At 62.8% G+C, this 136,018-nt stretch overlaps 2 protein-coding genes, 1 non-coding gene and 4 pseudogenes across 13 annotated transcripts; 4 read left to right on the forward strand and 3 right to left on the reverse strand.

Moving 5' to 3' along the window:
- The first annotated feature begins 21,158 nt into the window (after positions 1-21,158).
- Positions 21,159-53,382, forward strand: DENND3 (DENN domain containing 3). Of its 6 annotated transcripts, none has more exons than XM_036233096.1 (23): positions 21,159-21,311; positions 25,447-25,717; positions 26,143-26,258; positions 28,537-28,670; positions 29,636-29,747; positions 30,992-31,111; positions 31,640-31,858; positions 33,893-34,008; positions 34,261-34,416; positions 35,483-35,579; positions 37,237-37,340; positions 37,725-37,924; positions 38,927-39,448; positions 41,320-41,579; positions 42,058-42,228; positions 43,050-43,179; positions 45,192-45,299; positions 45,384-45,523; positions 47,631-47,791; positions 48,606-48,739; positions 51,227-51,345; positions 51,471-51,608; positions 51,756-53,382. In XM_036233096.1, exons 1-23 carry the CDS (start codon positions 21,210-21,212, stop codon positions 51,957-51,959), a joined length of 3,834 nt encoding a protein of 1,277 aa, XP_036088989.1. In that variant the 5' UTR covers positions 21,159-21,209; the 3' UTR covers positions 51,960-53,382. The 6 variants fall into 6 exon arrangements, with proteins under 6 accessions (XP_036088989.1, XP_015991475.2, XP_015991473.2 ...); XM_016135989.2 differs by having other exon boundaries at positions 21,160-21,311; positions 51,759-53,382; XM_016135987.2 differs by lacking the exon at positions 21,159-21,311 and having other exon boundaries at positions 24,743-25,717; positions 51,474-51,608.
- Positions 53,383-53,608: 226 nt separating this feature from the next.
- Positions 53,609-53,724, reverse strand: LOC118612144 (annotated as a pseudogene).
- A 1,712-nt stretch (positions 53,725-55,436) lies between these two features.
- On the forward strand, positions 55,437-55,509 carry TRNAV-CAC. The gene has a single exon. It is a non-coding gene; the product is annotated as a tRNA-Val (tRNA).
- A 4,371-nt stretch (positions 55,510-59,880) lies between these two features.
- Positions 59,881-112,004, reverse strand: SLC45A4 (solute carrier family 45 member 4). 6 transcript variants are annotated; one of them, XM_036233098.1, is made up of 8 exons: positions 111,932-112,004; positions 74,205-74,882; positions 67,056-67,244; positions 65,741-65,920; positions 64,426-65,402; positions 63,854-63,953; positions 62,572-62,783; positions 61,230-61,583 (listed from the first exon to the last, which is right to left on the reverse strand). In XM_036233098.1, exons 2-8 carry the CDS (start codon positions 74,458-74,460, stop codon positions 61,230-61,232), a joined length of 2,268 nt encoding a protein of 755 aa, XP_036088991.1. In that variant the 5' UTR covers positions 74,461-74,882; positions 111,932-112,004. The 6 variants fall into 6 exon arrangements, with proteins under 6 accessions (XP_015991477.2, XP_036088991.1, XP_036088990.1 ...); XM_036233097.1 differs by lacking the exon at positions 111,932-112,004 and adding an exon at positions 104,143-105,405; XM_036233101.1 differs by lacking the exon at positions 111,932-112,004 and adding an exon at positions 102,250-103,987.
- Positions 68,766-68,880, reverse strand: LOC118612326 (annotated as a pseudogene).
- LOC118612293 lies at positions 77,063-77,184 on the forward strand (annotated as a pseudogene).
- On the forward strand, positions 86,418-86,535 carry LOC118612271 (annotated as a pseudogene).
- Positions 112,005-136,018: the final 24,014 nt, after the last annotated feature.

The raw sequence follows: 136,018 nt of genomic DNA on the forward strand, positions 1-136,018 counted from the left end.
CCCGACCCGGGCGGCCCAGCGGGGCCCTCAGCTCTGCGCAGCCGGGTCTGCTGTCTGGAGACACTGCTCGCTCCCAGCGGCTGCCCTTCCTTCCGTCGCGCTGACCGGCCTTTTCATTGATTCACGGATAAATGAAAAGTCGTGCGCGCATCAACTCTGTGCCATTTTCCCCGTGTGTGTGGACGTGCTCAGAATAAACTCCTAGACGTAGGATAGCGTAGCCGTGGAAGATGTGGCCGTCCCGCTCTCCGCGGAGACGCGGTGGTTCCCGCCGCACAGACAGGCAGGCGGACAGGCTTCGACCGCGCGCCCGGGCCCGCCCCTCCCGCGGCCGCCTCCAGGGGGCGCGCGCACCCTCCTCGCGACCGCGGCGCGTCTCCAGGGCTCCAGCGGGCGAGGCGAGGCCCGGGCCTGGATCCTCAGCGCCGGAGGGATACGCCTCGTTTTCAGACGGGGAAACTGAGGCACGGGGAGACGGGGCTTTCTGGGTATGCTGTTTACCTTGCGCTGTCCACGCTGGTGACGCGAAGCCCTTGTAATGCCACACACGGTCCAAGGTGTCTCTCCTCCGGTGCCCTCCACGGCCTTCACCTCGCCCTTGACCTCCTGCGTCCTGTCCCGGGGCCGCGGCAGGTGGACGGCTCATGCTGCCGAATGAATGAATGAGCGAACGACCGAACGCACAGAGGACGAACCGCAGACGCCTCCAGTGGTCTGAGTGAGCGACGTCACGTGACAGCCGGGAACAAGGTGTAGCTGCGGCTCCTTGCCGCCCTGGGAGACCCGGAACCCGGGGTCTGCGGGGCGCAGCAGGGCCTCGCCCATCCCTCTCATTCCTCCTGACTCCTCGTGGTGTTTTCAATTTGTTGTTTAATGTCATTTTAAGTAAAGAAAAAATTTTAAATTTACATCGTGGCTATTTTGGATGAATACTAACAAAATTAATAACACTAATAAAATAATAATCAAAACTTTGAGTTCTGTTGTTCGTGTTCGTATTGCGTGACGCCGGTTTTAAGTGCGAGGTGTTCGGCCGGCGCGTGCACTCACCCACATCACGCCGCTCGTGTTTCGTGGTTTGCACGCGCGCACGCATTGTGTTCCCTCCGAGGAGTGAGGAGACCGCGCGCAGCTGCCGCCTCGTCCTTCTGCGCACGCGCATGTTCCACCTGCCCCCGCAGGAGCTGGCAGCGCCCGCAGCGCGCCAAGCCTCGTATTCACCCCGATCCTCGCCGAACCCCCAGGTCCCTCACGTCCAGCAGAATTCCGTGATCATGCGACGTCGCACACGCCACATGCACGTGGAGCCACGGGGAGCCAGGAACACGTGCATGGCGTGGCTCTCCTCGGTTCCCGGGCCCCTCCCCGAGTCCCGGCCGACTTCGCCTGCAGAACACAAGTCTTCAGATGCGTTTTTGATGATTTCGTGATCACCGCAGCAGAGCATGAAACTAAGGTCACTTCTGAGTGCAGGCCCGTGTGACCGCACGTATTGTATTCCGCGAGGCTGGCCCTGCCCTGACATGTCCAGAAGGAGAAATTAAATGCAGCCTCAGACAGAAGGTGCCGGGGCTCGGGAGAAGGACCAGGACAGGGACAGAAAGGTGGGACTTGCTGGCACGTAGATTCAGTGAATGCCGCACCCCAGAGGAGAAGTAGGAAGCGTCTGGACTGGCAGCGGGACCCTCGCCTGCTCTGACGCGGACCAGCTCTGAGCAGGCGACTTAAACTCTCACTCATCCATCCACCCCTCCATCCACCAAGTCACCTCTCCTCGCCCGTCCACCTACCCACCATCGTCATCCATCCCGTCCACCTTTCCATCCACCATCCATCCATCCAACGGATGTTTGAAGCCTACCAGGAGCCACACACTGTGGTGCCTACGTGGGACTCTCGGCCTCCTCTGTGGGACGAGGACGAGTCGCTCGCACCAGTGCTGTGACACGACCGTGCTTGTAAGACGTGTGGCATGCAGCGGGCGCACGGCTGCGCCCGGACCCCGCAGCTCCGCCTTCCGTCTCCCCTTTTCCCCCGGACTGCCGGGACAGAAAGCCGGCACCAGAGGCTGGGCTTCGGCCAGGGCGGCTCTGGGCCTGCAGAGCAAGGGCCTGGGCGGAGAAGGGCAGGGCCGCAGGGGGCTGCTGGGGCACAGGCACGCGTCCAAAGCTCTGAGAGCCGGGCCCTGCCGTGCCCACTTTACAGAGGGGTGCGGCGCCCCCACTAAGTGGCGGAGCTGAGACCCCGGCCAGGCCGAGGGCCCGCGCTTGCTCCTCTGCTCCTCTCCCTGCCGCTTGGGCCCGCTCCAGTGCTGTCCGAACCGGCCCTTCTCGGGCGCCAGCAGCTGCAGGTTCTGACCTTGCAGGCAGTAAACAGGCACCGGCTGAGTCTTGCTCAACCCCGTGAGCAGCAGGGCATGGAAAAGGGAAGGAAATGAGGCCGTTCTGAGCACAGCGGGTTTCGGGCCCAGGGGGGAAGTCACTTTTTGCAACATCAGAGGTCTGGGATGTCACCCCGATCTACAGATGAGAAAACCGAGAGTCCAGCAGGCGAGCCGCTCTGGGCCCCCGCGCCCCTCGCACCCCACGGCCCACCCCTCCCTGTCTCCCTGCCTGGGTTCGCTGGGTCACCTCAGCCGCCGACGCCCCAGCGGAACCCAGGAAGAAGACAGGCCCGCCCTGGCTCCCCGCCCCGCGGTCCTCTCGGGGCTCGTCCGCATCCCGGCCACGTGTGGATGTCTCGATGCTCGGGCGCGCCCCCAAGGCTGTCACGGGGCCCCCGCTTGGGCTGGAAGCCCCTTAATTTCCCTGTGGCCACAGGCTGCGCAGTGACACTGTTTTGAAATAACTTTTTCTTTTCCCCACATTAAAAAATGCTATATGATTTTTGCAAAAAAAATTTAAAAATAAGCAAAACGAAAAAAACACCACCTTTAATCCCATTGTCACCCGGCGGTACAAATCCTTTCTTCCTTTTTCTGTCCATGTAGCACATATTGATTGAGCACCTACTATGTGCCAGGCATTACCCTGGGGTATGAAAGTAAATAAAACCGACTTGCATTTGCAGTGATGTAATGACTCAGTACCTGTCGCCCGCTCACCCCACCCAACGAGGTGCCATGGTGTGGTTGTCTGCGCGGGGCGGGGGGAGGTGTCTCGGGGTGGCCTGCCTGGGTTGGGGTGCGCCGCATCTCAGGCTTCTCTGCTAAGCCCATCCAGGCGCACCGCCACGTTTGGCCTGGAGCCGAGGCCCAGGTGCCAGGGCGGGTCTGTGGTGTGTAGGTTACAAGCCAGACTGTCCCCTCTCTGGGCCCCAGCTCCCCACCCTGGGGCCTTCCCAACGTCGCCTGTCCCAGAGGCACTGCCCTCATGCCCGTCCTTGCTTCTGCAGCCCAGCGGCCCGGTTTCGCATGCAGCTGGTGGCCCAGCCCGGCGGGGCGGCAGGGCAGGCGTGTGGGTGTGGGGAGGGATGGGGGAGAAGGCCAGAAGGCTTTCACCCGGGCCGGAAGGGTGTGCATAGTTATCCCAGGGAGGAGGCAGGCTCGAAGCTGCCCCTGATCCCATGGCAGCTCTCTGAGGGGGGCAATGTGGTCTGTCACTTCACAGCTACAGAGGTGCAGCTGGGACCCAGACGTGTCCCTGGAAACTCAGGCTCCTCCCTCGGGGCCAGGAGCTCCTCTGGGTTCAAGGCACACTGCATGTCACCTTGTCCGCGAGAATGAATGCATGCGTGCATGACCGAATGGGCTGTCTGCCTGAGCTGCAGCCACCGGCCGCCGGACCCCTGCGCCCTGGGCGAGCCACCTCTGGGGCTGGGGGCGGGTGGACGCCGGCGCCGGGAGCCTGTCCCCTGTGAACTCGTCCTCATCCATCAAGTGGGCATGACATTTCCTGTGTTCTCAGGAGGACTAAGTGGGAGGCCCCCAGGCCCGGGCACAGTGTCAGGCGTAGGAGCAGAGCGCGCGCGTGCGGCTGCTGCCCCGGCTCTGTGGGTGCCTCTGTGGGTCCCTCTGTCGGTCCCTCACCGCCGGTGCGGTTTCCACGGCCCCTGCAGGCCAGGCCCGCGAGAGCGGTGCGGTGCCTTGAGCAGGCGGCGTGGAGCCCGAGCACTAGGTACCAGAAGGGTAAAGACACGGGAGACACAGAGCCCGACTCAGGTGCCCCAGAGGGGTCTGGGCGCGCGCGGGGTCAGGTGGGAGCTTCCGGTGGACGGCGGAATCCACGGAATTTCCCGAAACTGGCAACCGACCCCTCCAATGTGCCCAGACACACAAGCACACTCTCGGACACGCATGCAAACATGCATGCACACACTCACAGGTACATGTGCATACACTGCATGTGTGTACGCGCAGACACGCATGCACACGCTCATGTGCACACACTCACAGGCACGCATGCACAGACACACATGTTCACGAACACAGGCGCACGAGCAGACACATGCATGCTCACGCACACACGCCGACATTATGTGTACACAGAGACACGTGCGCACATAGATACGGCTGCTCACACACACGTGCGCGCGCACGGACACGCTCCTCTCCTGCTGCTGCACCCTCCGCTCTGCACTGGCCCTGCCTGCCACGCGGCCCGCCTTATGTGTCCATCACGGACCCTGGGTTCAGCCTTTCCGGGTGGATAGCCTGGCTCGGCCACGTCCCGGCCAGCGTGGGCTGCAGGAGGGAAGGCCAGGGGCAGTGGCTCAGGGCACGCGCGGATCTCACAGCCGGAGGCCGGAAACCCAAGACGGGACCTGCTTCCCTGCTCCCAGCACCAGGTCCTCGCCTGGCAGGCAGAGGCCAGCCCTGTCCCCTGCCACCATGTCGGTGGCCTCCGCAAAGCCCTGCCTCCTCACACCATCCCACGTGAGCTTTGTGGGGACACACACAGTCCGTGACAGCTGTGTGACCCTGGGCAGTGGCCCCACTGTATTGTGCCTCAGTCTCCCCACTTGCCAAGAGGGGGCAGTAACGTACCTGCATCATGAGTGCCGTGACAGTACAGGACTTCCTCCAGAGAGAACACCTGGGCCACACCTCTTAGCTGTCATCACCATGTCTGGCCTGTCGTCTGTCCCCCCTGGAACCCCAGCCCCGGGCGGGCAGGGATGCCCGCGGCCAGCCCTCTGCTTCCCGCCCCACCCAGAGCGGTGCCCCCCACACGGCTGGTGCTCGGCCACGATCTGCTGAACGAATGACGACCCCCGCAGCCCGCCTGAGCCTGAGTTGAGAGTGTGGGGACCCCGCAGCCTCAGACCCCCTCCCGTCCAGCAGAAACGAACTTGGCTGAAGCCAGCAGGGTGAACTGGGGCCAGGCCGAAGCCTGCGAAACCGGTTTGAGAGGTTCTTTCTCTAGGGTAGTGGAGCGGGCGGGTGAGGGCAGGGGACTGCGTCTGCGGGAAGCTGAGCCGCAGTTCTGCGGCTGCTCCAGCTCCAGCTCCAGCGACAGCCCAGGCCTGCCGTGGTGGACGCCCTCCTTGAAGAAGCGGACACCTCCTGCTGGCCTCGGGGCCCCGGGATCCCGTCCAGACTGTACGGCCACTTTGGCCCAGCCAGGAGCTGGGGGTGGGGCACGTGAGGAGGGGGTGGCAGGCTCCTGCCCCAGAGAGCCCCAGGTCACATCCCCGCACCCTACACCCTACGTTCCTTCCTTCGGGGAGACCCAGGCAAGCTGCTCGGCTGCTGGAGCTGTCAGTCACGCAGTCAGCCCGCCTCTCTGCGCACAGCTCTCCAGGGTGTCCAGGTCTCCGATGTGGACCAGCTCCCCCAGCGCCAAGTGCCAAGCCTGCCGCCTGCCGGCTCCTCACTGCACTTGTCCTCAGCCCCCCAGGGCCACTCCCCGCCCCCACCCGAGGACATTGCCAAGATGACCCCATTCCTGTCACCTCTGGGCGTGGGTCCAGGCAGGGAATGACCGTGTGCTGGAAAGCAAGGTCCCTGTGGGTCTGCCGGCTGCCGTGCCACTCTGGGGCCTGTGGGGACCATGCTCGGTCACACTCTGAGTGGCCGAGATGCCCGTGAGGCTCCCGCAGGCCTGGAGTCAAGGCGCGGGCCCCTCGCCTGCCCTTAGCTTCCCCCCCGTTCTCTGGGGTTCTGCCGCCCCCACCCCACTGCCACTGGGGACTCGGCTGGGGGGAGGGTGGGGATGACCCTCCCCTCGAGTGTTCCCCTCGAGTGTCCCCGCGAAGCAGGCCGGGCTCAGCCCTGTCTTCCCTGTGATTTCCCCCTCATGGCTTCCCCAGGCTCAGGCGCTCACCCCGGCTGCGGCCAGATCCGGGAAGGCGTGTGGCGGGGTGACAGGAAGTCAGGGGGAAATCCACAGTGGTTGACATCAAGGCCATCAACCCCCACTCAGCACTGACTCTGCTGCGGCCAGAGAGACAAGGGTGATGAGAGGCAGCCAGGGCACTGCTCCCAGGGGCGGGCCCCCCGCGAAGGGCCGGACGGCTCCCATCGGTGGCGGCTGCCCGGGGACATCGGCCGGGGTGGTGAAGGTAGAGGCCTGGTGGCCCGGGGCGGAGTGCAGACCTGAAGTGAGGCAGAGGCCAGGACGACAAGGTGTCTGGGCACAGAACCAGCAGAACCAGCAGGCCAGGGGAGGGGGAGGGGCGCGGGGCTGCGGTGCCTCCCCTCCCCCACCTCAGCAGCATTGCGGGCTCCGTCTCAGACTCCGCAACAACGCCAGGCTCAGGGCGAAGCCCGGCGTCATCTTCCTGCCGTGGAGGGCCTCGCCTTCCGTTTATAAAAACACCGCACCTGGAAGCGAGGTCGGCTGCTGGTGCTTAGCGAGTGGGGGGCGCCCCAGGGCTCCCTGGGTGTCGGGTGCAGGGCCCGGCGCTGCCACTCATGACGTCGTCTCAGGAGACCAACCCCACCTGGCCACGGGCCAGCCGAGGCCTTCGGGCGAGTTGCTCTGCGGCTCCGAGCCTGGCGCAGGGCACGAGGCGCCCTGCCTCGAGGGGTCACGGGAGCAACACATGAAGTAGGCGGGTAAATACGTTGGTTTATAACGTATCATAAACCGGGCCGTTCGAGGGGCTGCAGGGTTTTAAATGTCCCTTAAGTCCCACATCAAAAAGGAACAGCTGGAGGGCACTTAGGATGGCCTTTGGCTACAGACGTCTCCGGGAGCCCGAACGCGGAGCCACAGGAGGATCCAGGGCGCTCGGGTTCCAAGGGGGCTGTGGTCCCCCTGGCCTCAGTTTACCTGGATCCACTCGGAGTTCCACCACCCACCTGCCTTCACGGTGGGGGTCGGCCTGGGGGAGAGGAGACGGGCCTTGTCCACGGACATCAGACCCGAGTATTGGGTACCCAGGTCTGGAAGGGAGGTGGTGCACATGAGTCCGGGAGAGCCCCGAGGGGCCGCAGGAAGTCAGCAGGCAGCAGGCGCGGCCACCCGAGGCCAGCAGCCGGGACCGCGAGGGGGTCCCGCCCATCCAAAAGCAGGCGAGTGAGGGGCCTGCAGGCAGGCGGGACGGCCGGGGCCCTGCGAACCCTCAAACGTGCCCAGCGCCATGCAGGATGAAGTGCCCGGGGTGGCGGGAGGCTGCAGCAGGCAGGGTCAGCAGACACCCCAGTCCCGCTCGTCGGGAGTGTGATTGTGGGGCGCCCACCCCGCCCCTCCCTGACGCTCCTTCCGCTCCGAGCTTCGTGTTCATCCTCATCGCTGTACTTTGATGTCGTTGCTGAGCGATAGTCTCAGTCGACCAACTATTCTAATCTTTCTTCGCTTGTGTGCCAGAGAAATACTTTTAAGTAACTTATAGCGAAAAGATGAGAACGGTAAGAGCCTGACGCGAGTTCCTTCCTCCAGTGGCCTGCTCTTTTCATTCCTTGCAACGGAGTTGCGGGGCAGACACAGGGCGGGGCGGGGCGCCGGGGAGCAGGCTTGGGGTGGGGGCTGGGCCGCCTGAGCCCGAGACGCCCAGGTGCCTGGCCTGGCCTGTCCTCTGGGACGACGACGCTCGGGAACTGTCAGGGTTCCTTTCCTCCTGCAAATTTTGGACCAAAGTTTTCTTCCTGTTTTCTGTCCGCCTTTGATGCTGGGACCCCGGGAGGTGGGACAGTGGCCCTCGCGTTGTCCTGCACTCACTGGCTCGAGGGGCTTCTCCACGTGTTGGCTGGTCACCCCCTCGGAGCTGGAGCCCCGAGTTCCCATGGTGGGTTTGGACAAGGATGTAGATATTTTTCATTTTTTTAAAGGCTGTTTAAGACATGAGGGGCAGCGAACGTGGTTTTTTAGTGGTGACGCAGGTGGATACTTTGATACCAGCAACGACGGCCTCAGTTTACAACACGGAGCACGGGGCACCCGCCGCCCGCCTGACGGCTTGACACGCGGCGAGAACTGAATTAAAGCAATTTCACAACAACAACAGCAACAAACCAAACGCCGACCTGCCAGGGCTACCTCCGGCACAGAGTCCACGCGGATAAGAAGCTGTCGGCACGAAGTCAAAATTGAGCAGGACGCGGACAGCAGAGACGGGGAGGAGGGGGTCCAGGCAAGGGCGGGGGCGGGGGCCAGAGCCCGGAAACCTCGGGCCTTTCCAGGCGCCACATGACATGTCTCGGTGCACAGCTGGCAAGTGGCAGAGGCCACGTCCAGACCCACGTCGCTCCTGTGGTCAGAAACCAACTCTTCTCGCCAACGCGTGTAGGGTAAACTCAGCCTCCCCACCCTGACTGGCGAGGCCTTGCGTCATCTGGCCCTGCCTCGTCCCCTTGTCCCGGTCTTCCTGCTAACCACACTCTCCGGCCACACTGGATGGGACAAACCAGCGCCCAGCAGGCCCCTCCTCCCATAATCCTCTTCCCAGATCCTCGCTGGTCTGCTTCCTTCTCGTCCATAATTTAGGTTTCGGCTCAAGTGTCCCCTCCCCGGTCACTCGCCACTACGTCCCAGCCCCCGATGCAGCTGAACTCATTTCATTGACGCATTCGCTTTATCGTTGGCCTCCACCTGCTGGAACGCAAGACCCCAGGGAGAGGAGACTGTGTCCTCCCCGAGGCCCTGGGCAGCACCCTCCGGCCTCGCCCCCTTCCATCGTACTGAGGGTCACCCCATGGGATGTGCTGGTTGATGGGACCTGACTTCGGGGAGCCCCCCTCCAGGGCAGCCAGGGCAGCTTTAAAGAAGACTGGAAAACCGTCCGAGACGACCACGGGCCCCGCTCAGCATTTCCTGTTTCTGGAGAAGCCCGCCAAGGGCCGCGGCTGTGCTGACCTGGAGCGGCAGCAGGGCGGGGTGCTCCCAGCAGAGCGGGGTGCTCCCAGCAGAGCGGGGCGCTCCCAGCAGAGCAAGGCGTGCCCAGGGAAGGGTGGGCCGCCACTCTGCAGGTTCTGCACAAAGCGAGGAAGCGTGACGTCACCGGAGGGCGGTAGACAGAAGGACACTTCCTCTTTCGCTTCCGCGGGGCTCCTGCGTGTTCCAGAAGGTCCCGCGACTAGTCAAAAGTTCCTCGTCCGGCCAGGGTCTCAGGCAGGGTTGCTCCTTCGTGAGGAGGAGAGGGTTAAAAGCAGCAGAGCAGGCGAGAAGGCCTGCCATGGACGTGGACGGGGCTGGAATCCCGGGGATGAGAGGCGGGAGGGGTCTCCATGGCTGACCCCACCCCACTCGACTCCACCCCGCTTCGCCGGCGGGGAAACCGAGTCCCAGCGGCCGTGCGTGACTCCCTCACGGAGGATTTGTTACCTCTGTTCGGACGAGCCTTCAAGACCGCGACTGCAGAGGGAGTGAGAAAACACGCGTTCCCGAGCCGCTTCCTCACTGCCCTGCGAGCGTCCGCTCCCGAGGGCGCCGGGCCGGGGCGGGAGGACCCCGGCCTCAGCTCTGCCTCGGCCGTCCACGCGGCGCGTCATTTCCCTGCTCTGATCTCGCGCCTCCCCACAACATGGGTACTGGTCCCCGCCTCATCGAGCTGCTGCGAGGAAGGCTGAGCCGATCTATGTAAAGCCCTCGGCCTGGAGACCGGCCTGTGACAGGGGCTTCAGGCTGTTTTCTGTAACATGGGGAGGAGGAGCACACCTCCTGCATCCGTCAGGAGTAGATTCGGCAACACGCAGCAGAAAACCTTAAATAATAGCGGCTTGAGGAAGATAGACGTTCGTCTCTCTCTCAAATTTAGAAAGTCTGGAGCTACGCAATCCCGGGTTGGGGTGGGACAGTCGTCAGAGACCCAGGTGCCTTCACCCTTCTGCTCTGCCATTCTCGCCCGCCTCATGGTCCAGACGGCTGCCGCAGACCCAGCCATCGCGTCCTGGCTTCGGGGAGCAAGAGTCGGAAAAGCCGGGGACCAGTGCACGGGAGCTCCGCCGGAAGCCTCAGCCAGTGCTCCACCCACTCCGATTTTCAAGGAAGGCTGGGAAACGCCTGTTTTTGTTTTTGTTTTTTTAAAGCTGGCACGTTGCCATTCCAGTAATATAAATATGCTGTTAATAATAAGGAAAAGGGGCAAAGGGATATTAGCCAAGAGACCAACAGTGTTTTAGGTACCCGCCGCACAGAGCGGTTTTGAAAAATAGATAATGTGGCTGATAAAGTGTCTTATAACCTTTCATCATTAATCAAATATAAAAAACTGTCATATGAACGTTGGAAAAAATAAAATTAAAACAGAGTTTTTAAAAGGACCCCGTTTGCACAAAGATGGCGTAGAAAATAAAGAAGGAAGCCCCCCGCCCTGCCGAGCCAAAGCAAGGGCTTCGAAGTCTAAGGCAGGGCCGAGAGGCTCCACGGCCCCAGAGAAGAAAAAGGTCCGCGTGCCACCCGCCTTCCGCCACCCCAATCTCCTGGGAAGAGCGCCCCCGCGCGCAATGAGCTTGAGCGCTATGCCCCCCGCAAGGTCCCCCACCGCAGAGTCGGCTGTGACAGACACACGTCATGTCTGTCGCAGGCACCAAGGCTGCCGGCACCAGGTCGCGGGCCGGGGAGGCGCTCCAGGACAGCGCGTGGCCGAGGCCGTCACACGGACGGGGACGAAAGGCAGCCATCCGGTTAGCTTCCGACTGCGACGCTTCGGACGTTGCCGACGCCATGGGGGCCGTCTACACCGCAGGGGCCGTCTACACCGCGTCCAGCGGGCTAATTCTAAATACACGTTTTTTTTTTTTTTCATCTTAAAAAGAAAAAGACCAGTCGAATAGCTCGCGGGCGACCCGGAGCGGTGTCACATGAGGGTGTCGGAGTCCCCGAGGCAGGCGGGGCGGCAGGCCACATAGGCCACAGACGCTCGAGGGACGCAGGCCTCCAGCCAGCCCTCCCTCGCTGTCGCGGTCAGACGCAGCCGCCCCGCGCCCCAGCTTCCTCTGCTGTGAAACGGGGTGCCGGTTCCTACCTCACGAAGTGCTGAGGATTAGATAATAAAGTCCGCAGACCCTTGTCACTCTGCAGCTGAGCCTGCAAATATCAGTATTTAAAACAAACAAACAAACAACAGACAAACAGACAAATAGACAAACACCGCTGCTACGTTTTGCCAGGTGTGAAGGAGCCAAGTGCTTCCTGGTGTGTTTCGTTTACGCGTTTCTGGGTTTCGTTTTCCCAGTTAGAACCGTCCACGGGGTGTTTGTCAAACGCGGCAAGCGCGGCTGAGCCAGGGGTTCAAACCAGGACTTCGGCTCGGGCGACAGCGGCCACACAGCGTCCAGGAAAAGGTGGCAAAAATCAGGGCGAGAATGAGAGGCTTTCGGGAAACCTGAACCCCAGAACTCGGCACCTGTCACCGAATTACTGTCATCGCGGTGAAATGACGCGACAGCCTTTCTGACCGGTTCAGGGGAGAGCGCGGCGTGAACTTGGCCCGTTCAGGGAGAGCGGCCCTCGGTCTAAAGAAAGTGCTCGCGGCCGGGGCGGCAGCGTCGCGGGCTGACCGGCAGCGGCGCCCGCGCTTCTCGAGAAAGGGGCTGAAAAAAGCAGGTTCGGAATGACTGTGAGAAAACTCCACCGCCCACTCTAAACCGCACGAGTCCCCTTTACACGCCCTCCCTCCTCGATCCGCGCTCGGCGGGAGGGGGTGGAGGTCCCTGGCACTGTGTGGGTGTGTCGCCAACTGCGGCTCAGCGCCCCCCTCGGCCGCGGCTGCCTGACGCAGAGAAACAGCCTGCGCCCCGGTCCACTGGTCACCGCTGAACCGCACCTGCCCCCGCAGAAGGCAAGGCCGACGCCCACATGCAGAGAGCCACCGGCGGGGACAAGCTCTGGGACAAGCGCTGGGACGGCTCCCCGTGCACCCCACACCTTGGAGCGTGGCCTGGAGCAGGACGCCCGCCCCCTGGGAGGCCCCGAGGCCGGGGACCTGGCTGCCTCGTCCCCGCAGCCCTGGTGCACAGCAGAGGCTCTGTCGGCCTCAGGTGTGGTGCCTCGCGAACGTGCCTTCCAGACCGCGTTCTCGGGAGGCCCGTCACAGACGGACTCGCTCCGTGCACCAGAAGTCGGGGGCCGGCCTCGGAGCGACCGCAGCAGCCGCGTTGAAGATGTTACCGCTCCCACGTGCGACCGGTGCACACTTAGCAACGAGGCACTCGCATTCTCTTGCGCTGACCCTTGACATCGGGCTGTGGTTCCGTTCCGAAGAGCAGGCAGCCCGCTGAGGCCGGGCGCCCGTGTTCGGTAGCGCGGCCCAGAGCCGGGGACTCGGGACACTGGGCAGGGTGGGGCTGAGCCTCTGGGTGGGGCGTGCGGCTGGGAGCCCTGTGCGAGCAGGACCTGGCGGAGGACAGAGGAGGCTCCGTCCGACCCCTGCGGGAAAACAGGGAGTCAGAGGGCACCCCCGCCCGCTTGCGGACGGAGCCCAGAGGGCCGCGTGGGGGCATCGGGCCGGGGCCTCCGTCTCTCAGGACCGACAGACTGATGAGTGAGGGTCGTGAGGTCGCAGAGCTGCTCCTCAGCCACGGGACACCAGGAGGCAGCTCACACCTGCGGCCGAGCCTGGCGCCCGGACCCGCCCAGTGCTCTGGGCCCAGTTACAGCCCTGTCGCTGGGGCCTCACTGCTTTACTCTGTGTCCAGGGCCTGGCCTGACGCCTGGCCCGAGGGGTCCCAGCTGCTGCTGAATGAATCAATTGCTCCCACTGAGATTCGTGCAGCGGTAACAGGGCTGGCTCCCGCCCTCCCTCCCTCCCCCTCCCTCCTTCCTTCATGGGTCCCCAGTCTGGTGCCAGGATGGGAACAGCACAAGACGGGGGGGGGGTGCCTGAGGACCTGCAGTGCCTCGCCCCAGCTCGCAGGAGCTGCCGGGGAGGGCAGGAGCTGGTCCTGCTGTCCGTAGACCCAGGTCAAGGGCGCTGACCCAGGGCTGGGTGCCGAGGTTCCTGTCAGAACCAGGCACGGCCAGTCCAGCAGGGGACGTCGGCGGGAAAGGAGCGGAGAAGGGTGAGGGCCAGTGCGGGTGGCCAGAGGCGAAGGCTGTAGGCGGGTTTTGGGGGGTGAGCTGCAAGGCTGTCCGTAGGTTCCTGTGACCCTTATCCTGGGGCAAGCTGGGGCTGGTGACCCACGGTGCCAAGCGGCAAGCAGACAGGCACGGTCCTGCCCACAGCTCCCGCCCTGCAGGGGAGGACGGCGCCGGCCGGCTCGGGGTGGCCACGGACCTCTGTCCTTCAGGGTGTGCCGGGCGGCGGGCGTGTGAGATGCTCCAAGCCGCAGGGCGAGGGCCGTTTCAGGTAGTGAAAGCGTCCGGGGCCGAGGCCTGCGCCGTTTTGAAATCCGCCCTCAGCCGAATCTTCCCACCAGGCCCGTCCGGATCATTCGACCTAACTACTCGGAGGCTGAGTCACGGTTCCCAGTTCTCCCTTGTGGGCCAGGACTCTGTCCCCAGGCCCCTGCTGGGCCCACGCCTCCGCCCTGGCCGGGAGAGTTCCTAGATGCTGGGGGAAGTGGGAGCGGAGTTCTTGGAAGGGCTCCAGGTGCTCGAGAAGGACGCTCCAAGGGTCAAGGGCGAGTGAGGGTCACGCGGGTGACCAGCGTCCCAGAGACCACCTCGTGCAGGCCCGCCCTCCACCAGGGGGCTCTTGGTCACCCCCCCCCCCCCGCTCCCACTGACTCACAGGCACAGGAACACACACAGACGTGTGCGCACACTCACACACACGCACGTCACGCGCCTGGAAATGCCTGTCGGAGGCTTCGTCGCGACTGGCTGGAAGGGAAGCGATGTGCCCGGCAGCGGCCTCTGCCCCTCCTTGACCCCGGGGTCAGCCAGGGGTTGGGTTTGGAGGTGAAGAGGGACAGAGATGGGGCAGGAGAGACCAGCTGCAGCCCTGGCCTGAGCTGGCGTGAGGGTCCTGGAGGCATTCGTGGGAACTGCCCGGCTGGCCTCCCAGCCCCACTCCCCAGCGGGGGCGGGGCAAGCGGGCCCCCTGTGTGCGTGTGGGGGGGGGGTGCAGGACCACCCTCCTGGGCTGGCGGGAGAGAGGGCGCCCTGCTCCGGACTGGCCTCCCCCGGCCCCTTTGAGAGCTCTCGGGGGAGGAGGCCCCTGCCTCAGGACGTGCTTCCAGGCTGGCGTTGGGGGCAGCTCTCGGAGCCCCTCTGTTCCCCCGAGCCTCCTCTCCCCACGCTCCGTTCAGGACCCAGCTGGGTGCCAGGGAGGACCCCGCCCATCCCGGCGTCTACACCACCCTCCGCGGTGCGTGAGAACGCGGGCCCGCTGGGGCTGTGTACCAGGTGCTGGAGGAGGAACTCGAGGCAGCGGCTTCACTTCCCCTGGGCCCCGGCAAGTCCGCGTCGACGGGAGTTTGGCCAAATGGTCCGTAAGCCCTTCTCAGGGCGACCTCCCAGCGTGGGGCACATTGTCGGCCACCGAGCCAATTTTAGAATCGCCTGAAATTTCAGGCAGCGAAAGCCTGCACTGTCTCAGCGCGTCCACCCTTGGCCGGCACCCCGGCCCGAGCGATGGAGTGGTGCAGAGTGGCCGGTGGGCGGGGGCCGCGTGGACGGCAGTCCAGACCGGGAGGGCCCGGGCCACACGTGGAGAAGCACGTCCGCCTCGGGTGGGGCCTGGGCTTGGGCATCAGGCCGGCCCAGGTGACCGTCTGCATCTCACGCTGCCCCGTGTGCCCTGGCGTAAGCGCTGTTGACAGGGCCGACTCGGGCCTGAGCCCCCACGAGGGGAGTGGTCATCGCCCTTGCCTGCCTGCCCCGGCCTGGCCTGGCGGCGTGCGGTGCGGAGGGTCCCAGGGAAGGGAGCGTCCAGGGCAGGGTGGGGCCGGGGCGTCTGGCGTTTACCGAGGCTCCGACTTCACCCTCATGTGGGCTTCTCAGTGTCTGCATGGCTGCCCCTCCCCACCGCCCCCTGAAGCTGGCAAAAGCCGGAGCCTGGGCTGGTGGTGGCTCTTCCTGCCTCCGGCGCTGGTGCCCTTCCCACTGGGTGGGGTGCAGGCCAGGACCCTCTCTCCTGGAAAGTGACTGCGTGAGATGTGACCAGACACAGTGATGGGCAGGCTGCCTCTCAGGCCGAAGGCCCATGGGATGTCACAGAGGACATGGGCCTGCTCAAGCGGCACTCATGATCAAAGGGACCTGACGAGGGCCTAAGAGGTGCGATGGGGTGGGGAGCGCTGGCCGCCCTAGCTGGGTGGGGAAAACAGGGAGGGCTTCCTGGAGGAAGTGGCATCTGAGCCAACGAAAGGTCAGTCCGTTATCCAGGGCAGGAGAGGGGAAAGGGCGTGGCAGGGCAGCAAGAGCAGCCGATGCAGAGGAAAGCAACCGTGAAGGACCCTGGGCTTCCCTCTCGGGCCCTCTCCATGGGGCTGGTACCCGACTTCCCCTTTCCCACCCATTTACTGTCAGCCGTCTATTTTTGTCTCGATTCCCAGGCCGGATGGGTTAAGATATTCTCACACCTGTCCCCTTCCTCCCCCACCGAGCACGCAGCAGCGGCTGGACCGCAGCTTCCTGTCTTTCTGCACCCAGCACAGGACGAACGTGGCCACGGCACTGTGCGGGCCCTGACCCCGCGGCTCCCCGCCCCGCGAGCCGCAGGCTCCTGCCGCTCAGGCTGCGAGGGGCAGAAGGTTCCAAGGGCCTCCCTCGGTCCTCTCCCTTCCTGGGCTTTCCTTACATGCGCCCCTTCTCAGGTGGCCCAGCGTCACCAGGCGTGGGAGACAGCGCCGGGCCCGAGGCTCCATCTCGGCGGCCAGCCGGCGGGGCCTCCAGACGGCCCATGCGGCCACATTGTTTTGAACACAATGGTGTTCCAGAAATAGCCGAGGCAGTGGATTTTCTTTTTTCTGATAGTTTCTCATCTTTACAAGGAGCGTGCCTAACCATCATCACGTGGACACCCCGGCCCCCGCTGAAGCATCAGAGGGCCACCGAGCCCACTCCCGCCCTGACCTTGGCTGCCACCCCTTGCTCTCCTTAATGGCTTTTTTACAGAGTGCCTTGTCCACGCTTGGACTTGGTTAAACGGCGTCACGGTGTGGGTGTTCCTGCGACTCCTCTATCCTCTTGCCCAGGATCGGGCTGGTGAACTACTGTCGAGGGGCTCAGCCCTGCGCAGACGGCCCTTATCAATGGATGAGGTCATTTGTTCCTTTATTCATCCGATGCACTGGATGGGCACGATGCAACGTCCGATAGCATCGTGTGCCCCTGGCTTCGTGCCAGATGTCGGGCTGGGCTCTGGGAGCTGACGGGCACAGAGCGGGGGCGCCCCACTATGGGCCACAACTGTCAGGCACGGCAGGGGCCAGCGCACAGTAGGTGCTCGGTGTTTGTCAAGCAGAACTAAACGTTTTATTTGGGGGAGGGAAGTACCATTACTTCCGTTTTACAGCTGACTAAACCCAGTGCGAGTCGCATGGTTTTGAAGTCTGGCTGCACCTTGTAATGGCCTGGGGCCGGTCTGCAGGGCCGCAGCTGTGGGCCAGCTCAGCACCTGTCCTCCACCTAGCAGGGCGGGCCTGGGGGAGGGGACTCTTCAACCGTCCCCGGGATTCTTACTGGCTGGGGTTAAGAGTTTGCGCCGTTCACAACCCTGTGAGGTACTGTGATCGGGGACTGTGACCTCCTTGTCAGCCTGGGCGGGCGGCATTTGCCAACACATGACTTCCTCTTATTAATTTCTAAAAGCGAAAACAACTTTGAACAATGGGCCCGCAGGCGGGCAGGGCGGGAGCAGGCTGTCTGCGCAGGCCGGGGCGTTCGGCGGGGGGCCCCGTCCGTGGCGTGGTCGCCGCGTGTAGCGGCCCCTGCACCGTTCGCTGTGACACCGTCGTTCCCGCCCCGCGCCCCGGGCTTGCGGGTTGTCACGATCCTCACCACCCTCTCCTCTAGCTCCCTGGTGAGTCCCCCACCCTCCCCACCACGGGAGAGGGAGGAACGAGGCCCGGACCTAAACGTGAGGGCGCCGACGTGTGAACACACGCACGCGGCCTGCGGATGTCTCACTCAGGGGTCCGGAGGCTGTCAAGGTCGTCTGCCTCTCTGCGACTCCACTTCCCACACCTGCCTGGTCCTCGTAGCCGCTTCCTACACGAGTGAGGGCGGCTCCGTGCCGGGCTGCGTGCCGGCCCCGGGACCGCGCAGGGGACGTCTCAGTCCTAGTCCCTGCCCTTAGGGAGCAGGAATACCGGCCAACGAGCCTCGGTGTCACCCGGGCTGGGCAGGTAGTATGGGGCCTGGTCTCGACTGTGGGCCGAGGAGGAGAAAGCCGAGGTCGCTCTCCACCCCCTCCGCGCCCGGCCTCCTCCCCGTCTGGGTGATCCTGCCCTTGAGTGATTCCTGCTCTGCCCTCCCCGCCCTACACCCACTGCCCATTCTGCCCCCTCCGTCCGCTGCCTGGTGACTGCAGAATTCCCATTTGCTCCCCGGCCTCTGTCCTGCAGCCTGAGTCAGCTTCCTCAGACTCCAAACTGACCCCGTTTCTTTCCAGGCAAAAGTTCTCAGCTGCTTGCCATGATTCCCAGGACGGACACCAGGATCCTGAGCATGGTGCCCCCCCACCCCGGTCTGGCCCCTGCCCCTCCCCCAGCTGTCTGCATCCGTCCCTGACCTCGCACTGGGCACCGCTGCAGGCGCCAGGGCCGAGCAGCGGGCATGAGACGGACCTCTCACCGGCTCCCACGGCTCGGGGTCAAGTGCTCACTCGTGGGGCTCTGTGCTCACCACGCTGGCCCCTCTGCCTGGTCCGTGGTGCCCTCTGGGCCGCTTCGCCCTTCATGGTTGGTTTCAGGGGTCCTCCTGCCTGAGTCTCCGGCTGGTTCCTGCTCTGATTCACCCTCTTCTTTCTTCTCTCCACCAAATACACATTCCCCGGGCTGCGAGCTCCAGGGGCAAGGGCGGGGCCCGTATTTACATTTTATTCTTTGTGTTCCTGGCTCCTATGCAGACCTGGAATACAGCAGGTGCTCAATAAACATCCCAACAGCAGTGAGGTAACCGAGGCTCAGGATGAGGCACGGCCAGTCCGTCCAGACAGTCCTGGTACCCGCACGGCCCATCCCTACCCTCTGCACTTGGCTTCTCCACATCTTCTGGTATATTCGATTTTTCCAGCAGCCTGTGAGGCGGCCATCGTTGTCTCAGAGATAAGGAAACCGAGGCTCAAGGAGGTGGGTGGGTTTCCCAGGATTATGCCCCCGGCGGGGGCAGAGCCAGCCCTCTGGTTCCAAACCTGGCACCCCCACTCCAGTGGAGGGGGCCCGGGGGAGGGGACAGGCAGGCTGGCGTGGGCTCTGGGCTGCTATGCGCCCACGCGCTGCAATGTAACTCATCGCCAGACCCCTTCCCCCCTGTTCGGGGGACAAAGGGACGTTGCTCTAGAGAACACTTAACGTCCTACCGCGGCCCCCATTTTTGTGTTGCTGCCGCGGGCTTTAACTGGAGGAATAAGACCTTTTCACGTTCACGTCGCCCATCAGTCTCTCAAAAAACTGTTTACATCTGAATGTTTGCCGACATGTAAAGATAAATACTACCGCACATCGCATAGCCCCTGTGGCTCTGAGGAAGCAAAGGGCAAAGGTGAGGAGGCTGTGCACCTGCGTCCTGCTCCGGCTGGGCACACGTGTGAAACTGGGTGGTGGGTGGTTTCTATCGAAAGTAAAACACCTGTTTGTCTGTTGAGAGATGCCACCGGGTTGTTCCCACCTTTTGCATGCCACAATATCCAAATAAGGCAAGGAGGAGAACATGTGACCCCGAAATATGCCGCTTGGGCATGTGGATCATTGTGAGCTAAAGGCAATCCCAGGGGCCTCGCATTTTTATGGGGCTCCTGGACATGTGGAATTAAACTTGTTTTTCCTGTTAATCTGGTGTCAGTTTAGGTCTTAGAGCAGCGAGCAGGGAAGTCCCCCCCCGCCCCCCGCCGGCTCTCTCTTCACCCCTATCTCCGGTCCCTCTAGCGCTTTCTCAAGGACGGGCAAGGCTTTCTGTGGACACTTTGGGAGTCCCTGCAGCGTGAGGGCTGGGGACTTACGAAAAAGCACAGAGTGAGGAGCTGGGAGCCATGTGGCAGTCACCCGGCTTCCCTAGTGGTAAGCGTGAGAGAGAGAGAGGCCTAGAAGGAGAGTTATGTGCCCTCCCCCGCTGCGGCCCGAGCCGGCCTGGACTCTCCACTCCAGCCTGCAGCTCTCTTCCTTAAACCCTTCTCCCTCTCAGAGAAAAAGACACTTGCCCCTGCTCGAGACCGACCGGGTGGGTCCCCAGCTGCTCCCGCTGGAGCCGGACCAGGTCACCACCTCAACAGCTGCCAAGTGTTTACCCCCCCGACTCCTGACCATGTCGGCAGCGTTTGGACAAACAGGAAGCCGAGCCCGAGGGCCACTGAGGAGCCCGGCGCCACACAGCGCACACAGGAGCCAGAGTCCAGGCCAGGTCCCCGCGAGACCCAGGCTTTGCCACCTTCCCGGGAGCGGTTCATGCTTCTGCCTGGTACCTGCCAGGCTCTCTCCCGGGCACTGGAGAGTCCCAGCAGACAGACTCTGCCCCACCCTCTGCTGAGGCCACAAGGACAACGAAGGCTCAGTGAAGAGAGCACAATCCGCCCTTTGAAGTGACTGTAACTGCTCAGTTCACTGAAGAAAGCCACAGACGCCACCTGCGCCCAGACTAGAGTGAGAAGCAGCAGTGATTCATGGTCACTGGGTGACTTCAGTGAGACACCAGCCCCGTGAGTCAGGCTGCGGCCTCCCTGGCCGAAGGGACCCTCCCGTCCGGCCCCTCCCGCTGGCGGGCCCCACCTGGCTTTGTAGTCAGTGTTATTCTGTACAGGTGTCTGGCGTTATCATTAAGCACCGCTGTTAAAGAAGCCGTAGGTTACTCCAGCTAGGAAAGGTGCTTCGGAATCACTTCCCTTTTGGTTTTACAGATGCTTATGCCGGCATCCAGACCAAGGCAGGGACCTGCCCCCGATCGCGGGGACCCGGGTCCCCTCCCTGTTCTGTGTCCAGTGACCAGGCACCAAAGCCGGCCTCCCAGGCACGAAGATATCCCCCTCCCACTGGGCTCGGCCTGGGGCTGGGGGAGACCGACTGTCCACAGGGATCGGGCCTGGCCCGGAGCTGCCCGGCCTGGGACCCTCCTTGTCCTCTGCTCCCTGGGCTTCATTTTAGTGGTGCCACTCTCTCCGTTTTCTGCTGAATTTTACTCAACCTCTTACTGGACATGGCCAGTCTTAGGTTAACTAGACAGTTATTAACCAGGAATGGATCATTCCACCCCCTTCCGCACCGGCCCTTCCTGCGGTCCACGCCCGGCCAACTTCCAGGCCTGGGGCGCTGGAAGGCTTCTTGGAGGCGGCGGCGGGGGGCGCGCCCGCCTCGGTGCCTCCATGTCCTCCAGGGTGGGCCAGGGGACTTGCTGGTTACCCGACGCTTTCGCCCTCGACGTCGGTACCGGGAGCCAGCCACCTGAGGACCCCCCCAGGTGCAGTCACCGGCCACCTGAGGCTCCCGCACGTTTCTCGCTCGGTTTCCCGGAAGGGGGGTGGGGGGCGCACAGACTCGGCGCACTCGCGGGACCTGCCGGGCCGATTCGGAAACGACAAGCTCGCGGGGACCTGCGCCCCACCTCCTCCAGGCTCCGCCCCCAAGGGAGGCACTCCCCCACCCCCCAGCGAGCGCCAATCCGGCCGCCAGACCCCGGCCCTGCCCAGGCCCCGCCCCGCGCCCTGGGAGCCCGGCGGGCCGCGGGCCGTGCGCGCGGGCCGGGCGGCCGGAGCAGCCGCGGGCGGGTGTGGCGCGTGGGCCGCGCGCGGCCATGGCGGAGGCGGCGCCGCCGCGCCTGGAGCTGCCCTCGGGGCTGCTGGAGCTGTGCGCGCTGCTGGGGGCCTCGCGGGACAGCCTCCGCGGCCCCGAGCAGGTAAGGGCCCCGAGGGGACGCTGAGGCGGCGCGGCCGCGGGGCGCCCGGCCAGGACCCCGCGCACCCCGATCGACGCCCGGCGAACCGCTCCCCCCCTTGACCACGGCGCCCCCCGTGTGGGGACCCCGCTCGCTGCGCGGTGCGGATGGTGCGCCCGAGGTTCGGCCAGGCCCGGGCGCCCGCTGCCCAGACCGGCAGGTGTCGTCCCTGGAGGTGGAGTCGGTAGTGGCTGCCGCTGGGCGCCCCCCTCCCCCAGCGCTCCCCGGGCTGGGGACCCGCCGGAGTCATCACCGCGGCGAACCCGGGCGGAGAGCGCGGGCGCGCGTCTGCGTTTCCGTGAGCGCGCCGCCGCCCTCGGTCTTCAGCGCTCGCTCCTGGCGGAGGTGGCGGAGGTGGCGGAGGTGGCGGAGGTGGCGCAGGGCCGGCGACACTAACGCGGCCTCCCACCACGGCCTCCCACCGGCACCTCTTCTTCTCTGTGTCAATACCCCAAGTGACAACTCATGTCCCTTTTTTTCCTGGGGGACCTTTTTTTTCCTCTTGGCTGGGGGAGTCCGTGAGGGTCATTTTTCTCTGGTTAGGGGTGATGCCCAGTGAGTTCAGAGACACCCCTCAAACTCTACCGCCCAGTTTTCTGAACAAGTCAGTGACGGGCACTGGCATCTTTCAGAGTTCAGGGTTGAACGGACGTCACCCAGAGGAGCCAAGTGTAGCCACAGTTACCCAGACAAACGGCCGCTTTTGCTTTTCGGGTCTGGGCTCCGTGGCCAGTTGTGGTGATTTCTGCATTTCCCTTCCCCTTTCTTACTTCCCAAACCCCCATAATGTCCGAGTCCCCCTTTCGGTCTGTCTCTCCCGCCTGCAGTGGTTTGGTTGAGCGTCCCTGCCCCGGACACACAGTCCCCCTTTCCTAACGGGAAGGACCCAGTCTCAGCCGAGGTCTCCTGCACAGTGAGGCGGCTTTGCTTCTCGGCCGTCACAGCAGTCAGGAGCAGAATAACTCACCCGGAATGTCCACAGTGGTCCTTCCTGGAACCAGACAGGCTGTGACATCTTGCCAGGTCGCGTGGGCAGTTCGCTGCCCTACATTTTACTGGATGGCCTCTTTATTCTGTGCTCTGATTCTGTTCGGGGTCTGGCAGAGGGCGGAGGCAAAAGCAGCCGCAGCAGGAAAGAGGGAGTTAACACGGGAACCGGGCTTCCCGGAGCGGCTTCCCGGAGCGGCTTCCCGGAGCGGCCCTACTTATGAGACCTGCATTAACGCCACAATTAACCAAACATGATTTTATTTCGCTTTGTTTTTATAGTATTTTGAATGTCCAAAACTTCAATAACTTTTAATTTTGCTTTAATCACCATTGCTCTGTGATTCAGGCATTCCTGTTTCTGAGACGGAAAAACAAAGCCCAGAGGAATGCAAACTATCCAACTTCATCTTAGAGTACGGTCCTTTTTGTTTTTTTTATTATTTCTTAGATGAGGTGATGTTTGTTTTGTTCAAAAGAGTGACAAAGAATTCGAGAATACCTTTCAATCCTCTTGTGAGTTGTGTGGTTAGTTGCATTTCCCGCCCCTCTTTGGTTGCTATGGAGATGAGGCAGAGGATGTGAGGGCATCCAGCACAAATCCGTCACACGCTGGAGGAAAAGTGCTCCGAGCACCTCCCATGGTGTAGGTCGCTGGCGTAATCCTCGTGTGTGGAGGCGCATGTTTGTGGATTTTAGTGGAGAGCGTCCTGGCTTTCAGTTTCGAGACTGTCCAACAGAACTTTCTGGATCCAGCGCTAGCCCCCGGCCACATCTGGCTTCCTGGGTGCTTGAACTGTGGCTGCTGCCTCAGAAGAGCTGGAATTTAAATTTCCCTTAAGTTCAGTTACTTTAAATAGCGCCGCGCAGCTACTGACAGCCGCCTTAGCTCAGCTCTCGAGCGTTTTAACACATCGGTTGGTTCCTGCTCAGTATCACCGAGGCGGCCAATCCCGCCGAGCAGGTTGGTGCCGCCCTGTCCTCTCACGAACTGGGGTGCTGTGGTTTTTACTTTTCAATTCTCTTTGTCTTTTTAATGGTGTTTACTGGGAAGGGGCTTAGTGTGTTCCCGTCCAGAGAAGAGCGGGGATGCGCCTGGGCGCGGCCGGTGGACCTGGGGCTGAGCCTCCCGGGTGAGGGGCGGCTGCCGCGAGGGTCGCGGGGTCGCGGGAGGCTGCCGCGGGGTCACGGGGGGCCTCTCCTTTCTGCTGCTGTTGCCTTTATCATGTCTATGTTGTTATTTTACTGACGACTCTGTATTGCTTATCCACTCAGAAAAGGCAGCAATGGGAAATAGTTCTCTTTTGGACAAAAACAGGCGTGCGGCGGCCCTAGCGCCTGCCGGGCAGCACCGGGCGACTTCGCTTTAGGCGACTAAAGATGCAAAGAGGGAGTGACGGCATTCATCGGCTTCGGTGTGAGGACAGGCGTTCAAACCAGAGGCGCCTCCGGGCGTCACCGAGTGCGAGTGTGGGTGGGCATCTGTGCCGGATGTGGGGATGTGGGGGAAAGGGCATGGCCCCTGCCTGTCCCCACGCACGGCTCCGAGTGACCTGGAAGGGACAGGGTGCGGCGGGGAGTGGCTGGCGTGCGTCAGGCTGCGGGGCAAGCGGGAAGGCACGGTGCCGTGACAGGTGCGTGGGTTCAAAGCCTGACGTTGGGTTCCCTTGTGCGTGGCTCTGGCGGGGGGCGGTGCTGGCTTCAGAAGCAGGCTGGCTGGCTGCTCAGGTGTCTGGCCAGCCCGGGGGGTCGGCTCATCCTGCGGCACCACACACGTGGGGTGGACGGTAGTGCTGGCAATGCAGAGAAACAGACGCAGGTCTTGATCCGATGGAGGGACGGAGACGGGTCTGCGAGCCCGTCAGGCCCGCGGAGGGCCGGGTCTGCCGGGGTGACCAGCAGGAAGAGGCCCGCCCGGGTGGTGGGAGCCTTTCGGGCAGCTGAGTGAGCCCCGCGTGCCCTTCAGACGGAGGTGCCCCTTTGGGCAGAGCGGGCCCAGAGGCGGGCGAGGCCTCGGGCCAGGTGCAGGAGGCGGTGGCCTTCTCCCGGCAGAAACCGCGAAGGGTCGGTCCTGGCGCGTCGTGCTGAGCCGCGGGGTCCTGCAGGCGCTCGGGTGCAAGCGTGGTGCGGATGGGACCGTTCGAGGCCTTTCTGAGTCCGGGGGCCTGAGTGTGGGTTTGGAGCATGGACCCCCCGCTCTGAGCACCCTGCGGGCGCCGTCTCCATCACGGGTGAGGAGCGAGTAGGTGGAGAGTTGGGCTGGTGCCAACACGCAGGAGCTTAATCTTTCGAAGCGCAAGTTTAAGGGGCCCGCCCGGGTGTGGCGCCGGGGGCCAGTCTGGGGCTGGAGAGAGGGCTGAGCCGGAGCAGGAGGGAGAGGGCGGGAGGCGGGGCTCCCCGGGGTGCCGGTCTGCAGGGGGCTGCCGCGGAGCAGCAGGGGGGGAGTGTGCGGCGTGTTCCTGTGTGATCCCTCTCTCGGCATTGCTCACGGGGCGGCGTGTCACCCCGTCTTTGTGGCCGTAGCTTCTTACATGAGGAGGAAACAGCCCAGGTTCATCATCCACGGGGTCCAAACTGCCGGATTTTGAAGGTTTTAGAAACGATTTTATACAACCGAAGAAGTGGGTCCCTCTGTGCGTGATGCACGAGGGCTCTGCAGTGACCCGAGCTTGGTCGCGGTCCCTATGCGTGTTACGTTCTCCCCCCTAAATATAAGGATTACTGACTGAGTTGAAATCACATAGCATAAAAGTAAGTACTGACCTCAGAGTGTATTTCGTGACTGAAAATGCTGTCGTTGCGTAAATCCCGTTAAACGTCGTGGTGACGTGTACAGGGTTGGAGCATGTACACAGCCCTTCACTGCCCCAGCGCCCCCGCCAGCCCGAGTGGGGATGGGGGGACTTCCTGGGGACCCAAAGAGCCGAGGCACTCGACCTGCGGCGTGCCCTCCATTTCCTGCGCTCGCCCCTGGACGGGGCGGCTCGAGGCCTCGGAGGAAGTCGTTCGTAGTCGGGGACGGAGCCCGGGTTTAAAGTCAGGTGTGTCCCTCACGGCACCTGGCCTCGTTCAGCAGGTGCAAGGCGCCGCCAACGTCTGCCCGTTTCAGGTCGCCCAGAAAAGGGGGCCCGGGGCCCCGCCCGCCCTCAGCCCTGAGGTCCTGTCGGTCTTCGTGCCGCCCTTCGCCAGCAAGGAGGACGGCCCGGCGGCCGGCGCGCACGGCTCGACGCTGGGCAGAGGCAAGAGGCGCTCCTTCAGGAAGAAGAGGGAGAAGCCCCCCGGGAGGAGCCTCTCGGACGGCGCCCAGGGGCCGGGCTCGGAGGACGTCAGCGTCCCCAACGGCGTGGACCTGTTCGTCCTGCCTCAGCTCTGCTTCCCAGGTACCGGGGCCGGGCGCGGCCGAGCCTCAGGCCAGAGTCACGGTCTGTGTCCAGGAGTCAGCAAGTGCCACTGGGGTGGGCCCGCACCCCCGGGTCCCCCACGTCCCCCCACCCCCGGGTCCCCTCACCCCGTGTCCCCCCACCCCCGGGTCCCCCGCATCTCCCGGATGACTTCAAGCCCTGACTCAGTCGCGTCCGCTTAGACGACGTCCAGTGAGCCAGCCCTGCCCCCAGGACCAGGACTACGGGTCGCGCTTTTTTCCCCAAACTGGCCGGTTCATGGAAATACCGGCTTGTGTTCCCGGCTTCATGTTTTGGTCTCAGGGATTATAAAACTGGGACTGGCCAGGACCCCCCACCCCCGCCGTCCAGGACGGGCCTTCGGCCCAGGCTCCCGAACCCGCCTCTCTCCCCTCCACCTGCAGGAGGCATGTGCGTGGCCTCGGAGCCGAAGGAGGACCGCGTCCACTTCCTGGTGCTGACCGATGTCTGTGGGGACAGGACGTACGGCGTGGTCGCCCAGTACTACCGGCCACTGCACGTGGGTGTTCCCGCGACGGCCCCCCGGAGCTGGGTGGGGGCGCCGTTCCACTGCGAACCCCCACCCCGTCCCCCCGGAGGGGCACGCCGCGCCCCCACCCGTCCACGCTCTGCCTCTGGGCCGGCCCGTGCCGGACGCTCCGCACAGGTGGACCCACGCGGCAGGCGTCCTTTACGGCCTGGCCTCTCTGGTCACTGTGCCGTCGGCTCGTGCACGTGGGGCTCGGGCCGGCCTCCCCCCCCTCAGGGCTGCGTGAGCTTGCAGTGCAGACCATTCCGGGTGTCCGTCCCTCAGGCTGGACACGTGGGCCGCCCCGCCTTCCGTGTGCGAAGGGCCCTCGTTAGGTTTGGCGAGCACGAGGCAGCCGCACGTGGGGCAGCGTGTTCTGGGGGAGCCGCTGCGAGTGGCCCAGAAGAGCTCGTGGGGGAAGCGAGGGGCCTAGAGGCACGGGGTGGTCGGCCGCCCACTTCCAGGGGGGTTCCAGGAGCAGAAGGGGGGCTGCGACTTCCTTCTCGGGCCTGCGCTTTTGCCGAGGGAAGTCGGCGGGTCCCACAGAGCGGAGACAAACAGCGGCCTGGCTTCCTCTCCCCGCTCGGCCTGCAGAGACGGGGCAGTTACTCTTGGTACCATTACCCTGATGCATTATCCGAGTGTCGGGTGGCGTAGCATACCATCGGGTGGGCTGTCCCTTCTGCGGGTGGTGCCCAGGCGTCCTTCAGGGGGTGCGGGAGCACGGCTCGCGGCCGTTTCTGGGTGAGGTCACCTTCCGTGACGGGCCCAGCAGAACGGAGAGGTCAGCCCCGCAGCCCCACGTGCCGGCTGTGGCCTCTGGGGCCGTGGGAGACGGGCGGGGCCGGGGTGCCTGCCCCCACCTAGCCAGTTCCGCCCCTCGAGACGCTCGCAAGTGACTCACTCAGGGCGGTGCCTCGGGAGTTTGTGAAACAGCATTGGAGTGGCGATACCGTGAACGTTTGTTCTGCTAACAGGAGAAATCACCATCGTTATCATCGCTGAATGTGTTAAAAAAGTCACAGCCCCTGTGTCGCATTAAACACGCCAGACGTGACTGTTCCCGCGCCCCCTGCCTGTCTGGTGGACACGGCCGCCCGGCCCGCCCCCTGGCGGCTGCGTGGGGACCCACCTGGGCCCCACACTTCTCGCTCCCCTGTCCCCCGCCTCGTGTCCTGAGGACCGATGGCGACCTGTTCCAACCTGGGCCGTCCCCTGCGCTCTGCTCCGCCTCTCCTGGCTGTAGCACCTGCCGCCCACATGGACGGCTCGACTGGTAGCGCCGTCCCCCCCGTTACGGGTGTGAGGGAGGCGGCACAGAGAGGCTCAGTGACATCCCGTGCTCACACGGCAACCAGGTGTGAGCGTGCGGCCGGCTGCAGGGCAGCGGCCGGCTGCAGGGCAGCGGCGCTCACTATGCGGTCGGAGGCGGGCAGGCGGGAGTCGGAGGCGGGCAGGCGGGTGTCGGCGGCGGGCAGGCGGGTGTCGGAGGCGGGCAGGCGGGTGTCGGAGGCGGCAGGCGGGTGTCGGAGGCGGGCAGGCGGGTGTCGGAGGCGGGCAGTCGGGTGTCGGAGGCGGGCAGGCGGGTGTCGGAGGCGGGCAGGCGGGTGTCGGAGGCAGCTGCCTCCGGGGCGTCTGCCGTTTCCTGTCTCACCAGCTCCGCACGTAGGCGCTAGCCCGTGCTCGTCCCCAAAAGTCCCAGACTGAAGCTGTCATCTTGCTTCTTTGTCCCTGCCCAAACAGCACCCCGCAGGGCCCAGACTGTGGGTCCCACATACCGCGCCACCGGCGAGCTCCCCAGCGAGCTGCGCCTTGCGGAGCCCAGCGCTGGGTCCTTTCTCTGACCGAGGTCCCGCGTCACGGGCGAGGCCCCCCCAGCCCCCTCCTGCTGTCCATGGCGCCCGCCCGGCAGCTGGGCGCCCATGGGTGCTGCATTTCCTCTTTGCGGAGCCGAGCCCCGTGCCCCTCGTGTGTCTCACTGCGCCGTAACTGCACCTTGTCACCCAAACCCACGAGCGTGTCCGGGCAGGACGCTCCCTAGGCCTCTGGAACCTCAGCACCGCTGTGGGGCCGGCGCCCCGTGGGGCCCCGTCGCCGAGGGCCGGTGCTCGCTCGGACTTGGCAGTGACCCCAGAGCGAGCATGGGCCCCGGACGCGAGGGCTCCGAACAGCCCGTGCCCCGTCCCGGTCCGGAAACGCCGAGGCTGCGGGCGACCGACGCCGAGCGGCCGGGACGGGCGGTGATGTGCCGCCGTGGCTTCTCCTCTAGGACGAGTGCTGCTTCTACAACGGCAAAGCGCACTGGGAGCCGACCCGGCCGGCCGCCGGCTGCTTCCTGCCCTTCGCCGTGTGCGTGGTGTCCAGGTTCCCCTACTACCGCGCCCTCAGGGACTGCCTCTCCTGGTGAGCTCGGGCACGCTGCCCTCGGGACGCTGCCCGGCGGGCGGGCTCGGGGTCGGCCGTCGACGCTCCCGCGGAAACCGTGTCCCGGGAGAGGACGACGGCGGGCAGCGTGGCGGGAGGGGGACGGTGGGGAGTCGGCAGGGCTGGCTTTGTTCTCGTGCGGTTTGCTGGAAGAGACGTCATGGGAAACGCTCTCCCTGGCGGAGGAAGCCAGCGGGCTGATGAGCTTTGTCGGCCTGTAAAAGGTTACCTTCTGGGGGTCGAATCCTAAGCTGTCTTAATGCTGACGTTGACTCGAAGCGCCGCGGGTCACCATGGGTCACTTCCGCACCCCGAAGTCTCGCTCAGGCCCCTGGCGGCCAGTTCCCGGCCCCTCCGCCCCAGGCACCCACATCTCCATCGCATTTTTACCTCACACGCTCGGACGGCGGGACACATGGGAAACAGGCTTTCTCGGGCGCTGTGCACGACAGCCGGTTCCTCACGGACAGAGGATGCACACGCGGAGGAGGCACGGATTCCGGTGCCGCGCGACAGACGGACACTCCCGTGACCGGCTCGGATTCCGGTGACGTGTGACAGACCACAGATTCCGGTGCCGTGCGACAGACGGACACTCCCGTGACCGGCACGGATTCTGGTGCCGTGCGACAGACGGACACTCCCGTGACCGGCACGGATTCCGGTGCCGCGTGACAGACAGACACTCCCGTGACCAGCACGGATTCCGGTGCTGCGTGACAGACGGACACTCCCGTGACCAGCACTGAGATCCAGGAACGGAGCGTGGCCAGCCCTCCAAGCCCCAAACGCCCCCCGCCCTGGGAGCCCCTGTCCTGCGGACCAGAGTCCCGGAACTGCGACGTGGCCGTTACAGAGGCGCTTCCTCTTCGGTTAGAAAAGCTAAGTAACAGTCGGATTCTCACGTCTTTTGTGATTTGACCTTTTTTTCCTTTAAATTTCAGTTTACTGACTCATCTGAAGTTCTGTAAAGATTTTGAAGTTGACAATCACATAAAAGATTTTGCGGCAAAACTGTCCTTGATACCCAGCCCGCCTCCTGGACCACTCCACTTGGTAAGTATCTAACGCTTTTCCTCTGCAAACAGCAAAAGCAACGTACTGAAGAAGGTTTAAACGTCTTAAATGATTTCTTGGGTTCTAGCTGTGTTGAAATCATGCTTCTCAAGTTCCTGACAGAAGTATATTTACACTATTTCTAAAGGTAAAAAAAAACAAACAGCTAGATATGAATTAGACATTTTTTTCTAAAAATTTAGAAATGAAATTTTGTCCTAAAGTCAAATGTGTAGGCTCGAGGATCGCCGAGGGGCTCGTCGTGAACAGGCAGCTGCGGTAGGTCGGTTCATCACTCGCGGTGCAGGAAACACAGACCCTGCTTCACCCGCAGTGCCGGGCTCAGCCGCCGCTCATCCCGCCTTTGAACGCAGCAAGGCGTAGGCCGCGCTCGCACGGCGTCCCGTGTCGCGGGGTGACGAGCGTCCGGTGCCCCCCTCCCCGCCACCCGCAGTGGGGAGGGGTACGGCAGCCTCCTCGCCCCACACTCACCCTGTGCGTCACAGCCCTGGCGGGCGTGTGCCTCCACCCCATTCGGGCCTCCGGCTTCGCCCACCCCCCCGCCCCGCCCCCAGCACCACGCCTACCTGGTCCGGGCGCTTCGGGGCTGGGCGGCCCCCTCGGGAGGCCCGGCGGCTCAGGCGCCAGCTGCTCAGCTTGCCGAGAGCCCGACGGTGCGGGGAGGGGGGTCAGCTTCCTCCTCCGTGTCCCCCACGCCCTTTCGCACACAATGGGGCGTCCGTGAACATGAAAGGTCAATGTTCTTTAAGAATATCATCCCGAGAAGTAAAGTGTCTTAAAAGTTTTTGGATTGTGTACCTTTGAGGAGCTTTGACTGCTGAAGGCCCTAAGCACACTATCCGGTGCGCGAGAATGGTGTCCGCTCGCCACGGCCGGTCCGCGCACGCTTTACAACTCGCGCCAGTGGGACCGCGTCTGGACGGCAGCTGGCCTGTGTCTTGCCAGTGAACGGTTTGCTGGCCGCTTAAAGAGCGGAGGACGTTTGGCTGAGAACGGCGCCAAGTGCCCCCTTTGCGCTGACCCCTCGCTGGCGGCCCCGTCCGCCCCTGGGCCGTTCTGTCGTTCTGGGACCTGCCGAGGGGGCGGCGTGCGTCTTCAGAAGTGTCTTCTCACTCGGATGCTTTCGGAGCCCAGACTGGGCCTTGGGGAGCACCGCGGCCCCCGCCGGCAGCGGCCCCCGGAGCTGACGCCCCCGGAGCTGACGCCGGGAATTGGCCTTGCAGGTGTTTAACATGAAGCCGCTGCAGATCGTGTTCCCCGCGAGAGCGGACCCCGAGAGCCCGCTCATCGACCTGGACCTTCACCTGCCCTTGCTGTGCTTCAGACCCGAGAAGGTGCTGCAGGTACACGCCCCCCACGCCGGCTCCCGTGCCAGGGGGCTCGCCGGGGTGTCACGCCGACCGCTGTGCCCGAGGTGACTCGGCGCCGGTGTCTGCCTGCCACGCGGACAGACCCAGAACGTGACCCCACTGCTTGGAGTGTTAACTCTTCTGCTTAAAGCCGACGTTCACCGGCAGCGGTCCCCAGCCTGGGGCGCCAGGGCCCACGGCTCCTATGAGCACCTAACGCCTGACGCCCAGAGGCGGCGATGCCGGCACGGGGAGCGGCTTCACTCCGCCGCGGCTGGTTCCCAACGGGCACAGACCAGCACCGGTCCACGGCCCGGGGTGGGGACCCCCACACTCTACTACGTGCTATTCGCAAATAGCACTTTTATGGGGGGGGGGGTCAAAGTGGCTTTTGCTTTGGCAGCTGGAGCGGGGAGACGGGGGCATCTGTCCCCCCTGGTTTTGTCGGGGGGCAGGGCACGTGTCTCTGGTTGCCCGCGCCCGGCCGGGGGCCTGCTCGAGCTCACGGCCTGCCGCCCGCAGGTCCTGACGTGCCTCCTCACGGAGCAGAGGCTCGTGTTCTTCTCCTCCAACTGGGCGCTGCTGACGCTGGTTGCCGAGTGCTTCCTGGCCTACCTGCACCCGCTGCAGTGGCAGCACACGCTCGTGCCCATCCTGTCGGAGCAGATGCTCGACTTCGTCATGGCGCCCACGTCCTTCCTCATGGGCTGCCACCTCGCCCACTTCGACGACGTCAGCAAGGTCAGGGACCCGCCGCCGGGTCGGGCGCCGGGTCCTCGGGAGCCGGTCATGCGGGCCGATGGGGGGGAAGCTGCTTTGAAAATGTCCAAAGTGCGGGCCGGGCACACGGGGCCACGAGGGAGGACACCGGGCACGCGCACGCGTGCACACAGCGACACACACACACAGCAATACGTGTGCTCACATGCACACAGCACACACATGCACACAGCACACACATGCACACAAGCAAGACATGCACACAGTAATGCACACACGTGCACATGTGCACACCCCGTACACACAGTAACACACACGTGCACACCTCGTTTGCCCTCGGGCCGTGCGTGAGGCGTGGTGCTCTGCCTGCCCCATGTCACGTCTCCGCCCACGTCCATTCGCAGCCGCTCAGTGAGGAGTTTGGAGTCGCTGGAACCCGATGTCGGGTGTGGCCTCTGCTGCTGCCCAATTTTGTGCCCTGGAGTGGGGGAGTGTTCTTTCCTCAGCCTCGGTTTTCGCATCTGTGGGGTGGGGCACAGGGCACGGCCCCGGGGGCAGGGCTCCGCGCCGAGGGCACCCACGGCTCGCTCAGAGCGCCACAGGGCTTGGCGGGCAGTGGCCGGCTTCCGGCGCTACTGCTCTGTCCCCCACGCCCCCTTTCGCTTCTGTTGTGCCGTGGACCGTCTCTCTGGAGCATGCGTGTGCCTTCGGCACGTTGCTGAGCGTCTCGCCGTGTGGCAGGCCCGTGAGCGTGGCGAGCTCTCCAGAGACCTACCGTGGAAGGATGAGGAGGGCGCTGGCTTCACCGTCACGGCAGGGACGGACGGGGCCGCTGGGGCGGTGGCCGGCGCGCGGTCAGGGCTAGACGAGGCTGAGGAGCAGCCGGCGGTGGCTCGTGTCGTGGGTTTGTGGCACGTGTGACATTGGCCGCAGGCGGAGTGGGCTTGGTTTTGTAGTTTTATTCATGTCGTACTAGAAAGAAAGGTGGCTGGCGTGTGCCAGCCAGGCACGCTGGGGAGGTGCTGGGTGTCGCCCAGCGCTTGCCAGAGTGCGTGACTCACCGGGGACAAACACACTTTGAGAAAGGGCCATTCAGACCTTTATGGAAGGAACGGAAAAACGTCACCCCGCCCTCCCCGTACATGAGAGAAAAATAGGCTGTGCCCTGAAGTTTAAAACTGTGTTTCTCGTTTTAGTCATTTGGAGAAAAAAAATGTCTTGCTTCAGACCAGAAGGGACAGGTTTTGTCACGTTTACGTGACAGCTGCAGTCAGCAGTCACGCAGGAGTCCCTCGTAATGACTTCCTGTCCCGAGGGCTTCAGGACGAGCAGCAGGTGTCAGCCAGGTGGTTTGGGTCGGAGGCTTTTGTCGCTGGGGCCGGGAACTGGGCTGTCACCCTGTGGCCCGCCTGGCCGTGACTGCACACGCTCGGCAGGCCGACTCAGAGTGGGCAGCACCGGTCGCCAGGCCGACACTGGACCTGGGCGCTGGCCCCGGAGGTGTCGTCTCTGGGGGTTTCATGCGAGGTGGGCCCCCGCCCAGAGTGGGGACCGGTCACGTTCCAGGGGCTGTCGAATGGCAGGACTCTGGTGCGTGCTTCCTCATTTGTGTACTTTGTCACAGATAAGACTTTGCAAGGAATCTGTGAAAACATTTCAGAAATTCTAAGTGTGCGTGTGATCGCCGGGCCTCGGGCCCTGCCCACACCCCGGTTCTGGGACGGGTGGCTGAAGCGAGACGTGGGTGTCGCTGGCTGGAGTTGCTCTGGCCGCAGTTCTGGAATGTTCTCCCCAGGCCCCGGCAGTGTCGGTACCGGGGCAGGTGGGACCCTGGCAGTGTGTACTGGAGTCTCGACTCGAAGACGCTGGCACTGAGCTCGTTAGCGTGACCCGCGGCATTTCCTGCGTCTTGGGGCGGAGAGTCTGAAGCTCCGTGCCGCGTCGGGACGGGCGACGGTTAGCGGCGACGCGGGCTCAGGGCGTGCCGGCGTGCCCGTTCGCGAGGGGCGGGCCCTCACGCAGGCCCTCACGCGGGCCCTCACGCTCCGCCTGCAGGAAGCTGATGGTCTGGTTCTGATAAACATCGACCACGGCACCGTCACGCACGCCGGCGACGGCGACCTGGCTGTCCCCGGCCTGCCCCTCCTGGCGGCCCGGACCTTCGTTCAGAGGTAAGGCCGGACCCCGCACCTGCTCCAGGCCTCTCTGCTCGCGTTCCCGGCCTGCCGCGTCGAATGAACTCTCTCCAGGGGCCCCTTTTTAATTCCCCCCCCCAAGTTACCGATGGGTATTCGAAACATCCTGAAAGCGCCGGCGCCCCTGCCCAGCCACGCCCGCCCCCTGCCGCCTCCTCCGCGGCCAGCGTCGCCTGGGCCTGGCGGGGCGTGCACTGCGCTTGCTCAGCACCTGTCTGCTCCCTGCAGGGTCCAGAGCCTCCAGCTGCAGCACGAGCTGGACCTGGCTCACCTCGGCGCCAGCACCGACCTGAACGACGGGCGGGCCCGCAGGCGCGCCTGGCAGCAGCGGCTGAACGGCCAGATCCAGCAGCTCACACTGCAGCTGCTGGTCAGCATCTTCAGGTATTCCCAGCATTCCCAGGGTTGCCCGAGGCCCGGCCCGCTCACGGGCCCACGATGGCAGCGCCCCCCGGAGCTTAGGCGACTGAAATCCATGGCAGTGAAATGCTTTTCTCGTGATTATTACATCTGAGCAGTCCCTCGGGGACTGTGTTCTTCCAGCTCCGATGCTGTCAGGGGGTTGGGGGGACTTCTCTACTCCCGTCTCTCCTGCCAAAGCGCCGCAGTGGGCACCGTGCTGGCTGAGGGCTCAGGTCAGCCTGGGGGGCGGGGGGTGCTCAGACGGGCTAGGGCGCCGGGCCGGAGCGTTCAGGACGCGCTCGGTGAGATCGCTGCCGTGTCACCATCAGCATCTGCTGTGGGAAGTGGGAAGTGGCCCCTGAGCTCGGACTGGCTCAGCAGACAGGTGACGTGTTTATTTCAACGTGCTGGGTGATTATTTCCAAACCGACATTTTAATGGCCGAATTTTTTCGATACGTCTATTTACATAAAGTTGTCTGTTAGGAAGAAATGGGGTGGTGTGTCGTGGACAGGTGGTTTATCTCTTTGCCCAAAGCCATATAATTTGTGTGGTCATAGACACACGGGTTTCCTTTCATTAAGACAAACTCTTTCTTGAGCAAGATTGGTTTAAAAAAAAAAAATACTGTATAAGCTTGACAAGTTCATTAAAAAGCAGAAACTATGATTACGGATCGTACAACTTTATTCCCTGTTGATGAAATAACTCTTCCCTGAGCTGGGTTAACACGCAGACCCCGCGCAGGTCACCAACCGGAGCTCAGTTTTGCGTGTAGGATTGATTATGGATTACTGCATCTTCATTTGTGTGAGGAGCCAGGAGGCTTGAGGCCGGCGACACTTCCTTCTGCAGGGTCCTTCCAGCTGGAGGGAACAGCTCGACCACGAAATAAACCCAAAATGTGTTGTCCTTGGGCTCAGAATCTTTCTGAAGAACGGGGCTTTTCGAAGCGTGTATTTCTTGTCGTTTTTCTGCTAGTCTAGTAGCAATATTTTTTTCATGTATTTAGAAGTATGTCAACACTTAGACTTTTTTCATTTGTCAGGGATGTGAAGAACCACTTGAATTACGAAAACAGAGTATTTAACAGTGAAGAGTTTCTCAAAACGCGGGCTCCGGGGGATCAGCCGTTCTACAAACAGGTGAAGGGCGCGTGCGGGCGTGTGCGGCGTGCGGGCGTGTGCGGCGGGCGGGCGTGCGCTCTTGTTCTTGCACTTTCCCGTGTTTAAAACGTTTTTCAAAGTCAGTGTATTCAGCCTCTGTTAAGCATGTTAGCGTTTTGAAAGGTGCTTTTTAGCCTCATTCTTTTTGATCCTTTGGCCATCTCTTATTTAATCAGCTTTTTAGAGTATAATTTGCAATCAAGCGTGATGAATTCTGACTAATGTGCCCGCCTGGGTGACCGCTTCTGCGGCTGCACCCAGAACCTTCCCACCTCCCAAACCGGCCTGGAGCCCTCCCCCTCCCCCTCCTCCCCTGACTCCAGCCTGGCCCCCTCGGGGGAGTCCTTCCAGTCACCCTGCCCTCACTCCCAGGAGCCCTCCTCATCAACCCCCCACCTGCACCCCCCCCCCCAGGCTATGTGTCCCCACGGATGAGTCCCCTGTTGGTACGGTGGGCGAGCATGCCGCCCCTTCTCCCCAGCAGGACCCCATTGCGCACATGTGGTGCCCCGTGATTTCCTGCTCCCCCCCCCCCCCCCCCCCGTTCGCAAGCACTAGCGTCGTTTGGTCCTTGTCCCTCCTGAAGGGGGGCGCCCGGGGCGCGCCGCGGCTCGTGGGGAGGCGACGGCAGCCTCTCCCCAGGGTCACGAGCCCTCCGCCATGTCACGTGCCCCGCTCTCCCGACATTGGTGCTGGGCGAGGCTTCGGGGCCCTGCGCAGACGCACCCCCAAACCTGCCCGCCCAACGCCACTGAGTTCCGCCCGCAGACGCCGGGGGCCCCCAGGGTCACAGCCGCGCAAGCGAGCGGTAGCCGCAAGGGCAGCGGTGCGGCCTGCTTCCTGCTCCGGGCCGGACCGAGCTGCGGCGGGGGCGGGGGGGGGGCACATCAGGGTGCGGGAGGGGCCACGCGGGAAGTGGGGGGCTGGACACGGTCCGCGAAGCGGCCGGGCTCTGCTCTCGGCCGTCCCCCCAGTGCGCGGGGCTGCACAGCCCCTGCCCCTGTGGCTGGGCGCCCCGACCACTCCTTAGCGCCCCCTCCGCCCTCCCCCCACCCCCCCCGCAAGCCGCGCTCCCCGCGGCCGCCTCGCCCCTCATCTCCCCGCCGCTGTGGGCGTGTGGCTTTTCCGCTCCTTCCTCTCTGAGCCCCAGTTCTGCGTGGCCCGGGGCGCTTTGGCCCCTCTCCCTGCCCGGGTCGTGCGGGGGCCTCATCCCCGCCAGGCCACCCGTGTCACCGTGGACGCAGAGCCCTACCTGGGGGGGGGCGGGGTGTGACCTCTTCAAACCAGAGGCCAGCGGCCGTGGGCAGCGGGCGCCTGGTGGAGGCGTCAGGAGCAGGTGGATGGGAGCCCGACAGGGCGCGCGGCTGCAGGGCGCGCGGTGCCAGGGCGTCCCGCGAGCTGGCGACCAAACTCGGACTGCAGCCGCCGCTGTCCTGAGGAGCAGGGCGCTGTGTGTGGCTCGAGCTGTTGCGTGACTTTCCAGACGCGCAGCGGGGCGGGTTCCTTCAGGTGGGCGGGTCGGAAAGCCGTGACTGGCCCTGGGTCGGGGAGGGGCGCTCGGGGCCCCTGCGGCCGCCCCGGTGGCACAGGCCGGTGAGTGCGTGTCCCAGTAAGCCACCGCTGTTGTCTCTTCCAGGTGTTGGATACCTACATGTTTCGTTCTTTTCTTAAAGCCCGGCTCAACAGAAGGATGGACGCCTTTGCCCAGGCGGACCTGAGCACGCAGTCCGAGGAGGACGGGTACTTGTCGCCGTGGTGGGGCGCGCGGCTTGGGGTGCAGACGCGCGCGCGGTGTAGTTCCGTCCGGGCGGAGCGTCGTCCCGTCGGGGAGTCTCACGCAGCGTCCCGCGCGCTTCTGCGCCCCTGGTCGGCGTGCGCGCTGTTCCCTCCCTGGTGCCCCCCCACCCCCCGTTTCTGCCGTCCCCAAGCCTGTTCCCACCTCTTCTCCTGACGCCGTGGACCGCGTGTCCCCGGCGCCGGCGCCTGCTCCGTGCTGCGGACTTTTCCGGGGGGTGCGAGGCCTCGGACACCGGCCGCCGCCTTGGGGAGCACGCTTCGCTGGGGCGTGCTGTGCGGTCAGCGCCGCGGCCGTAGGGTGAGGTGTGGCTGCTCTTCCTGCCGCAGAGCGAGCGGGATGCTGCTGAGTCCGAGGCGACTGACGGTGGAGAAGACGGCTCCCCGCAAACCCTCAGCCCAGCACGCGGCCCGCAGGCGCATGGTGGTCAGCATGCCTGACCTGCAGGACTTCGCCAGCCCCGAGCTGCTGCCCCGCAAAGCGTCGCTGCGGAAGCCCGGCACCCTGGACCGCGGCAGCGTTAGCGCAGGTGACCGCGGCCCGAAGCCCGCCCTCTGGTGTCCACACCCCCGCCCCCCTCAGCCCCAAAAGCGGCCGGGGGAAACCCGAGCTCGTTTTGGGAGGAGGGGATGAGTTTGTTTTCTTTTGCTTTTTAGTTATTTATTTGAAATATTTTTTAAATATTCATTTCTCAAACTACGTTCATTACAGAAAATTATTTCTTGTTTATGTTTTCCATCGGTCTCACTGCTAAAGGTGACAGCTATGCGCAGGGTTTCTGTCCTATTTCTGCACACGTCTATAAAACACGTTTGCACATGTCGGTGTCTGGTGGGACACGGTGACCGTTAGCCACCCCCACCAGGCGTCCTTTAAATGAAGGGGCCTGGAAGAGCTGGCATTCTAGAGGCGACTGCTGGGTGTGAGTCCCTGCGCGGCCACTCCCTGGCCGTGTGACCGCAGCAGGGTCACCGTCCCCTTCTGTAAAACCCAGGGGAGTCTTATCCTCTGAGCCCGTGCACCCCACCCTCCTCCTCACCCCTCCCTGGGGTGAGCTGCCTACCTGCCGGGCTGGCCTTGTCCCGTCCCCTGGAGCCTGCAGAGGAGGAAGCTGGCTACCTGGGAGGCCCTTGGGCGGTGTTTGTGGAAGGAGCTGCCTGTGGCTCTGGCCCCAGCTGCTGTGCCTGGGGACAGGTGGGAGCCTCACGAGTGGCTGTTAAGAAGATGAAACACTGATTTCTCACAGGCCGGGCGGCCTGGCAGGGCCGTCCTGGCTCGGGCGTTGGCTCGGCCTTCCCGTCAACACTCAAGGCCAGGTGTTTCGATGTTGCATTACTCGCTTTAGCAGATACCGTGGTCAGTATTCCCAGGGTGCCACGGGGCGCTCCGTGGAGCTTTCCAGAAGAGGCACACGGGTCTCACTTTACGTTGCGCCCTAGGTGCAGAAGCTACATGACAGGCGGGCGGGGAGCACAGGCCTGTTTTCCGGGTCTGTGCTGACCACCTGCTCGTTCCCCGCCCCCCCCTTCAGCTCCGGAGGCGACCCCGAGGTCGACATTCACGTTTAAGGTGCCGGAGATCCACTTCCCCCTGGTGAGCCAGTGCGTCCAGGCCTACCACTGCGACTGCGTGGCCCAGCTGGGCAAGGCCATGGACGCCCTGGCGCCCGGCAGCTCCATGCTGCTGGCCAGGTACTTGTACCTCCGCAGCCTCGTCCTCCTGAGGCAGGGCCGGCTGCTGGACGCCCTCCTGGACTTCCAGCGCCTGTACAAGACGGACCTCGGGATCTTCCCTGCCAAGCTGGTGAGGCAGGCGGTGCAATCCATGTCGGGGCCCGAGCGAACCCAGGCCGAGCGGATGCCCGAGCTGAGGCGGTTCATCAGTGAGGTCCTGGTGCTGCCCGGAGAGACCCCCCGGGCCGATGACGGCGTGAAGCACTTCGAGCTGCCGCGCACGCACCTGCAGCTGGGCGAGTTCGTGCAGCGCGTCCAGGAGTCAGGCATCGTGAAGGACGCAGGCATCATAAGCCTCCTGTTTGAGGCCCTGACCCCAGGTAAGGGGACAGGTGAGCCAGCGCCCAGGTGGCTCCCTGCCGCGGGAGGGCTCTGCCACCGCCCAGCCCGGCTGCTGGGAGGAGCAGGGCCCGGGCCCACTGTGCACAGTGGACTCACGTGTGCACTGTCCAGTTCTGCAGCCTGGGGGAGCAGTGTCCACACCCCAGCAGGACATGGGGTGACTGTCGCCACCCACTGCCCAGGGACCGTCTTCTCGCTGCCCTCCCCGGGGGAAGGTGGCTTTCTGAGGCCCGGTGCCACGTCTGTCCCCGAGGCGAGCTGTCTGGGTTCTGGCGACAGCGGCCTTGCTCGGCCTGCGGACAGCGGGAGCACCGTCCAGGGACGGGGGGGGGGGGGGGGGCGGCGCGTCGGCTCCAGGCTCTGCGTTCGCGCCGTCAGCGCCCAGTGGGGGCTTCGCGTCCCCCCGTCATTTCCTCCCTCGCTTTCCTGTTGCTCGGACTTTTTTTGCCGGGTTAGACTAAGCGTCTTCTCACATCCCGGTCAAACAGCAGAGGCTTCTGCTTAAAGCCGCCCAGACCACCAGGGCATGTGGACCGCGGTGCCCGCTGGAGGCAGCCGCCCCGGGCAGTGTGTCTGACGGGGCAGGGAGACTGCGAAGTGGGGGCGTCGGGGCGGCTCGGGGAGTCCAGGTCGCCTGAACACGGGCTGGTACCCTGTGCTTCGTCTTCTCTGGAGACTTATTTAAAAAACATGCAGGAAGGACACACAGACATCCCACCGCCGTGTTTCCCTTCCGTTGGGATCCAGCGACTGTGAATCTTAAATACAGAAGCCGTTTCCAGCCCCTGAACCGTTAGCGAGCAGGCGGGCGCCCCCTGGTGGACGCTCTGGAACATTGCAGGGCCTGCGTCTCATCTCGGTTCCTAATTCCAACGTCAGTAATTCTTGCCACCTGCCGCCTCCTCTCCCGACCTGCCGCGGCTTTCGCTGGCTGTCCCACAGAGGGTTGCTGGGATGTCAACTTCCACAGATAACTGTCACCCCTAATACTGATAGGGAGCACGGCTGCCCAGCCAGGCGGGGACAGGAAGGACCCGGGACCACAGGGCCGTGGGGCCGTCTGCCCGGGCTCCACACTTGCCGGCAGGGGCCTTTCTCTGCATGCCTCAGCTTACTGGTGTGGGCCGAGCCGAGAGCAGTGCCGGCCTCCTCAAGGGTTGGGTCCGGCGGGCAGCACGGCCCGTGTCGGGGGCAGGGAGGGCTGCCCGCGGCCCTCTGGTCCAGGCACGCGGGGGCGGTTCGTGCGCGGAGGCCCGTGATGCCCCGGCTAGTGCGGCTGGAACGTGGGTGTGGAGGGGCGGGGCCTGCAGGCCGGAGCGGCTTCGCCTCCATGTCCAGGGACAGTGCTCTCCCGCAGCTCGCCGTGGTCACTGCTGAACGGCAGTGAGGTGGGCTCGCCGGGCGTCCGACTCGGGAGCCTGGGGAGAGTGCACACGGGGAGCGGTCACTGCACCGACGAGGGGCAGAATGTCCCGAGGTAGGCCGGCTTCAGGCCCGGCTTGCCCCAGAGGCACAGGAGTGCCACCGAGGACCCGGCTCTTCACTGTTAGCGCCACCCAAGGACCAGCGCCCCTCGGGGCCCCAGGGCGGTCACCCTGGGCCTAGTGGTGACACGGGCCTTCACCACCATGAGGAGAGTGTCCCTTCCCAGTGTCCCCATGTCCTAAGAGGCGCTGTGACCACACAGCTTGGGCCGCACGGCAGCCCGTAGCTGTGGGGGACAGATGGGCTGGGTCCAGCACGCACCCTGAGACCTGGGGCCACCCGCCGCCTCATTCGGTGACACGCTGCTGCCCTGGTCAACGCAGACCGTGTAGGTGGCCGACTCTCTCTTCTTTCTGACACTCAGGACACCAGAAACTGATCGACCCGGAAACATTCAAAGATTTCTACACGTGCTGGAAGGAGAGGGAAGCCGAGGCCCGAGAGCTCAGCCTGTCTGCGGAGGTGACGGCACACTTGGACAAGCACGAGTGTGTGCACAAGCTGTCCAGCTCCGTCAGGACGAGCCGCGGCGTGGGCAGGATCGCCATGACCCAGAAGCGCCTGCTGCTGCTGGCGGAGGGCCGGCCGGGCTTCACGGAGATCTGCACCTTCAGGGACATCGAGGTGCGGGCATCGCCGCCGACGCTCGGGGAGGCAGTGAGCCCTGCACCCAGGGGACCCCGGGTCCCGCGCTCGTCCCCGTGCCAGCTTTGCCATACTGGCCCCTGGAATCCCACACAAAGGAACGTCGAAGGGGGGGAGGAGAGAGCGGCTGCCCTCAAACGCCGCGACGTGTCCGCGTGTGGACAGCAGCTCGCTGCCCGCAGCTCTGGTCCGCCGGGCGACGCCGAGCCCCCGGCTCGGCCGCTTCACACGCTCCCTAGAACAGGGTCCCGCGGAGGCCCCGCCCTTCGCCCCCTTTCTCCTGGCCCCGGGCCTCGTCGCGGCCTCGTCTGTCCGGCCGGGACGTCCCCTCCCGCCCCCCACCTGCCCCGGCCCTGGGCCAGGCCCCAGGACGCTGGCCGGCCGGTCCCCTCTGCGCGGGTGAGGACGTGTCCCCGGGGGGGGGGGGGCTGTGCTCACCTGCCCTCTGTCTCCGCAGGAAGTCAGGAGCACCACGACGGTCTACCTGCTGCTCAAGATCGCCACCTTAAAGATTAGAATGGTGTCCAAGAAAGAAGTCTTCGAAGCCAACCTCAAGAGGGAGTGTGACCTGTGGCACTTGATGGTGAAGGAGATGTGGGCCGGGCGGAAGCTGGCCGACAGCCACAAGGTGCGGGGCGCGCGCCCCCCCAACCCCCGCCCACCCGCCCGCCATGCATGTGGCCCTGAAACAATGCTCGGCCCCGCAGTCGGGCCGACCCAGACGAGGCCCTGACAGCAGGCGGAGAGGGTGCCCTGGGCCTCGCGGGCCGAGGTGTATGTGCCAGGGGTCTACAGTGTTCCCAAGGCCACCAAGTGGCCCACAGTAAGGGAAAGTCCAGATCAAGCCCCGTGGTCAGAGGAGGTGGGCAGAGGTGAGGGGGGAGGGCACGGGGCCAGGCGAGAGAGGAAAACCCCTAACGAAACGGGCCGGGGACGTGGACAGGGAGCGGCCGTCAGGTGTCCACTGACCGCCCGCGGCCCCCATGACGGACCCGTGGCGGGAGAGCTGCCGCCGAGATGGGGCTTCGGTCGGGGGCTCGAGCCGGACGCCGGGCGAGCGTCTGACGGAGTGGGGCGGCCGCTGGTCCTTGCCAGGATTCCACCGTCTGACCACGGCGCTGGCCGTCAGGTTGGACACCCCCCGGCGTGTCCAGCACGAGTGAGCACAGGTGTGGCCACGCCCGTGGCCGGGTGTGCACGGGTCCCGCAGGCACCCACCCAGGCCGTCCACGCCCACGCCGCCCTGGCCGCTTGTGGCCGCAGAGCCCGAAGCGTTCGCTGACCCCCGGTCAGCGTCTGTGTGTCTGAGAGGAAACGACGAGGCGCCCTCCAGCCCTAGCCTCAGCTCTTCGTGCTGCCGTGGAACAGGGGCGCCCCTCCGAGAGCGTCGTCGGCCGCGACGGTCGCCCTCATCGCGACAGGCTCTCACCGGCCCTGTCGCCCCTGCAGGACCCTCAGTACGTGCAGCAGGCGCTGACCCACGTCTTGCTGATGGACGCCGTCGTGAGCGCGCTGCAGCCTTCGGGGGCCACGTGGGGCGCCTCCCACTTGTCTTGCTGCGAGAAGATGCAGAGCGAGAGTAAGAAGCGCCTGCGTGCCGCGCCGTGGCGCCCCGAGCGGCTTCACCGCGGGGGCCCCTTCTGTCCCCTGCCTTGCTCTCACCTGCGCCCTCGAGCCTCGCGCCTGGTCCCGCCCCCTCCTCTCCTCACTGGGCGAGCGGCAGGTCGCGGGACGCGCTGTGGGCCCCGCGGCGCTCAGGCCGGGTGGTGCTCGCCGTGACCCTGCGTGCCTGCCGGCGGGTTCATGTGCCGCGGCCACGCGTGGGCGGCTCCGCGGGGCCTGTGCCCGGCGTGTGCCCACCGCACTGCCAGGCCGCGGGGCCCGGCGCGGTGGGGGCCCCGGTGTCCGCGTTCCTTCCTTCGTTCTCGGTGCGCTCGGGGCCCCAGGCTGGAGCTGGCCCCTCTGCCTGCGGACGTAGACGTGGCCCTCGCGCTTGGAGGCCCCAGAGGCTCGGTGGCGGGCCCGCTTCCTCTTGCCTGCCGAAGCGTTTTCGGGTCTAGGAAACAGCAAACGGGGGAGGACGTCTCGCACCGCGGCCGCTACCGCCGATCTGCGGAAGCAGCTGCCCGTGGTTCGCAGGCGGGGAGTAGAGCGGGCAGCGCGGGCGCCTGGCGTCGGTCACTGCGCCAGTTACACGGCCACACACCACGGTCGCGCAGCGCGGTGGGCTTAGGACATCGCCGTCACCCCCGAAAGAAGCCCTGTCCCGTCTAGCAGCTGCCCCGGCCCCCAGACACCTGCTCACATGCGCATCTCATAGCCCTGCCTGCTGCTGGGCACGTCGCCCGCGGGGTCACACGCCGTCGGTCCCTGGGCGGAGCGGAGCGTTTCCGGGGTTCGCTTGGGCAGCGTGTGTCCGCACTCGGGTCGTCGGTGGCTGGAGCCCCCCGCTGTGGGGCGGGCGGGGCGCACACCCGGCCTCCGCGGCGGGCACGTTTCTGTGTGGACGTGTGTTTTCATTTCTCCGGGGTGCGAGGCTCAGAGGCTCTGGTTTTCAGGGCGCCCCAGGACGAGGAAACACGACCCCGTTACGCGTTCGTTCCCCTGGGCGCAGCTTGCCTTGACCGGTCACGCTCTTGTCCCAGCCTCGCTCCCCTGGGCGTGGCCGGGCCGCGCTGGTCCTCAGGAGCCCTGCTGGGTGGCCCTGCCCAGCGGCCCTAGGACCAGGCGCTGACCGCGGGCTTTATCCCAGGAGGGAACTCAAACGAGCCCCGCGTTCCCGCCGTCGAGATGGCGCCAGCGCCGGCTGATCTGTCGGGTTACAGAAGAGCATTCTCCCGCCTCTGTAATCAGCGCGCGGGGGTGGGGGGCGGTGCCTCTTACCTGCTGCACCCCCGGTTCTGCGCAGCAGAGGGGGACCCGTCATGCTGTGTGCCCGGTCCCACCCGCGCTACAAGGCACACATTGCTCCCCCGTGCGTGAGTGTGGCGAGGCCTGGCCCTGGGGTCACGTATCACGGAAATGCTAAGGTGGAGATTTTCGGAAGCTTCGCAGCCCACGCCTGGTGGGAGGTGCTTGGCGGGGCCTGGAGGTATTTGTGTGTGTGTGTGTGTGTGGGGGGGGTTCCTGGGGGAGGCGGGGTGCTACGCCTCCTGCAGCACACGGGACAGCCCAGCTGCGGCCCGGAGCGCCCACGGCCTGGGTTCGGCAGCCGCACTCACGGGCCGGTCCACGCCCTCGGCTCTGTCTCGGGAACGCCAAGTCGTCGAGGCATGTTTTAGGTCCCCCGTTGGCAGCTGCCGTGTGACGCTGTGTGTGGACAGAGGTCAGGTGGCGAGGCTCACTCGGGAGAGAGCTGTGTCGAAAGAACAGCGTGCAGGTCACCTGACAAATGCTCACCTCGCCGGTGACAGCGAGAGAAAGGCCACCGGACGTGTGGCTTCGCCGTCTGCTTGCAGCGTGCTCCCCCTCACAAACTATGAGGTTTTACCCCAAACTACCGTCCTAGAGCGAGCAGAGTGCGTGAGGCCGCCGGGCGGCGGTGGCGGCGTCCTCGGGCCCCGCGAACTGACGCCGTGTCCCCGGTTTCAGTGCCCTCGGCCCTGCCCAGGACGACGCTGGAAACGCTGAAGCACAGAATCAGCCCTTCGGCGGGCGAGAGCTGCCCGGGCGCCGTGGACGTCCTGCTGTACACGCCAGGTACGGGGAGCGCCCGGTCCGCCGAGTCCAGACGGCTCGCCACCGCCAGCCTTCTGAGACCCGGCCTGCGCTGCCTCTCCCCAGGGCACCTCGACCCGGCGGAGAAAGTCAGCGACGCGCGCCCCAAGCTGTGGTGCGCCCTGAGCGAGGGCCGGGTGGTCGTGTTCGACGCCTCGTCCTGGACGGTTCACCAGCAGCGCCTCAGAGTGGGCACGGCCACGCTGGTGAGTCCGCGGAGCCCCCGAGGGCGGCCGGTCGCCCCGTGGGGGGCCACGGGCCACGGCCACTGCGGCTGACGCCTGCAGTGACCCCCCCGACACAGACATCCAGGGTGGGTTTCGGACCGGGGGCCTCAGCGCCGCTTCTGGAGGCTTCTCAAGGCCTCGCACCCACCTGCGAACATCATTTCTTAAGTTCCATTCTTCTGACAAGGTCCCCACAGGGGCCAGGGCCTTGAAAGGAGCCATTCCTGGAACTTTCCAGACTTCTGGTGTTCCCAGGTGGAGGTGCTGCCCGGTGGGGCCACCTTCTAACTTGGTGACTCCAGGGCACCTGTACAACCCCACCCTCCTCTTCAGGGGCTTCTGAGGGTGTAAGAGGCCACTGTCCCCAGGGGGCCCCTAAGGGACGCCCACCCTCGCACCCTTCTCCTGCGACATGAAACTTTCTTTTCACGTTTGACACAAAGAGAACGATCTAGCGCAGGGAACGAGCCAGAGTGCTAGGTGTCAGTTTCGATGGCCGTGGCCCGTCAGTGACGAGCAGGGGACGACCCGTGGCCGTGTGTGCGTCCACGACTGAAACGGACACCGTGAGTTCACGTCCACGTCGCCGAGGCCGAACGGCTCACTGCACACGTTAGCCACCTGACGGGAAGCTGCGAAATCACCTCCCTCTGTAGCGAGCAATGAATGAGCTTTTGATAAAGTAACAGGATCCAAGATACATTAAATCAAAATATTTATAGAAGTCTAATAATGCGTTAGACCAAATAAGGCAAAGAGAAATTAAGGAAATCATTCTTCTAAAATTTTTTTGGTTTTTAGTATTTCAGAGACTTTTTAATGGGGTAACTTCTAAAATCCTAGTTAAAATAAAATCAGAAGTCTGCATTTTGTAGCAGTTTCTACTGCCCTGCCCCCAATTCTGCCAAAGCCACGAGTTATCCCAATTACCTGAAAATATCTTCCTACTAGTTTCAGAGGTATTTTGTACTATTCAACAAGAAAAAAGTTGGATAACTATCTCAAGAAAATCCTGCCTCCCATGAAATTTAAAGTTCAAAGTAGTTGGATACTTTCGGGCTAGTAAAGGTATTTTACTAAAGTTATCCCGATTCTCAGGTAGATGCCTCCAAAAGGCTTTTTAAAGTGGTTAATTCTGAAATTAGCGAGTTCGCATCTTTTTCTAACTATTGGTGAGGTTAAAACTCAGTTTGTGTAAGATCCTTCTTCTCACTTAGATAAGGACAGTCGCCCAGCGTTGGCACTGACCTCAGCCTCCAGCACGATGTAACTTTTACTCCCTGAAAGGAGCTCTTGTATTTGAGACATGGGACGTTTTACTTACCAGTAAAATGCCGCACTCGTCACGGATGAAGACGGGAAACAAAAAGGAAGCTGCCCACCAGACGTCCGGGCGACGGCGGCTCAGGGACCGAGGGACGGACGGTGGGGGAGGGGGGCCTGCTCGGGGACGCGGGGCGACCGGCCGGGACGGGCAGGCTGCGGGGCTGCGCTCACACGGCCACGTGGCTCTGATCACCCCACGGCGCTCTACTCCGTCATTTCCACGTTCCAGTCCACACGTGATCCCGGGCTGCCGAGCTCAGGAAGCTGGAGGCCCGGCTGCTCGGCCCAGCCGCGTGTCCGCAGCCGAGGCGAACACAGTGGCGCCTGCAGCTCCTGGTGCAGGCAGGCGCCCTTTCCCGTCTCCTCGGCTCTGCGTTGGGCTGTCCCCACTTCTGAGCCGTCCGCCAGCGATCTGAGTCTGGCCCGGAGCGGGCGAGCCGTCCCACATCCCTCACGCACAGCGGGTCACCCGGGCCGGGCCCCCGAGAAGACACACGTCGGGTCGCTCTGTCTGGCCGAGAGTTCTCGTGCCGTCGGTCCCAAGTTCAGCGTTAGTGGATCGACGGGTTTTGTGAGATACTGTGTCTAAGCACACGGAAGCAAGGCCGTGTGTCGACCGGTTGGCGAAACGGGACCAGAGGCTCGCAGGAGCCTGACCGTGGTCCCCTGGGAGTGGAGGCCCCGAGTTCGCGGGCGTGGGCAGGGGGCGGGGACGCCGAGGGCGAGAACCGACGGGCTTGGGTCCTCTGGGTGCCCGCAGACCTGCATGGTGCTGGTGGAGCAAAGCCAGGTGTGGGTCGGCTCGGAGGACTCCGTCATCTACGTCATCAGCGTCCACAGCATGTCCTGCAACAAGCAGCTCACCGACCACCGCACCAGCATCACGGACTTGGTGGTGCCGGACAGGACGGAGGCGCCCAGGTGCCGGGCTCTGCAGGGGGCCGCGGGGACTCGGGCGGGGCAGGTTCCTGGAGGGGGCTGCAGGTCGCAGCAGCGGGTGGCCGGGAACGTGGAGTCGGGTGCCCTCCAGTCTGGTCCGGTCTCGGGCTCGGAGCGGCACAGCTATCCTGCAGGACCAGGTCTGGGCGTCCGTAGGGTGGTCAGTGGCGGCTGGCACTCGGCCTTCCGTGGCTTCTGGTGGTCCGGCTGCGGTCCTCGGTGTGCAAAGGCCCCCGCCAGCGCCCCGTCCTCGCGTGGCACGTTGTCTGTGCCCGTCTGTCCGAGTGTGCTTGGCGCAGGCGGCCACGACTGCTCCCCTCTGTGCCCCCCTCCCCCCGGCTCCCCCACCTGGCTTCAGAGGGGCCATCGGTCCTCAGGCCCAGTCCAGGTGGACACGCGGGGCTGACCGTGAGAGGTAAGAGGCCGAGCACGGCACAGTCCAGGGCCGCCCCACAGCTGCCCGTCACCAACGCCACAGCCATGCTGGTTATTCAGCCCGAGCTTGGGGCGTGCGCACCCCCTCCGGCCCCGCCAGGAGCAGGCTAGATTTCAGCTAATGGTCACCATGTGGTCTGCCCACAGCAGCGGGGCGGGCAGCCAACGGCGACGGGAGATGGGAGACGGCCTTTTCCTGTTAAATCGGATATGTTTCAACTCAAAACTTACTCTTGCCATATTAATAGTTTTCTTGCCACTTAACTGTCCACGTTGCGGCTGCTTTAGTGGCAACTTTGTTCGTTTTGGGGTTAAAATGTACAGTGTTTTCAAGGGCCCAACACACGGTCTCTGCCTGCAGCCAGGTGTACTCCTGCAGCGTGGACGGGGCCGTGCTGGCCTGGGACGTGAGCACGCTGCGGGTGACCAGCCGGTTCCAGCTGCCGAGCGGCGGGCTCTCGTCCATCAGACTGCATGGTGGCCGCCTGTGGTGCTGTAAGTCCCCCGTCGTCAAAGTGGGAACCAACCCCCTTTTCCAGAGAGTGAGGACAGAGCGGGCTGCCTCTGCTTTACGCCTCCCCGACGTAAAGATTCGCTGTCTTTTAAAGCTCTGGCCCCTCCTGAGCCTGCTGCACCCCCAGGCTCCCCACACCTCCCCTGGGCGTCCCACAGCTCAGGGGACACCCGCTGCTCAGCCTCGACACCCCCAGGAGGTCCTGCTCCTTCTGGGAGTTCTGGCACTGGTGGGCGGCCGGAGGGCGAGCCGGCCAGGCCCCAGGGCTGACACGGGGAGCAGGTGGCCAGGGTGTGGCGGGAGGGACAGATGTGCCCGCCGTCCTGCATGTCTGAGCCTCGAGAGCACAGAGGATCTCCAACGTCGCTGTCCTCCCCGGCGTGCGCTACTGTTTCGGATCCGTCCGTGACGCTCCGAGCCCCAGGAGCGTGTCTGAGGCCGCGGCCTGGTGGCTGCTTCGCCTGTGGGCAGAGGTGGTGGGGCCACGTTCACCACCCGAGAAGCTCGCTCTTCTCCGACCCCGCGGCCTCACCAGAGGCCGGTTCTCCTCGTCGCCGTCCTAGTGCGCCGCGGTGGCTGGCGGCTCCTTGTGACCGCAGGACCCTGACGGCAGAGGACGCTAAGCGTCTTCTCCGAGGCCACGGACCCTCGGCGCGTCACCCTGACGCCTCGGGGCCCCTGCCCGGCACTGCGCGCCCAGTGCTGCTGGCCTCACGGCGGCCGCGGCCCGGCCCCGACGTGCTCCCGCCTGCCTGTCTCTCCCTTTGGACCAAGCACCTTTTCTAGTCAGTTTTTAGTTTCTTTGTTGGTTTTTCAGCTCTTTTTATGTTTGGCTTTTCGGCGGCTGCCCTAAGGGCTGTGTTTGTGCCCTCGGCACTCACGGTGTGACGTTAATTCCGTTTACCACCTCCCGCCCCTGGCCTGCTGCTATGAAATGCAGCATTCTCTACAAGCGTGAGATGAACCTCATGACACGTGAACAAATTTTGCTTGAGTACCTGTGGTCAGAGGCCTGCGTCGGGGAGGCGGCTGGCACCCCTGGGTTCAGTCTGCAGCCTTCGGGAGCGTTTGGGGTCCAACCCAGGCGTTGTGCCGGACAGTGGGTACCTGTGGCAGGTCCGTCAGCCCTGTGTCCATCTGAGGCCGCAGGTGTGTCACCTGGGAAGTGAAACGCCACCCCCCCCCATGTCCCCCACGGGAGTGCGGAGGGCTGGGAGGCGTGAGAGGACAGGGATAGTCACCCCAGGAGGGGCCGTGATGGGCTGGCGTGGCGCCCAGCACGCTGAGCTGGCTCAGAGGGAGGGGGCGCAGTGGCAGGGCAGCGGGGAGGGCTGTCCCCACGGAGCCTCTTCCAGGCCAAGCCTCCCAGACCTGCGTCTGCCTCTTGGCTGGCAGGCAGGGGCCCCCAGAACCCTTCCCATGTGCGCCAGGTGCCCCTGGGGGGGGCAGCGGTCAGTCCTGCCCACGCTTGTCACCCCCTCACAGGCAGAGTCGGGGTGCAAGTGGCTGGCGCCCTCACCAGCAGGCCCTGTAGTGTAGCACTGGCCAGCGCCAAGGAGGGGCTGTTGGGCCAGGGGACCCCGTGGGTGTCCAGGGCAGCAGCACCCGACGAGGCTTACCAGTTAGTCTGGGTGGCTGACGGCCTGGACAGAGGCTCCTGGAGGATGCTCAGGAGCCCCCCCACATCAGGCCGGCTCCGGCCTTCCGTGACCGATGAGCTGCCACATCCCCAGGGCAGCCAAGGACAGAGGGGTCACTTCTCCGTGGAGGCCTAGTGCCGGGTGGAGGGGGAAGGCCTGAGCCGACTCACCTGGTCGGGCAGCTGGAACAGCACACGGGGTGGGAGGGGCGCCTCGCTTCCAGGGCTGGTGTTCCCTGCACACCCGACGGCGCTCCCCAAGCACAAGGCTGTCTTCCTGTGGCCGTGATGCCGGCACAGTGGATTCCTGCAGCGGCAGGGCACATGCAACAAAACGCGCAGAGGGCGGTCCCGCAGCCGCCCCGCCCCGGCCCGCCCCGCCCCCCACACGCCCGACGTACCCGTCGCGCAGCCGCTTCCCATGACCTGCAGCTCGGGCGATGCGCAGACTCGGTGTTCGGAAGACGCTGCCTGTGAGCGGGTGGCCAGCCCCGTGACCCTTCGCTCTGCACCCGCGGCCGGGGTTGGGGTGGCTGCAGCTGCAGGCGCGAGCACCCAGAACCACTGGCAGGGAGACCCCGAAGGGGCTGCGTCCTCGCCACGCTTCGCAGGGCCTCAGCCGGGGCGCTGGGTCCTAGCGCGTTTCCCATCGGCGACATGGCTGCTGCTTGCCACGTCCCTGCGGGGAGCGTCCCTGCCCGGAGCGGGCCCCCCACGGCGGTCCCGGCCCCAGTTGCTGGGGGCAGCCCGAGCGGGTGGGACCAGTGTCCCCAGTCGCACGGCCGCTTGCCCGGTCCTCACGCCCCTCACCCGGCTCTGGCTTCCGTAGGCACAGGCGGCAGCATCATGGTGGTGACCACGAGCGGCGTGCTCTGCCAGCAGCTAAAGCTGGACGAGAACTTCCAGGAGAGGCGCACCGCCTTCCTGGGCTTCCAGCTGCTGCCCGAGGTACCCAGGGCGCCTGCGGCCCGGCCACCCGCCATCCCCCCCCGCCCCCCCCCCCCCGCGCTCCCGGGCCCTCCCGAGGCGCCGCGGAGCGTCTGCCGCCCCCCGCACCGTGACTCCTGTCTCAGCAGGGGCAGCTGTGGGCGGTGTGTGCCGGATACGACGACGTCTACATCTGGGCCCTGGGGGACCTGGGCCGGCCCCCTCAGCGGCTCCGCTTGCAAGACTGCGCCGAGGTCAGATGCATGATCAGGGTGAAGAAGCAGGTGAGGCCTGCAGCCCGGGCTGCCCAGCAGACTGGGATGAACCCTGCCCCCCGGAAGCCCGCGGGGGGCGGGGGTGCACCATCACGCGCATGCGCGACCTCCTCTCCCTGGCGGACCCCTGTGTGCTGATGCCCCCGTGTCTCTCGGCAGATCTGGGTGGGCGGCACGGGGCTGTCGCAGGGCAAGACCAAAGGGAAAATCTACGTGATCGACGCCGAGCGGAGGACGGTGGAGAAGGAGCTGGTGGCCCACAGCGACACTGTGAAGACCTTGTGCTCCGCCGAGGACAGATACGTGCTGAGCGGGTCCGGCAGGGAGGAAGGAAAGATCGCCATCTGGACAGTCGAGTAACCGCGGTCGGTGCCGATCAGGGCCGTGCGCCGAGCGAGGCCGGCGGGCCCGCTGCCCGCTGCCCGGGGCTCGCCCAGCGCGGGCGGCGGTCAGGCTTTGTCTCTCTGGGACTTTCCTGATTAAACTGTACCCTGTACCGACAGCGTGTGGGGCTGGGGCACTTCGCAGGCAGGCGACTGAATGACCTTTGTGATAACCTCTGCGAAAGTTCCAGAATCCACGACCTGGAGGGCCAGCCCCGGAGACAGCTGGAAGCAGTTAGGCAAAGTCACACGTGACCTGCAGACCTCAGGTCTCTGGTCGGCCTTTCCTCTGCTTCATTCGGTCGGTCGGTCGTTCCTTCATTCATTCATCCATCCATTCAACAGACACGTGCTAGACACCAGGTTTACAGCCCCACAGCCTTACGTGGACTTCCTGCTTCCAGCAGAGCTTACGAGAACGGGTATTTTTAAAATGACCTTTTTGAACCTGCCCTTGCTGTCCCCCATCAGAGCAGGTGACCGAGGCCCGCCCAGGGAGGGGACAACACTATAACGAGGCTGCCTGCACAGGGGTCGGGGCAGCTGAGGCAAACTGTTTTTTCTTCTTAACTAATGCAAAAGTTCTGTAACGAAGAAACCCAGAGAGCCTTTTTTCTACCAAAGATCAGACCTAAAAGTCCCCTCTGCACCAGCCTGTGTGACCGCGTCCCGGCGAGGTCACTGACTAGATACCCATGTACATTCCATTCTGTTGGCCTCTTGTGTGTGCTGTGTATGTATCTGCAGATGGTGCTTTGTTAGTTAACTAAAGGTGATCTTATTAGCTATAAATAACTGTTTGCAAGGAAGACACTTGGCACATTCTTACTGTAGTATTGAGGTTTCACTCCCTAACTGACCAGCAAGGAGCCTTCGGTCATGGTCGCTGGGCACGCAGGGAGCCTCCGCCTGCCGCCTGTGTGCAGGCCCGTGGCCTGTCCCCTGTGGGCCCAGCACGAGTCCAGTTGCAGGGGCTGCTGAGCCCTTGACCCTGGGCTTCTGGGGCCGGGACAGTCTCTGCGCCAGGCCATGCTCACCCCCCAAGGCCTCGGGGTGCTGTTCGGGCCTCCAGAACAGGGCTGCGTGTTGCGGAAGCGTTTGCGGGCCTCTGGCTTGGTCTATGGGATCCATTTAGAAATGATGTTTAGGGGCACTGAGTTTCCTGGGGTGCAGGGAACAGCCAGGCAGCCCAGCCCCCACCTCAAGTCTGCTTACCGAGACAGTGTGTTCCCAACTTCTAGAAGGATGGCTTGGCCAGCAGCGAAGGGCGGAAGGTTGAGTTCTGCTTTTATAAACATGAAAAATTCCAGCAAAAGCCTGTCAGCAATAAATTATTTAATGCCACACGTAACCAGTGTTTTCACCTTGTCGATAATAAACTCTTGTTTACTAAACACTGACGTATAGTGTCCTTCCTTTTTGCAACATCAGCTGGCAGGAGAGACTTTTAGAAATTTACAGGAGCTCTTGGATTTGCTCTCACCCTAACCAGCCAGCAAGTGATTTTAATGCACTTTTCGTATTTTTTCTTTTCTTTTTTCTTTTTTTAGACAAGGTATCCCTTGGTTGACCTCAAAGATTACAAGGACCTTGTCAGCTTACAGTCCCTTATTTTTTTATTTTTTACACCTACAGCACCTGGTCTTCCTAGGTGGTCTCCCATCCAAGTACTAACCAGGGCCGACCCTGCTTAGCTTCCGGGATCAGACATCGGGTGTGTTCAGGGTGGCGTGGCTGTAGGTAGACTTTTTGTTCCTTTACCCTTGGTGATCACTTCTCCTTGACAGCGATTTCACTGGAATGTGCCCCTAGTGCAGAAAGGCCAGGGGCTTTCGGGCCACGGTCATTTCCATAAAAGAAAAAGGGGCGAATGGGGGCGCCGGGTGCAGGGTCTGCGTGTGTGAACGGGCCCTCCCCTCTGCGGGCGGGGTCTGCTGACACGGACAGGGCGCCCGTGTGCCTGCGGGGTCCCCCCCCCCCCCGCACGTCCCTGCCTCGGCCTTCGGGACCTGAATCAAACTGGCGAAAAGCGGAGTTTACCTTGACCGAGATACTTTGGTGTAATTTCGGCTCTGCAGCCTGTTTGAGACAATACAAAGAAAGCTCAATCGGGGTGGGGGAGGTGGGGCGGAGCTGGCACGGCCCCGCCCACTGCCGAGAGGCCCGCCCCCCCACGCCTGCGGGGCGGGGGCAGGGAGCTGCGAGGATCACAGGGCAACGTCTCGGAAGGTGTGAACATACCACCTGATCTCAGGTGACACCTAGGCCGAGTGTGACTGTGACGTGCGAATGAAAAGTGCACGGCTTTCCATTTCCAGGAGACTTCTCAGGAGACGGAGGGCCAGGCGGAGGAGGCGCCCTTGGTCCCTGCCGCCTGGGGGCGACGCCAGGGGGGTCCCCAGGGGCTGAGGCAGCGCTCAGGGATACTCCAGAGCTGGTTTCTCTGGGACATGCTGCGGTGGCAGTGTGACCTTGGGGGCGCACAGGACTCTGGGAAGCTCTGGGTTTCTGTGCCTTGACACGGAGGTAGCCTGGGGCCCTGGGTGAGGCTGGGGACCTGGGCACAGGACCCAACCCCTGTGAATGGAGACACTTCTTTCCTGCAGGGCTGGTTTAGAAACTGAGCCGGGCCCAGGAGAGGCTGAGGGCAGTCCCTCCCAGGCTGCTCGCTGGGCTGGGCTCCCGTGGCGACATTAAGGAACGGGCAAGTAGCCATGTGACAGCTGCCGCAGAGGGCTGGACAGTGGCCCTGCTGGACAGTGGTCCGGTCCTAACCCCGGAAACCTGAGAATGTGAATTTATTGGGAAAAAGGATCTTTACAGGTGTAATTAAGTTAAAGATCGAGATCGTCCTGGATTAGGATGGGCCCTAAGCCCAATGACAGTGTCTTAGGAGACACATTTACAGACCTGCAGAGGTGGGAGGCCCAAGTGCTTGTTACTCAGGTGTGTGCACACGCCGAGCCCCACGGAGCTGCACAGCTCTCCCTGCGCGGGTCGCTGTGTGCAGATTCACCCCGGGGCCTGCGGCTGCTGATAAAGGCGATGGGAATATCTTTAATTTGATGCCAATAAATCTGACAACTTAGAACGAATGGAAAAATCTGAAAGACATGAACAAACTGAAATCATTCCAAAAGAAACAGATCGCCTGAGCAGCCTCGTGTACAACAAAGAAATTTAACTCGTAATTTAAATCCTTCACATGGATGGAGCAAACCTGATGGAAAGAATCCACCGATGAATTTTTCCAAACATTATATGAGAGTGAACGCTTCTTATCTCGTTGAATGAGGCTGACATTGCCTTGCTACCCAAACCAGACGAGAAAAAACAAGGCACACAAAAAACAGATCAAATAAAATCCAGGAATACAAAAAAGAATAATATCTTACGACCAGGTGGTAGTCGTCCCAAGAATGTGAGGTTGGTTTAATATTCAAGACCAGGATGTGGCTCCATAGTGTAGCGGTTAGCACGTCTGCTTCACACACAGAAGGTCCTGGGTTCGCGCCCCAGTGGAGCCACGGTCCTTGGTCTACCGCCACGCCACCCTGATGGAGCCCATCGGCTGATCTCCAAAGCTAAGCAGGGTGGGGCCTGGTTAGTACTTGGATGGGAGACCATCTAGGAAGACCAGGTGCTGTAGGCATAAATGACAATAAGTAAAAAAAATATCCAAAACCAACTGATGTAATTCATCATCTTCCAAAGCCAAAAACGAGAAATCACAAGTTCATCTCGATAGAGTCAGGAGAGTATCTGACATAATTCAACATCCATCCATGATAAAAAATCTCAGAAAAGTAGAAGTAAAAAGAAACTCCCTCAACTTGATAAAGGATAGCTAAGCAAACCCCACACCACACTTAGTGGTGTAAGACGAATTCCTTCACTAAAATAAAAAATGAGGCAGACATCGCTCATAGACTGGGAGAAAATATTCACAAAATATACATCAGATAAAGGAATTATATCCTTGACACTCAGAAAAACCAACCAACTAAGAATTTAGGTTAGAAGATAAACGGATGACAAATACCGGGAAATCCAGTTAACAGCTAAAGGAACTGCATGTCAACCCAGCAGGAGACACGGCCACAGCCCGGGGACGGGCTGCCGGGTCACAGGGACGCCAGCAGGGGGCGGAGCACCTACATCCTCCATCCCCTGTGGGGAGGCAGAACGCGGAGAGCCCCACGGGAGAGCCCCACGGGAAGGGTTTTTTACAAAGTTAAGGACGACACGCTGGTACGGTTCAAACGAAACTCCAGGCAGCGACTACAGTGACAAAGGGCGAAGCGGCGGCTGCCACGCGGGGGCGCGGAGGGCAGGCGAGGGGCGCGGGGACCGCCGCGGGCGGCCGCGGACATGCGCACAGACACTGCGGACACGCGCACGGACGCCCGCGGGCCACGTGCCGCCCCCGGCCCGAGCCCGCAGGGAGGCCGCGTAGTCACCGCCCGCGGCCCCCGCTCCCATCGTCGTCGGGGTCACACTGCGAACCAACTGTCCAACCTCGACCCCCTCGTGCCGTGTGGACGCGGCCGAGTCCGGCGTCCCCTGCGTCTGTCGCAGCGGCCCCCTGGCTCCCGCCCTGCCGGGGCCCTGCCGAGTCCTGGGGGGACCCAAGGGGATCCCCACGCTCACCTTGGAACTTCTGTGTTCCTACCATTTCTAAGGACCCGGGAAAGGACCCGGTGCTCCCCCTTCTGGGCGCAGTTTCTCGATCTAAAAATTCCGGTCCCCTCTCCACGCTGTTGGAAGGACCCGGTTAGTAAGACGTAGACGGACGGCGAACAAAAGGCTTAAAATGAAAGCCCAGGAGCCCTGGCTGACGGCCAAACGCGAGATTTCTCATTAAAAATTCGATTCTCTTCACTAACATGTTTCTGTCTACACACGTCCTGCTTGAGGCCTCCCACTCTTCCTGGGAAAACCCTAACGTGTCCTACTAGGAAGACAAGTGAGCGTTGCAATTTTATAACGATACAGACGAAATAGATGTTTATTTTCAAATAAAAACAAAACCGAAAACTTAATACTTTTTCAGGAATGTAATATCTACATCAGCAAATAGGGATGATCAAATGTTTTGCTGAACAAAAAATGTAGATTATAAACTATGCAGTGTGGTCCAAGTTTCAAGAAACTTTCTGCCTTAGCTGATGTGGGAACGGTTGTCCAGGCGTTTGGCCTGGGACACTCATTTTTGGTTATCAAAGGCGTGCAGTGCATCCTGGGACCAGCACCCTGCGGGGCGGGGGGCGGGGGCACCCCGAGGGGAGGAAGGACCACCTGGGCCGGAGCAGGCACCGTGCTGGTGGGGGCTCCATCCGGGTGGACAGCAGGGGGCGCTGCACACCGGTGTGAGCCGGGCGAGGACACAGGCAGCCTGCAGGACGTGACGCCCCGCCCCGCCCCTGCGCAGTCCAGAGCAGCCCTGCACGGGGCACCGCAGCAGCAGGGGGACGCGGAACCCCGGTCTCACACAGGGAGGTGCGGGGAGTCCCGCCTGTGGGGCGCTAGGTCACAAGCACGGCCCAGGCTGGAGAGGGGGAGTGGTGGGTGCTCTGGCCTCCATCCCCTGGCTCGGGCTGGACCCTGGGCTCCCAGGGTGACCTCGATACTAGCCCCCCTCTCCTTCCCACCTCCGCCGCCCCTCAGCACCCTGATTCAGCACCCCCAGTCTCACTGGGGGTCAGCGGCCTTTGAACGAATCCACGTGTCCTGAGTCCAGATCTCACCAGCTGTGTGACCCTGGGCAAATCCCCACCCCCTTCATTTCCTTATCTGCCAACTGGGGGTGGGGGGGCTGTCATGGCCGCTTCCAGCCTGCCTGGTTCCAGGGTGCCCACACCCCCATACTGGGTGGCAGCTCGGCCAGTGTGCTGGCCGAAGGTAACCAGAGCCCAGGTTCTGAGCGCCCCCCACATGCTCTACAGGTGGAGGACCCTACTGCCCACTCACCAGGAAGGGCTGTCGGGCCTGTGGCCACACCTGACCCAGGACCTGACATGGCGACGGTGCCCACACAGCCAGCGAGCCGGGTGGGCGGGCGTCACCCCAGCTGGCTCAGCCTGAGCCCCCACCTGAGCCGGGTGAGGCGGGCAGAGACAAGGCCCCCCAGCCCCCGTCTGTGAGCTGACACTCAGCCTGGCCATAGTCCAGGTGTGGCCTGCCCGCCCCTCCTCGGACCCACCTGGGACCCGGGGGGGGGGCAGAGGGAGGGGCTGGGGGAAAGCACACAGACCCACCCGTGTGGTCACCTTGTAGGAAGATTTATTAGGATCAGCTACAAGGCAACCAGAGGGGAGCCCGCAGGGCCCCGGCCCACATCCAGGTCGGCCGTGCACGAGGTGGGGGGGTCACACAGCCCTGTGCACAGCGGGGCGGTGACGGCACACGCACGGCCAGCGTCCACCTGGAAGGGACGACGAGGCCCAAGGGCTCCGCGCTGGCACCGACAGGCGCCAAGCCGCTGCGCCCGCCTGGTCGGAAAACGACCGTGCGGGGTTCCTCCCCTTCACAACCTCTTCCTCATGAAACAGCGTGCGTTTGACGCACGGATATCGTTGCTAAAATCAGTGTTTATTTAACACACTGACATCGTTGCTAAAATCAACGATATCCCATGGCCAGTTCAATGGAACCAAACAGCTTGTTCCGAGATGCCCAGCAGATGCTCGCAGGGCTCGTCCTGCCTGTTGCCCTCGGCCAGGGCCTTCAGGGGACCAGGCCACAGAGGCACTGCCCCCGTCCGAGGCGGTGTTAGAACACACTCACCCAAACCAGTCTGCAATCGCACGGCACACAGCAGCCCTGCCTCCCGGCTTAGACACGAGGCGACGGCTCTGGGAGTTTCGAGTCGGCGCAGTCCTGAAATGATCTGGCGAGGACGGGGCTGAGGGGCGAGGCGTCGGCCCTGTGGTCCGCTCGTGCTCACGCCGGCGCGAGGAGCCCAGGCGGCAGCTCCGGGCTGACCGGCAGCGACCCCTCCACCCCGGGCCAGGCGCCTCCCTCCCCTGCGTCTGACCCCGTCAGACAGACTTTGGTAGCAAACATCCGAAAGGCTTCCAAAGGCTTAAACCCTGCCGAGCACGAGCGCTCGCCTGTGCGCTGAGCGGGGAGCAGCCGGCCCGCCCCACCGACCGGTCACCTGGATCCTCAGCGCTGTCGCTCCTCCAGCAGTGGCCTCCACCGAACCTCCTTTGATGTCCTTATTTCAGATCATAGCCACGTTCAAGGTCGGATCTCAAGGGTCAACGCCCTTGTCGGGAGGTGGCCCCGCCACAAGCTCCTCTTGCCTCCCAGGATCCGGGCCCTGAGCCCGTGTCAGCCTGAGCCGGCCGTGGAGGGCGGGAAGGGGGCCGGGGCAGGCGCGTTTGGCTCACTTCGGACCTTGATCTGGGCCCCCTTTCACCCGGCCCGTGTCCCCCCTTCCTGCCGTCTCCCTGTTTTCTGTCAGGAGGCCCCTGGAGGAACAGGATAAATTGGCTGATAGTCTGCCACCTGGATGCCCCACGTGGTCTTGAGAACCTGCGATCTTCAAGCCCCGAGCTTCACAGTGCATCCAAGTGACCTGCCCCGGGCCCCCTGTGACAAGGGGTCGGGGCCCCCCGGGCCGGCTGAGTCTCGGGAATGCGTGGGTGCTCTCAGTAATAGGAGGGCCACTTCCTGTCCACACACAATAGTCACGGGCCGTTCCCAGTGTTTACTTAACACACAGAAAACGCTCGTGTCTTGCAGCTGGCCTTTGGAGGGAGGGTGCCCGGCCTCAGAAGGCGTCTGACATGGACAGGCACCCGAAACACAAGCCACAAAGGACCACCAGCGGCGGAGACACGGCAAGGCCAGAGACCAGTCGAGTACATTAAACACAGTCATTCCTTTAAATATCCAGAAAATTCAAGTAATTTATTTCAAAATTGCTTAGTTTCATCTTGAAATATATATATATATATATTTACTTTAGAATGATCATATTGCAGCATGATTCTCATGCATTTTAAAGTACTTTTTTAAAAAAAATTAGCTTGAGGCAGCGAAGTGTGTGAATGTCCACTTTGTCCGGTTCACGGGGAGGCCGCCCCCTCCTGAGACTGACCGCTCTGCAAGAGCGACGGGAGCTGCTTGCTGCAGTGTGGCCACGGACCACGTCCGGCAGCTGCGGCGTTTGGCGACGGCTCTTCCCAAGGTCCAGGGCTGCCCGCCGAGCCAGGGGCAGCGCGCTGAGCCGCCCGGCTGAGGACCTTCCGCTGCAGACACTCCCGTCACCGTGCCACTGTCCCGATTCCAGCGTCAAGTGGGCTGAGCGGGTGACGACGTCACAAGAGTTCAGCAGTGTCCAGCCTGGCCGCAGGCCTTGGGAGGGCCCCGCCCGCCCGGAGCTCTGCCCTCAGGGATGGCCCAGCAGGTGGTCAAAAGACATCAAAGTGCAGCTGAGAGCCTCCAGGACCTTGCCCAGGAGGCTGCGCTTGACACGCCCCAGGGGAGGGGCGCCCCCCGCGGCCCCTGCAAACCCCCCTTCTCTGCCCGCCAGGAGCCCCGAGCCCTGGCCCCTCCCATCTTTGGTGTGCGGCCCCCTCAGCTGCCGGGAACAGGGTGCCCTGGGCACAACGCGCCAACCTCTCTGAGGAGAGATGCTAAAAAACAGTAACAAAATAAAAAAATAACAGTTCAGGGGGAAAAATTTTTTTTTCCCCATAAAATAATGATAAAGAAAAATGCTCTCCAACAGCTGCAGCACCGACGTGTGGCGAGGTCTGACGGGTCCAGAGGAAACATTTGGTGAACACGTCCCAGTCACTGACTACACGACCGTGATCTGACGGACTCAGACAAGATGCAGCAAAGAACACCAGACGGCCTGTTTCAATTATGACTTCAGAAATACAAAATATTATTTTTTTTCTAAATTGCTTATGGTCTATATTGTAAATCTGCTTTACAATTTAAAAACATGCAGAATAATATACCTGCAGAATAAAACATAAAGTTGAAATCAAAAGATCTTTTTCAATTAAAAATAAAAAAGATTTCAAATGATTCTTTTAATTGTGGAAAAGTAATTAGTGTGGTATTTCTGCCTCGTGGCTCAACCTACCCTACCGCTAGTGAGTCTCCGCTCCGCTCAGTGAAGAGGCTCGGGGCCGCGGGGCCAGCTGGGCAGCGTGAGCCCCGCCTGCCGCCCCGCGGGGACGCGTGTGGGCACACGTGCGGGGGTGTGTGCACGCAGGGGTGCGGCTCAGACCACCGACTCCGTCTCCACGGGGCCCGGCAGGCCCTCCCTCCGCGAGAGCCTCAGGACTGTGGGCTTCTCGCCACCGCCTCCGCCGGACGGCTGGGAAGACAGGCCTTTGTGCTCCTCCTTCGCCTCCTCCGACACCTCCGGGTAGATCACCAGGAACGTGGCCGTCAGGAAGCCCAGGAAAGAGCCCACGGAGGCCACCACGGGGATGACGCGCACAGTCCCCACGGCGTCGACCACGCCCCCGAGGGCGGACGCCACGAGGATCTGCGAGATGTAGACCTGGCAGGAGAGGATGGCGCAGTCGATGCCGAAGCCACGCCTGGAGCTCCCGGGGCTGTGCTGCACGTACTGCAAGAGACAGAGCCACGGTCAGCGCCACGGCCAGCGCCACGGCCTGACCCCGGCCGCGCTCCCCGCCCGCTCGGCACGGCACGGCGTGGTCAGCACCACGGCCAGCTTTCCTGCAGTCGCGCTGTACCTCGACTTAGAGGCTCAGGTTTCCATCAGCTTGGTACTTGGTAGGCACCGAGCACCGTCATTCCAACACGTACTCGACGCGAAACATTGAGTTATTCCGCGTTCTCACCACAGCGCACACACCCAGTCACAGCGAACGTCGCGTTAATAAGTTGAAGAGATTAGAAAGTCAAACGTGGCTTAGGCTCAGAAGAAAGGACATGCGAGCTGACTGTGCGCCCTTTGCCCGTGAAGGGTCTGTGTGTTAAGTCTGAGAACCATTGTCTACACCCGCACAGTGTTTCTTGAGCACTGACAAGCGGCTCGTCTGACCCGAAGTGCTGCATGTGCACAACGCACACCAGGTTTCGGGGCCTGGGTGAGAATGCGACCTCTCAGTGTTTATGTTCAGAACGTGCTGAAAGTATGTTTTGGATGCACCGGATCAAATACACTATGACAATCGATTTTAACCGTCTTCACCTTGTGCTGTGGCTGCTGGAGTGTAGACCTACCTCGGTGGCTTGCACTGTCCGGTGGGACAGAGCTTGCCCTCCCCAGTGGCCTGAGAGGGGACCACGGGGGCAGGCAGCCTCCTGCTCCCCCAACAGCAAGCTGGGGGGCACCTGGCGCCTGCGGGCAGGTAGCCGAAGGAACAGACCCCCTGCAGCCGGGAAGCCTGTGCCAGACGGGCCCGGGCAGAGGGCCGCTCCGGAACAAAGCCCCAGGAGGCCCCTGGGCCCTGTGCATGCCCTTTGTGTGAGGCGCAGTGTGGTCTAGGCGAGTGGGAGATGAGGCAGGCTTTGGAGCCAGGTGGCCCGCAGCCCGTCACTGCGCGCGCCCACACCCTGCCCGCCAGCCCCCGCGGCCGCAGACGCACCTCCTTGATGTCGTGGTACTGCCCGAGCAGAGCGTAGGGGCAGTAGGAGATGCTCATGGACACGATGCCCATGGTGCTGATCATGATCATGGCGACGTAGACGTTGGCAAACATGGCCATCACGGCCGTGCCCACGGAGAAGCCCAGCGTCCCCAGCACGTAGATGACCCTGATGCTCAGGTCGTAGTTGTCCAAGTATTTCTGTAACAGGGCTGCAGAGAGAGCGCGGCCTCACAGGACGCTGACTGGCAGGCGGCCGCTTCACGCCTGCATCCCCGCCCACGCCGCTGCCCTCATGCCCATGCCACAGGGCTGGACGCTGGCCCCCCAAGTGCTTGCAGCTCGCTGTGCCCAACGTCCAGGGGTTGCAGACGCTCAGGAAGAGGTCGGCCTCTGGGTCCCAGACCCCATCAACTGGCCCATCCTGCTGCTCCTGGCCCCCTGCCCTGCCCAGCCGGCCTGGCCCCGCCCGCGGCCTCCCCTGCCCTACACCAGTCCTGCTCTGGGGACTCGGGTCGCTGCCTGTTCCCTCGCGGGTGCCCGTAGGCCTGGAAAGACAGACCTCTCTCTGCTCGCCCGTCCTGACCCGGGAGCTCACCCGTCACCCCAGCAGGAAGCCTCACAGCAACGACCTGAGAACTGTCAAAGCACCAACAGCCATGTGACCGTGACGCTGGCTTCCAGCTACTTCATGTCATGTGGCTCGTCCACCGTCAAGTCTAGGCCAGGCTGACACAAAGCCGGCCACCTCCTCCATGGTCGGGTAGGGAATGGCGGGGAGGCCCCTGACTGTGATTACGCCCCACTTAGAGGCATGCGTGGGCACGCCGTGGCCAGGACTGACGTCTGTCACCCCAATCCCCATCCACCCAGGATAATAACTGCTTCCACGCAGTGGCCTCTCCACACCACAGACGTTCCTGCAGCTACCCCGCCCGCAGGCAGGCCCCGAGCTCGCCGCGGCCCTCACGCAGGACCCGGTGCCCACCCCACCTCCCTCTGTCCTCCTAAGGCCTCAGCGGCATAATTCCTGCAGTCTTGCCAGCACCTGAGCCCGCCCCTGGTCAGAGCCCCCCCACCCCCGGGATCCCCCTGCAGGGGCCAGCTCACAGAGAACTGCCACACTGGGTTCTCGGGCCTCCCGGTTCCCAGTAACGGCCTCCGGTGGCTTTTCCCTGAGATGACGCACGAGTTTCCATGATTCTGTCCCCGTGAGACAGACAGCCTTGTTTGAAGGGGCAGGACACCCTCGGCCGCACTGCCGCACCCGGGGACCGCTCACCTGAGCAAATCGCACCAGTAGCTGCGTAGATGACGAGGCCCCAGCAGCCCATCTTCACGCCGGCGTTGTAGGCCTGCCAGGCGGTCGAGTTCGAGGGAGCCTGTTGCAGAAACGAGACGGGCTCAGGGGACAGCGACCTCATGCCACACCCTCTGGGCAAAAGAGGTTGTTTCACATCTCAACTGCAGGCAAGCTATTTAAAGAGGTGACGAGCAGGGGCCAGGCCCGTGCGGCTGCCACACGGAGGAGCTCAGACCGACCCAGGTGACGCAGCCCCAGGCGCGAGCCAGCGAACACCACGGGGACAGAGGCGGCGCCAGCCGAGCCCAGCCGCGGGCGATAACCGATCACTGCGGAAGGTGTGAAGTCCGGGAGCCGGGGGCACGCGGCTGAGGGCCGAAGCCGCGCCTCGGTTCCAGCCTCCGACACGCTCCCGCCCCGTGAGAGCCGTCGGCCTGCCTAAGTGCCGACCGCGGACACCCCAGGCCCGCACGGACCCCGACCCCAGCCTGGGGCTCCGGGAGGGGCCCTGGGAGCGCCCTGGGCACGAGGACGCGCTCCCCGGCGCTCACCTTGGGGTCCCCGTCGAAGATGACCTGGCCCATGAAGTCGGTGTAGAACACGGCCTCGGCGATGACGGAGAACCAGGTGAGCAGGTGGCAGAGGCAGAGGCGCGTGAGCTCGCGCGGCATCTTCAGCATGGACAGCCAGAGCAGCCGCACGGTGGTCTCGGCCTCGCCCTCCTCGCTCTCGGTGTCGGCGCTGGAGCTGGTGGCCCCGCTCTGGTGGCGGCGCCGGCAGCGCTGCCGCTGCCGCTGCTGCAGCTCGCGCAGGTCGCTCATGCTGCGCGAGGGCTTGATGAGCACCACGGCGTGGGCGCGGCGGTAGCGGTAGTGGTGCGAGCCCACCTTGCCGTAGTAGGAGAAGGTGCTGGAGGCGTGCCGGCGGAACACGTGCCGGCGCCGCCGCACGCCGCCGGCCGCCGGCTTCGGGGCCGCGCGGGGGCCGTCGCCGGGGCCGGCCCTCGGCGGGGAGCCGCTCCCGTTCGGGACTTTGGCTTCGTTCGCGTGATTGTCGAGCAGCGTGGCGTCCTCTTTGGCGGGTTCCCTGAGCAGCGAGGACAGGCGCGGCAGCCGGGCCGCAGCGAGGTCCGGGCTGGTGCCGCGGGGGCTGCCGGGGGCCGAGGCGTCGTGGAAGATGGAGGGCTCGATGTCGTGCAGGAACGGCAGCTCGGGGCCCAGGTCCAGCGCGGCGTCCGGCACGTGCAGCACCGAGTCGCTCTTGCTGCGCACGAGGTCCACCTCCAGGTAGTCCAGGCGCAGCTCGTGCTCCGACTGCGCCTCGTCGGGCGGCGGGGCCTCCGCGCCGCGCTCCTGCTGCGGGCTGTACTGCTCCTCCTCGATGCTGCCCAGATGCAGCCCCACCGACACCGTGAACACGATGGCCGCGAAGAAGAACAGCACCTGGTTCTGCGTCCGGAACCAGGTGCCCAGGAAGGTCTGCGTCCAGTCCAGGCCCCCCAGCACGTAGCCGATGGCCCCGCCGAGACCTGAGCGGGCAGGAGGGGACACGAGTGGCCAGTGAGCAGACCCGGAAGGGGGGCAGGGCACCCCCCCAGTCATACTGGTCAGGGCACGGTTTGGGGGGCACAGGGAGGACATGACAGGAGAAGCAAAACGCGACGGCCTCGCTGACCCCTGCTGAGCAAACCAGGAGCAGATGGCTGTCAGGCCAGGGGACGGCTGGCCCCGTCCCAACCCCACTGGGCTGGGGGTCCCTGCTCACTGCCTCCGCGTGGGCGTCTGCGGTGGAGCTGCACGGGGGGCGTGGACGCCCACGCTGACCAGGGGCCCTGGCCGGGTGGGGCTGGGGACGAGAGGTGCTCACCGGCAGAGAAGGCGTGGATGTTCAGGGCCATGTCCTGCTCCTCGCTGTCCACCACGTCCAGCAGGTAGGCGCGGATGGGCCCCTCAGTGGCGTCCGCGCTGAAGTCCAGGACCACCACCCCCAGCACCGTGAGCACGATGCCAATGGGCTGCCGGGAGGGGACATCGCCGAGGGACAGGCCTGGAGCGGCACACGGGCAGGCAGAGCTCAGCGCCCCGGTGCCGACGGCCCCGCCCGGGGAGACGGCCACACTCACACGCAGCCAGCCAGAGGGGGCGCCCTGCACACAAGACTCACACTCGGGTTTCTCCACTTCTGTGCCCACGGGGCTGTTTGTCCTCCCTGCTCCCACGAGCTGCTCGGTCACCCTCAGAGAGCGTCCCTGCCTTATGTTGGTGACTGAGAGCGGAGGTGTCCTGACCCGGCCCGCGGGGCGCGGTTTGGGGGGCTGGGTTCGGTGCTGGGAGCACGGACAGGGTGTGAGCGAGGGAGGCGGAGGCGTGACACGCTCGGCCACACGCACCGCCTGTGCACGCACTGAGTGTGAGCTCCGGCGTCTGCTCCCTGGCCAGGGCCTCGAGAGGGGGCGCGTGCGCCTGTCACTGAACCCACGGGGGACAGAGGGCAGCGCTGGGCCTCTGCTCAGGGGACGCCGGGCTGGGGGGCTGCCCCACCCGACAGGCGTCTCTCAGCGAGGGGACCGGTGCTGGGCGGCACCTTTCTGTCCCCGGCCCGTCCCCACGGGGCCTGCAGGAAGCTGGGCCGGCCAGCCCTGGCCGCACCGAGAGGTGCCCCGCGGCGTCCCCCTGCGTGGCCCGCATCAGCGGACGCAGACTGGGAGCACATGTGTGTGTCAGGACACAGATGGGGCCTCCCAAGTCACCGCAGAAAACGAAGTTTTGTTTTTGACAGTTTTAATGGGAACCTCAGGGCAAAAACTATTTTCCCACGTAGCTGCTTTAATTAAAAACAAAACAAAACAAACAAGTATCAAACTAGGTCTGGACATTTTCAATACCAGGTCTAAGGAGAGAAAAAAAGGAAAAGATAATTTCTGAAATAATGCTGGAAACAGGACGTGGTGTCAGATACGCATTAAAAACAAACGGGTCACAACAGGAAGCGCTTCCCTGTGAACAGGTTCACAGGACTTTCCCACGTGGGGCCGCCGGCTCCCGCACTGCCAAGTGCCCATGGAGGGGCCGCCCGGGCTGGGGCAGGGCCGCCCGCACTGGGACCCGGGGCGGCCAGCCACACCTCCCCGGGTGCCGAGGCCGCCCGAGTGGGCACGCGGAGCGCGGCGGGGGCCACTCACCAATGGCGGAGCCGTTGAGGAAGAGCGCCACGCCGAAGAGCACGCCCACGCACAGGGCCAGGATGAAGGGCCGCCGCCGGCCCCAGCTCAGGGTGCAGCGGTCGCTGGCGGAGCCGATGAGCGGCGTGAAGATGAGGCCGAGGACGGGGCTCAGGAACCAGGTGAGGCTGTAGTACTGCTCCGGGAGGCCTGTGACACACACGGCCGTCAGACGCGCCGGCCCGGGCCGCGCGGGGGCAGGCGCTGCTGGGCGCACACCACCCCGCAGGCCACGGACACGTCAGGCCGAGCCCCTGCTCGCAAGACGGGGCGACGTGGGATCAGCCGAAGCCCCTGTGCCGTTTACAGACAGGGATCTGGAGCTCAGAGAGGTTGGGCAGCCTGCCCTGGGTCACACAGTGAAAACCGGGAGCCAGGACCCAAACCCGGGCCGGCCTGATTCCGAGGTCTACGCACCCCCACACTGGTGCCCACTGTGCACCCCGCACACCCATAACCAGGAAACGGAGAAACGAGCCTCGCACACCGTCTGCCAGAGCGCCGCACCGCCGGCGGCAGGAACGAGCCCGACGGCGACGCCCACACCCGCCGGGCGCAGGGGGCCCACGCCGCGAGCTCAGCTGCGTGACGCGCGAAGCGGCTAACGGGCCGCCGATGGCAGGAGCCGGGGGCTCCGGGCGACTCCGCTCCGTTCCTGACCTGGGAGGGAGTCACTGGTGACGGCCCAGCCAGCTGGACACTGCGACCCCACACCTCCCGTGTGTCATACTCAGCAAAAAACTGACTTAAAAAACAAAAGGCGCTTTGGCACACGAGGGACGCACTTGGCCGACATTCTGCACCGCCAAAGGTGCTGAGAAATGGAATCTCGCGCTGAGCCACTAAGAAAATAAACTCGCACTGGGGGAGGAAACCGAGCTCGGGGCCAGAGGGAAGCACCTTCCACAGCCGCGGCCAGCGCACCAGGAAAACATCCGTGCTCAGCGCCCGGGGCCCGGGCACGGCACTCCACTGGCACCGCACAGGGCCCGGGGAGGGCGCCCCCCACTTCGGCTCGAGTCCCCAGCCAACAGGGAGCCCCCGGGCGTCCACTGGTGGGCTCTGGTTCGGCTCCGGCGGGCCCAGCTCCTCACCCCTTGTCGTCAGTTAGGCAGACGGGACTGTGACGTCGGTGAGGTTGGCACCGGCCACGCCAACACTGGCCGCGGCCAAGCGCCGTGATCCTCAGATGCGACCGCCGGAATGACGCAGCACGCCTCACACAGATCCCAGCGAGGAGGACGCGCGCCCTGGCCCGCGTGCACTGGCTCTGCTGCTGGGGTTTGAGCTGTCGCAACCTCACCAGTACACGGCGCCGGCCTCGTGGCAGGGGATTCCCTGCGGAGCTGCAGCACGTGTGTGTGTGTGTGCGTGTGTGTGCGTGCGTGTGCGTGCGTGCGTGCACAGCGACCCCCGCCACACCTGCTTCTCTCCTGGGCCTGTCCCGCACCAGGCACGCCCCTTGCCGACTCCCTGAGTGGGGCCCGTGCTGTGGGCCTGGCCCCTTAGGCAGAGGTGACCTCTGGCCTGCAGTGACAGCCTGAGGGTGTGACTTCCGGGCACAGGTTCACAGACGAACTGGGAAGCTGTCATTTCTTTCCGAAACCAGACACACACAACTAAAACAAAACCGGTTGCAGAACTTAAACCTGAATTTTTTTTTTTAATTTAAGCCTACAGCACCTGGTCTTCCTAGGTGGTCTCCATCCAAGCACTAACCAGGCCCGACCCTGCTTAGCTTCCGAGATCAGACGCCGGGCTTGTTCAGGGTGGCGTGGCCGTAGACCAGGGACCGTGGCTCCCTTGGGGTGGGAACCCGGGGCCTTCTGCGTGTGAAGCAGACGCGCTCACCGCTGCACGATGGAGCCGCGTCCAAACCCGAATCTTAGAGACGCATCAGGAAACGTGCCGAGCCGCGCCCCGCTGTCCGGGAAAGCTCCATCAGCAGCCAGCCCCTGGCCCCGGGGGGAGCGGAGGGTGGCAGGGCCTCGGACAGCCCGACTGCAGCTTCCCCGGCCCCTGGGCAGCCGCGCCCGCGCTGCGATGCTGACGCGGAGGGACGGGGACAGAGGGTGCTGGGGGTGCTGGGGGTGCTGGGGGTGCGCCGCCGGGCCCAGGGGCCAGCACATTCAGCCCACCTGCCCTTGGCCTGACTGCCCCTTAGCGGCGTCTGGGAGCCGTCGCCTCACGAACGTGGCTGCCACGGCAGGTGCCGCGGCTGCTCCTCCCCGCCCCCGCCCCGCGGATCTCCCAGCAGGGCCTCCTCCTGGGCGAGGGTCACCTGTGCCGCGCACCTGCCAACCCGGCCGGCCCTCGGGTCAGACTTGGCCGCAAGCCCATGAGGGCCGACTGCTGGCCCCAGAGTGGCACATCTGGCAGTGCCCGAGCCCCCCAGTGCCACCCGGCCCGGCCCTTCCTCCTCCCGCCCCACACTGACCCCTGCCCCTGGGGAAGACCCCTGCAGAGGCGGCCAGGAGCAGAGGCCCAGAGACGAGAAGAGGCCGGGCGCGGGAGGCAGGAGAGCCCAGGAGGAGCGAACAGGACCAGGAGCTTCCATGTCGCCTCCTCCTTCCCCCAGCTCTTCTGAAAGCAAATCCCAGGCTTCAGAGCGACCGCGAGCCCACCCCGAGGCTGCGTGCACTTGACCTTCGTGATCACGGCTACGGGACCACCGAGCCCCCGAAGCTGGGAACAGCACAGGGACCCTGGGTGGCGGCTTTGTTTATACACGTTGCCAAGAACACCACTCGCTTCCCGTCGCTTCCCCGAGCTGCCCCAGAGCTCTGAGCACGGCCCGTCTGGACGCCCCCGCGGCAGTGAGAACACAGTCCCCAGCCCTGGCGAGGCGGCCGCTGCGACGCCAAGGACGCGGCATTTCCCAGCCGGGCTCCAAACAAACATGACGCGCCCGTAGTAAATAATTTTTGTTTTCTTCCAGGCAAAACCTGAACAACAATGGTGGGACCTGGAAGGCTCCCCGTTCACAGGAAATGCTCAGTGTGTCACCCCCTGTCCGAGCCGGCATGAGGTCACGGGGGATGGGGCCAGGCCTGGTCACGAGCGGCGGCTTCCACTCAACATGCCGACTTTTTTGATAAACTGCACTCCTGGGGGCGGGGCCGGGAACGCAGCCCGCTGGTGCTGAGCAGCAGAGCCGCAGTGGGAACAGGAACTTGATGCTCCCTCCACGCCAGCGGCGCGCTGAGCGAGCCCCGTGACTCAAGCTCCGTGGGAAGTGCTCAGGAGCCTGGAGTGACCTCTGATGAACTTGAGTCAGTGGACACAACGTGGCCCACTGAGGACGCGACGAGGAGAAGGGACGGCCCCACGGCCCAGGACAGGGACAGGCGGCCCCGGCTTCCATTCGAGCGGCCCAAGGAAAGTCCCCCGCCCGTGAGCAGTGAGGGTGGGCGCAGGGCCGGAGGCCCGGAGCCACGGGGAGTGGGAGGGTGAAGAGGGGGCCGTGAGCGCAGGGGCTTCTGGGCCCCGCGTGCGAGGCGCCTGGGGGAGTCAGGGGAGAAGGACGGGGCCCCGCGCGTGGCGTGGGCCGGGAAGGCGCCCGCGCCGGCCTCGGAGTGGAGGACTTGAACGCGGGCATCCCCGAAAGCCGGGTGCTCCCGCAGGTCGGTGCTCGTCACAGCGATGAAGAACAGGCGGGCACACACCGGCAGGCCCGGTCCCCGGACCCTCGGCCTGGCGGGGACGTGGGCAACGTCGGTCAGTGCTGCGCAGAAAGCCAGGGGACATGGACGTGCCCCGAACCGCCACGGCCACTCGCCGGCGCGCCCTGTGGGAGGACCGCGGCGAAGGCCGCCGAGGGGCGCCTGGGGCTCACTTGCCACCTTCGCGCGCTGTCCTGGATGTGGACGACGGCACAGAAGGGGCGCCGGGCCTGCCGACGGTTCCAGCACTGAGTGCCGGTTCGTTCGCGTGACCTTTCTCCAGGCGAAATGAAGGTTCTCCAGCCCCTGATGCAGGCCCCGAGGCCGGGCTCAGTCTCCAGGGAACAACTGTGCTCGGCACTGCCAGCCCCCCCACCGGGGCTCCCCAACTACTCGGTGGTGGCGGTCCTAGTCATGTTTTAAACAAAGGGGAGCCTCAGGGGCCCAGCCAGGTGCACCTGGCCACACACGGGCAGGATGCCGACAGGATGGAAAGCCGGGGCGGCGCCCCCCGCCCCTCGGGCACCTCCCCACCCGCAGCGCCTCTGCGGCACAGCCCCCCATGAGGTGGAGCTCGGCTGCTCCCCGTGCCCACCACCAGACAGCCACCCGCCCCACGGGTCTTCACAGCGCCGCGGTAAGCAAACAGCTTAGCAATGTTCCTGCAGTTGCATGAGAAACTGCATGGCTGAGCTGGAGGTTCCAGAAGCTTCCCAAATAACAGAATACACATGGCACGTCCAGCTGCCCTGCCCCTGCCTAAACTGACAGGCCAAGGTCAGCTCAGGCCCCTGCTGCCTCTCACCCACGCAGCTCAGGGAGCTCCAGGAGCAAAGAGCCACCCGCAAAGACACCACCGGCCGCCCAGCCACGCTGGCAGGACCCCGGGAGGCACCGCCCACCCCCGGCCCGGCAGCTGCGCGGTCACTCCCGAGCTCCTGCCCGCATCTGTCCCCACCTGGAGCCCAGCCCTCCGCCGGCACCCGGCACCGTGCCCGGGCCCCGCCCCGCACAGGCAGGGCGCAGTCTGAGGAGAGAATGCAGGCGCAGGACCCCTTGGGAAAAGTGACCACAGCTGACGTTTCATTGTTTCTGAAACACAATGATCCGGAGCGCAAGGAAACCCAGACTTCCCAAGCCAAACAAAGCCGCTCTGGTCCGAGCTCAGGCCTGGACGCGGTCCTGTGGGCCGGCCCCCCGCCATGGGCACCGCGGGGTCGCACGTTCTCCCGCTGCACGCAGGTGGTAGGGGGTGGGGGCGGCCTGCCAGACACCAGCCCGGGCCACGCGTCACCCCTGAGGCTTCCAGAGTCTCCGGGGAGCAGGAGACGCAGTGTTCGGTTGGATGTTCTGTAGGGCCCATTCGATTTTTTTTTCGCATTTTAAAAACGGTGGTAAGACGTACATAACGTGAAATCGGCCCTTTTAACCATCCGGTGCACAGTGCAGAGGCACCGAGACAGTGGCAGGGCCCTGCGGCCACCGCGTCACCCCGTCCACCCACGGAATGCCACCTTCCCAAAGTGACGCCGCCCCACGAAACACTGGCACCCCGCCCCTCCCCCCAAGCTGCGGCCACGCGGACGCGGACCGAACTGCCCGCCCCGCGGGGGAGAACAGAGCCGGTTCAGGCCCGGCACCAGTAACCCAACACGCGAGACCCGACAGTGGACAGCGCGTCTCTGGGCGTGACGGACTTGCGAAAAGCCTCTGACTCGAGTCCGACAAATGACCACTCTGCTGCCCCTACGAGCATAACTGGACACCACCCCCGGAAGCTAAGCTGGACCTCTGCCTGGACTCCACCTAAGCCCCTCCAAGGACAGTTCTTGGTAAGTGCCATTCCTTCAACCTACGGAACACCCCGTGGTCAGGAGCCCCACTCCTGGCCCGAGCACGGCCCGTGCGGCTGACCTCGGGGTTACTGACGGTCGCCCTCATGCCGTGGGGATGGGCCAGCCGCGGCCACGCCTGCTCCCCGCAGCTCTCCACTTGCGGTCCTTCCCCGCTTCCAGAAGCGTGTATGGAACAGACACCCCACAGCTTTCAAAAGCTTAATATGGAGCTTAACATACAACGTGTGTATCACGTAGAAAAACCCATAATCTATGTCATCTCGGCTGATCCAAAACCTACGCAAGTCTCCAGTGACATGACTCACAACGGCGACAAAGCCTGTCGCATGGGACTGAGACTCGTTCCAAGGTGCCGTGAGGGGCCTGGCGTTTTAAGCCATCATGCCGGTCACCTACAGGTGCCCCTGCCCGGAGTGCTGACACGCGGGGGGCCCTGCACCCCGCACGCGAGGACAGGTGCAGGGACGACCGAGACAGAGCTGGGAGAACAGGAGGGGGCCGACCCCCTCGGGACAGTGCCCGAGGCCCCAGGAAAGGCTCTGACCCCGTCGGCGTTGGCCCTGGGGCCGCACGGCCACCGCCGGCCCGGGGCGCGGTACGCGAGCTCCTCCACCCGAGTGTAAGCGGGGGGCCGCAGGGTGGGCGCTGTGATGTGCGGGTACCCGAGCTGCGAGGACAGGCGGCCTTTCTCGACGTCGGCTACCGCCCGCTGCGACGGGGGGAAGGAGGGACCTGCCCCATCCACAGCGGGAGGGGCGCTGGTTTTCCAGATCCTTCCACTAACTGATCTGCAGGGGAGGCTGCGTTAGGCTCGCTGAATAATTTATCAGGGCTGCAGGACGAGACAGCCCTAAAACAACGAAAGTATCTCACCAGGGAACATGTGAAATTCTAGAATGAAACTCCGCTTAACGGCTTGGCCCCTCACCCACATCACTTAAAAGCTGGAAAACTACACATTTTGAAACTTCCTTAGACAGTAAGGAAACCAAACGCTGACGTGACGGATTCTCAGGGCCCAGGGCTCCGTGGTGACCTGGAGGGGACGGCAGCTCTTCCACACACCAGGTTCGTAACGCTGACCTGAGTGCGACTCTGAATTCCAGTGCGTCTGGAAACACCCGTCGTTCAGCTACCTAAGGTCCTCAAGAAACTCAGGCTCGGGTCCACGGCAACAGTGACGATACGACGGCAATGAAGGAAAGAGCAGGAGTCCACGGTTCTCTCTCCTGCCCGCGGCGGGCCGGTGTGCGGCCACCTCGCCGTAGAGAGGAGGGTCCCGGGCGAGGTGCAGGGGCGCGGGGAGGTTCCCCGGCTCGCCCAGGATGACACGGCTGGTGACCGTGTCCCGGAGTGCTGGCGGCAGGTCCCCTGGGAGGTGGGCACGCGCCCATTCGGAACCGACCAACGCCGATGGCGTGCGCCCAAAGCCCTCATCACATCACTGTCTGAGGACCACCCCCTCCCCTGCCCCAGTTTATAACAGGAGAAGCGGTCGCAGCAGGCTGAAGGGACAGACGACCAGGACGCGTGTCCCCGGGGCTCCCGAGGACGCCCCGTGTGCCGGGTCTGCCCAAGCCCGGGCCACTCACCGATCTGCAGCAGGATGGGCGTGACCAGGGCCGTCTCCATGGCGTAGCAGAACTCCCTGCCGAACATCACGGCCCCGTGCATGACCCACAGACGCACGGGGATGCGGTCGATGGAGCCCTCGCTGACCGTCTCGTCCCGCGGCTCCGGCTCGGCGCTCCCGGGCTTTGGCGGCTCCGGCAGCGGCTCCGGCAGCGCCACCGGCAGCTCCTGGACTTGGATGGACTCCGAGTCGGCATTCTGCGGAGCCATTCTCATCACCGAAAATATGTGTATGCGTGCGTGTGTGTATTTACTTACTTACGTATTCGTTTACTCTAACTATATAAATAATACTACCATGTATCTTTAAGGATAAATTAAGACGCCTTCTCCTTCTGTTTCCGGTGTGTTCCTCTGGCAAGTAACACTTATATCCCTCCTTGTACAGACGAGGGGCTCGCGACTTCTCACCATCGGATGTGGCCCGCAGCGGAAGAAAGCGATTTTTGGCTGGACTTTAAACATGTGGCTTGCTGGCTTACTGTGGGTTAGAGTTAAAAATCCATAATTGCCATTCAGTTAATACCAGGTTCATCATCATGACTGAAGAGGTGCACAAGCTGCTGCTCTTGCCGCGGCGGGGTGGGAGGGTGACGCGAGCTGGTCCACCGCTGCTCCCCATCGAGCGACTGGCTGGTCTGCAAGAGAGGAAAGCCCCAGCCGTCAGCGGGGCCGCCCGCGGCTGCCGTCCCCAGGGGCCGGCCGTGGCCCCGAGGAGACCACGAGCTCGGACCACTCAGAGCTCGGGTGCTTGCTCTGGGTCATCCGAGGGCAAAACCAACCCTACTTTCTGGAGAAACATTTTCTTACATAGAATTTAATCCTGGGGGAGGATAAAGGGGCCGAGGGAAGCCGCTCAGAGGCAACGGGAAGGCAGAGGAAGGGCGCAGAGCTCCCTGTTGGCAGCAACAGTCCCTGGCCCCAGGGACCCTCGAGCAGGACAGGTGTGGGCCTGTGAGTGACATGCCAGGGAACGCGGAAAGGAACGGGGCCTGGGCGGAGCCCGGGGCGGGGGAGGTGGCCTGGGCTCTCTCGGCCGTGGCGCTTGACCTTTTTCGGTCATAAAACCTTCTGATAATCGAATGAACGTTGCAGCCGTCTAAGGAAAAACGCAAGCACGTGTGCCCGTGCCACACTCAGCACCGGGTCTGGGGGCTCAGACCCCCCGCCCGCACGCGGCACGCCCAAGGGCCAGGGGCCCTGTCCCCCAACGCCAGCTCCCCCGACTTCTCCGCCTGGACGAGCACGCCCCGAGAAAGCGTCTGCCGCCTGGAATCTAACCAGAACTGTCCCCTTGGAGGGGTTTTAGGAAAACGAGGTCGCTCTGCCCCATGCCAGGCAAACAGGGACCCTCTGGACGTGGACCACTGGACAATGGGTCCCATTCGACCTGAAGCGCATCAGACGAGGTGAGTATGCAGACATGTGAAGCTCGCACCCTGTACGAAGGCAGGTCTGTGGGCTGACGCCTTACCAAAAATCTTCTACTAAATTAAAGTATTTCTAGTCTAGCTCCTTCCCCCTTTCTTCCCAGAAGGGACCAGAGATGGGGGTGGTCTTCACTCAGTCCCCTCCCCAGAGAGCCCTGGAGGCGACGGCGGGTCCCCAGCTTGGCTGTCACGGGCAAAGCCAGAGCAGCGGTGCCCTCGAGGCTCCCGGCGTCCTGCACCTCCCCGGGTCCCGCTGCAACGGACGCGGCCCCGGAGTCACGGGTCCGAGCGGTCCTGGCGATGGACCTGCTGTGTCCCCACGACCTGCTGCGGTTCACTCTGCAGCCTCACCCGGGACCGCTCACGTCTGCCCCGGGCCTCTGCCGCAGAGCACCCAGCCGCACGGACACCCTCACGCTACGTTGCTTCGAAGCAGCACTCTGAAACGTTCTCACAGCTACGTGGCCGACACAGGAATAAACCACCGCCCTGTGCCAGCCGTCGCCGGCGCTCCGTTCTCATTCCGTTCCGGCCTCTCAGCGACTCCTGTCCCAGTCTGCGGTCCTGCGGCCCCCGCCTGGGCCGGTGCTGTGATCTGCTGGCGACTCAGTCAGAGGCTCCCATGCCGGCGCTGGGTGGCAGAGGGAAGGGCTCGCCCTCAGTGCAGGATGCTGCCGTCCTCCACCCTCCCGTCCCCCATCTCTCCTCCCGCCCCAGGCCTCTGGGCCTTCGCTCGAGATGCTCCCGTCCCCGAAGCCTCCTCCCCAGGCTCAGCCCTGCCCCACGGAAAACCAGCCGCCGCCTCGTAAGGCTCCCGGCTCCTGCGCTGGGGGGCGCAGCCCTGCCTGGGCCAGTGAGAAGGCACGGGAGCGAGCCCACTGCCCAGGCCTCTTCCATTCTCAGCCCCCATGTGCCTGGCCACTGGGCACGAGCCTGGGAAGGCCGCTGAAAGCATGAATGAATGAATGAATGAATGAATGGTGATCAGCTAACCAGCACTTCCCAGGGGCCATCCGCACTGAAAAGCCGCCCCGGCCGGGTGATCTGGGTGGCTTCCAGGGCCCGGCCTCACGGAAGGCTCCGTGGAACGGCATGCGCGTGGCGTCGGTGTACCTGCTAGCCACGGCGTCGAGGCGTTAACACGGCCGGCCTCCCCTCCCCGAGCAGGGACAGGCAGTGGCTCGGTGCGCGGCAGCTATGCCGCAGAGTCCCTGTCATCGAGGCTGACGGAAATGGCACTGTCGGCACCCCCGGCCGGCTTGCTTTTATGCGGCAGTTAGTAAGTGCGAAGTCTACCTCTTGTCCCTACGGTATTCTCACGCCAGGACGGGAGCACACATTATCACAATTCCCAAGAGCCAGCTAAGCTCTGCAAAAGCTCTGAGGTGGTCTACAGCCAGCCACCCACCCCGAACACGCCTGACCCGGTCTGAACTCGGAAGCTAAGAAGGGTCGGGCCTGGTTAGCACTTGGATGGGAGACCACCTGGGAATACCAGGTGCTGTAGGCGTAAAAAATAAAAACAAACAAATAAATAAATAGATAGATGAAAGCTGTGAGGCAAACTCTCCCAACAGTCCTTTTAAACAAGGCTGAGCTAACGAAGTGAACTCGTCAGCGAACACTGGATTTCCGCACAGGTACGCACGGGGGGCACGACCCCAGTCTAAGGTCCGGCACCTTGAGGATCGCGCTCCGTGCCCATCAGCTGTCACCTGGCAGAGACACCTAACCGCACACTCCACTTCCTGCAAAGCCCTGGGAATCTCACAGGCGTTTCCGGGACGCCACAAAGCCACTGAAAAGTTTGCGCATCGTACACTTAAGACTAAGGGTCACGTCACCGTCAAGGAGTAGGGGCACCAGGGGCCTAAACCACGGGGGCCGGGGCAGGAGAGAGAACAGAGGGCCCACGGGTGACAGCCAGGACAGCCAGCGCGGGCGACCGTCAGAAAGCCACGGCCGAAGGACGGGCCCAGTCCACGCCCCACGGGAAAGGTGCCGGCACAGGGACACGGTGATGGAACAGGAGCACGGTCCCCAAGGAGGCTGGCTCAGCCCTGCACGCAGGCTGCAGAGCATTCGGTGGCACTCCTGGGGGGGCCGCGGAGGCCAGGCCACCACTGTCCCCCCCCCCCCCCGCCAGCCGTCCATCCCGGCCCTGGGAGCTTTCTCCTTCGCCGTACATCGAGTCTCCATCTGCCCGTGGGTCGGGCCCTTCGACACGCCGTCAGCCCACGCCCAGCGCCACGGCCGAGTGTGCCTGCGTCCCTGATGGCCTCTCCCGCTGCCCGTCCCAGCCCGGCCCGGCCCAGCCACTCCTGCCTGTTTATTTCCAAGAACTTCACGAGCACGTGAACTTCAAGGGCTCGACTAGCTGGGGGTGCGGTGGAGGGGTGGCTGGCATTTTTATTGAGATTCCATTAACCTTACCAATCAGCCGAGAGAGACTGCTGTCCCCAAACTGCACGTCGCCCTGTCCCGGTGTCTCCCGTGGGTCAGGGCCCACCAGCACCTCCTGGGGGACCGCCAAAGGACTTCTACAGGTAGTGCGCATTTCTTAGGCTTCTCCCTGACCACTTCGTCTTTGGTGGCCACCAGGCATGGGACTCTCTCTCCCCTGTATCTTCCAGCAGGCTGGTTTACATACATGAAGGCTGGTGTTTATTTACTCAGATATAATTCACATGCAGTGAAAATGTACCATTCAATCAGTTTTCACAGATTTATATCAAGACGCGGAACATTCCTAACTCCCTGGGAAGTCCCCACGGGTCCCTTCCCCTCTAATTAAGGCTATCGATCGTTCTAACTTAATTTGGTAACCGAATTCTGAGTGTCTGAGAAGGGATGGAAGACTGTGACCAGCACCAGGCCTCCACCGACCGTTACCACAACACGGCCAGGCCCCAGCGCGGCCTCACGGAGGGTTACGCCCTGCAGCTCACGGGCACAGTCTGGACCCTGGTTGTCGCTGTCCTCAGAGACTGAACTCGGGTCCCTCTTGGTCTGAATGTAACTAGGTCACAGCACTCGTTCCGGGGTGCAGAACGAGGTCCCACGTGGCGCGCGGCCGCACCTTTCCTGGGCCTGAGGACTCAGTTTGAAACCCTTCCCCTCACGGCTCCACCCCCCGCCCAGCTCTATTTCTAGGGCCCCTTCCTGTGGGGATCCACAAGAAAGGGGAAGGGGAAGGCAAGGCCTCGGAGGAGGAAGCAGCGCCCGGGGGTGGGGCCAGAGGGCTGCTCTCCCACTGGCCAAGCGCCTGGGGTCATCGCACTTAGCGGAACAATCAAATGCCATAAAACCAGGCTTATGGCCCATAAAACGATATCCAGGAAGTCTTCGCATAGCTCGCAAACTGCTTTCTCTAAGGACAGTGTTGTATGTAAGTGCTAGAGCATTAACTGTCACATCTGAAACATGCAGAGGCTTTCTTCCGAAAGCCTGATTCACAGCGCCCTCCGCTAAAGCATGACGCCCCGACCTGCGACCTGCAGAGGACTCGGGGAAGGTCAGACCGCTTCTTCCGAGGCGCGGGCAATTCCGCCTTCCCGGGGCCTCCTCTCCAGTGAGAAGCGTGAGGAAGTTTAGCGGTGACCCGCCCCGGGGCTTCTAGCCGAAGGCCCAGAGGACCTCTGGAGGCGGGCTCCCCGAGCGCGGCAGCTGCCGGCTCCCTCCGGAGCCTGCTCCGGCGACAGCGACAGCCGGAGCGTTCGGAGGCAACAATTTGGTTATGATTTGCAGATGCACTTAGACAAGTGAAACTACAATTGTTCCAATCAACAACTTCCTCTATTGTCCTGTTTCTAATTTAAGGGTAACTGATGCCAAAACACATGACTTCCTACAATTTGCTGTGTGGAAAAGCTGGCTGTAAACGAAATGTCATCAGAAAGTCAGCGGCGGAGTCGTTTCTGACAGGCGTCTGGAGCCTCAGGTCGGGTCTGCAGCTCCACCTGACGGTCCCCACCCTGGGCGGCCCCGCGCGAGGACACTCAGTGACCCGCGCATGCCCGCGTTGCGACGGGAGCGCGCCCCGCTTCGCCACGCCCCCCACGTGAGCGCGTGCGCCCGCGGCGACCGGGCGGCCCGGACCTGCGGCAAAGGCTTGCGGTGACGGCTGTCCGCAAGCCCGTCGTTTAAAACAGGCAGCCCTCGCCCCCTCTCACAAAACCCACTCCGACTACTGGCATTTTTCTACAACGTTATCGACACCATCAAGTGCTGAAGGTACTAACTGCCGGACGTCACCGCCTGCGTCTGCCGGCGCAGGCCTCTCCGGTGCCACCGGCGAGCCACGCTCCCTTCAGAAAACCACGGCAAAGACGACCAGCTCGCGGACGACGCAGACGCCGGGGAACCCGGCGCACGGGTGCTGGACTACGAATTAAAAGACGTAACGCAGAATCAAGCAAGTTCAAAGTATCCTTGGTAAGAATGGAAGAGTATTCTCGCAAACCTGTTTATCAGGTTACTTCCTGGAATCACTTAGGAAATCGCCGTCGGCCAATACAAAATCCACGCGTCAATGACAGGCCGAGCCACACGCGGGGAGAAAAACGCCGGGGAGAGGGCTGTTTATCCGAAATGCACACACACCGGTAAGAAAATAATTCAATTAAAACACGGGCAGAAACTGGACACCTTGCCCAGAAGAGAACGGACGGCAGATGAGCAGCACGTGAAAACGCCCCACGCCACACGCCATCAGGGGAGGGCGAACCAGAACGAGACGGCGCCACAAGCCGGCGAGGACGTGGGGACACGGAGCAACGCGGCCACTGTGGAACAGTCCGGAAGTTTCTTACAAAACTCAATGGACTCTCACCGTGTGACCCGGTAATCGTGCTCCTGCGTAGCTGCCCAAAGGAGCTGAAAACTTATGTCCACATGAAAAGCTTCACGTGGATGTTTACACCGCTTTATTTGTAACTGCCAAACCTTGGAAACAACCAAGCAGGTGACAGATAAAGACACGCAGGGACCTCACGTGCACGTGGCTAAGTACAAGAAGCCGGTGTGAAAGGCTACATCCTGCGCGATTCTAACTACGACGATCTGGAAAGGGCAAAGCTGGCGACCGCGGAGAGTGGTCGCTGCTGGGGCGTCTGGGGGGTGCGGAGGGGCGCCAGGCGGCAGCCTGGGGCGTCTGGGGGTGCGGAGGGGCGCCAGGCGGCAGCCTGGGGCGTCTGGGGGGTGCGGAGGGGCGCCAGGCGGCAGCCTGGGGCGTCTGGGGGTGCGGAGGGGCGCCAGGCGGCAGCCTGGGGCATCTGGGGGGTGCGGAGGGGCGCCAGGCGGCAGCCTGGGGCGTCTGGGGGTGCGGAGGGGCGCCAGGCGGCAGCCTGGGGCATCTGGGGGCGCGGAGGGGCGCCAGGCGGCAGCCTGGGGCGTCTGGGGGTGCGGAGGGGCGCCAGACGGCAGCCTGGGGCATCTGGGGGGCGCGGAGGGGCGCCAGGCGGCAGCCTGGGGCGTCTGGGGGTGCGGAGGGGCGCCAGGCGGTGGCCCTGCTCGCAGGGCACCGCGTGCCCAGGCCCCATGGAATGTGCAACAGCGAGAGCGGCCTGTAAGGCAAACGCTGGACGGGGTGGTGACGACGTGTCTGGCGGGGTCCCGGACCCTGACAATGCTCCGCTCGGGGGAGCAGGTGGCAATGGGGAGGCTGCGCCCGTGAGGACGGGCAAACTCTGTGCTCTGTGCTCAGTTTTGCTGTGGACCTAACACTGTTCTAAAATATACTTTATTAATTTAGAAAATGTAGCCTCCTTACATTAAAACATAAGGCACAATCAAAAACATCCGGCAAGCAAGGGTGTGAGAGGCCGTCACGCTCGCGTATTATGTACTTACAAGCACTTCCTCACACCTGACAGCACCCAGACACGAGCCTGCCCACCTCCGGGCTGAGCGTCACCTGCAGACACGCCGGGGGCCCCCCGATCACTCGGGGAGCCTCTAGTCTAGGACGCGCAGCCGAAGAAATACAAAGCTAACACCACACCTTGGATCAGGCAGGTGACTGGCTGTCCCCGCAGCGCAGCTTCTCAGCATCCATGTGGATTAGTGTTCCCCCAAGTTTGTTTACTCTTACCCCCCAAGGTGACAGGGGAGGTGGGTCCCCAGGGTGACTGGGTCGTGGGGGGCCTCATGAAGAGACCCGGAGCTCCCTGGCGCCTTCCGCCACGCGAGGGCACGGTGAGCGTGGTCTGCCAACCCGCAAGCGGCCGCCGAGACAGACGTCGGCGAGTCTGCCGGACCCCTGACCTCGGACTCCCCGACCTCCGGGACGGCGAGAAGGGAGGATCGCTGTCTACGAGGCTGTGGCATCCTGCCACGCGGCCAAATGGACTGAGGCCGTGTGAAGGAGCCTGAATCGGGCGGGGTGTTCGCCCCCAGGGGAGCACGTTTAAAATGCTCATTCCCGGGCCCCGCCCCGGCCCGCTGAGCCAGCTCTTTGGGAAAGGGCCTAAGAATCTGCACTGCAACATACTCCTGTGGCACGGCCAGGTCTGAGACTCGCTGCGGATACGAGGACCACGCGTGACCCGGTGGGGACAGGGTGCTGCCACGCTGGTGTAAACGACGAGAAGCTAACCGTGCCGTGAACCTTGTAAGCCAGCCTTTGAGTGCTTTGTGTCAAAGGACGTAGTCAAGGACACTTCAGAAACCAAGCGTGACATCCGTCAGACCCGACATCTCTCCTGACACTCCTTCTGATCGGTTTGCTGTGAACTTGGTGTTGGCAGAAGGAAGCGTCTGCGTGTGTGAGATAGAGTGTGTACAGTGTGTAAAATACTCCGGACGCCGAGATCGGATCAAGAGAGCCCTGGAAAGGGACCCCGGGGGGGGGGGGTGAGGGGGTGAAACCGTAGCTACACCTTGTCAGCGTCAGCGTGAGCGTGAGGAGCAGCGGCTGCCCCCCCCCCCCGCGCCCTGGCCCTCCCCGCCGGGCAGACCTCCCCGAGCTTGAGCCGGGCTGCTGGCTCCCGGAGGTGCCCAGTCACGGCACTCACGGCAGGCAGCCACTGCCCACGGCCACGCCCCACACCCACTACGGGCTCCCAGAGGTAGGGACATTGCCACTCCTCCCGGGACACTGGGGAGACTCTGAGCCCACTTCTCAAGACCCGGGGAGCATGGTGTTCTCCGATGTGGCCCGGCCGTCCCTCAGGCAGGCCCCACCAGACCCAGGGGTCCCCCAAACCAGCGTCTCCCGATTCTCACCATAGGAAGGGAGGCCATGCTTCCCGCAGGGGGCACGCAGCCGCCGCCAGCCCCGCCGCTCGCCGGCAGGTACCGAGGGCAGGAGGCGCTCCGACCACCGCGGGGGGCGGGCAGCGCCTGGCAGCGGGGCGCCCAGCGAGAAACGAGCGCCCGAGCGCACACGCAGGGGCCCTGGCAACCCGCGAGCACCGCACGGGAGCAGAGCCGGTTTTCGACAACCTCTCCTTTTCCCAGAGAAGAGCACTACAATCGGGGAGCGCAAAGAAAACCCATTTTCTTCTGAACAGGAAGCAGAAACCAGTGTCGAGGCTAATGAACAGTCGAGATGATTATTTAAATGCCTTAAAACTGGCAAACTGCCATTTAAGCAAACTTTCAAATTACACACACTCCATTAAGTACTATTTTTAAAAAGTCACCCCACCCTCCAGCAGCTCACAAAATTCACACCCACGTGGAATTTCTCAAGAATTACCACACTTTAATGAAATCGAGCCTGAGTTCAGTGGCTCTCAGGGTGTGTGACCTGGGCCTTGTAGCATGAAACTCAGCTGTCAGGTTTGCGGGTCACGCCCTCCGGTGCAGTCCAGGGGACTTGTCCCAGGGGCTTCCCGCCCACACAGCAGCTGGCCTGGGAGCTTCCTGTCTCCCCCCTCGCCACACCCAGAGCGCCACAGGGCCACCCTGGTCCTACCGCCCCCCAGAGGCCACCTGGCTGTAGTCAGCTCCCCTGTCCCTGCATGACAGGGCCCCAGGGGCAGGTGGAGAGCCAGGTGGGATGCAGGGGCTCGAAGGATGGAACAGGCAGGTGAAGTCATCTCAGGTGCTGTCCTAAGCCAGAGGCCGCAGAGGGTCGGGCTGGCAGGATGAACTGGCCAGCCCGCAGCCAACACCCGAGGTGACCTGGGGACACAGCCCTCCTGCAACAGCACCGAGGGGCGTCGGAGGACAGGACCTTCCGGCTGCCAAGGCCAAGCACGAGATTAACACCACTCGCTCACTCACAGGGGCATGGGCCTCCTTGGCCAGCACACCTGGCCCCGGAGGGCACTTCCCATCCGCAGAGGACGCCCCCAGGAGCCCTCAGAGTAGCCACGGGCAGCCAGCCAGCGCCAGGTGACAGGAGCGGGCGGGTGGGCGCTCGGCTTCGCTCCAGTGACCGCGCACCCCCGGGAGAACCGCCAGCGCTGCGCATGAGCCCCGCAGTCCACCCACACGCCTCGCCACCGCCCACCGCCCCGAGGCCTGACGCCCGAGCCACGGAGGCGGAGCGGAGCGCGAGTGCCCACGACGGCGGGGGGCTCGACGCCGGGCCTCGGGGAAGCCCGCACCCCGCTTCCCAAAACGGAGGGCCGAGGCATCGGCGCTGAAGCCGCGCGCCTGTTTAAACAGAATCCTGCTTCACCTTCAGCTAAACGGTTACCGAGATCTGAAGAACGAGGCGGCACCCAAAACTCAGACATATTAGAAGCTCCTTTTGGAGGAAATTACACGGAAAAGCACTGCCCCACCCAAAGGAAATATTCTCTGCCACATTTACCTTCTGTTCAAATGCAGACTTGCTTGCTTCACTTTTTACCTCTGACCTCCGTGAGGTTTTCCTTGATTTGCACAATCGGCTGAGTAGGAGGGCGTTTCAATTAAAAAGCGGCAAGTGTTTATTTTTTTCCTCCCCTTCTTCTACACGTTCCTAGCACTGACTGCTAGCTGAAGCCACTCGAGGCAGAATGAAGCCCTGGCTGCCATGGAAACACACAGCTTTCAAACCCAGCAGTGCCTGGAACCCTGGCCGACAGGGAAACCGAGCTTCGGGATCGGCCTGCAAAGCCAAATGAGCCACCACTGCCAACGGTCTGGGCTAAACCAGCATTTCTCTGAACGTCTAATTACTCCATCTAGGCGCAAAGCCAGGTACCCATAAACTCCGTCTCAATCACCCACGACATGGGAGAGGGAGAGAGAGAGGGAGAGAGAGAGAGAGAGAGAGAGAGAGAGAGAGAGAGAGAGAGAGAGAGAGAGAGAGAGAGAGAGAGAGAGAGAGAGAGAGAGAGGGGAAGGTCGCAAGCTGCCTAAAGACTCGTAACCACCAAGGGGCATTAAAAAATAAAAATAAAAATTCCTCGCATTACACACATATAATCAAGAACTGACCTCAAAGACAAGGGCATAATCAAGGAATACCACTAAAGACTGCCAGGATGTAATGAATCCTTTTGATGGCACTTTTATGTAAAATCCAATCAAAGCAGGTTCCAGACTGAATTTGTCCTTAGGCAAAAAAGGACGCAGCGCAGAAGTGAAAACGGGGAGCAAGTGCCTAACGAGACAGAGTTATCCGAATTACGGTCCATGTGTCCGGTGAACAGTCGATGTTTTTAAAGAGCATAAGTATGAAATAAACTCGAAAAAAATGTCGAAACCAAACTGTTTTTTTAAAAAGGTAAATTTTGTGTGAATGAAGAAAACTTATCTATGACTTTGGCCTGGGGTTAAATTTATTCTTACTTTCTAAGACCATAAAAACACAAAACCTGGCACTCTTCCTTTATCTCCTTACACACCTGAAGCTCGGGTCACAGGTGAGCGATGCACAGAGGTGCGATGAGTCAACCTGCGCCATTAATGACAGCATGGCTTTGCTGAGCACGAAGACTGACCCAAAGGCCACAGCGTCCTGTGAGGTCTCTATGCGCTCCACAAGCCTGTCCTGTGTCATGGACCCCTCCTGTCACCACCAACAGGGTTCCCCACAAGGGAGAGGTGGTCCCAGGACAGTCCCATAGGGGAGCCCTGTGCCCCTCCTCGGGCCCAGGCCGTCCCTTCTTCTGCCACCTCCTGTCTCTACTCAGGGAAGTGGCTGGGAGCACCAGGGGACAGCTCTTCTAGAAGGGGAGGGGGCGGAGCCTGCTCTATGCTTCCTTGGCTGCACAAATGAGACTATAAACCCAGACTCTCCCCTTCACCTCTACAGAGACCAACATCCCCTTAACCTGGGGCCCCCAATTTTCTGTGAATAAATCCAGTTTTTCTGCTGTCTGGAAAAGCCAGCTGCTGTTCAGAATGGGCGCTTCTGCGCGATTACGGACAGTTGGCATGATAAGCATCACTATCACCTATGGAACGAATTATGAGAGTTCTGATACTGTCAAAAATGGCTTCTTAAAAACTGGTGTCCTCTCGAGATGTACCAAAAGCCTTAAAATATGCATTCTCTCTTAAAAAAGGGGTTCCCAGACCCAACTACATCATGTGTGGAGATTTCCCCACACCAACGGGCAATTCTCGGACATCAGCAGGGTACCCAAGAATTCGGCACAACTCCGACACCACCTAACTCTGAGGCAGAATCGGGTTCCACAGGTAAAGGGGCTGTTCGACAAGGCCGCCCTCCACTTCAGACGGATCAGAAAGAGGTCTCAGGACCCCCTCCTTGGGTTCAAGTAATTTGCTAGAACAGCTCACAGGATTCAGGAAAACTCACTCACTTGGTAGATTACCAACTTATTACAAAGGGTATTAGTCTGTGGCCACGCCCCCCTGAACAGGCCCGATCCCATCTGCTCTCGGAAGCTAAGCAGGGTCGGCCCGCTTAGTACGTGAATGGGAGACCACCTAGGAAGACCAGGTGCTGTAGGCCTAAAAAATAAGGGATTGTAAGCTGACAAAGGATATTAAAAGATATAAAACAGCCAGATCAAGAGAAATGCAGGGCGAGGTCCCTAACAAAAGAGCTTCTGTCCTCATGGAGCCAGGAGCCCCACATGCTGGCTCGTGGAGCCTTCTGATTGCGAGGACCAAGGAGCTGTCCCCTGGGTTTTTATGGAGGCTTCATTACTAGCCAGGACTGACCACATCACTGGCCATTTTCACTGAGCTCCATCCATCTATCTCCACCTGCCTCTCCCCAGTTGGGAGGGAGGGAGATTGGGACAGAAAGTTCCAACCCTCTAATCACATGGTTGGTTTTGCCTAGCAATCAGCCCCCACCCTTGGGTACTATCCAAAAATTCACCTAATTAACCTAACAAAAGACACCTTTATAACTCTAGACACTTAGGAAATTCCAAAGGTCTTGGGAGCAGGGCCAGGAACCGTGGATGAGACCAAATATCTTATAACTCACATGGCACCTTTTAATATAGCAAAGAGGCATGAGGACGATGCAAAGTAACTAAATATTAAGCCAGGCTGTATTCAGAGCTTCGTGCTGCTAGACAGGGGAACCTGCAGGAAGACTCCTGCAGAGATGACTGACCACTGCTCCCCACATCTTTAATGCTGCACTCCCACACCCAGGAAAGAAGCTAGATACACGCTCAAGTCCTGGAGCACCCAGAGTCTCACGCTCTGGTTGTCAGGGGAGATCACGCCTCCGTCTGTGGAGTGTTAGTCCTCCTCTAACTTTCCTTTCGTCTGCAACTCCGGCTCACACTTGGAGTCAAGGACCCTCGCTTGGCAGGCGTGGTCCCCACGTGGGGAGATTCGCCCCGTCCTGCATCACTTTCATCCTGCAGTTCCATTCTCTAGAACTCGGAAGAAAACAAGACGCAGGGGTGCTTAATACTAACGAGGGACTCCTGGAAAGCACCTCTAGGACACCCGAAGTGTCCCTTAGGGACAGGTCTGTTTAATGAAGTGTGGCACAACCACACACACAATCGCACTGTGTTGACACAAGAGTATATTTCACATTAAGTACAAAAATCGAGCACACATACAATCCCATTATGTTTTTTAAAAGTATAAATGCAGAGGAAAAGGTGTTATCTCTGGTGATTCATAGTTATATTCTTTCTGTTTCTATATGACTTAAAATGTACTTTTAATTAAAAAAAAAAAACAGTAAATTACCTTTAAAAATATTTTCTGGTGGCCCTATGCAGACCTTGCTGCGTGGTCTGATGCGTTCTACGATGCACAGATGACTCTCAGACAGCCTGGGCGAGGGCTGGGGACAGCAGGTCTGAGAGCCACTTGTGAACTCACCGAGCTACTGACAGGGACACTTAATTGGTGCAGACTCAAAGCTGGGTACCGAGAACCATCTCAGAAGCCTGCCCCAGCCGGGCACGGGCAGTGAAGTGGCCGCGGCCGTTCTGTACCCCTCCGCGCTGGCTTCTGGGGCAAGCGGCTGTTCCCCCACCGGGCCTGGCGGGGCCTCGCTGGCGCTTCACCGGCTCCGACCGCAACGCAGGGCTTTTCGTTCCCTGGCACCTGGCACCCCTCATGCAACTCTGAGTCTGCTTTGTTCAGCCTCCTTCCTCCCCACTGCGCTGAAAGCGGGTGCCCACCCTCAGCTACACCGGCACTTGCTTTGCTCATCCCGGATTCTCCCACAGTGCACTGCACACCAGGGTAACTCATGGTGGGCCTCGACTGCTGGGCACGGTGCCCATTAAGGAGAAAGAGGAGTAACTGCTTTCTTTTCTCTCCAGGCCAAGAGACGAAACAGAGCAGCCCTGCACCAAGGTCAGAGTCGTGGAGTCAAGCTCCGCACATCCGGGAACACGCAGCAGCCTCCCCGCCGGCAGCCCCAGTGCCGGATTCCCAAGGCCAAATGCCTCATTTTGATTTCTCTGCTAAAAACACCCAACAGGCACCTATCCAACTGGTTAATCCATGGGTGCTGACGTCCCGGGCCTAAGCACTGCCCTGCAGGGTCGGATTACCGGCCGAGCCCGCGGAAGAATGCTGCCTCCACCAGCCCTGAGAACACAGCACCAGGAAAAAGAGCCTGAGCAGAAAGGAGGCCCAGAATTCCCCAGCACCTGTAATCCAGGTGAGCGCTGGAAGGGCCACGGTTCCAAAAACGTTAGACGTGTCCATGCCGCCTTCTACAAACAATGCCGCACACGGATGCGCAGACCCGCACGGCCGGCCCGATGCTGCCGCGGCCCTTCGGCGCCGCCACTCCAGGCCCAGCCAGCCCCGCGCGGCTGCTCGCCCGGAGGCGGACTGCCTGGTGCGCGCCAGGCACGGACCAGGGCACGGGGAAGGCACTAAACACAAAGAGGGACCGCCGATCCCCCCGAAGGGCAGCACCTGGCCACCGAGCTGGACCGAAGCTCACAAAAGTGAAGCACGAGGCTCTTTAAAAAGCGAGGAGAATAATTAAAACCGAGCTACTCTGGCACAATCGAGTCGTCAAATTCTTAAACACACAGTAACTTATGTAAACTCAGTGTGACAGTACGATCTGAAGGTGCTACTACGGAAAGACTCCACCTGTGCTGAAACGAGTAAGAACGAAATAGGTTAGAGTTTACTTCTACTGGGAACGAACGGCGACTTAGTCACAGCTTTTAAATGGCGCGCTTCCCACCCAGGAATGGGCTGCGCTTCCGCACACCTCCGCGCCTGCGCACACCTCCACGCTCCCGCACATCTCTGCGCCTGCGCACACCTCCACGCTTGCGCACATCTCTGCGCCTGCGCACACCTCCACGCTTCCGCACACCTCCACGCTTGCGCACACCTCCACGCTTCTGCAGGTCGGCCCCACGGCTCGCGGCTGCGGTCCGGGTCCCGGTCCCAGCAGCCTGACCCCAGACTGCGAGTGCTTTCGATGTCTGGGCAACAGGTGTTCACAGCGCTCACCAGTCCTGCTGAATTTTCAGAGGCATCAGAAGGTAAGACGTTTTCCTTGGGGGAGACAAAGTTCTGAGGATGGACGGTGGTGGTTGCGCAGCGGCGTGAATGTTGTTAATGCCCCTGAATCGTACCCTTAGAAATAGTTAAAATGGAATTTTACCATGATAAAAAGGAGATAAATGTAACATATCTATCTAGAAAATGACCTGGAAAGTCGCCTTAGCAAGAACGTGGGTTTTTCCCCCCATGGGAGCCCAGCACATCCCCCAGTGATTCGGCTAACCACCAAGGACGTTGGCCTGTGGACAGGGATGGGAACCTGCGTGGCGGTAAGGACAACAGGAAGACATGGGACACACACCGTCTCCTGGCCCCACTTCGGCCACCGACAGCTCAGAGCACTGACTTCAGCCCAGCCCGGCTCAGGGCGTCTGTCAGGAGTCAGGGAGACAGAGAGAGACTGGAGACAAAGACGAGCAGAGACAGAAGAGGAACAGCAAGGCCAGCAGGACGAGTGAGTCAGCTGACCTAGGAGGAAGTGCTGGGCCCCTGACTAAGGTCTCGGCAGAGCACAGACACGACTCTGCTGACACCCGGAGCTGGCCCCGGCCCTGCTGGGCGTCTGTGCTCAGGCAGTGGCTACTCGGACCCGTCTGACGAGGGCCCGGCGCACAGTTCACTACCTTCAGGAGCCACCTGGTCCCCTCTGTCTCCCCCACCCCCTGCCAGCCCGTGCTGAAGGGTCCTCCCTGGCCTAACACCCTTACCAAGGGTCCACCCCTGGCCCTGGACAAATGGAACTCGCTTCCGGCTCTCCCTCCTGTCCAGTCCTCGCCACGCCCCAACCACTGCGGCTGTCCCTGCGGACCCCCTGTGACGCCCCGTCTCCGGCTGTGCCAGCCCCGTTCCTGCCTCCTCCTGCCCTCGCCTGGGCCCACACCCATCTCACCTCTTGTTCCATGATGCGCTGGCACCAGGAAGGCACTAACGAGCACAGGAGCATTTGTGGAGCCAGGCCCCTGGCCCTGTCCCCACCCACCACCCCTCCTAGCTGCGAGGGGGGCTGCCAGGTGGAAGAAACCGGTTCTGGAGAAGATCCAAGAAGTGGCTCCTTTTACTGAAAAGTAACATCCTCAAGAAAGGTTCTGACTTGGGTTTTTTTTAAGGACTAAAGTCACTACCAGTGTTATTTTCCTTTAGACCTGAAACCTCCCAACCACACAAACGCCACCTCCCGAGCCCATACTCTTGTTACATATATCCCATTTCTTTTGTGGTGAGGACTGTTTTCGCTCTGGAAGGAGATGTCTCCGGTTTTAAAGGGTCAGTTCATAAAAACTTCGGGCTCCAAGTACAACAGTTCACATTCCTGAAAATCCTCCCAATCATAAAATGAGCAACACCTGAACAGCTCAGCAGCCAGGTCGCCCCTCCCCCGGCTCATGCCAAACGGTTGGCAGTGACAAACAAATGCCACACAGATAAAGACCTCTTTACAAGAACAGCAGAAGCAAGTCCATCTGTTAACAAACACTAACTGTTGAATTAAAGGTTGCAAGTTCAAGCACAATCTGCCTATTGTAAACAGTGTCTCAGTTTATCAATGTAACAACAACTCTCTTTCAAAGACTGATAAAGTTCTCACAAACACTGGCCCTCCAGCATTTTTAAGATACTTTACAGGATAAATATTAACTCGGGACTTGCTACAGAAGTAAAAGCTGCCAAAGAAGCATTTAAAAAAAAAAAAAGAGGGAGCAGCAGCCCCAAGAGGGTAGTGAGGGCCCTGGGCCACAGCCACTCCCCGCTGGCCTTGTCCTGGTCCCTGAGCCACTGCCCTGGGCCAGACCCACCAGCTCTCTGCCCCCCGGGGCCTCCCGGCATAGAGGGCAGGGCTGCAGCTGTTCCCGGATTGGGGGGCACAGTGCCAAGCACTCAACAAGCCAACCACCAGGCAGACAAAAAGAACTGGAACATGGAGATAATTAAAAGGAGAGATCTTAAGATAATTGCTGGGATGAACAGGAACAAAGAGCATCACAGCCCAAATATGATTTAAACTTAATTTCTTGACAGACAGTTAAGTACCCTGGGTGACCAAAAGTGACACAGTGCACGGAGAGCCGGCCAACAGCCGATGCCACAGGGACCTGCTGTCCGCAGCCGGGCTGGTGGGTGTAGCAGTCAGCGCTGCCGCCAGCTCCAGACGTCATGCACCCTGGGCATCACCTGGGCGTCCTGCTCACATCTGACACAATGGCCTGCAACTCTACAGGACCTGGAATCAAATCAGAACAAAGCCCGCCACAGCACAGGCGACAAGGAATGCTCCCCCAGCAGATGCGGAGCTCGGGCTCCCTGGCAGGCGGAGGGCCCCACGGGACTGCCCGGCATGGCCTCCGGCAGCACAGGAGGCACGCAAGGTGCAGGCAGGGCCCCCCGGACAGGTCCAGGCGCCGTGGCTCCTCCCTCCTCTGTCCCTGGCCGTCCCCCGCCACGCTTGGTGCTTCTGAAGCAAAGCCACACACTGCACGCGCCTGAGACGCGCTTCTGCCCCTGGCCTGCAGACGCCGCGCAGAGAAATGGGTGGCCGGGTCGGGGTCACAAAGGCCGCCTCTGCCGACAGCTGTTCCCCAGTCCGTGAATGGGGACGACACCTACAGGCTGTTCCGAGGACTGGCAGCTGCAGGCGACCGCCATGGTGCCTAAACCCAGCAAATTCTCAGTGCGGAGGTCCTCGAACAGGAGAATGGCAGCCGCCCCAGTTATATCTGGCCGAGACACCGCTAAAGACCCCGCGTGAGCCAGGGCCTTCGCACGGCCACACCGGAGTGCGCCGTGCAGTGCGCGGGACTCGGCCCTAAGGGGTCGAGGACGGCCGAGCAGAGAGCGGTCTCGCCGAGGCCGGAACCGCGGGACAGGCCCTGCCGCTGCCCGGGGCGCCCAGAGAGCGAGAGCGGCAGCTAGCGAGGACCGCGCAGTGGCTGACGTGGTCTGACGAGCCTGTTTACCCAGAGCTGCCACTCACAGGGACACGTTGGCTAGAAAAACACAGCCTGCTCTGTCACCGTAAACAAGTCAGGAGCGCGTCACCCTGTGATGCCAGACCACTGTTCCCGTCTGCACAGCGCCTTCCCACGCCTGGGCGCAACGACGGGCAGGGACGAGTGTCAGCTGGGGGGACAGGAGCACGGCCCGACGGCGGGCAGAAGGGCGACCCCCGCGGCGGGCACCGCACACGGCCCGGGAGGCTAGGACAGCGCCCGCCCGTTACGGCACCTAAATCGGTGGGCGGTGGAAGGTTTGGAGGGAAACCTGTCAGTCAGCTCCACACCCGGCCAGGGCTGAGCGGCGTGGGCGAGGAGGGGACCTGGGGGCGGGGCGCACAGGGAACGGAGCGGAGGTTTTCTGCGGGAGCGGAGATGGCTGGCATGCCTCTGCGGCCAGTGCTGCGTGGGAACCGGGCCAGGGAACCCGGGGCTGGTGGTGTCAGTGACAGTGACGCTGAGCAGAGCGGCCCTGACGTTGGCTCCGTCTGCCCTCCATTTTGAGGAGCCTCCTCAAAGTTCCCGAACACTGGCCACCTGTCCTGACCAGGTCTGGAGGAGGCCCCAGAAGTGCACACGCAGCCATCTATATTCTCACCTGTCTTCAGGATTTATAAACGGGCCATGTACCACATATCTGTGACCAGGGACAGCGGTCCCCTTCAGCCTGTGAGTCCCTCCTCACCCTCCAGGCTGTCCCGCCTCCGGCTAGCGTCCTGCCCCGGGAAGCATCTTCCTGAACTAGCCTCCATCACTCACTCCTGACTTTGGAGGCCGCCTGCTCCTCAGTCCCCAGCACGAGGCATGACAGCCCCTCCTGCTCTGGACCCCTCGCCCTCCAGAACAGCAGACTTGAACCAGTCGCCGTCCAAGGCCACGGCTACGGTGACAAGCTCCCAGAAAGCAGTCACCTTCCGCACGGAGGCGGCGATGCCTCGGAGGCCTGGGCCCCGCCGCACCAGTGTGCTGTGTCCTGCTTTCTTCCCAGAGTTCCAAGGTTCTTGTCTGGGCACTGGGAAGTGGGATAAGCTGGAAGAGGCTGGGATTAGAGGTGGCAGATAAGGACTGTGTGACTTTAGTGTGGCCTACTGCCCAGCCCAGCAGGGTGAGGCCTGGCACGGGGAGATGGAGCAACTCTGCCAGCCGGCCTCTGCCATGGGCCCGGTGCCAAGCGGCCAGCAGGTGCTTCTGGCCAAGGCCACAGGTAGAGGCGCTTCAGAAATCACCCGAACCGCCCTTCCCTGTGTTATCTGCTATCTTAGTTTGCTGTCTGCACAACTTGTCATGAGCCACACTACTGTACCCCACAGCCTCAGCGCTGAACGACACCCCTGTCCTGAGCGGATGCAGAGCCTTTCCAGGGGGCAGCCGAGCCTAAGGTACCCCAGGGATGCTGAGGGGTGCTGTGCGGGGGGGGAGGCTGAGGGCACTTGGCGCTCCTCTTGGTGGGCAAAGCAGCAGCCTCCTCCGGGGTCCCGGAAGAGTGCCCCCGGCCTGCGGCTTCCACCCAGCGGCCGACAGACAGGAGTGGACGGCAGACGGAGGACAAACGGGAACGCAAGCCCTGGGCACTGCCGCCTGGACGGTCTCACCTGCCCCAGAAATCCCAGGCGTCAACTCCGCTCCAACCCCACCTTCGCTTTTAGGGTGGTCCCAGGGGGCCCGCCAGGCAAAGGGCACTGAGGGGCGGCGCCCAGTCAGCTTTTGGCTACCCCAGGGTAGCGCACGGCGACTGCCCTGCGGCTCGACGGCATTGGCAGGCGGCAGCGCGGGCACAGGGTGCCCTGCTCGGGCCCCGGCGGGGGGCGGCCCCGCGCGGAGCTTCAGCAAACCAGCGCCTGGGCCACACAGGTCCCGAGTGGCACCAGGTTTCAGCTGTACAATCACAAATACGTCCCTTGAAAGCGCACGTCACTTGGCAGGACTGAGAGTCAGACCCGGGCCGCCTTTACAACACTTCTGCCTGGACTTGCTTTACAGCCGCTGAGTGACGTTCTCACCGCTGCCTCCCACCTGCGCCTGGCAGCGCTCTGCAGTGCCAGTGACCTACGACCCAGCGTGGAACGCCGGGGTGTGTGAGCTGAGGAGTCCCGAGGGACCTGCGACCCCGACCCCCGGGGACACTCGGCCGGCAGGGCCTGGGGCCTCGCTGCGGAAGGGCAGCTCAGGACCAGAGGGGCAGGTGTGCAGCGGGCGGGCGGAGGGCCGCGAGAGGAGGGGCCGGCGTGGGCAGCACCCCCCGCCGCGCCCCCGCCGAGGACGCCTGCTGTCTGTAAAAGCGCGGCTCCCGGGGGAGCCTCTGGAGACAGGCTCCGAGATGCTTCATTCTTTTCCTTATTTGCCGCTCTGAAAAATAATAAGCTGGTCCTCCTATTCTGAAACGGAAAACGGGCTGAAACTTCCACAGGGAGTGCCGATCAAAAGGAACAGGCCACCAGACCCAAACTAGTTCTCGTCTGGCCAGCGGCCCAGAGCACTCTACTGTCGACTCGGTGACAGCTCCCCCGGGGGTAGAGCCCTAATCCAGCACTGCGCAGGCCTCGGGCCTGCAGGACAAGCCGGAATGCAGGAAGCGCCTCAGCCCTCCGCGGGTCCTGCTAGGTGCCGGCCCCTCTACTCTCCGGGACAAAACAGCCACTCGCCACCCACCAGTGCCCTGAGGACAACGATCCCAGGGCACGGGCAACCTGCAAGGGCCGCGAGGAACCCGAGACGGCCGGACTGAGCGTGGAGCTCAGGGTCCAGCAGGCTCGGCGCAGACCCTGTGCCCCCCGCTGCCAAGGGCCGGGGGTGCGAGGGCCCGTCAGTTCCTGCCCTCGCTGTGCGGCCCCGGCCTGCCGTCCTCCGTGCGGGCAGCCACGGACCGCCCCCACGGGCCGTCCTCGGTCACGGCATCTCCCTGGCTTCCCCTCCACACGGGAGCCGAGTCCGTGGCCTCATGCCACGGCCGCCATGGCCTGCGCCGGGACGCAGGCAGCTCGCCACTTCTCTTCCAGCTACACACGTCCGTTCGACCTTCACTAAACCGTGACCGAATCCCCGTGCAGGGTGACAGGGCTCGGCCCAAGCCAGACCGCTCTGAGGCTGTGACACACATTCCCGACACCGAGGCAGCCTGCCTCCAAGGAATTCACGCTAAAACCCCGGGGGGCCTGGCCTCTGGTCAGTGCGCCCGGGTCGAGGATGTGCAGGCCCCAGGTGGGAGAACACGGACCAGCAGGGTCGATGGAGAGGCAGGTGTGAGGCAGTGGCAGGAAGCCCAGGACAGAGGCTGGTACACAGCGGAGAGCAGGCAGCAGGCGGGCAGGCAGCCATGTGCAGGACCCGCATGCCCTTCCCGGGCCGGCCCCTCAGGCCCCTCACGGGGCAGCACCCCGCACACCTGCAGGCGAGAGGTTTTCCCGTCCCCAGAAGACCCTTGAAGACATGAGAATGGATCTGAGCAGTGGTTCAGAGGGAGCACCCCGCACCTGTGGAACCAGAGGGGCTCCCCAATGCTGTCACACTGGCTCCCACTGGGGAGCCCCAATCTGATGCCCCAGCCACCTGGCACCTCTAGGGCAAGAGCTACCTCAAAAAGGCACAAAGGAGACAGGCCCCACCGTGCCCTGAGGCCCCACATCTCTGCCTGTGCCCCAAGAGCCCCCGGGGGGCTGGGGTCTGAACACGTGGTCCCCTTCCTTCCCACCCCCATGCTAGAAACGGGACTTGGGAGCAGGAGACATGAACCGTGGTGGTTTGGGCAAAGGCCGTCTGTCAGCCTTGATGGGGGCCCCCTCCCTGTGCCCTAGGAAGCTTCCAGCCGGGGGGTGGCCCAGTGTGCGCTCACTGCGCCCACCCGTGAGGCTCGCACGCCCGCACGCCTGCGCACGCTCCCACCTGTGCCTGTGAGCACGTCCTCTCCCTGCGCCGCCTGCAGCCCATTCCAGGACGGGGAGGAGCAGAGCAACAGCGGGCGGCAGTTCAGACGCAGGCTTCCCGCCACGCGGCAGAGGGCCGCCCCGGCCCGGATCCCGGCCCGCAGCCCCGCGGGGCGCCAGGGGCTCCCCCGCCACGCCCGTCCCCGCACTGCCTCGGCCCCCACCGCCCCCAGCGGCCCCGGGCCACCGGGGAAGCCGAAGCCGACGTGACACCTGCCAGGTTAAAGTGACAGCTCCAAGCCAGCTGCGTCTGCCTCGGCTCCACCTTCAGTCGGCATCTCAGCCCTGGACCCAGAGTGCTGGGAAGGCGCGGGCGGCAGGGCCGGGCCGCAGGCCCACTGCGAGACCCCGAGGACACGCGCAGGACGGCAGAGTGTGAGCGGAGCCCCTGTCCCTCCCCCGGCCCGAGGTCCGCTCCTCACTGAGCACCACGCACGGGCGCCACGGCCGCAGGGGAAAGGCCCGCAGGGCGGGAGCCAGGGACAGACGCGCCATTAACACGCCTCACGCGTCCAAGTCTAATTTTAACAGGGAGAAGACATGACCGCAGCCAACAAACTTTTCCTCGCGGACACAGTTTACAGCACCGTGACTCAGCGGCCCTGCCGGCCTGATAGGTGACGTCGCCTGGATGCGCAGGGGAATCTTCAGGAGGGAACAGCGAACACCCAGGGCAAGGACATGGGCCTTGCACCTCCCTCCATGGACCACCTCCCCCGGCCTCGCTCCTCCAGGGCCCCCGGCGGACCCTTCACGGGGTGCCTGGACTTCCGACTCCTTCCCGGGAACTGGCCCGCGGCCAGGATGCTGGCCTCCCGGCCTAGTCGGCTGACCCGTTAAAGGCGGTGAGGCGCGAATATGAAAATTATTTACGTTTGGTGACTGGTTTGTCTTTTAGGCACCTGGCAAGTCTATCAGGAAAAGACGTCGGGGCACAAAGGGTTCACCGCGCCGCCCGTCACCACACCACCCTCTTCATGTGCAGCAGGCTCGCTGCTGCGCCGAAGGCCACGCGGCTGGGGACGCCCAGGGCCCCGGGGCCCGGACCGGCGGCAGGAGGGGCTGAGCATGCGCGCCACCAGCAGCCAGGCGCTCTCCGGCCTCCCGGGGCACCGTCGGGGGACACGGGAGGGGTGTGCGGCGGTGGCAGGCGTGTCACCTGCAGGCGGGTCCCAGCCAGGCTCCGAGTCTCCCGCCCACCGGCCCGCGACGTCCTCTTCCAGGTGAGCCGGCCGCTCTCGTGCCCACCCCAGGCTCTGCTCGCAGGAGCCCCGTGCGGCGACGACGCCCACCGCTCACGCCCACTTCCTTCTGTTCGCGACTGCTCGGAGCCCGCGGCTGCCAGGACAGGCCGCCCTCCGCGCGGGCAGCCGGCTCCCGGCCCGCGACCCTCGTCCTCGAGGCACGCGTGCCCGCGGCTGAAGCCTGGAAAGTGCTTCTGGAACTGCGTGTGTCCACTCAAGCCTCACGACAGTCCGTGTGCGGAATATCGTACTGGCGCCAAGTGACAGATGAGGAAACTGAGGCACAAAGGGCCAAGCCACTTGCCTGGACAATGCGGGATGAGAGCCGCCAGGCACGCGGCAGGCACGGGAACACTTCCTCCCAGCGCCGGTTAACACGGTGCCACCCCCTGTCACCACCGGGGGGCTGGCCCTCAGAGTGTGCCACCCTGGCACCTGGATTATTTTGAGCTGAAATCAGTTAAGGCCCCAAAACTTCAGGAAGTAGTTTACCTCCCATTTCCTGGCCAGACTGACAAGGACACCTGAGCGTGAGAGGGGACGGGTCCCACAGGGGCCACTAGCCGGCGTCCCAGCATTTCTAGGCTGCCTCGCACAGCCGTCCCAGCCTTTGCGGCACCAGGGCCCGGGGCTCCCGTGAGAATCTGCCGCCTGATGGTCTGAGGCGGAGCCGAGGCAGTGGCGCTGGCGCGGGGAGCGGCTGCAGGCGCAGGTGAGGCTTCGCTCGCTCACCTGCCGCTCCGTCCTGCTGTGCGGCCCGGTTCCTGACAGGCCACGGACCGGACCGGCGCCATGCCGCGCCCTGGGTGTGGGGGAGCCCTGGCCTCGCGGGAATATGGGACCTTGCTCTCTCTCCTCTACCTGCGAATTGCCCGTTTCCACTTTTGAAATCTGAGACCCCTGTCCCTCCCTTTCTCCTTCGTCTGAAGTGACATATATACCTAGTTTTGCCTGTCTTTGTGGCTTTCGTGCTTATGTAAATTCTCTGTTCACACATACTAAAATGTAATTTTCTCCTGCTGATCTGCTGTGTCATTTGAATCCTCTGACCAGCCGGAAGAGCTGAAGGGGCCAGGGGCCGGTCCCCGCCCGCCCCTGGCGGCGGGCCTCTCCCGCGTCTCAGAGAAGACGCGGGGCCAGCAGCTGCACACAGGCGTCCAGAACTCCCAGGCCACGTCAGAGCTCAGAGCCAGCACGCCGGAGGAGCCGAGAGTGGCGGGCAGAGCCGGGGGCCCGAGAGGCGAGCGCACACACACGGGGTCCGAAAGAAACCCAGAGGGCTGCCGCTCGCCCGCCCATGGCGGAGGCTCGAAGCTGGCCTGATGAAAACCCATTTAAAACGGTCCTTACTTCCCCCTCCGTGGACAGTGGACACTGCTTGCAGTCGAGCCACAGACCTCACAGGACGCACGCCCTCTCATCAAGGACTCTCGCCGCTGGGGCCGAGGTGGCGACGGGCCGCCGAGAACCACCAGTGACCACGCATAAGCGCCGGCTTCGGGAGTGGGTGGGGCTCTGCACCGCTCCCAGCCCAGAAGTCGGCTGCCGACGCCCACCGCAGCAGAGCTGACAAGGATCGCACGTCCTGGCTTGAGAGGAGCCGAGACCATGTGTGGGAGACCTGCGGGGTCCCCAGGGGCTGTGGCCCTCTACAGCAGGTGCCTCCAGGGCGGCCAGAGGTGAACAGTGGAGAAAGCCGACAGCCCCGGGTCCTCCGGCCCCGCCAGAGAAACGGGCTCGGAGCAAAGCGGGCCCCTCGCCGACGCCCCAGCCCCTCTGAACTGGGAGCTGGCCGAGTGCCAGCTCTGCCAGGCAGGCTCAGGACAAGGGGGTTTCGGGGGTCTCCGGCTGCAGCTTCAGACCCCCAATCAGAGACCTCTGACAACACATGCCTTCCTCATTTCATCAGTGAGCATGAGCTAGCAGGGAACTTGAACCCTGGACAGCTGGGCAGCCCCTCAGAGAATTTTAAATAAAGCAGATATTATATTGTATTATACTACTTAACATAAGCTATAATGTATTACATACACCGTATAGCCAAACTACATTATGGCACGTCTCACAACATCACACGCGCGCGTGACTTTGTAATACATCGCACCATACGTGTCTTCAAGGCCTCTCCCCACGCCGTGGCACACACGTGGCTACAAGGTTAACCACAGGTACAAATGCAGGTCTCGCGCAGTGGCCCCCCTTTTAGGACTCCGTGCTGACAGTAAGGTCGCACTTGCTGCAGCTCACAAGCTGTAGCTCCAAGCCTGACCTTTGCGCCTCTCCGGGCCCAGGACCAGGAATTCCACCAGCCACTCCCAAGTCTTATCTCAATGTGACATTGCTCAATGCTTTTGGACACACTGACTCTCTGTGGCTCTCGCTGCTAATTTTAACTACCCTACATCTCCCCACACAGCAAACTGGAGCATCCCAACGTCACCGTCAGGACAGCATTGCAAGCCACTCTGGACGGCATTCCGCCTTGCTAGTACCCGAGACAGACGCCCCGAGTCCCACCGGTAGTCACTGCTGACCCTGGTCACGATGACGGAGAGCTACAATGGCCACCACTCTTGGGGTTTATCGTGAACATGCTCCCCTGGGGGAGAGTCCAAGCCATGCCCGGCGCCAGCCCCGGTCCACCTGCTTCCGGGCTGCCAGCGGCCCGGGCTCTCGCGGACTGTCAGGCCGAGCACCCCAGCCCAAGGGCCGATACAGGTGAGGCAGCCCCTCAGGGCCTTCGGCCTCAGCTCAGGAACGGGGCTCCTCAGCAGGAGAGCGCAGCCCTGGGCGGGCGCTGGAACCCCATGAACGCTCCCTAAGGTGTACATCAGGGGGTTTTGCATTTTTGTGAGGAACAGACCCATAGCTTTCACCAGATTTTTAAAGGAATCCATGACCCAAAAAAGGTCAAAACTAGATAAATAGGGGAGGGATGTATATGGGGCCACTCGATTGGTCGAAGGGTTTTGCTTTGTAATGATTATTACATAATTTTTTCATAATTTTTAAAAGTCGTTCCTTCCTTTCGTAGTTTCCTTTAGAACTGAGTTGAGCAATTCAGGTTCACACACAAAAAGGCAGGTAGAAAAAAAATAGAAAGATGGAAATTTTTAATTTCCTAAATTTGGAAAAACCAGAAGGGCCAGCCCAGATTCTGCAGAGCTGAGGATTTCCTGGAGCTCGCTGGCCAGTGACATCAGAAACTACAGATCAAGCCACGATTTCTTGAGCTGACCCTGAGGCACCGGACAGAAGCATGAGCTACCAGTGAAGACAGGCGTCCTGACACGCGGCGCGGCCCGCAGCCGGCGACGACCAGCGTTCCGAACCTTCCGTGTGCGGCGCTGAACAGGAACCCGGGACAGACCGAGCGGCGGAGAGACTGAGCCAGAGGAAAACCAGGCCGCGACACGGCGGTCTCACGCTTCGTAACCGGAACACGAGCCACGCTCCAGACGGAACCTTAATCCGACCCACGCGCTGCGTTTACACCGGGGCCTGCGCGGGGCCTCACGCAGCGCCTGTCACCTGTGCTCGCCCCGGGTCCCCGGCAGGGCCGCCTGCTGCCCTCTGCCCGGCACTGGGTGCTGGAGGCGCGGGTCAGATGCACGTTTAATCCAGGCCGCCCTCTGCGTCCAGCCCGCACGGTGCTCCCGCCACTCGCATGGTGGCCAGAGGGCTCCGACTGCTCTCGGGTTCATCCAAGGCTGCCCAGGAGTCAGCGGGAGCCGAGCTGCGGCCCCGTAAAGTGACGGAAGTGGCCGGCCATGCACGTGGGCCTGGAACGGCCGAGCAAGGTCGCAGAGCGCCTGTGCCCACCAAGCCACTCGGCCCGAGTTTCTCAGCGTCACCGGCCAATGCGCTGCTTCCTCCTGCCACCTCTTCGAGGCCCCAAGTCACCTCGAGCCCACAGCCGTCAGCTCCCACTAAGCAGGGAACTAGGCCCGGCGGCCGAAAGGCAGGCGCGGCGGGGGCCCGACAGGCCGCCCCTCTCCCGCAGCCCCCTTCCAGGTGGTTCTGGCACCTGCTCCTCCCGAGCCCCTGGGCCCAGGGCTGGATGGCTCCCTGTGCAGACAGGCCCAGGGCGGGGCGCCACCTCCCTCGCTGGTGACCCTCCGCTCTGCCCGCCCCTTCGACTCTCCTTGTCCCACTCTTGGATGCCACTCTCTTCCTGGCAACAGAAGGACATGACAGACACAGTGAGGGCAAGGCAGTCCCCGAGCGGGAGGGGCAGGGCTGAGGACAAAAACCGCAACATCTACAGTTACGAAGGACTGACTCAAGGACTTCCTGATCGGTCTGTTATCAAATCAAGACTAGAACCATCAGCCTGGAAACGAGCTCTCAGCGGCAGACAGCGGGTGCGTAAGGACACCCCGACTCTGCCGCATGTCCGAGGGCCCAAGCTACATGGACTCGTCAGAAATGTGCAGGTGCTTGGGGACAGCGCCAAGAAAATGGACCGTAAAGGCAGCGCCACACACACCGGACACGCAGGCCCCGGACGCACATTCACGACTCACTGTAAAGAAGGCGCCCTGCTTACCACGCCCGTGACCCGCATGGAGAAAACGCATGTGCGACGCGGAGCCGGACCCGGAACCACGAGAGCCCCGCTGCCGACGGTCACGTGTCGCCTGCAGCTCGGGGTAGAGTTCTGGGACTGGGACGAGCAGACGTGCTTGGAAGTGAAGCCTGCACGTATAGAACAGCTCTGCAATGTAAAAAAATGTAAACCTAGACAAGATCTTGGAGTGGAAACCTGCAAAAGAAAAATGATTTGGACAAGGCCAAGAACTCCTGGTTTGGGGCTTCAGAGCAGCTGGCGACCAAAAGACCCGGGCCGGGCCCAGCTCTGCGCGGGACGGCCCGAGGAGGTGCGTGCGGTGCAGAGCCCTCCACTGCACCCTGCCGTTCAGCAGGGCCCCGCCTGGGCTGGGGGCACGCTCCATCCTCGACACCCGGCAGCCACCGGCGAGGGGTCGGGGGTCAGGTCGCTGGACGCAGGTCCCCCGGTCTCCCCACCGCAAGGGCAGTGACCTGTCCGCCCTGCTCGCTGCCCTCTCCCGTGCAGAGCAAGAAGGTGGCACGTGGTCCATTCCCAGGGTGACCACTCTCCAGTCCCTTCATCCAATAAGGACATCTCGTCTTAAAAATAGGGATCCCTCGTCACAGGGCTCTTTCAGTGTTACCAGAAGCTGCGTGTGGCAAATGACAGTTCCCATGGAATGCTTCCGAGCCTCTCCCTGCCACCATGCGATGCCGTCCAAGGATCCCGTCCGGGGCACCCATCCTCAGTGACGCCTGGGGGTGTTCAGAATGGTGGGGGCCGAAGAGGCATCGACCGCGCAGCTCCCGCTCCAAAGGTCCTATCTGCCAAGCTGCCGCGGGAGCCCCCGCCACAGTGACAGACAGGGCAGGGACCCCCGCGAGAGGAAACAAGAAACCCAGGCCAGGCCACCAGCGGGGCGGGCTGCGGAGGGGGAGTGTCCAGCAGGGGCGCCGTCAGCCCACCTGCGGACGCGCCGAGGTCTCACCGACCAGGGAGGCAGCGCCCTTCCCGTCCACCCCGCCACTGCTGGCAGGACGTCAGGTGGGTGCCACTCGGGGCGCACAGCCCGGGTGCTGGGCGGCCCTGGGAGCCTGTGGAGCCCTGGGGTCCAGCCCCGCCTCACCCACAGCCCTTGCCCCCTGACAGTCCTGGGGTCAGCCTCTGAGAGGCCACCAGCCACGCCTGGCGGTGCCTCTTCCCAGGCGGGGTCGTCACTGACTGCAACGTTCAGTCGAAGGCGCATCCACCTGCACCAGCCGAAGCAGCAACCCCATCCTCAGGCCCTGACAATCAAGCTGGTTTCTGCCCACGCCAGCTACGAGCGCCTCCACTTCCAGGAAGCCCTCCCCGAACAGCCTCACGTGAAGGGGGCGACGGCCACGAATGCCGGGCGAGCCCGCGGCGTGTCCGGGCGAGCGCCTCTGCCGAGGCCAAAACTGCGTTTCCTATCTCTCTCCCTGTCCCTAGCACATCTCCTAGCAGAGCCGGTCGGCCAGAAGGGATTCCGGGCGGATTCCTCAAGGGCTGCGGGGCTCGGTCTCCTCGTCTGCTTAACGGGCGCAACCACTGCTCCCGCGCCCGGCGGCCGGCAGGTGGAGGTGGCAGCACGGGGCCCGGCCCCTGGTGCGCACTCACGGCTGTCTGTCAAAGATGCTGTGACCGCCCCAGAAACACAGACGACAGAAGACGCCCGCAGGCCAACGCTCAAAGCGCAAACCACTGGGTTCCGCGGGGGACTCGGCCCGCCCGCACCGCCGCCTGCATGGCCGCCTGCACCGCTACCCACACCGCCACCGGGAACGCGCCACCCGCACCGCCGCCCACTCCGCTGCCCGCACCGCCGCCGGGAACGCGCTGGGCCCGCGGTGGCGGCCCCGGCAGGCTCACCAACTTCCCGCTGGCTCCTCCCGGTACAGCCCACTAGGCGTCCAGCGGGGACGCAGGGCGCAGCTGTCCTCTGCCCCTCTGCCCGCCCGGGGCCCCGCAGCCGCATGCACCGGGAAGTCGCGGACAGGCAGGACTCCCGCCAGCCCTCACAGCGCACTGAGCCCTGTGGCTGGGGGCAGGTCCCGAATCCCAGCCCCGAGTCTGAGGGTTCCAAGCCCAGGAGGGCTGTGGGCGGGAACAGATCCCCACACCAATCATGAGGAAAGCCACACGAAAATTGTTAAAACCTCTTTCCCAAACCGTATCATAACCAGGCAGAAACCACGGCCTGCACTTAGCCGGCTTCCAGACCCTCCCACAGACCCGCCAGACTTAATCAAAACCCTATCTGACCTTCACAACCACAAACTGACATCATCTGCAGGACACTTATCAGCACACAGCCTCGCCGCTGAAGCTGCTCAAACTGTCGGAATGGGCCAAGGACAGGCCGATAACCAGCTGGAGGACAATGCTGCGGAGAGCGGTCCCCAGGGACACTGCAGAATGCTCGTCTCCTCTCCCGGCTTCGGATTATTAGTATAACTTCCACCTGCCAGTTTATGACTTGTTGGGAACATGGTCTCAATTTTATTTTGCATCACTTCCTTTATGAAAAATTTCAGCCGCATTCAAGGAAAAGACACGACATACTAAATTGCAAAAACACATATTCTCAACATACCTGTAAACACAGCATTTCCTATGGGTACAGGCATCCTGAACCCCAGGTCTCACAGTGCCAGCAGGAGACCCGACACCCTCTGGTGGGCCCAGGGCTCACACCCAGGCTCGGCCATGAGCCGGGTGGCTTTGGGCAAGGCACTTAACCGCTCTGTGCCTCCTTTTCCTCTGCAACATGCAGCTAAGACAGCATCGCCCTCGCCAGGTTCTGCGGAGTAGCAGCCCCCAAGTGCCGGGCCGCAGGCTGGGACCAGCCCGCACGGCAGGTGAGCGGCAGGTGGGTGAGCGGGGCATCGTCTGTCTCTGCAGCTGCTCCCAATGCCAGCGCCACTGCCTGAGCCCCACCTCAGATCAGCTGTCACACTCCCACAGGAACACACTGGCCTCCGGTGCCACCGAGGCTGGGGACCGCTGCTGCAGAGAGAATGAGGCCGACTGCTCTGCGCAGGACCCCGCCCTCTGTATGTCATTTCCCAGGGCCTGCGAAGTGCCAAACAAATACTCATTACGCTCCCCCAGGTTACAACACAGAGGTTGAAGCTTGGAGCAGTGGGCGTCTTCTGGGCCAAGGCCACCCAAAGCCAGGGACGGCCCAGCCGGGCTGTAAATGCTCCCCGCACGACCGGGCACTGGAACTTCCTGCTGAAGAATAAAGGGCCCAGGCCACTCCCTACTCTCTTAAGTAAAAACACTTTAGACGTCTGAATAATGCAAGGGAGAGCTGGACGTGCTGGAACACCCCAGACCTCTGCCCAGTCCCATTGGGCTCGAGAGCCCACGCAGGCAAATCAGAGCAGATGGCCTCAACTCCACGGTCCGTCCAGCACCCAGTCAGAACTGCCTCCGAATGGGGTTCAGGACAGCAAGCAGCCCTGGCGGTCCCCGAAGACCTGGCTCCGTCCCGCGGAGGGCAGTGCACAGGGCCGACTCCTAGCTGTTCACGCAAAAGGTTTTCCATCGCTTATGGAAAACCACTCCCAGTTGTCCCAGCATTCCCATTGAGGCAGCCGGCTGGGAGGAGATCTGCACACTGGAGTCTGGCCCCAGAGTGAGGAGGGAGGGTCCAGGATGAGTGACCCCACTGTGCAGGGCCAGCAGCCCTAGCCTTTTCCTAAGCCTTTCAGAGCCTAAAATCCCAAGTTCAGTGCCAAGGCCCAAGATGCCAAGAGTGAGTAAATAAAGATTCGTGCTTTGAGACCAACGGACAGCCAGCAAGTTCACACCCTTCTCCCACAGGGTGGGCCAGTGCTATCCACGGAAGCCGAGACCGTGACCTTAGAGCCAGCTCTGACCTTCACTTGTCCCTGAGAACAAAGGCTCTGCCTCCAAGTGTGAGGGCACGTCTTGACCCCAAACATTACGGTGAAGTGTTCACAAGGGGACTCTCAGGGGGCAGCCTGAGGATAGAGGACAGGTAAGGCTCCCAGGGACACCTCAGGACCGAAATCAAAGAGCCGAGCGAGCGGCCTGCTTTCCTGGCCCACAAAGCTGGAGTGAGGGACATTTTAGGGGAGAGGCCCCACCTTGGCAAACCTAGACCAGCCCAGCGGCCCTGTCCCCAATGCCCTCCCCCTAAAGAGGAGCCGACGGCACCAGCCCCCAGAGCACACTCACTGGACCCCAGCAGGCAAAACGTCTTCTGAAATCTCTTCTGCTTCTAACACACCTTCCTGGCAAGTTCAACCCAAGACAGCATTCCACAGGCTCACATTTTAACCCAACCAAATAAGAAGGCACCGCCGCCGAGGCACGTGCGTTCGCGAAACGCATCGCCTTTGCCTCTTTACACAGAAATTGAGAAAACATGCAATTAAATATTAATGTGCAAATGGTGCAGCACTGCGGTCTTATTTTAATGAGGTGGCCAATGCTTCGCCCCCATCCACCAAGCACAGGCAGCCCTGTGCGAACACAGAGACCTCCGCGCGGGGCCTCAGCGGTGGGCATTGGCCACTGCCAGAGCCTTGACGTCCCTGTGACCTCGTTGCCAAAGCCGAACCGCCTGGAGGGCCCAGTGGTCAAAGTCCGGCTCCCATGGGGCGCCACCCAAGGCCGCCTTCGCACACTCCTGTCCTCTTGGAATGTTCCAGCAGCAAGGGCCGTTCGATAATTCCTCTGAGGCACCTGAAGTGGACCCCCACCCAGCTCTGTAAGACACGCCCCCTTCCTCCGGAGTCTTACTTTGTGCTGGAGACAGTAAAGCGAACTGTGGACCTTCCTGCTGGTGGAGGGTCCTGCCATGAGTCTGCGGAAGCAACACACCTGTTGTGAAGGGCGACAAAGCGAAGCCGAGTGTCCCCGGAATCAGGGACACGCACTCACGCTTCTGTGGTTGGTTTTGTCCCGATGATTCAACGACAAAAAAAGTCTCCTGGACTGAGTTAACGCTGCCTTGCAATCAGAAATGTATACTTCTATCAGAGAAATGTGAGAATGATCAACAAAAGACTTTAGGGTATAAGAACACGTGACGGAATAAAATCCCAAGGGGGGAAACGACGCGCAGGCGCGAGCTGACGGAGAAAAGTCCGAGTCCCGGTGCTTTAAAGGGCGATGGGCCCAAGGCATTCGCGTCTCACACCCGAGACCTCTGAGAGCAGCGGCTGCTGTAAATGTCCATGTTTACGACATACGAGAAAGTTTATCTTTTACGGCTACTTAAAATTAGCGCAAAAAAAGTTCAGATGTCCACTTAAAAATGTGCCCAGAGTTTTCGAAGCCACTTTACAGGTCAGGAGCAAATGTGTCTGAAGGTCACTGCTTCAAGGCACGGCCGCTGGGAACCTCCATTCATGGATACGAGGCGAGGCAGCCTCCACCCCCGGGGCGGGGGGGGGCTCCCAAGGTCGTCTTCTGCCTGGGGATGTCAAGCCCCTCCCCCGGGGAAAACTTGGGAAAATAGTCCCTTCCCATTCCGACCCAAAAATCATACTTTTGGATATATTTTCCTAAAACGATGACTAAAATGTTGGCAACAAGGAGCTTATTTATTGTTTTCTGGCCTCGCAATGTCCAAGTGGTTGCTCAAAAATTGTGCAATTTGTATGTAAAAATACAGTGACCGTTGCATCTGGACCAGACAAGCGCGCTGTTCCAACTCCTCCGTCATCTGTTTCAAGGGTTTGCTACGTTTTGCACTCAAGCTTTTCCTTTCTTTGAAATGGGAATAACCCGGTGGTCAAGCAAGCTAGCTGGCTCGAGGATTCAAAGGCGAACCGCAGCGGTCTCCGGCAGACTCTGAAAGCTCGTGCAGGCTGCACAACAGGACCCCAGGTGGCAGGCTCTTCCTGAAACGAAGGGCCTCTGGGCTCGGGTTCAGGAATGCGGCTCCCCCTGCCAGCCAAATCCTTCAACAGGTTTGGGAGGATGAAACACAGCCGACCTCGGGCTGAACAATGCTCCCCTCACCTGGGACCCAGGCCAAACAGAGGCAGGAGAGCTCGAGGGCTGTGCTTATGACTTGAAAACGCTCTGCAGATCCCTCCAGCTGCGCGCAGACCCCACCTGCGGGACGGCCAGCAGCCTCATCTTCGCACTCGGGGCCAACGCCCAAGGCGATGTGGACCCGCGCGGGGGTCTCTACGCACTCGCCATCGACCCTGTGTGACCTCTGCCTCGCCGTGGGTTCCAAACGGCCAAACAGAACTCAGAGCCCTTCCCTCCAGCTTCAGGGTTTATCATTTCCCAGAATCTTTCAGAAAACAAGTGCAGGCAGACCCGGTCCCGCTGTACCTCGCAGACGCTGAGGGCGAAGACCCTCCCGCCAGCAAAATGGCTACGACCCGCCTTCCTGCGGTGATCTGGACGGAACCAGCGGCACCTCCGAGGTCTGCCTGGAGGAGCCCGCCCCACAGGTGCCCATACCGACCCGCCCGGCGCCCACGCACCGAGGGGGAAGGGCACTGTGGAAATGCGCGTTTGGAAGGAAAAGCCTATCGGTGGCATGGAAACGGCGAGCGGGTGATGCTGTTGCCCTCCAAGCCTGCGGGTGTTTTAATCTTCGGAAAATGCCTCTTCCGCAAGTCACCTGCCAAGGAAGCAGGCGCGCAACACTGTCGGGCCCCGCCCAACGCCGCCCGTGTCCCCACCACCCAAACGCGGCGGTCCGAGAGTGACCGGTGTGCGTGCGGCCTGGCGAAGCTCACTCTGGGCAAGTTTCCCTCTGATTTCAGGTAGGGTCGCTTCCTTCTCACACGTAAGGTCCCCATCGCCCAGTCCCTGGAAGTGTCTGACTCCACAAAGGCTTAGCATTTGACACTTAAAAAAAAAAAAAAAAAAAAAAAAGAGGCCACTCGAAGAACATTTTGAAAGTTCTATGTCTAAAAAGATCCTTGTTCATCGATTTCGGTGGGGTAATTAAGCTAATCCAAACAAGGGGACCTTGTCTGGGCACCGTGGGGGAGGGGCGGCGGCCGGCCTCTGCCTGGGGCTCCCTGCACAGCCAGCTGTAGCTCCCGGTGGGGCCGTCCCACCCCTTCCCATGTGGCCACTCTCCTCCGGGGCAGCCGCTTCCCTCCCCGGTCAGATTTCCACCTGGCAGAGCCGACCTGCTCGCCTCTCCTGGTTTCCTGGCCTGGAGTCAAGCGACCCACCTAACGGTGTCTGGCCGAGGCGCCTTCAGCAGCATAGTCACGTTGCCATCGCGAAAACCTGGGGAGCCAGAGGCCAGCGGGGAGCACCACCCTCCCCGTGCTCAGTGAGAACACGGCTTCCAGCACATTCCAGCCCCACAAATTACAGGGACGGCTCTGCCAGGGGTGTTCTCGAGGAGGGCACCGGCAATTTGGGGTTGTCTGCCACCTACGGCGCTGGCCAGTCACCTTCATTCTGTGCCAGCCCGCAAGGCTGTGAGTCACGAACCACCCCTGCCGGCCACTACACAGGGCTGGGCTACAGGGCTGCGGGAGGGGGCCAAGGGTGCAGACGGGTGCCGGGGACAGCGCGGCCCGGGCCTCGGCACAGCCCTCCCTCCCCTCCCCGCCATCCCTCTGACCACAGGGATAAGGCTGACCCCACAGTGAGCAGCCTCAAGGCTGGCTGCTGTCCTCCCCTGGGGACAGGGAGCCTCGGCTGCCACAGCCCCCCCCCCCCCGCCTGCAGGCCTGCAGGGGGGACTCACGGGCAGGGTCCGCTCCCAGGCTCCTCTCGCCCCTTCCCACCACCCCTCCTCTCCAGGAAGCGAAGCTGAGGGCGGAGAGAGCCCACAGTGTTACAAGCCGCTGGCCACCTTGGGGCTCACCCAGTCCGAGCTCTGCTCAGCTTCCCCGACGTGACGGGGGCCGCGGCTGCAGCGCACGTCAGAGGAGCAGGCAACTCTCACGGGCGCTGGGAGTGGGCCCCGGGCGCTCTCCCCGGTGGGGGGGGGCATCCGGCCACACCCACCACCACTGAGTACCTAATATGCATTTTAAATGCATCTCAAATGATCCACTTCTGGTCTTTACAGCTGCTGCCCACAAAAACAATCAGCCCGAATGGGGCTGAAATTCTTGATTTCTAAGGCAGCCCATTTCCCGCCCTCCCGCCAGACGCACCCGAGCTCTTCATCCCGCCTGGGCCAAGCCGCCTGGGGCCTGCACAGCTCCAGACCTCAATTCCGGCCTCTCCCCATCTTCTAGTAAGTTCTGCAAAATCTCTCCCAAGCATTATATCAACTCTTATGCTTTAACACATAACTCAGATCTAGCAGAAAATTATTCACATTTTTAAAGGCGGCTGTTTCCAATGCCCAGCAGTGTGCCACACACATCTTAATCAGTAAACCCGTCCTACAGCGTATTTTCTTCCTGTTTTCCTATAAGCGTAAAACAGAGGAGAAGAAAGAGTACCCTGCGCCCTACCTGTCTGTCCGTGAGCAGGGAGGATGGGGGCAGAGGGCTGCAGGGAAGTCGGGGCGCGTGCACAGAACGGGGGGAGGGGTGACTTGGGTTTTCCCAGAGAAACAGGTTGTGATTCTGACAATCATTTGACCCCACAACTGCTTCAATCACTCATCTTCTAAACTCTCCTTCCTTCCCAGGCCCTGGGCTCAGGGACGCCCCAAAAAGCAGAAGCCACATGTCCCCTTTTGCTGGAGTCAGCTGAAGTATCAAAAGAAAAAAAAAAGGAAAAAACCTCACACTCCCTAGAAGATTAAGTGGCCCTTCCCGCTCCTCCCTAGAGGCCACCCCCCCCCACCTTCTAGAAACATTATGAAGAGTTAGTCAGGAGGCTGTGCTCGTTTCAAAACACCCCCCCCCCGCCCCCATTCTGATACACCTGCCCTGGAAGAGCTCTGGGTGCAAGGTGCCCCCTGAGAACCCAATACGGAGGAATGCACCTCGGGGAAGAATGGGTTAAACCCAAAAGCTCGAGGAGGACGAGGCCGCTCAGGGGAGGGAGGGCCGCTCTGGGTGCGGATAAACGTGGAGGACTGCAGAGGGGCTGCGCCGACCCCTCTCCCCGACGGAGCGGCGTGGCCACAGGAAGTAGAGGTGTCTTCAACGGTGCAGAGGAGACGAAACGCCGGCACGGCCCGGGGGCGACGGGCGCGCGGAGCGGAGCACCGGCTGCGCGCGCTGGGGGCGCGAGCCGCGGAGCGACGCGGGAGGAAGGCCGCCGTGCGGGGGAGACCCAGGCTGCAGGCGCCGCGCAACTCTCACAAGTTGGGCCGAGAAAGCAGGGCAAGGTCGCGGCCAAGGGGGCGAGGCGCCAGGCTTCCCGGGGGCTGGAGACACCCGAGGAAACGGGGCTGGGGGTGCTGAGGGGTGCGACGGGGGGAAGGCAGGTCCAGGGGAGGCGCGCACCGCGGGCGGGGGCCCGGGATGCTCCGGGAGGCTGCCAGGACGGGGACCAGAAGGGGCAGGTGCAGCCCGCAGAAGGGAGGGCGCGCAGGAGGGGCGCGGCTGCCCCGGCGGGGGGGCGGCGTCAGGCGCGGGTGAGGGGGTCCCCTCCCCGAAGAAGAGATGCCGGGGACCGGACTCAGGGCTCGAGGCTGCGGCCGCGCGGAGGTGGGGGTGGGGAGGCGGCAGGTGCCGGGCGCCCAGGTGCGGGATGCCCAGGTGCCGGGCCGGGGGCGACCGCTCACCTGTCTCCTCCGGCCAGGGCCGCGGGGGCGACGGCACCGCGGGGCGGCCGGGCCGGGCCGGGCGGGGGGCGGCGGGGGCGCGGAGCCCCGGGCGCTCGGGAGCGGCGACGGCGGCTGCGGCGGGGGCCCGGCGGCGGCTGCTCCTCGGCTGGCCGGCCGGGCGGTCAGTCAGCGAGCGACGCGGGCTCCGAGAGAGCGCTGCGAAGCTGCGGCCGGTGCGCGGGGACAACGCCGCTTTATCGGGTCGGAAACAGCCGCCGCGCGCCGCTTCCGCTGACGCAGCGCCGGCCTGAGCTCATGACTATGCAGCAGCCGCCGCGGGAGGCCGGGGCGGGGCCTGCGCCACGAGTGCCCATTGGCCGCCTGTCTCCCCGCCCACCTGGACGCCCCTCCCCGTCACGGGGGCTCCGCCCCCGCCCACGTCCCGCCTCCCTCCTCCTGGGAGAGGCGTCTTGCGCGCCCCCAGCTCCGGGCTGGCGCACCCGCCCCTCCCCTAGCCCCCGGCCCCGGAATCCCGCCGCGTCCCTCTCTGTAGCCGCGGGAGGGAGAACCATGCAGCCCTCGCCCCTCTCCCCCTTCGCGCTGCTCCCTCCCCCGCTCCCCAAACGCCCTCCTCGCGAAGAGGCCGGGAGAGCTTCGACACCCACCACCAGCCTAGCCGCTCCACAAACACCCTTCTCCCACCACCATCACCACCATCCCTGGCCCCCAGGTGCTGCAGCAGACGCTCCTGTCTCCCCTTCTCTGTCTCCCTCCTCAAACCCCCTACCTCGCCCCCCGCCCCGGGATGTCTCCCTCTCCCTAGGGCACACTTGCCCCCTGACCCCCACGTGCTAACAGCTGTCAGGGTGCCCTGGAGAGCTGGGCAGGACCCTGGGACCATAGCCTCCCACTCGCTGCCTGACCCGTGCCAGGGCATTCATCCAGTGTTACCCCCACAAGCAAAATGGCTATAATCCATAGGATGAGGCTGCTGGGAACCCAGGGGGACAAAGTTGAAGGAGGTGGCTTGACAAACAGAAACATGATATAATGGGCCGAGGTCAGACAACCCTTCCACCTCACCAGGGTGTAGGTGGCTATGGACCAGTTACTTCACCCTGCAGAGCCCAGGTGTCCTGTCTGTAACATAGAGCTCACGAGACCCATCTCATGGGGTGGCTGAAGGGATTTAGAAATAAAGGGCACGCTGAACAGCCTGCGGAGCAGTCAAAATGGGAAAATCTGACAGTATCAAGTGTCGGCGGAGACGTGGAGCAACTGGAACTCTTACTCACTGCTGGTGGGGATGCAAACCCAAGCCTTGCCTCGGGAATCTGTTCCGATCCTACGACTGAGCGATTTCCCTCCCAGATGCATAGCTTACATAATCGTATTTCTGTTATAGCAGCACTGTAACAACCAAGAATTGGAAACTACCCAAAGGACCCATCAACTGTAGAACAGATCCATAAAATTGTGTTATATTCACGCAGTAGAATGACAGCAATGACGATGAATAATATACAACTACACATGACAATGCGGATGCCTCACTAACAATTCTGAGGAAGGAAAAAAAAAAAGCCAGACCCCAAAGCACATGGGACTCCATGTATATAAAGCGGTCGAAGTGTGGTAACCTTGGAGAGAGGGGCTCCAGAGCCAGGGAGGGGACAGGAAGGAGGGATCTGGGGTGTTGATAAGATTAGTTTCTTGATCTGGGTGCTGGTTATGTGGGTCTGTATGCGATACTTAATGAGGGATCAATAAGGACGTCAGTGGTCTATGCGTCAAAAGCCCAAAGTGACACCTGTGACATGTCCTGTCTACCTGCCTCCCCTGTTGGGCTTTTGCCCCTGCATCCAGAGGCAATTCCAGCTATGCCGTGTGCCAACGGCATGGCCTTGGGCACCTGACAGCCTTTTTGAGTCCTCACCCGAAAGTGAGCCTTCTGATAACTCGTCACTCACAAGCCTTTTTACAAGACTGGATCTAGTAAGCAACACTGAGAAAGGATTTAATGAACTTTTTAAATTATTCACTAAACACTGGCAATTATTCAAGCCTCTTCATTTTCATTCATTCGGCAACCAATTACTGAGCACCTACTATGTGCCATGTACCGTGCCAGATGCTGGGACTAGAGCTAGCAACAGGAGCCGCTCTCTCCTCGAGGAGTCCGCAGTGGAGTGGGAAATGCAGATAGATAAGGGAAGTGGCCGCAGAGCCCAGCACGGGCTCTGACTCACAGTAGGTGCACCGTAAATGCTTCCGGAAGAATAAACGAGTACATACGCTTTCCCGTGAGTTAAATTTGGAAGGCAGTTCCTAAGCCTGAGAAGTGGGAACCTCAGATTAGTTTACTTCTATAACCTGGAGAGTGACAACGAGATTGGACAGAGAGAGAGCAGAGGGGGCAGAACGCGGCCTCAGCGGGCCTGGGCCGGAGCTCCGCGTGTGCCGACTCGTCTCCCGGGGGCTGGAAAGGTGAGAGGAGTGACATGCACGGAACCAGATCGACCGAGGCCACTCGGGTTTCGCAGTGATTTAAAACTATAAACCCGCTCATTAACTGAGGGCCTACTGTGTGCCAGGCCTCTTCCGCGCCTTGCTGGATCCCTTTAGGGGCTTGAGGAGGAGGGGGAAAGAGAGCCTAGAAGCTGAGGCAGTGTTCCGCCTGGACTAGTCTCTTAGTGGACACCTCCCCTGCTCGTTTGCACATCTCTTTCTTGTTCTTTGTGTGTTTGTTTGTTTTTTAAGCAATGAACACTTTTTAAAACAAACTTTTGCAAAACCCCAATATCTCAGTTAGTATGCTGATTCATCATCAGATAGGTCTGCGCACCTGTTCTGCGCCAGGCCAGCGTGTGCCGCGCACTCACACACTCACACACACGCACACACACATACACGCACACGCACGCACGCACGTCCTCGGGGCGCTGATTTCCGCCATGCCCGTCCGACAGTCCTCTCCCCCGCCCCGCTCCCCTGCGCGCCGTCTCAGGTGTGGTGAAGTGAGCAGTGGGTCCAGGGGCAGAATTCCAGCTCTGCCACTTCCCGCTGGGTGACCTCGGGAATGACACCCAATCTATGCGAGCTCCAGGTGGGCCCGCAGCCCACAGGTCCCAGATCTTAAGCAAGGACAGGGCCCCATTGCCCGTGACGGAACATGAGAGCTCAGAGGACAAGGCCTGCCCAGGCACTGAGGGGCCTTCAGAGCAGCCTCAGCCCCAAGGAGGACAAATCCACAGTGGGACCCCCAGGTGATCGAATTGCCGAGAGAGCAGCTGTCTCCCTGAGGTCATGTAAATTCCCAGGGTCATATGGCCACTTGGAGGGTCATATGACTATCTGAAGTCATATGACTTTCCAAAGTCATATGTCTCCTTGGGGTCAGATGGCTACCTGGAGTCATACAACTGCCTAGGGTTATACAATTACCAGGAGTCATATGGCCACCTGGTCATAGGGCGACCCAGGGTCATATGGCCACTGGGGATGGCACAGCTACCCAGGTCACATGGACACTTGGGATCACAGGTGTGTCTTGTTGGAAGCCGGGACTCCGTCGGGACCATTCCCCTCCCTCCGAGCCCTGGCGGGCCCCGCTGCCTCCCGAGCCTCGACTCCTCATCTGTGAGGTGGCCAGACGCTGCGTTGAGAGCACAGGCTGTGGCAAGGAGTACGTGAGGACAAGGTGGCACGGGGCCCAGCCGGCACGGGACCTGTTCCAGGCAACAGCCGCAATGCCAGAGACCAGCTGTGGCCAAGGGGGCACGCGCCCTCCCAGGCTGGACAGACCCAGAGGTTCTCCGGGAGGGAGCAGGGCCGGAAAGGGGCGCTGGTGGCCCGGGCGCGGCCCAGCAAACGCCTCAGACTGGAGCACCCGAGTCTAAGACAAGATGAGCGGCGCCGGGCCTGGGACAGGCAGAGCTGAAGGCGCAGCAGGGCCACCCTGGGGTGGGAGGGTGGCGCGTCTTCTGTAGCTGTCCTACGTTCCACGATTAAGCATGCAGAGTAAACAACGAAAACAGTAAAATAGAACACCGGCTTCGGCCAGATTAGTGGGGCCTCGCCTGCCAGGCCGCGCCACTCCTGCGGGCGAGGGACACTTGGGAGGTCTTTAAGGGGCCGGATGGGGTCCCCGGGGAGGCAGCAGCTGTCCCGTGCTGGGTGCTGGTGAGGGGCGAGGAGTGGCTGGGACCAAGCAGGGCGGGAGAGGAGGCCCAGGAGTCGGGGCTCGTGCCGGAACGTGCGTGCGGACAGGGCTGCACTCTGCACACGGGTGATGGCGGCTGCCGTCCTGGAATCCCTGCAGACCTCGTGGGTCCTCTGCTCCTCCCCTGTCCCTCCTAGGCCTCTCGGTGCCCTTGAGCGAATGTCTGCCTTTCCCTCTCCACTTCTCCCGGGGTGTTTGCTCCTTAAAAAGTGGGCAATCCATCGCTGCCGAGGGCTCGTGTGACCTAGTGTCGCAGGGGGGGAATTTACCTGAAGACGGTGGAGCCCCACCGAGGGTTCGCGAAGCCTTCCCACAGGCGCGCGCACGTGCACACCGTGCCCGGCCTCTCGATTCCCTCCCTGGCCTGGCCCTGAGGACTGACCGGCTACAGCCTTCCCCGAAACCGAATCTGTGGGACCTGCTGCTGCAGAAGCCCCCGGGTGAGGGGCCGCCCACTCGCTGGCGGGAGGGCGCACCGGTGCCCGGGGACCCAGGAGGCTGGGGGTGGGGACGGCATGGGCACCAGAGCACCTGGGGCGCAGCCCCCGCTCTCTCTCTTCCTCGCCAGCCACGCACTGGACCCCACGCTCGGCAGGCCCCCGCCCGTGGTTTCCTGTTCTGCTCTTGCTGGTCTGCAATTCCTGGTGACTTGGGAACGAGGGAACCCGATTCTCTGCTTTACACCGGGCCCAGAATGATGCCGCCCGTCCTGCTGAGAAGCGGTGTCTCTGCTGCTTTGAGCCTTCGTGTTCTCGTCGGCGAAACAGGTGCGGGGGGCAGAGCTCGTGCCTGCCTGGCTGGGACTCGCGAGCCTGGCAATGATGAAGCACAAGGGCCATAAGGAGCTGAATGGGTCCCGCCCGGTGCAGGGGTCCCGCCCGGTCCGGGCCACCTCACATGCACAGAGCCCTGTGCTCAGTGTGTCCGCGTCCTAGAAGAAGTGGAGGCTCAGTGAGCTAGGGTGGCAGGCCCCGCCTCACGCGGTGGGTATGTGGCCGAGCTAGGATTTGAACTGGAGGCCACCTGGTTCTGCGTCCTTGTGCCCAAGGTCACAGGGCTTGCAAGGAACTCCCGGACTGTCAGAGCGGGGAGCTGCCCGTCTACGGGGCATCTCAAGTCCAGTTGTCAGGATGGTGAAGGAGGGAGGGAGGGTCAGGGCCCCTTCAGCTCAGCCGTGAACCGAATGACCAGGATGACCTGGAGAAGAGGCAGGGACCCAGCCACCCACGGCAAGTGGCAGGGTGGGGCGTCTGGCAGGATTTCTCAGAACGAAGGATGAAGGCAGGTGATGTGTGAGGCCACCCCGCCCAGGGCCCCTCGCGTAAGCCACACCTGCTGGAGTCGACAAAGGCAGAGCTGGCCTCTGGGGTGCTCTGGCCAGGTCATGGCCCCAGCCAGGCGTCCACCTCCAGGCTCCCAGCTCCACCCCTGCTCGGCCGGCCCTCTGAGTTGACTCTCTTGCCACTGCTCACTCTGTTCCTCCTGCCAGCAATCCCCTCCCTCCTCCTTGGTTCTGCCTGTACCCTTGTGTGCCTTCTCCAGGAAGCCCTCTCAGACCACCCCAGTGCAGAGTTAGCCCTGCCCCCCCAGCACGTGGCACAAATAAAACTGGGCTTTGATCATGTCCTCGGCCACTGTTTACAGAGCATTCTACACTTCACGAGGCATTTTTCCCATCCACGGTCTTACCAGAATCTTACAAGAACCCTGCGGGGTCAGAGGGTTCTCGTACCCGTTTTGCAGATGGGGACCCAAGAGGTGAGGAAAAGGTCTGAGCTCGTGTGGAGTTGTGATTGCACGATGGCTAACACTTACTGAGACCTCCCTGGGTACCAAAGGCTGGCCTACATGACTGCCATCCATCCATCCATCCATCCATCCTCCCATCCATCCATCCATCCATCCTCCCATCCATCCATCTATCCTCCCATCCATCCATCCATCCATCCTCCCATCCATCCATCCATCCATCCTCCCATCCATCCATCCATCCATCCTCCCATCCATCCATCCATCCTCCCATCCATCCATCCATCCATCCATCCATCCATCCATCCTCCCATCCATCCATCCATCCACCCATCCATCTACCCTCCCATCCATCTATCCGTCCATCCATCCATCCATCCATCCATCCTCCCATCCATCCATCCATCCACCCATCCATCTACCCTCCCATCCATCCATCCATCCATCCATCCATCCATCCATCCATCCATCCATCCTCCCATCCATCCATCCATCCATCCATCCATCCATCCATCCATCCATCCTCCCATCCATCTACCCATTTATTCATTCAATCTACTCTGTGCCAGGCACTGTCATAGATGCTGTGGGACCAGCAATGGAAACAGACCGACACCACCCCCTCCTCCCGAATCCGCATCCGAGTCGGGAGACAGGCGATGAACAAGTAGCCGTAAGTTAGGGGCTGAGCAGAAGCGGGCGGGGGAGGAGTGCTGGGGGTCCGGCAAGGTCCCTTGTAAGGGGACTTTGAGGAGAGGCCAAAAGTGTCCACCTCAGACGCCAGCCTAGCCTCTCCCACCCTGTCCACCTGGCTCTTGCCCCAGCCCTAGCCACCTGCCCCACGACCCTCTCGGACTTCCCGCCTTGCTGGTTCGTGGGTCCGTGACTGGGCCTGGCACAGGTCCAAGCCTGGAGAAGCACGAAGGGCCAGGGAGAGAGAGAATGTGTGAGCAGGCGGCAGGTCCTGGCCTTGCCCACAGTCGCTCCTTGTCTGGGGTGCTGGGGTCGGGGTGGGGGATGGGGTTTAGGGGCAGTCACCACCCTCCCCAGGTCACACGGGAAGCACAGTCCCTTAGCAGCCAGCCCAGGTGGGGCGGCGTCCGGGCCCTGCTGCCCTCCGCGCGGGCAGGTGTTCATTCGGCAGAGAGCGCAGGCGGTCCACGCGGCGCCAGGGGCTCGCGGAGCGGGCGCGATGCAGACGCCCTCAGACAGCTCGCGCTCCGGTGGGGAGACACAGCAGCAGGTAGGTCAGAGGGTCCAGGGGCAGAAATGCCACTGGGGGGGAGGGGCTCCGCTGTCCACCGCGGGTGGCCAGGGAGGCCTCCGGAGTGGGCGCCGTGTCCGTGTCCGGAGGGTCTGACAAAGAAGGCACATGTCAGACTTACTGTTTCAGAGGGTCCTTCAGGCCAGCGTCTGGAGAGTGACCGCAGGGCAGAGGCGGAGCGGGACCACGGGTGCTTCTGTGCCTGTGTTGGGGGGAGCCGACAGGGGCGACGAGGAGGAGCGGTGGCCGGATTTTGGATACACTGAGAAGACACAGGATCGGCTGCTGGACGGGCCTTGGGATGCGGGAGCTGAGCTATTACTAGCCACGAGATCTCGTCTAATCCTCCCACAGCCTCAGCCTTCTTGCCTGTAAATTGGGGTGCGGGGACCTCGCTGCCCAGGCTCTGGAAAGTGTGGCACTGAAGCCAGCCCTTGCTCACTCAGCGAAGCCTCAGAGGCCCGACCGGTACCGGGCACTGGTCTGGGCCCAGGGGACATGATAAGTGCTTCACAAATAGTGATTTCCTTTAAAACAAACAAACAAACAAACAAACAAACAAACAAACAACTCGGGGGGAGAGGGCTGGACCCTAAGGCAGCGAGGTGCTGACGGCACGGCCGAGGCGCCGTTGCGATGGGGGTGCGCGGGTCATTTCGGACCGAGGGTGGCAGCCCTGTCAGGTGGCTGCCCGCCGCAGGGTCTGTGTTGTCTGACTGAGGCAGACGGCCCAGGAGAAGTTGCTGGGGGCAACCGGCACCCGGAGCCAAGAATGGCAGGCTGCAGAGGGCTGACCCCGTTTCCGAGGCGGCGGTGGCCAGGAGGCCGGTGTCCCGTGGTGTTTGCCGAGCCCCTCTTCCCGGGATCGTCCCCTCCACAGCTCGCCGGGAGGCAGAGTGGTCGAGCGGGTACTGCCCTCCGCCCGCTGGGAAGGCAGGAGGTGCCGGGCATCCCACGAGGGGTGGGCGGCTCGGCCCCTCCTTAATCTGCAGTCCTGGGAAACCAGCCCCAGCCCACCCCGACTGGGGCCCAGAGCTGGGGGCTGGGGTGGAGCTGAGCTGACACCCCTTTCTCCAGCTGCCAGGTGAGGAAGGGGTGGAGCAGATGCAAAGGAGTCGTGACTCAGTAAATAGGGTCAGGCTCAGCCAGGGAGCAAATAGGGTCAGGGTTCAGTCCGTAGAACTGGAGCCAGTGATACACCAAGGGTAAGACGAGAGCTTAACGTGTGACCGGGATTAGGGATCAGTGTGTCACCAGGGCCCAGCCTCACGCCACGAGCAAGGTCAGAGTTCAGCCTGTGCCTGGGGTCAGGGTTTAGGGTGTCACTAGGATTCAGGGTTCAGCGTGGCTCAGGGCTTGGGCCGTCACTCGGATTACGCCTGGTCTGTGAGTGGCATGAGGCCGTGACTGGCAGCAGGGCTCGGCACGGGGCCGGTGCTCACGGGGACGAGGGGGCAGTTACGACCCTGTGGTGGACCTGGCGCCGACTACTCTCTGCAGTCTGCACAGTTCACCTCTCCCTCGCTTTCGTTTAAGAATCATCCGCACTGTGACGGGCGCCGACCTCGGTGGGCCAGACTCACGGGCTGTTCGGCTGCAGCCTCAGCCCTAAGGCACCTCCCGTCTCCCAGGGGCTTAGTCAAGTTCGTTGTACAAGAGGCTCCGAGGCCCAGAAAGCACCAGGGATGAGAAGGCTTTGAAGGCTGGTTCATTGGAGGGACCAGGCAGAGAGCATTCCAGGCAGAGGGCACGGCTCGAGCGAGGCCTCAGAGGCTGGTCGGGTCGGGGCCGGGGAACCTGGTTGCCAAGGTGAGCTTTTGGCCAGCGTTGGGAGCCGGGAGCTGGCTGAGGACAAATCTGCTCAGTCATCAGACTGCGTGTCAGGCCAGCCTCCGCACAGAACGCCGCGCTCGCCACGGGCTCAGAGGCGGCCCCAGCCAGTTCCCGCCAGGTGACAGTGTGAATACTTTGGTGGGCACTCCCTGCCCCGGAGGCCACCCACCTTGGGTGGACCAGGATGCAGCGGACAGTGGGAGGGGGTGGCAGCGTGTGAGGGGTGGCGGGAAGGAGGGTGCGGGCTGCCCTGGGAGAACCGCGAGCAGCAAGGCACACTCAGGGGGGCCTGGGACGCGCGGAACTCTGCAGAGGGGCTCGCGGCCAGGCGCCGCTTCTGGGTGCTCGAGCCAAGCGCCTGTGGCCGTGCACTCCCCCACCTCCGAGCATCTAGACCTCGGCCTTGGGGACCTCCCAGCCATCCGGGCAGGGAATGCGGGCTCCCGCCTCCCGCAGACCGCGGCCTCGGCCTCGCACCTGGCCCGCCTCACGCCCACACTCACAGAGCCGAGGGGTCACCTTTCTTTAGTGGAGCGGGACCAGGTCCTGCCCTGGCCCCAGGACCAGGCCACCAGTTACTCCAGACCTTGGCCGCGGCCTGACTCATGTCAGGGCAGCTGCTGGTCCACGGCAGGACTCCAGGGGTGACAGTGGGGCTGTCCGAGGGGCAGGGGTTGCCTCCCAAACAGGCAGAGACAGGGGGCGCTCTGAGGCCCCAGAGCAGGGATGCCTTGGGTGCAGGCAGGCTTGGAGTGCAGGCAGGCTCGAGGGTGCAACCTTGGGCCACACAACTCCAACAGCTCAGTCAGCCCTCGATGACCCATTTCATTGGACCAATTGGACCAGGTGCTTCCATTATTCCCTGTGCTCAGAGGAGGAACCTGAGGCCCAGAGCAGTGAGCTGACGGATGCGAAGTCACCCAGCCGCCGAGCAGAGCCAGGGCTGGACTCCACGCGGGCCGACCCCAGAGATGGAGCTCTGAATGCCATCGAGAACGGAAGCTGGTGCTGTGCAAGGGGCCGGAGGCAGCTGGGCAATTGGGGTGCTGGCGGGTCCGGCCCAGTGCTCTCCCGGCCCCCGGAGCTCACGGCAGCCGCAGCCGGCATCGCGTGAGCTCTCACTCCGGGCTGTGCCCTGCCCTCCCTTAGCTCGTTGGAGAGTCACTGGGCTCTGGGGACTCCATCTCATCCCCGTGGACAGACGAGCGGTGACAGGAGAGCTCTGACCCCTCTGTCCATCGCCCCAGGCTGTCCTCAGGGCCAGGAATAAGGTCACTGTCATCTGCAGGGGTGGGGTGCGGGGATGGGAGGAGGCCCACCCAGTTCCCGCCCGACCTGCTGGGTCGGTTTGGCCCTGCCAGCGCCCCATGCCTGGGGAGCCCGCCTGCGCCACCCCTCCACTGGCTCTCTTTAAGAGCAGGGACTTTCAGAGTCTGCTGTGACCATGGGGGTGCGGGCCCTTGGGGTACCCCAGTCTCCAGAGAGCGCTGCTGGTTCAGGAGCTGGGCGAAGCCTCGAGCTGGCCAGCCTCACGGGTGAGCATCGGCGTCCGGGCTGTGCAGACTCTGCCGCAGGCGCGCCGCGGGGGGCCCAGCTCAGGACACGGGCAGCCGTGTCTGTGACGTGGACAGGTCACGGCGCCCGTCAGCAACTCTAGGTAGGCCATGGGCGTCCCTCACGAAGCCTGGGGAACAGTGTGTTGAGTGACAGTTCTGAGTTGGGGTTCAGCCCTGCTCCCCACCAGGCTCGGCCCCCTAGTTCCAGGGTGGGGTCAAAGGGCATGGCCTGGAACCAGAGACAGATGTTCAAGTCCCTCCTCCCCCCTCTGCTGGCTCCGAAGTCAGACAAACGGCTCCCCTCTCCGTGCCTCGGTTTCCCCATTTGTAAGGGCACGTGGCACTGTCATGAATGATTGGGAGCATTCGATTCTCCGATGCCACGAAGAGAGACTCGTGGCCATCAAGTGGGGGGGCGGGCTGCGACACGTGATGGGAATCCGTGCCCATCCGCACACACGGTCCCTCAGACCCACGGGCGAACACGCGCACACACGTGTGCATGCACAGACGTGCGCACCCACGAGCCACACACACTCACCTCCACGTGCCCACAGGTCCACGCCCTGCCGGGAGCGCCCACACACCTCCCAGCGCTCACACGCACACACGCCGGTCCTCCCCTGGCTCACACGCACAGCCCCTGGGCCCTGCACACCCGCGTCCCGGGCACGCCTGCCGCCCGCACTGCTCCGCCACCCCCCGACCCCTGACCCCCTACTTCATGCCTCCGCCGTCTGCTGCTGGAGCTCCCGTCTCCTGAGAGTCAGCCCTGCGCCTGCGGGTTTGGGCAGCTTCAGAAAGTGCCAGGCCCTCCTTCCTGCTGCCCCCCGGGCCCCAGCGGGGGTCCCCACAAACTGATGTCACCTGTTAACCCCAGAGCATTTGTTTGCAGGCTGCTCTCCACCCCTGGGTCCAGTGGCAGGCCTGGGGAGGCTTCGGGGACCCCTCCTTTCCAGGGGCTGGCCTGTTCTTGGCAGGGGGCGCCCAGCCACACACTCCTTTTGCCACCTGGAATCCTGGCTCCCACACCGTGTGACGTTGGGCTCCCTAGCCTACAGCGCGGACAGTGACCGTGCCCTCCTGTGGACTGCGGAGCACCGTGAGCGTGGGGCTGGCCACACAGCACGGCTCCACGACGGCGGGGCTGGGGGGAGGGTCTTCCTGCTCCCAGTGGGATCGTTGCTGCCTCTGGAGTCAGATGAGTCACCTGAATGAGGCCTCTGCTTGTCCCTCGAGGCCCTTCTAGGACACCAGGCCCCTTCTCCAGACTCTGCCAGCAGCGAGCGGGGGCAGCAGCCACACCCACAGCCTGGACAACTGACCTCCACCTGACCGAGCCTCAGTTTCCTCGTGGGACGGAATGGGATGCACCCTGGCCGCGGGGCTTGTGGAACTTGTAAGAGGCTGTCCACGTGGAATGCCTCCGACGCAGACAGGCCGGGGCCAGCTGGGATGAGATGCAAATTCTTCAGCCCCAAGGCCAAGGCTCCCCTGAGACATGTGCTCCTTCCAAAACCTTCTCCAGCTCCTTGAGGCCAAGGGGGGAATTCAGGTGCTCCGCCTGGGTCCTCGTGGTGTGCCGCCCTGGGTAACCATGGTGCAGGCGCATGGTCTGTCCCCGGCTGTGAGCTCCCTGGGGCAGAGCAGGGTCTTGTGCAGCACGTGACAGGTCCTCACTGTTGAAGAATAGAGGAAAACCAGCAAAAAGCCTGCCTGGTCCCGAGCCCCACCTCATATCTCACTGGTCGCGTACTGTCATCCCCAAGAGCAGCGCCCCGCCTCCCGGAGGAGATGCCGAGGTCCCGTGGCTTAGCCCAGTTGCCTCTGAGGCCCAGGCCCTGAACCTCACAGGCTGTGGCCTGCCCCACGTGGGACCTGCTGTTGACAAGAATTCCACTCCCACAGGCCACACTCACCCGGGGACGAGGGGGGCGGGCGAGGCAGGACTGGCCCATCGGCCACTGAGGAAACGGGGCCCCAGCGGGTGAGGCTCAAGGAGGAAGGTCGCCCGAGAGGGACTTGGTTCTCTGTGCCTCGACTTCCTCCTCTGTGAAACGAGTCCGTGCTGCAGGGCTTGCTGCGAACGCAGGGCCCAGGGAGGCCTCCCGGGGCGAGTGGTGTTTGAGTCCAGCGGCATGAGTGGCCGGTCTCTACTAAAATACAGACGAGATGGGGCAAAGTGTGCGAAAACACCCGGAGATCTGTTCAAGGCCAGGCGGCCCTCCTGGGAGTGGGTGGGGCGGGGCGCGCGCGCGGCAGGCTGTGGGGGGCTCCCCACCTGCGCCAGGAGGGTGTCCAGAGAGAGGCGGCTGTGCGCGGCCGGCCGCACTCCCCATCCTTGCACAAGCCGCTCCTTCCGCCAGAATGCCACCCGGCGTGCCCACATTCGTCACCCCAGCCAGACTGAGCCAGACTGCAGCCTCGCTCGGTCTCCTCACCACCACCACGACGTGAGCGCAGAAGCAAAGCCACGCTTGGACCTGGACCGGCTCAAAATGTGCATCCCAGGGAGGCTGGCTGGAGAGGCTTCCAGGGGCGGTGACTTCACAGCCAAGATCTGGAGAGGAGAAAGGACCTGGGGTGGGGGTGGGGGGAGGGGTGGGGGTGACAGAGACAGAGACAGAGGGGCGAGAAGCCCGAGGTCCAGAGGTCCAGCCCCGCTCTGCCTCTCTCTCAGCTCATCGGAACAGAGCTGCTCAGCCCCCTGCAGAATTGTTCTAAGCATCAGAGACTGGCGGGGCTCAGCAGAGGGCCGACTGTCATGGGGTTTCCACTGGCTTGTCCCTGATCGAGCTCCTGGGGTGCTCATCGCGGGGTTTTCTTTTGCAGGTGTTCCCCGGGGGCCAACCCAATTGTCATCGCAGCCCGCTTGAGGGGGAAGAGGCCTGCCTGGGTCACGGCAGGTGGGGAACGGCATCCTGGCTCCGGGTGCGGTGGCCAAGAAGGAAGGTGCTGAGGCTACTCCCTGGGCAGGGCAGGACCTGCGCCCATCTGTGGGAACTGTCACCCAGGACCTGGGGAAGAAACAGCGATATCCTCCGGGCGCCCACAGCCAATTAGCCAAGGAGGAGGAGGCTGTTGCAAGGGCTCAGATTTTGAAATTTCTCTGTGATCATCGCCCAGTGAACTCGATTCTCCCACAGGCTGGGATCCACCTCTCCACAGCTGCCTCCCTCCCGGCGCCCCCACAGCCCCTCTGCACCCGGCGGGGTCCTGGGCCACCTCTTAACCACGGGGCCTCCCTTGTCTGTGAAACGGGGTGGTGAGTCTTCCCTTCTGGATGTGTCACGGGTTGAATTGCACCCCCATATTCACATACTGGAGCCCTAACCCCCAGGTCCTCAGAACACAACCTCGTTGAGGGATGGGCCTTCACAGAGGTGGCCCAGCGAGGGGGTCATGGGCCCCGACCCGACCCGGCCCGACAGCCGCCTGTGAGGAGGGTGGTCTACACGCAGGTGCCCAGAGACGGCGCGGGGACCGCACGGAGTCTGCAGGCCAAGGCGGGGCTGGGGAGAGTCTCCCCCACGGCCTCGAGCAGCCAGCCTGAGACGCCCCAATCTCAGATTCGGGAACCGCGGCGGCGTGAGTGTCCTCGCTCTGGGCCGCCCTGGCCGCGGCGTTGTTTATTGGTCACGGCGGCCCGAGCTGACTAACACAGGGAGGCAGTTAGGATCATTTAGCTGAACGAGCATGAAGGGCCCTGTACAACATCTGGCAGATGTGGGCTTCCAGTAAGTGTGGGTGAGTGCATTAATATTAAAGAGCATATCACGCCCTCTACTAAACGAAAACAACTCCCAGGACCTGGCATTCGGCGGCTGGGCGAGAGCCGGGCTAATGTTGACCTCTGAGCCCTCGGTGGGGAGGGAGCCTAATGGTTAGGAAAGCAGACCACGTCTGAGGGCCCGTAGGTGACTGACTTAACCCCTCTGTGCCTCAGTTTCCCCATCAGCCAACAGAGTTTTTCCAGGGGGCTGTGAGGATTACGTGAGGCAGGGGTCAGCAAACTCTGGAAAGGGCCAGAGACTAAATATATTCTTCTCGGAGTGGCGAACCTGTCCATTGAACCACTACTCAGTTCCACGGGTGTACTCGAAGGCGGCCCTAGACAATACGTAAAGGAACGAGCGTGTCTGTTTACCAATAAAACTTTAATCACAGACACTGAAGGTTGAATTGCATATAATTGTCATGTGCATCGAAAGACCCCTTTAGGTCGTTTTTAAATCATTTCACAGTGTATAAACCATTCTCTGCTCAATGTCTGCACATAAAAAGGTGGCTGGCCAGCTTCGGCCCGCGGGCCTCGCCCTCGGCGACGGGGACCCCTGGCCGCTGGGAGGTCCCGGGCAGGACATGCTGCCTCGCTGTCGAGCTCCGCACACGACTCAGTCTCCAGAGACTTTTTTGAGATTCACCGGCTCCGTTTGGGAGAGCGGCTGTCTCAGCAACTTCCCCAACCAAAGGGTCCTGAGCACCTACTGTGTGCCCAGCCCCGCGTGAGTGGATCCGCATGTCATGTCTCTCCCGAGCTGCACCACGGCCCGGAGGAGTAGGCTCCATTCGTACAGCCGACCGCAGCTCAGAGGTCAGTTACTCCGCAGGACCTCCCTGCCCCTCTGTGGGCCCGACTAGCGGGGGCTGGGGAGGGGGGCCTGGGGGGTGGTGGAGGGGGATGGCAGAGGCGGTGGAGGAAGTGGTCGGAGGAGCAGAGAGGAAGAGGGGACATGACAGACAAGGGCCGAAGCCGGGGCGGGCCGGGGGAAGGGCATGCCCAGCAGAGGGAATGGGGCAGGCCAGGGAAGGGCATGCCCAGCAGAGGGAATGGCTCCTTCGAGGGCCGAGGGCCCGGAGGCGGGGAGCGATGCGGCACAGTTGGCACAGATGGAAGGCGGGGCGAGCAGTGGGAAATGACACTGAGTCATAAGAAAAATCCACTGGGTGTGAAGCACTTTCTCTGAGGGCAGCGGGAGCCAGGGCCAGCTGGAAGCAAGGGAGGAACAGACCCGACTCGCGATCCGCCGGCTCCCTCCGGGCCGCGGGGACGGTGCGAACGCCAGCCACGTAAACGCCAGCCACGTAAACGCCAGCCACGTAAACGCCAGCCACGTAAACGCCAGCCACGTAAGAAACGTCAAACGTCCTGGTAGTCATGTCATAAAAAGGAAAAAGAAATTGATGAAATTTATTTGGAAAATATATTTTATTTAACCTAACATTCAAAATAGTATTTCAACACATCATTAATTAAAAAAAAAAAAAAACTCATCGAGAGAGCTGACATTATTTTTCTCATACTAGGTCTTCGCAGCACAGCCCATCCAGACCTGTCACGCATCGAGTGCTCAGTAGCCATGCGGGACAGTGCAGGTGCGGAGGCTGGAGTGGGGGTGCGGAGGCTGGCGGGAGGCCGCTGTCCAGGGCCAGGTTGTGGTGGGCCAAGGGCCACCAGCCCAGGCGGGGCGCACAGGAAGGACCAGCCCCAGATCGTACAGAAGGCGGAGGCGGTTCTGGACTCTGTCAAGTGCACAGCGTGTGGGTCACAGAGCAGCAGAACTGCACGAGTCCATGTCAGCCCAGACAGCTGGTGTCCCCAGCCCGCCGGGTCAGCCACCCGGCCCCGGCCACCCCCCACTCCAGACTAATGCGAGGCTTCCTGTCCCAGCTGGAGGGTGACCCGAGGCCTGACCCCCGTGGCCCTGGAGGATGAGCCCGGAAGGAAAGCCTCCTCCTTGATGCACTTTGCTACAGGTGTGTGGCGGGGGCTTCCCCGGGACTCCCTTGGGAAGCGCTGCACAGGCTGGTGGGCGCTCAGCCAGGGCTGCCCCCGGCAGCTGCACAGGCGAGGGCCGCTGGGGCAGGGAGGGCCAGCGCCCAGCACCCGGGGCCCCGAGGGGCGCCCCACAGCACCTGGACCTGGGGGCGTGCCAGGGTTGCCCCCACAGATACCCAGAGCTCTCGGGGAGCCTGCAAGCAGGCCAGCAGGCAGCTTTCTCTCCAGCCCCGGCCCCTGCCCCGGGATTCAAAGTAGCAGAGAATGGGGTCAGGAGCGCACCTGGCTGAGAGCCCTGGGTGAGGCACGTCACCTCCCTGAGCCTCCGGTTGTTCCTCCGTGAACCGGGAGCTTTAGGACACCTCAGGGGCCAGGGTGAGAGTTCGACACGCTCACGTGTGCCTGTGGGTCCCTGCAGAGAGCTATCTGCAGCCACATCATGAAAATTTCGGGCCCTGGTTCCTCATTTCTGGTCTGCGGCCTCCTCTCTCCTGAGCTGAACTTGTAAATCCTGCCTGCTCTGGGAGTCGGCTCAGTCATGCTCCTCATTCACCTTCCTTTCAGATAAGTATTGGGGTCCTCCAACGAGCCTTGGGAGGATGTGCACCTCTCTCCTTCCCTTCCAACATTTTTGAGCGCCCATTATGTACCAGGCGCTGTGGTAGGCACTGGGGATTTAGCTGAGAACAAGACACAAAGCCCTGGCACCCCCGGGAGCTGACGCGAACCACTCAGATGGACGGTAAATGCAAAATCGTGACTTTCAGTCCTTTGGAGAGATACTTGGCGGGCATCAGGAGGGCGCATGGCAGGGGGAGCGGGGCCTGGGAGGCGGCTGTGAGAACTCGAAGCAGCGAGAGCGGCAGCTGCCCACGTCGTGCGGCACGGGCTCCACTGCCGGGCCCTGTGGGCAGAGGCTGGGGACAGGGCAGGGCCCACAGGCATGCCGCCTAGGCCAGGCCAGGGACGCCCGCCTTCTCACCGGAGAGCAGCGGGAGCCTGGAAAAGGGGACTAACGAGGGTGCGGTGTGTGTGGCGGGGTGGTTCTCCCCTGAGAGATCAGCCTGGAGCCCTGGGAGAGCGCTTGGAGGGGGCGAGGATGAGACCCTGGGCTTGGACAGGACCGGAGGGGCAGGAAAGGGGAGAAGTGGGTGGCTGCGTGGGGGAGGCAGGAGCAGCCAGGCCCTCTGACAGGGAGGCCGCGGGGGCTGGCGTGTGTGCGTGGGCGTTGGTGGCGCTTCCTCCCTTCTCGGGGACTTCTCGCACGTGAAGGGCGCTCTCCCGGGTGCTGCTCCTGGCCGCCCGCCCCTCTCTGGCTCTGATCGCTGAGTCTGGGAGGAGGCCGTGCGCATGCTCAGTCCAGGAGCCTCGCCCGCAGGCGCTGCGCTCTCTGCGCATGCCCGAACGCGGAAGCCCGGCCCGCAGGTGGCGCGCCCTCTGCGCATGCCCAGCCCGGGGAGCCCTGCCCGCAGGCGGCGCTGAGCTGTCCGTGGCTACTGTCCCTTTTGGGAAAGAGAGTGGAAGATGGATCCAACACCCACTGCAGCCCTGTTTCCTCAACCTGCATATGCAGCGTTTGACTGGGAGAGGGGGATGGGCACCCTGGCCAAGCCTTTGGAGGCTCAGCTGCAGCCGGGTGATGGGCGTGGGTAGGACCGGCTGGGAGCTTAGGGGAGGAGAGAGACCCCAAGGGCCTTCCCCCCTGTGCCTGTGTGGCCCTGGGCACTTGTGTCACCCTCTGAGCCTCATTTTCCCCAGCTGTAACCGGGAGAATGGCACCTGTCTGCTTGCCCGGATGGGACTCTGCAAAGCCAGACTAGCTCAGCTTTCAAGTTCTAGGCCTCGGGTCCACCACACGCACAGGCTCTGCAGCCAAGGACCTGGATGCGTGTGGGGATGAAGTGAGTGGGACTGGGGACGAGACAGGATGGGGCAAGTGGTGGGCCCTGAGCCAGCACCCGCTCGCGTCCTCAGTGTCAGGACTGCGCTGGGGGCAGGGATCCACGGCTGATGCTCATAGCCACAGTTCCGGCGGAAGTGTCCACGGCGATGGGAGGGGCCATGCCACCCTGGGAGCTGGTCGGGCCAGCGCCAAGCGGACATGGGAGCTCGTTATAAGTTCCCTGAGTGGAGGGCAGCACTCGATTTGATTAGAAGGGTGATGAGGTGGAGACCCACCCCCATAATCCCCTTAGCTAGCTTCCTGGTGACCTACACAACAGCAAGGGACCATGACTCGTGCCTTGGGGGCCTCGACACGGCTTCCCCTTCCCGTGAACGTTGTCGTAATGCCCGAATCGCCACCGCTTCCATCCTCTAACATTCCTGGCTTCCTGTGTTAAGCGAACAGTCCTGCCGTGCTGCTGGCAGCTGACACTTTTAAGGGTGCCCTGTGCAGCAGGTTTGTTCAGAGCTTTTTTTTCTTTTTTTCATTATCTCTTATTTATGCAGGAAATGCATCTTAACAGCCCATTTACAGACTAGGAAAACAGCAGCTCAGAGAGGTTAGGTAACTTGCCCCAGTTCACCCAGCTTGTGGCTAGCGGGAGCAGGATGGAACCCCGCCTATGTGCTGATGGGGAGCACCCTGATTCATCTTCAGAGCCCCCATCCGTAACCCTGGCAGGAGTGGCAGGACCCTAAATACAAGCTGAATGAAGCTGATTATCAGGTGGCCGAGGTGGAGGGGAGGGAAGGCTGCTCTCGGGTCCCGCATCCTGGATTCAAACTCTGCCAGAATGAGCTGTGTGTCCTTGGCCGAGCTACCTCGCCTCGCTGAGTCAATGTCCTCCTCTGCCAAATGGGATACTAGACATCACTTTAAAATAAGTGTGAGAATTAGTGGGAAAATCCTGCCAGGTCTGGAGCCGGTTTCTTTAGTTTGATGATGAACAGTGGCTCTGGTCCTCACCCTGACTCCTGGCAGAGGGGGCGCAGAGCAGGGGCTGTGTTCTGGGCGTTGGGGAGGCTGCGTCGGGCCCACTTCCAGGTTCATAGCCCCTCTCCGTGAATTAGGAAAAGGCACCTCTGCCGAGCAGGACAGGCCCTTCGGCCTCCCGGCTTGGCCCTGGCTCAGCCCCTCAAAAGAGACACGGTGTTCCTCTTCTTAGGCCTAGGACGGTTGCAGTTCCTCATTCCTGCCCATCCCTGAGCTGGGGTGGGATCACGTGACTGGTTCTGGCCAATGAGTTTGCGAGCAGGTTCAGGGCTCAGAGTGTGACCAGGATCAGGGCTCAGCATGTGACCAGGATCAGGGCTGAGCCTGTAACCAGGGTCATAGTGAGTGTGTGACTAGGGTCAGGGCTCAGTGAGTGACCGATGTCGGGATTCGGCAAGTCCTGAGGCTCAGCAAGTGACAGATCAGGGCGCTCTCTGGAGCCAGGTCTCTCCGGCAGGCATGCGCCACATCTTCACACCCACGGGTGCACCCTGCCTGAGGCCCGGAGAAGTGGGGTCAGCCATGCTTTCGGAGTCGTCCTCTCATCCATGTGTTTAACCTCCTGCTGGCGAGGATCTGGACACGGGGATCACAACACGAGTTCCTGTGCAAAGTGGGGGCCCTTTCCGCTCTGCCTGTCTTGGCCATGTACCTGACCCTGACCCAACTTGATCTGCAAATTCTCCCTCTCCCGTGCCAACCCTCATGCACACTCCTGGGCCAGGATGTGGGCAGACGCCGCTGGAGAGATGGTCTGGGGGAACCAGGAAGTATATGCACGTATGCACATGTGTACCCCAGCCCTCATGCCAGCTTCTGCAGAAGCCACAGTGGGACGAGGTGCAGGTGGGGTGGCATCCTCGGCCAAAGTGCTTGGTGCCGGGAGGCGGGGTCAGAAGAGGGTGCAAGGCACCCTGTGGTCCACGGTAGGCATGACTACTAACGCCCGATATGAACTTGAGCAGGTCTTTTCACCTCTACGAGCCTCAGTTTCCCCATGTGTAGCATGGGGGGCATAATGCCCCTAGAGGTTTCGTGTGGATCGGCACGTGAACCGTGTCCGTACTGTCCACATCCCGGCCCACGGGCCCGCCCGTCTCACCGCCTCCCTGGAGCCCACGCTGGAGGCATCCGCATTTGGTCCCCGAGGCTTTGAGACCATCTCCTCTGTGTGGGCCACTAGCAGGTGTGTGGGGGAGGGGACACACCCTCGCCACTGGGAGAGACAGCGTGGACCTGGTCGACGACCACCCAGCACGGCCAAGGTCGTGATGGAGCCGCGGGAGCTTGGGCCACAGGGGCCGCCTTTGCTCTGAGAGGCCCCGCGTGGGAGAAAGCCCCCCAGACGAGAGGGTGGCCAAGCCGTGTCTGGCCGGATGAGTACGAGCTCATCGGGGACAGGCATGTGGGGCGGAGGCGCAAAGGCACAGTGCAGCAGTGGGAAGTACTGGAGCGTCACGTGGGGCCGGAGTGCAGGGGGAGGCAGCCCCCGCCCCCGGGCAGACCCCGGGCAGGCTGGGAAGGCCCGAGGCCCTGCCAGCTCTAACCCATGTCCCAGGGCCCACTCTCATTCTGCAAGGTGCAAACTGAGCCTAGAGAGGGTGCCCACTCGCCCTGCGGCACTCAGCGCAGGGAGCTTGGTGAGCATTCTGCATTTGGCCTCACCACGGTGGCTGCAGCAATTGGGGTGACTCCGTTGCTGGGGGCCTGTCACCCCTCTCCCCAGCCTTGGCCCTCTTGGTGATCCCGTGGTATCACGAGGGTGCTGGGCTCTCCTGCAATGCTCCCGGAACACTGATGGTTTCTAAGTGGAGGGTGGTACCTGACCCAGGTGTAGGTGCTCTCAGGCTCGAACGCCCCGGGGGGCCTTCCTGAGGCCCATGCGTGCCTTGCCTGTTTACTCCCTGTCCCTAAGAAACGACCCGCCCGCTGCACTCCCCTGCTGAGTGTGGGCCGAGCAGAGGTGAAAAGAATTAAAGATAAGGAGCACCCTTCGACCTGGGAACAATTGCCAGGTCTGTAATTAACATTTAAGCAACGTCATCGCTTGCCTCTCCCAGACGCTCCCTCTTCTGGTTTGTCTGCTGTCTGTTTGTAGGTGATGTTGTGACCTTGGTCACACCTTGGTTTGGTGGCAGATGCCCCTCCCTGCTCTCACTCGGCTGAGTCCCACCTCTGCTTCTTAACTTTTTAAAATTAAATTTATTGGGGTCACGTTGCTTAATGACCTGAGACATGTTCCGGGCGTGAGACTTGATAATGCGACGTCTGTATGCCCCATTGTGTGCCCACGTCTGGGAGTGAGACCCCTCCTGTTTCATAGGCCCAGCGTGGTCCCCACTGAGCCCCGGAGCACTGTCTGGGTAGCAGGCTGGCTGACCCCCGTCTCCACAGAGCCCTGGCGACCGTGTCCCGGCCCCCACCCAGCAAGCCCGGCCCCTGCCATGGCTAAGGTCCTCTGTGCTGGGGACCGCTCTGGGCCTTCCACAGCGACAGGGAGGGCTGTGGGCAGGGCTGTCCAGCTGCAAGGCCCCTCAGGGCAGGAACAAAGGGGCCGCGGTCTGTCCAGGGCTGGCGGTCTTGCTTCGCCTCTCCCTCGAAGACCTTGTGTGGCCTCAGCCTTCTGGACCGCGGGGACCCCCTGGTGCCTTTGGCTGGGAGGCTGGGGCCTCATCCTTCTCTGGGCTGATCCCCCAGGCCCAGGATTCTGAGCCAAAGCCTCCCTCCCAAGGAAGGGGCGAGATGGGGGCGGGAAGGGGAGGGGTGAGGGACAGAGCGAGGAGGAGGCCCCCCCAGTCTGACCCAGGAGGGAACTGGGACCCGCAGCCTCCCCCATCCGTAACCTCAGCGGGTTCTGCAGCCGGCACGGGGCCCCGAGACCCCAGACTACTGAAGGGACAGAGCCGGCAGCTTCTCCGGCTCGTGGCGTCCGCACAAGGAGGGCCACCCCTGGTGGGCCGGGCGCGGTGGCCGCTGGCAGGGGCCTCCGTGGTGTTCTCATCCGTGAGTCAGCGGCGATGGGAACATTAATTTGTTTGAGTGGCTGGCACAGCCCGGGCCTCAGAAGTCGGGAGCCTTTGCCAAGGTTGGGCCAAGGGCGCTGGGCAGGGAGGGTACGGCTCCCAGGACGCCCCTCCCCCGGCACCCGGTTGATGCCCCTGGGGTCCGCTGGGCCCAGCTCCCTGCACCCGTCCTCGGGGAACGCCAGTGTGACTGGAAGGCAGGGGAGGCCACTCACTGTGTTGGGGGCCCAGGGCGGGGGGTGTCAGGATTTGTGGGACCCGCCTAGGCGGGGGGTAGAGCTGGAGTGGGCAGGGGCACAGCACGGAGGAGCTGAAGAAGGCAAGGCGACAGCTCTCCAGAGCCTCCAGAGGGAGCCAGCCCTGCTGCCACCCCAATCTTAAGACTCCCTGCCTCCAAAATGTGGGAGAGTAAACATTATTGTTTAAAGCCACTAACTTTGGGGTGATTTTGTGTAGCAGCAGCCACAGGCGACTCGGAGAGCTTTTGGGGGGCCAAAGGCCAGCTGAATGAGGCCCCAGGCTGGTGCTGGCTGGAGCTCTGTCCAGCTGCCAATCCCAGGACCCTGGTGGCAGTCACGGTGGTAGTCACGAGGAGCCCTTAGCTGGCCCCACCCACAGGTGGGGCCCATCGAGATGGGTGGACTTGGGCCCGGCCGGCACTGGGCTGGGACTCCCTGGACTGCACCCAGGCCCTTCTGGGGGCAGAGTGCCAGTGGCCCCAGGCCTGCACGTGGCACTGGGGTCCCTCCTGGAACGGTCGGTGTGGGGCGGTGACAGGAAGCTGGTGGGGCCTGCTGGCCAGTCTCCCCGGCTCCTTAGGACCTCCCTGGACGCGTCCAGGGCCAGCGGAGACGGCCGGGCCCGGCGGGCCACACCGAACGCACCCTTCCGCGTGGACTCGCGTCCCCCTCACCGACGCCCGGCGCTGGGGGCCCCGGGCGGGGCTGGAGGCAGGGCTGGGCGCCTCGCGAGTCAACCGACCTCACGTTTATTTAATCTTTCCAACAATCCCGTGCACTGTTTTATCCCGTTTGCCAGATGAGGCACTTTCTACTAGGCTTTTTTATGGACCCGGCATTCATGTAACAAGAAGTCAACCACGTAAAGGGAAGAGCCCGGCGGCATCCGGGAGAGCCTCGCGTTGTGCCAACGCCGCCTCTGTCCGGTTGCAGCCCGTCCCGTCGGTCCAGAGGGACAGCCCGTGCCCTGTCGGCGGTCACCCCGACCCCTCCCCAGCCCCTGGCAGCCGCCCCCCTGTTCTCCGTCCCTGTGGCGTCCTGTGCTCTGGACAGTTCGTGGGAGCCACACGGCCCACGGCCCGTTAGACCGGCCCCCTCCCGCAGCCGGTGATTTCGAGGTGCACCCGCGTCCCCGGGGGCGCGGCGTCCCTCCCTCTTCGTGGCTGAGCGGTTCCCGTGTGTGCTCGAGCGGTCGTGTAAGACTCCCGAGGCAGACGGAGGGGCCTGCCCAGGGCCCAGGGTCGCCCGGGATGGGGCCTGGGTGGGAGCTCCTTCGTGCTGGTCCGCTGTGGTCTCGCCCACACCCCTCGCTGCTCCAGCCCTACGGGCCTTGGAACTGGGGCCTTGACGGGCCTTGGGACTGGGGCCTTGACGGGGCCTCCGTGCCCCCAGGGCGAGCCCCGCCCCTGAGTGTCAGGCTGGGGAGGGGCCGGCCGGGGGATTGAGTGAGGCCTGCCTTCGCCGTGCTGCACGGGAGACATTCTGCAGGTGACTTCCTGCCT

The sequence above is a fragment of the Rousettus aegyptiacus genome, unplaced genomic scaffold (genome assembly GCF_014176215.1).
Source record: "Rousettus aegyptiacus isolate mRouAeg1 unplaced genomic scaffold, mRouAeg1.p scaffold_m13_p_15, whole genome shotgun sequence".
NCBI classification, from domain to species: Eukaryota; Metazoa; Chordata; class Mammalia; order Chiroptera; family Pteropodidae; genus Rousettus; species Rousettus aegyptiacus.

What these genes read in the sequence shown, in the direction of transcription:
- DENND3 (XM_016135985.2), top strand. Translation starts at nt 25,183, where the DNA reads ATGTACACAGCCCTTCACTGCCCCAGCGCCCCCGCCAGCCCGAGTGGG. An exon ending in AGCTGGCCGACAGCCACAAG is followed by an intron (nt 42,229 to 43,049) that starts GTGCGGGGCGCG and finishes TCGCCCCTGCAG; the next exon opens with GACCCTCAGTACGTGCAGCA. An exon ending in TGATCAGGGTGAAGAAGCAG is followed by an intron (nt 51,609 to 51,755) that starts GTGAGGCCTGCA and finishes CGTGTCTCTCGG; the next exon opens with CAGATCTGGGTGGGCGGCAC.
- SLC45A4 (XM_016135991.2), bottom strand. Translation starts at nt 74,460, where the DNA reads ATGAGAATGGCTCCGCAGAATGCCGACTCGGAGTCCATCCAAGTCCAG. An exon ending in GCCCATCCTGCTGCAGATCG is followed by an intron (nt 67,245 to 74,204) that starts GTGAGTGGCCCG and finishes TGTGTGTCACAG; the next exon opens with GCCTCCCGGAGCAGTACTAC. An exon ending in TCTTCGACGGGGACCCCAAG is followed by an intron (nt 63,954 to 64,425) that starts GTGAGCGCCGGG and finishes TTTCTGCAACAG; the next exon opens with GCTCCCTCGAACTCGACCGC.